The sequence below is a fragment of the Manis pentadactyla genome, chromosome 2 (genome assembly GCF_030020395.1).
Source record: "Manis pentadactyla isolate mManPen7 chromosome 2, mManPen7.hap1, whole genome shotgun sequence".
NCBI lineage: Eukaryota > Metazoa > Chordata > Mammalia > Pholidota > Manidae > Manis > Manis pentadactyla.
Genome location: NC_080020.1, coordinates 46295636 through 46439814, shown reverse-complemented (window position 1 = coordinate 46439814; position 144179 = coordinate 46295636). Strand labels below are relative to the sequence as shown.

At 42.4% G+C, this 144179-nt stretch overlaps 3 protein-coding genes across 7 annotated transcripts; 1 reads left to right on the top strand and 2 right to left on the bottom strand.

The window, feature by feature from the left end:
* Nucleotides 1–23599: 23599 nt before the first annotated feature.
* Nucleotides 23600–26699, top strand: NKX2-5 (NK2 homeobox 5). Its single transcript, XM_036884821.2, has 2 exons — nt 23600–24103; nt 25585–26699. The coding sequence occupies exons 1-2, from the start codon at nt 23773–23775 to the stop codon at nt 26223–26225; spliced, it is 972 nt and encodes a 323-aa protein (XP_036740716.1). The 5' UTR covers nt 23600–23772; the 3' UTR covers nt 26226–26699.
* Nucleotides 26700–68643: 41944 nt separating this feature from the next.
* BNIP1 (BCL2 interacting protein 1) lies at nt 68644–84268 on the bottom strand. Its single transcript, XM_036884838.2, has 6 exons — nt 84060–84268; nt 82031–82123; nt 75659–75750; nt 73333–73434; nt 72400–72518; nt 68644–69274 (listed from the first exon to the last, which is right to left on the bottom strand). The coding sequence occupies exons 1-6, from the start codon at nt 84141–84143 to the stop codon at nt 69078–69080; spliced, it is 687 nt and encodes a 228-aa protein (XP_036740733.1). The 5' UTR covers nt 84144–84268; the 3' UTR covers nt 68644–69077.
* On the bottom strand, nt 84201–143970 carry CREBRF (CREB3 regulatory factor). 5 transcript variants are annotated; one of them, XM_036884832.2, is made up of 10 exons: nt 143825–143964; nt 124835–125012; nt 122760–122885; nt 120272–121358; nt 113438–113632; nt 111783–111972; nt 110492–110565; nt 103706–103828; nt 94045–94180; nt 84201–84336 (listed from the first exon to the last, which is right to left on the bottom strand). In XM_036884832.2, the coding sequence occupies exons 2-9, from the start codon at nt 124841–124843 to the stop codon at nt 94065–94067; spliced, it is 1920 nt and encodes a 639-aa protein (XP_036740727.1). In that variant the 5' UTR covers nt 124844–125012; nt 143825–143964; the 3' UTR covers nt 84201–84336; nt 94045–94064. The 5 variants fall into 5 exon arrangements, with proteins under 5 accessions (XP_036740727.1, XP_036740728.1, XP_036740725.1 ...); XM_036884833.2 differs by lacking the exon at nt 84201–84336 and adding an exon at nt 88542–89007; XM_036884830.2 differs by lacking the exon at nt 84201–84336 and having other exon boundaries at nt 90066–94180.
* Nucleotides 143971–144179: the final 209 nt, after the last annotated feature.

The window sequence follows — 144179 nt, the reverse complement described above, 5'->3', positions numbered from 1 at the left end:
ATCTCTGCCAGACAGGCTACTCCGGCTGTAATCTAATCACACCCCTTGAAGCTCCGGCCAGCAATCTCTTTCCCTCACCCTGTCACAAATGCCATCACATTGCATCACAGATTCCCCTCACACGCACTGCCCCGGGAGGACACTGGGACCTGTCTCGGCCACACATCCACAGATCGGCAGGGTCAGCCCTGGTTCTACACAGTTCACAAAAGCCAGAATAAGAGGGGCCTAGAGGGGCCCCTGTGGGTAGGAGGCCTGGCTGACCGAAGGAGGGCAAAGTCCCCTTCTGTTAGCTTGAGTCCCAGTTCCCTGCTACTGTGCATTGTGGGTCTGCTCTCAGAAAGTTATTAGGGACAAAAACGAAAGAAGAAATAATCCAGGGATACTTTCTGAAATGCAATTATTCAGAAAAAAGAGTGAGAAAAATCCTAACTAAAAACTCACCTGAGACCCAGATTTCAGACTTGACTGCTGTAATGAACAGTTTAATGAGACAGCCCGATGCTTAGAAAGTCGCAGAATGGGCTGCCTGCTGCGAACTGCCTTGGGCACCACCACCCACGCTGGGAGTCAGCATGGGCCTCCTTCCCAAAGAGCTCAGATGCCTCTGGAAATCCTGGGATGAGGATCAAGGGGAAAGGGGCTTTAGCACTTAGCATTTATATTGGACTCCATGTTTCCGTGCAGCTTACCTCATTTGCTCCCTCAGTAATCTATGAGGCAGTAAACCCAATGTTATTGTCCTTCTTTGACTAATGAGCAAACAAAAGCAAAAAGACCCACAGTCCTACAAGCAATCTGTAACAGAGCTGAGACTAGAGTTGAAATCTGGAAGAATCTAACTCCCACGACCAGAAACGGCAAACTAGGTAGTTTCAAACCTACTTCCACTCTGCTGAGGACAAACAGGAAAAGTACTGAACAAGCAAACCCTTAACTGAACAAACGGAAAAAATTCACACATTTTCTTGGAATACATAAAGTAGAGGGATATTGCTAAGCTCTATCTCTCTCTTACTTTCCCAATTTTAAAACGTTTAAAATTTAAACATGGAGAGATTTAAAATTGAGAGACTACTAATACACTCAAGGGCAATAACAAAATTACCCTGCCCCTCTTCTCAGTAAATGTAATAATAATTATTTATTATTACTATCATCATTAATCCTAAAGAATGATCACTTTGTCTCAGATGTGAGTATTTATCACAAAACATGCAAAGGTAAAATAAGCTGAAAGAAAAACCTATGCACACTCTTTTTAGAAGTGGTTTCTTTATGAGAACTTTGACTGCCAGACTTTCTTTTGAGAAAGAAAAGGGATAAATCCAGTAAAATACATTGTTAGCTTCCTTTGTTGTTATATATGAACATCTATTATATGATTTTAATAAAACTAATGATTATTCAAGGTAAGAAACAAACAAGAACCTGCTTAAAGATACCAGAGAGATAGCAAAATAATAAAAAACACCAGCCAGGATCCCCAGGAAGAAGGAGACCCACAGCATGCATTTGTTCTCGAGCTGCTCTGGGACATGGGGGCATTCGCTAACCGCGCAAGGGGTGGCTGAGAGGCTAAGTGGCACTTTGACAGCCTCGCAGGGATTAAGGGGCAGAGCTCGAATCTGAGGCCTACCAAGAGAGTTTGAGACTTGCAGGAATTGGAAATCCAAAAGGATGCTCTCTACAAGTACATGTGAACCAGAAGTACACAGGCCCTGGCAGAGACTACAACCAAGCTCCAAGTGTGCTAAAGCCCTAAAATTAGATTTAAGTAGTCCTGGATCGTAAGTGCTCCAGGAGCCTGGCAGAAGCAAATACAAATTGTTTTAAGAGGGAAAACACATCATCTGAGGCCTCAAATTAATTCTACATACGACTTTCAAATATAATATCCAAACTCAACAAAAAATAATATGGCACAAAGGGTACAAAGCAGTATTTTAAGAAAGAAAAAGAAAAACCAACAAACAATAGAAACAGACCCACAGAAGCTCTAGCTGTTGAAGTTATCAAAGGGTTTAAAGCAATTATGCTTACCAAATTCTAGGAAATAAAAGAAATAAAAGATGACTGAGAAATCCATCCCCCACCCTCAGGAAATGATGCTGAACAGCAGTCAGCTAATGCAGGGCAACTCTCCATTATGACAGCTGGCATACTCGTTATCTACTGCTGCATACAAATTTGTCCAACACCTTGGCATCTCAAAAAAACAATGACATCTAACTCATACAGTTTCTATGGGTCAGGAATACAGGAACAGCTTAGATGGGTTGTTCTAGCTTGCAGTCTGTCATGAAACCGAAATCATTTACAGTCATCTGAAGGCTTCACTGAAGCTAGAAGATAAACTTTCAAGATTGTTCACATGGAAAATTCAAGCTGGCTGTTGGCAAGAGGTCTTAGTTACCTGCCACATAAACCACAGGGCTGACTATCCTCATAATATGGCAGCTAGTTTTCCCCAAAGCAAGTGATCCAAAAGAGAGCAAGCAGAAAGTCACAATGTCTTTTAAGACATAGGATGAGAAGTCCTACACAGTCATTTCTACAATACCCTATTAGTTACCAAGTTTAAGAACCACCAGCCTAAAGTAAGCAACAAGATCAGACACCTATACATGCCCAGGACACTGGCTTGAATGTTGGCGAAGGCTAAAACATCTCTCCCCAATTCTGCGCTCTTCCTGGGACTCTGGGCATTCACCTGAGGACCAAATTCTATCTTTAGTAATGGAGTTCAGTGGGTAGAGACCTCACACTTGCAACAGAAATGTGTCAGCCGTCAAATGTGAGCAGGAACCTGAGTGGCAGCTATTGCCCAACAGAGTGTGCAGGGCAGGGCAGGGAAAGAAGCACAGGACAGCCGAAACCAGCCAAGAAGACAGCCAGCCCTCTTCAGGAGCTGGAGGGGAGGAACCAGGGGACTCTTTGGGTTTTGTTTCTGCTATTAAAAATACTAGCAGAAAAAAGATGTTAATGTTAACATTAATAAATGTTTTTGTTTTTTTTAAATAAATGTTTTCTTTAAAAGCTAAAAAAAAAACCCCACACACAAAATACTAACGGAGCCAACTCAGAATTTTTTATCCTAGCCCAGAAATTAAATTTCCATCATTGATTCAGAAGTAAAATCGTACTAAACCACCACTGATGACTGCCAGTTGAACATGTAGAAGGCAATAAAAATATGTCTTCCAACACCACCATGCTCTGCAGCCTTTAGGCAAAACCAGATATTTGGCACACTCCAGTTCTCGAGCTACCCCTGAGGTCCTTCTGATGACCATGCCTCTAGTTTGTTTTTGTTTCATTTTTGTTTTTGCGTTTATTCATTCTAATCACTGAGATAGCTCTTAACCTGGTACCACGAGCTGAGAGACTGTGCAGGACAATGATGAAGCCCAAGGCTGTCCCAGTGCACCAGGGAAGCCTCAGGCTGGAAGTTGGAAGAGTCACTGCAAGAGCAGGGAGTGAGACTCAGAGGATCTCCCTCCTCCCCTCTAGGAACCCTCCCACCGAGAGCCAGCTGGGACCTGGTGGGAGATGTGTGACTTCCACTGGCCTCTTACAGCATCCATTCAGTCTGAGTTACTAGATCCCTGACAAACTGTGTAGTCCAACAAAAGGACTCAGTTCTTGTTTAGGATAAAAAGCTTCAGCAGGCTGAGATATTCAGCATCTCCAGGGGGGATATTAACTGGCTTCTGGAGCTTTCTGGGGGACCACAGATTTGGAAGAGGTAGAGGTAAGATTACTTTACTTGCATTAAAGTAAGTCTTTCTGACCATTGGCCTGATCTTAGCATAGTTAGAGGCAGCTTCCCAAGGTGGTAAGCGGCTCTCACTGGAGTTATGCCAGCAGAAGATTGGACATTAGTAAGCAAATATTCAGGCTGCTACAATGGGGATTTGGGGACTCAGTAGAGAATTTAAACACAATGGTTTCCAAACAAGAATTTCCACAATGACAGAACTCCCCAACATTCAGTCCTTCTGTTTTGTAAATTGGGATGCTGCACCAACAGATCATTTGCAATAAGGGCTCCATTGCTGTAAAACAAAACTTTGAGAACTGAACCTGGATGACTGCTAATGTTCCTTCCAACTTTTAGATTCCAAGTTTCCTATATATTAAGTATTTGGGTGCCCAGCGTATTCAATAATACCTAAACCATAATCATCCTTGTTGTAATCATCTCTAATATATGAATATAAACCATCACTATAGCATAAACAATCCACCAAAACACTAATTTTCCCTTCCACTGGAAAAAGTTCATCTTCCTCGGTTTGAAAAGTGGTGGTAGAGCTGTTTCACTATTGACCTTTAACTCTTCATCGCTATGAGAAAACAGTGATGACATCTTTTTGGCCAGATGGAACTGATAGGAGATTTATGGAGCAGCTGAGAACTGTCAAAGCCAGGCCAGGCAGATCCACAAGACAATGCCCACGGCCTTTTCATCAAGGAGCACGTTGCTTTCTGGAATCCACTGACACAAGAGGTTCATATCTACCCAGTCATCAGCAAGATTATCCCAACACCCCACCAGCTGCTGCTACCCAATCTAGAGGCCTCTGCTTCTGCTCTTGAGGGATGGCATGTGATGCGCACAGGAGTCTTACCCTCACCCACCCCCCAGCCCCCGCCCCAGTCCGGCACCCACAGCCCTCCCAGAGTGGGAAATCTCATCCAATACTTCTCGGTTACAGAGATTTCAGAAATTAGTCACAGGAAGGAGGGCGGGAAGAGAGGGGAGGTTTCCTGAAGGAACCAGTAACAAGATCTGGGGTGTTTCACCTCGAGGTCACAGCAGCTCAGACTGTCCCTGAGTTAGCAAGCAGTGGTCAAGAATGAAATCAACCTCCGCAAAACCTCTGCTGACTTGTCTACCATCTACTGTACTGAGAATTTATGTGAGTCAGGGCCTCTGCCTTCACTGAGTTTTCTCTTTCAAGATTTTGGTTCATTCCCCACCTGTAGCCTCAGAAGATAGCCCCAATGTCCACAGACTTCAGACAGAAGGAAGGGTGGAACTGGAGACTACAGTCCAGCATTGATTTGATAGAAGGGTTTAGACCGGCTTCTGAGCCTCATCTTGTAAAGTAATCCATTATTAAGACGTACCCTGGGACTCCCTCTATGGCTCTGGTGACCAATGTCCTGCTCTTCCCAGGACAGTCCCCGTTGGTACCTCCTGCTGTCCCAGAATCACTGCCTTCCACTCTCAAAAGTCCCCATTTGGACAGTAGACTATACAGTACCTTTGGCCCAGTCACCATCTATGCTTTTTAGTAGCAACCTGGAAAACCCCAGGTAACCCTGCAAGCCAAGAGATGTGGGGATTTTACAAAGCCAAAGATATAAAATACATTTCAATTTTTTTTAAAAGCCAAAGGGCAGTGATGTTCAAGGTTTATAGCAACGAAAACATGAAAACAAGCCAAATGCCCATCAATAGGAAATGGTCTAATGAATCAAGGCTTATCAACATGGACTACTAAGCACCAATCCAAAAGAAAAAAGTGAATCTATATGTATTGACATGAAACAAATCTCCAAGGCACATTGGTAAGGGAAGAAAGCAAACAGTTGATCAATGCAACTGAATGACCCCAGTTATCTTTTCTTTGTAATTGTACATGTAGATGTAGAGATATATGTATAAAAATGCATTCAGAAAGGTCTAGAACAATACTGTCTAATAGTATAACACAAACCACAAGCATAATGTAGATTTTTCTAGTATCCATATTTTTACAAAGTGAAATTTATTTTATGTAACCCAATGTATTTGAAATGTTATTTAAATCAATATAAAAGACTATTAATGAGATATTTTGGTGCTTACTCCCCCAAATTATACTTACAACAATCTCAGTTCTTCCTAGCCACATTTCAAGGGCTCAGTTGCCACTGTGACTTATGGCTATGGATATTATTGAACAGCTCAGGGCTTGCAGGACACATACCAGATAACACGAATTATCTCAGGGGAAAGAAGTGGAATTTGGTAAATGTAGTGATTGGTATAGAATCTGAAATTTTTGCAATGAAGAATATACTCACAACTTATGTAATGTTGCAAGACAATAAGAACCTGAAATTTTTAAAAATAAACAGCCAGAACATGAGCTGTGAAAATAAGTCTGTAAATGGGCTGTAAGGAAACACAGCATTCAAATCAGTTCATCAGCCAAAGAGTGTTTGCCTTTTTCTTTTTAGTTTGATCCCCACCAGGGTCTGGTCAGCTGGCCGGGTGGCTGCCCTCGCCTGCCCAGCAACTCAAAACAAGCGTGCTGAGGGCTGCCTCGCTTCCCCATCTAGAATCAGGAGGCCATGGTGCCTCCATGAAGAGTCTGTCACCTCAGGGGCACAGAACAGCGCTCTCAAATACTCAGATTGAAGCTTTGTCAAAGTGCAAACAGGAAAAACAGTGTCATCAAAATAGCCTGAGGGATGCAGACTCCTGGGCCCTACAAAAATAGGAATTTCTGAGGTGGAGCCTGAGAATCTGCAATAAACAAGAACTCCAGGAGATTCCTACCCCACTGAGATGCAAAGGGATATCATTCTGGTCTAACTTTACGCTGCCTGATTCCTGGCTAGAATCTGATTCCCTCTAGAATTGTGCTGACAAAAACTGACAAGAGTACAGGAAATCCAAACACTCAAACTCCCCCATCCCACCTCAGAGGAAGACTGTCTTTCTTTAACAGTATTTACTGAATGATGCTTACAGACCTCACAACTAAAAACAGGCCATCCCTTGTAAAGACTTCGTCCAGGGTTAGTTAACCCTGCTTCTAACCCTCCAAATCAGAAAGCCCAGGCTGGTGGGCCAGCCCGCCCTCCGTGCCTACTCCTATCACAGGACTGCAAACGGTGTTTCTGTAGCCACCATCCCTAAGGTGACACTGGGACCTCTGGGTAGAAGCTTTTCCCTCAAAGTGAGATCTTGTATCTATTTGGTTTTGGTTTTGTTATTTATGTTTTTTCTTCCTTATTTTAAATAAACCAAAGGTGCAATAAACTGTTTAAAGGTGCGGAGGGTGCGATTCCTTCAAAGGCATTTTCTCAGTAGTGAAAAACTATTGTTTACATGTGTACAACACGTTTCGTATGCACTGAGTCCTAACATCTCAGCAGCCAGTGAGGTTGGCAAGAGTGATTATCCCCAGTTTACAAAAAAGGACAGGAGGCTGGGAGGGTTAAGAGAGGGGGCTGGAGGGAGAAATGACATTTGCCGGCCTTCACTCCTGTGTTTGGTCTTGAGCTCGGCAGTGTATGCAAGGATCACGGTCCATTTTCACCATTTTCACGAACTGCCGAAATGCCCAGACGCTCGCGTTTGTTACTCTTCCTGCTGTCACAATTGCAGGAGGTCTGGTGGGCTCACAGAGCTAGTAAGAGACAGACTAACCACCGGACCCCTTCTCTGGTGCTCTTCCTCCGCTTCCCACAGTATTCTCTCCGACACAAAATGATTTACTGCGCGCTTCACCCCGACTCCGCCACATTTAGCTGATTAAAAGAAAGCCCCTCTCACAAAGTTAAACAAGCAGATGAACGTTTTCATCTAAGCTACATGTCCTTTAATAATCTGATGCCCATTCTCCTTCCCTGACACCTGGCCGCTGTCAGTCTCCTTGCGGATGAGAGAGAGAGAGAAGGAGGGAGCAGGAGGGCGCGAGTAGCGTTGCTTCTCCACAGCCACGCCGCCCGGGGGGCGGGCACTTTCCCCCTCTTTCCCCGATGGCTCCCTCTCCACCCCCATCTCCATCTCTCTCTCTCTCTCTCTCTCTCTCTCTCTCTCTCTCTCTCTCTCTCTCTCTCTCTCTCTGTACCACTCTCTTTCCTTTCCCAGTCTTCCAGGCTTCCTTCCTCCCTCCTTCCCTCCCCCCCGTCCCCTCTCTCCCTCTCCCTATCCCCCCACCACTCTATTTCTCGCTCTTCTCTCTCAGTCTCTTGTCTTTTCCAGTCTCCCTCCCTCAATCCTTCGGATCTCTAGGAAAAGCAGCCAGCGGGGTGGCAGCAAAGCGGAGGGCAGAGCAGGCGGGCGCGGACCCCAGCGGCGAGCAGCCTCCCCCGGGTCAACAGGCCCAGCGTGGGGGCCCGGAATCCCGGAGCGCGACGTGGCCCGGGGTGCTCTGTCCAGAGGTGCTCGCAGCTGTGGAAGCGCCGCCCTTCGTGCCGCTCTGCAGAGGAAGCAGAAGCCTCTTAGATCTGAGAACTGGACGGCGCTCGCTGTGGAAACCGAGAGGACTGGAACACGGTCCCAGGCCCAGGGCTCCACGAACCCCGAGGGCGCTGCCCTGCGGGACCGCATCTCCAGAGAAAAGTGAAAGGACAGTTCCGCTGCTCCTTCAGATTCTGCAATGTTCGCTACATTCAAGGCTTTCCCATCTGCAGGTCGGCGCTCCCAGATGTAACGTCCCTTAGTTGGCCCTCCTCCTCCCCGTGAGTGCCTGGGGAGGGAGAGACAAGCAGGTGGACTTGAACAAGGCCCGCTGAAAGTCCGAATCCCAGCCACAAAAAAAAAACCCTTTCTGTGCAGGGGGCATTGCCCTCAGAGGCCGGACTTGCTGTAAAGCCACTGCGCCATGTGTCTCATATTTATCAATCTGCAAGCACTTGCTGCACACCCACAACCTGCCTAGAAGTGTGCTAAGAATATATTCTCTGCCCTCAAATGCCTGAGGACAAGGCAATGTGTAGGAAGACAAGCACTTACCAAACTGAAAAGCAGTGCACAGAGGCCAGGGGCTGCTATTATTATTATAGTTACTCTGTTATTATGGTTTTATAGTTCAGGCAACAAAATGCCTTCTCACATCTCTACTCCTACTCCCACATTCCTCCAGCCTGGCCTACAACCCTTGTCAATACCACTCTAGAAATTTTTCTTTTAAGGAGATAAGGGTGCACACAGAGGAAAATGTAAGGCCCTCAGACCACCAACTTTTGTGGCTATTGGCAGTTTTGAACTCCAGAGGTGGGGGGAAGGGGAGCCAGCACCCAGACAGTCGGGGCGAAGGCTGGAGATAGCCTGGACCAACTTGACTATAGGAGGCTTCTCTGGGGTTTTTTTCTCCCTTAACAGCCATTGGCTCTCCACAGTGGGACAACTCTGTTACCAATACTACTACTAAAAGCCACTGTTTATCAAGCACCTGCCTGCAAGCAAACAGTATGCTAAGCCATTTTGCTTGAACAATGTTCTGGTTATCTACTGCTGCGTTACAAACCATCCCAAAGTTTCATAACATGAAAACAACCATTTAATTATGTTCATTGATTCTGTGGGTCAGGAATTCAGACAGGGCACAGCAGGGATGGGTTGTCTCCACTCAGTGAAGTCTGAGGTCTCAACTGTGAAAAACTGTGGACAAGCTAGGTGCTGGAATCATCACAGACTTCGTCACTTAGCCCTGGCACCTAAGCTGACTAGAAGGCTGGTTCAGCTGGAACTGTCAACTGTCATGCCTGCAGGTAGCCTCTTCATGTGACTTGAGCTTCCTCACAGCATGGTGGCCTCAGGGTAGTCAGACTATTTCTGTGATACTTCATGGCTCCAAGAGCAAGTGTCCCAGCAGGTAGAAAAGAAGCTACATGGCTTTTTCTGACCTACAGAAGTTACATGGTGCCACTGTATGTAACTTTATAGGCTGTATTGGTCCAAGCAGTGGCAAACTGCCCAAATTCAGAGGCAAGGACATAGAAACACACCCCCACCTCTCAGTGGGAGGAGTGTCAAAGAATCTATGGTTATGTTTTACAACACTATCTTGTTTAATTCCCACACAATAATCTTGTGAGGAAGTATGAGTATTATCCCCCATTTTACAGATGAGGTCACTGAGGTTCAGGGAGGTTGAACGATTCAAGCAGCCCTACTCCAGAGCCTGAGTCCAAATCTCCACCCACAAGATGCACTGCCTCTGGTTGAGGATGCCTTCTTTTGTTCTGGATGCTTGACAAATTCCCCCAGCCCAAATTCTACAAACTTTCTTTCCTCACCACTTTCTGTTGGTTGACCTACTCCAAATTTCCTTCTCCCCTGGGAGTAGCCATAGATATTCCTACCTCCATCCCATCTTCAGCAGTCCTGGGGCCTAGGATGGAAATTTCAAGGAAGGCAGCCCTCCAGGCTCTGCCAATCTCTAATGTCGGCTATTTAGGGGCTCTTTATGCTCCAGTAGGCCAGAGTAAGCATGGCCGTTGTCCTTTGGAATTCCCACTGCCTCGGGCAGCTGCCACGGTGGGCTGGGGCCCTGATGTGCCCAGTCTTCACTCTGCCATTGGCGCATGGCCAGTCCTAATTGGGATACAAAATTCCACCCGTGTTTGAGTATCTCCTTCATACATTACTATCAGGTGCCCTAAAATAAAAATGAAGGTTTCAGAAAGACAAATGGAAAAATATTTGAGGCATGAAATAAAATAGCAAAAGGTTACTAAGATAAAGAGCACATAGAAATCAATAAGAAAAAACTAGATCTCAATAGACAAATAGAAGATGCAAACATGATACATTTGAAAAAATACAAATGAATCACAAACATTTGAAAATAATCAAAATAACTAAAAATTAGTATTATATAGTGTTTTCACCTTACATATTTGCAAAGATTCTTAAAGTGAGAATTCCCAAATTGTTTTTCAGAAGATATGTACAAAAGTATACTCATGTTTCACTCATGTTTCGAGAGAAGCCTGGCTCTTCCAGAGCTGCAGAAATCCCAGCTCCTGGGAAAGACAGGGTTATGATTGGACTCTAAAAGGGGGGTAGGAGTGAGGTACTAATTGAACCGCGTACTAGTTGCACTGTTGTGTTGAGTCTGTGAAAATTCATAGGGCTGTTTGGCCACTTTTATTTTGTGCACTTCCACGCTATGCTGTAATAAAAAGTTCCGCCAAACTAGGAAGGCTGCAAAGTCACAGACTCTTGTTCAGTGAGTGCTCTGCTGGACTGGGTCAAAGGCTTAGGTGACCCCAGGATTTGTTACAGGAACAAGCAAAGCTCACTTTGTTACCCCAAGTGTCTCTCAGAGCCACAGCCAAGCTCAGGATCTGTAAGTGGCTGAGACCTGCTCCCAATACTGCCTGGTGCCACGTCTAATGGACAGGTAGTACGGCTTCCCCCGTAAGAAAAGGGCTTAGAGCCTCTAGGCGATGACTGCCACCCCTAGGGAGAGGGCACTGTATTGGGGGTCCGCACTTGATCCCACGCCTGGCTCTTCTTACCACTCTCAATTCTAAATGTCCCAACTTCCCCATCACACCCTACCTATTATGTTAGAAGAAAAGAAGCAGTGCCCTCTGTGCTCTTGCTACTGAAGTTTTCATTCAGAGGAAGGCTCTGCCCTGAAGGCTGGAGGAGAGCAGCCCTCTCCAACCTAGAGAGCCATTTCCATGTTTACCCAAGGCTGAATAACCAGATCATCAGGGCAACTCAAATGGCCAGGAGATGGAAGGCATTCAGCCATTGGTACAGAGATGGTATAGGGATGGTATGGTGGAGTCCAGTCCTCATTCTGCTAGTTCAACACAGCACATGGTACACACAGTCCACCTTACAAGAAACTATGGCTAAGGTGTCCCCTCCACGACCACCAGACTTTGGTTATTGATAACATCTAACCCAAGAGTTGTGGGTTTTTATTTTAATTAAGCTGAGATAATACAGGAAGGCCCACAGAGAGTAGGAAGGCCTAGACCAGGGCATTAAAGGATGAGATGAAAAATCAGAAAAGTTTCCTCCTTCCCATGAGGAAGAAAGGTGATGTTTTCCCCTACTTAATTTCTCCACAGTAATTTCTGTTTGGATAAATAAACCCTGATAAATGAGAACCCAAATTTTCCCAGGGCCTGCCTTTCCCCTGGCTGTGTTTCAGTGTGTGGTCCTCTCTCAGCAGTTGGAGTAATCCAGATGATCCTGGGCAAGTCAGTAGGGAGCAAGTCTGTACTGAAGCCAAGAAGTAATTTTTCCCTCCAGCTTCCCAAAAGAAGGGAGCCTTGTGGATCATCGTGAGGCTGGAAATAAAGAGAGGCTGAATCCTACATTATCTAGGCGATCTGTGGTTGTGTGTGTACTTATGAGGCACAAAGAAGACTAGGATTGGAAGGTTTTGTTATTTATTGTTATTTGGATTATTTGTCTCAAGAAAAAAAAAGCTGGATACAGCCAACTTTGAATATACAGTTGACCCTTGAACAACACTGGTTTGAGATGCAGTTTCACTTATACGTGGATTTTTTTCAATATATTGGAAGACTTTTGGAAATTTGTGACAACTTGAACAGTTTCATTCTTCTAGCTTCATTAGAAGAATAAGGTATATAAATACATAGAACTTACAAAATATGTGTTAATCGACTGTATGTTCTCAGTAAGGCTTCCAGTCAGCAGTAGGCTATTAGTAGTTGAAGTGTTTGGGGAGGTGAAAACTATGTGGGGACTTTCAACTGCACCAGGGCTCTGCACCCCTAACTCTGTGGTTGTTCAAGAGTCAAGTATAGAAAGAGAAAAAGGAAATGTGGGTAACAGTGCTTAGGCATTGCAGGAGACCCAGGGCCTCCTGGTCACCTCACCTAGAAACACACTTAAGCTCAACAGGCTTGCAGATCTCCAAGGAGGGTCCGCCAGGGGAAGGGAAACCCAAGGTGGGCCACAGGGTCTTTGCTAAGGCTGGCAGACCAGCCTCTGGTGGCTGCACCCTGCCCTCCAAACCAGCTGGAATCAGCTCCTACTCCAACTGCTGCCCGCTGGGCAGATTAAGCCGCCAGAGACTAGGAGGGTGGCGAGATCCAAAGCCCCTGTTGGGCACCCTGTTGGCCGATACGACTCCCTCCTCTCCCCAGCACAAGTCACCTGGAAATTGGTGAAACCTAACTTTACCGCAATGCCGAAGCTAACCTCGCCCCTGGCAGGCGCTCCTTGTGGCCCAGGCAACTCACGCTAAGTGATAACCCTGGTTTTCCTCCGGACTTTGGCAAGCACGGTTTTACCAACATAGCCGCCAAAGCGCTGCTCTCAACTAGCCTCCAGACCAGATCTATTATTTTCATGGTAGGAGGAAAGAAAAAGAAAAGCATCTCCCTGAGTTCACCCAAAAACCTCCCAGGACGGTGGATTTAGGCTTGTTTGTTAGTTTCCTCTCCAGCCCGGTGCGGAGTTCTAGGCCCCCGCCTCTTCTTCCCACCCTCCCGGACCCCCGAAGGGGCCGGCTGAGCCTAGCCGAGGGCGCGGCGCGTGACCCCGAGCGGAAGGGCCCCAGTCTGGGTCCTAATGCGGGTGGCGTCTCCCTTGACAGGCGGCGTTTGGGGACAACAGCGGGAACGGGAGATAAGGTGACATACCAGAGCAGATTTGGTGCGCACGCTGATACTCCTCTCTCGACAGGAAACGCGGAGCTATTTAAAAGACCCTATCGATTACTTTATCTTTCCCGGAGGAAAGCTTCTTGCCGAGAGACAAAAGATGTTCCCTACCTAGAGATACAAGGCCGCAGCCCTCCACACAAATCGGAGGGTCTGCACAGGCGACGCCCAATTAGGGTGCAGGGAGAGCAGAGACACAATTACCACGCAGAGTGCACAAATGTGTGTGCGCCAAATGTGTGAGGTCAGCAGGAGCGGAGAGGGGAGTAAGGGACACTTCATAGGATGATCTGTATCCTTTTAAATTGGTTTGACCACGTGCACTTACACACACGAAAGTGACTGTGCACTTAAGGTATACATATGCGTACCCATGTCGTTTCAGCATATTTAAAGTGCACCAGTAAACACATTCAAAGCGAGTTATGGTCGCTGTGAGTGTATTCCACAGATTACACGGAAAATAAACTGGAATGCATTCACGGATGTATTGAATGTGATGATGTACATGTGAATGCTCCATTGTGCTCCTTTTCAGGGGCTGAATGCCTACAACTGTCATGTGTACACTAAAGTATGGAGATGTGTCAACACAACCCTTTATAGTGCGCTCATTTCAAGTGTGAGTTCCCGCATTTGCCCAATTTGTAGGGAGCGCAGAATGCCCTCCGCGATATCCGGCTGCTGACACTGAATTTGCTCCGTGATCCTGAAGCTTGTCGGCCTTCGCGGGCCCTACGCCTTGCCGCGGGGAAGGTTTCTAAATAAATACTAATTGAACCGAATGCAGATTCGAATGGCTCTCCTGCGCAACAATTTGCCGTCTACACACTGGCGATGCGCTCCGCCTTGGCCGGGTAAGCTGCAGCATTTCCGCAGAGCAGGTTGGAAGATAAGGAGAGAAAGGAAGATGCCACGAAAGGAGGAGTGGCGGCCCTAGTGAGGGTCAGTCACCCGCTGAATAACCCGCTTAAATTCAACAGCGACCAGGCCGCAGCAACGCAGGTGGAAGCTCCGGGGGCCGCAGCCGGAAGGTCAGCCCCAGCCAAGGAGGCCGCACAGATCTTGGCGAGACTCTTCGTCTCTCCAGGAAGCCAGGGCCACAGCGCTGCTCTAGGCCCCGCCAGTACCCCCCACGCCTCGGGCAAAACAGGCGGCCAGTTCGCGCAGCTCGGCTTCTCCCAAACCTTACGCCACGCCGCGGGCTCTTCCAAAGCGTCCACTGCCGGAGTTGCACCCTTGCAGAGCAGCCGTGGGCCGGCCTTAGAAAATAGTATTCGCATTCTGAATCATTGATTATGTAAGTCGAATTCACCTGATTTTTCCAGCTGTGCCTTTCAGCAACGGGATCCTGACGGACTGTGGCACGTCCCGGTCCCCACCGCCTCTCGGCGCAAGCACCAAATTAACATGAAACGACAACGGAAGTTTGAAAGCGACTCCCTCGCATCTGGCAAACCCTAACGAGTTTTAAAGAGGTCATATCTACTGACTCAGGATAAATTCGATTTAGAAACATACCCCCCAAAGCAAGTGACTTACAAAAGATATCAACAAAAACTGGCTACGGCAAAATGCAAAGGAGGCCACCAAACGTAGCTGCTCTTAGGAATAATAATAATAATCACGTATAATACTACTTAGATTTGCAGAAAATGTTTCTAGAAAAACATGTTTGTAAAAAGCCGTGACAGCCTTGATGAATGTGGGAATCAGCTGGGAAGGGGCGGAAGAAAACCATTTGAGGTGACGCAAATGTTTCCTGTCCTGATTGTGGTGGTCCTTACAGGGGCTTGTCGACGTCAAGACACAGAACTGTACACTGACACTCTGTTCGTTCTGTTCTAGGTATATTATGCCTCACTAGAGTTCATTTAAAAAGTAAACAGACCCAGTACTTTGCCTTTAGGGAAGGGAGTTAGGTGGCTGGGGGAGAGAGGTGGACGCTTTACAGTGTATGTTCTGTTATGCGTTTGGTTTTTGTCGTTTTGCTTTTTGGTGTATTATTTATTCAAAATATATAATTAGACTATTCCATGATGTGACTCTAAAACAATTATTAAGGAAACTAACAAAAGGAGGAACAAAAGATGCTTGCACACACCTTGTAGGGATAAGAAAAGGTGCACGTTGTCCAAGCCCAGAAAATATTTTGGAAGGGGAAATATCTTTAATGTTCAGATCTGTTTTATTTGTTTTTTGCTCATATGTTTAACATAACAACTGAAAATGGGGATCCAAATCTATTCTAGTGCTTACATGTGGGGTGGGTGGCTGTCATCTTGAGGACCCCTAGAGGCAAGCCGGCCACAGGAGCAAGCGACACAAAGCCACAGAAGCGGAGGGGGGAACTGCGCCCTCGCTCCCGCTAGCAGCGACCTATCCCGCTTGGAGCAAAGACGTGACTGCCCGCAACGACATGCTCCCCTGAGAAGGCCAGACCCGGTGCGCTGGAGAGGCAGGGAGGTGGAAGCGGCCGCCCAAAGGCAAAGCAAGCGGGAGGGGCACTAGTGGTAAGCGACGCTCAAGGCTGCGCCACCTCTGTGGACCCAGAGCTTCAGGGCGCTGCCTGGTCCACCATCCCAAGGGGTGGGCAGTCTGGAACCAGTGGCTGCAAGGGTCCTACCTCAGTTGGGGGAGAACCAGATATGAAAAATCTCCATTTATCCCCTGTTAGATAGGGTATACTTTCGCCTGGTTAGGACAGATTCCAGATCTGGTTCAGATTCCAAGCTATTTCAGAGAGGTTTTTGGAGATTGGCCCTCAAGAGACAGATGGACAGTGGGCTGAGGCTAAGGGCCAGGAAAACTAGGAACTGCCAGACTCCTCTGCTGGCCTGGGGACAGGGCCTGGGTGGGGTTGCAAAGCTGGATGGCCATCCTGAATCTGCTGCCCCACTCAGAGCTACAGCACCTTCCAGAAGCAAGCCAGAGCACAGATTAATGTGAGCTGAATTCCCAGTGACCCCAAGACTTGGGTCTGACCCTGAGACTAAAGCACAAGTCGGGAAAATCATGAGGGCAAATTTGCTGGGTGGCAACCAGGACCACTGAGGTCCTGTTCCTGGATAGTGCTGGATAAAAGCCACCCCACTCCCTCCTCTTTGAGGCTCCGCTGACCATTCTACTCAGACTTCTTACTGATGGCTTAGCTCCAGTCTCCTTTAGGAGATTTCACTGGATTGCCCCTTGGCTGCCCTCTCAAACTGTGCACACCTTTTATTCATAAACTGCAAGATGAGAGTGGGGCCCAGAAATGTGCATTTTAAATAGGTACCACAGAGGATTCTGGCCTAGGTATTTCCACCAAGAGTTCTCTTTCCCCTCTATAAAGGCATAACTTTATTCACTACATTTGGGGTTTATCTTGATTGTGGTTCTTAAAAATCTCTTTAAGGCAGTACATGCATATGGTAAATAAAGAAAAAAAGAAGGAAATTGTTCTAAACAAATGTACTATGGAAAGCAACATATTTTATTCCTGATCCCCATCCCCCAGTTCTCTGCCCCAGAAGCTTTCATTACCATTTTATCCTTCAAAAAAAAAAAAGAAATCCAAAGAACCATATATACGTACATATACCCATATTTAAAACACCAATTCTGCAACTTGGTTTGATATTTAATGTATTTCAAAATGTATCCATAAATATACAAATAAATGTAACCAATTCTTTCATGTGGCTGCTAGTAGTCTGTTCTATTGGGGAACGTAATTTTTTTTAACCAGTCCCCTAAGATAGATATATTGGTTTTTCCCAATGTTTGATTCCTTAAAAATTAAAAACCACAATGAAAATACTTTTCTTGAATGCATATACCTATAGAATAGAGTCCTAGAATCAGAAATACTTGTTCAAATGGCTTATGCATTTTTAATTTTGATAGCATCAAATTACTCTCCTTTCAAAAAGAGATTGATTCTACTAATTTACAATTCTAATTAACAATGTAAAAAAGTGACTAGGCAGAGTAATTATCAAATTTTTTTATCTTTGCCAACTAGTAAATGAGAACATTTGGATCTTTGTGCTTTAATTTATCTTTTTCTTTGTTTTCTTTCCTTCTTTTTTTATTCTTTCCTTTTACTAACAAGGTTCTGTTACTCTTCATCAATTTTTCGATTGTTTTCTTGGGTTGTTTCCTTATTGATTTATAGGAACTCTTTCCATATTGTTGAAATCCGGTTTTGTTGTCATTATTTCTAGCATTTAACCTATATGTTGTTTTCTCTTTTCTCAGACTTATGGTAATTTTTTGTTGTGCAGAAGTTTATTTTTATGCCATCAGATTTATGTTAGTCATCTTATATTTTTTCTAGGTCTTTAATTCTCCTAATCTACCTTCCCAAATATGCAAATACTCCAAAATTATCTTAATTATCTATGGCACTTTTATTTTCATTTCTTAGTTTTAATTTTTAATCTGTCTGGAATTGAATGTGTTTGGCATAAGAATAATCCATTTCTACTTCCCTAACATCACTTTAACTTTATTTTGAATGTGTACTGCTGTATAGACCACATCCCCCCAAACGGCATAATCTCACAACTGGCAAGGACCTTATTTCCCATCTTAACCACTTTCACTTTGTAGATTAAAACAGTCTCCCCACACTTCCCTACTGCCCAGGTGAGTCCAAGTAACATCTTAGGATGTTTCCCAGAAAAGCACAGCTGAGAAGGAACCTTAGGTACATCTAATGCCACCAAGGGGACAAATATGAAACTGGTGATCAGCCAGGGAAAAGGATGTGCTCAGGGTCAGCCAATCAGTGAGAGAGGTAGAACCAGAACCCTGTATAGGCTCATAGGCCATTACTCTTTCTGGTACAACTCTGTTTCCTTCAGGGTCTGTGTATTATGGGCTGTGCAACTCAGTGGACACCCAGTCAATGTGGGTGAAGGGATGCAGGAAATTAGGCCAACTCTCAAATAATGACTAGGCTATGGAACCACTTGGAGGCTGGGTAGAAGTTCTGGCCTACTAGTATAGCCTTTCCCGTGCACACACACTCTTACATATACACACAATATCCACCAGCCAGGTGGATCTGCACTCAGCTGCTCCCTTCTGTGGGCCCCACGCCTTTCCTATGGCAGAGCAACTTTGGATAGACAGCCCTAAAGGCAGGTCAGGGACTTTTTGTCTGTCTCAGGTGTCTAGAGGGGCTAGACCCTGGGGCAAAGAAAGCCAATAAGCCAGACAAATTACAGGGGCCATGGGAACAAGAAGATGCTGTTTCCAGGGTTCTACTCAAACTGCCCAGAAAACAGGACCAGCTACATAACTGTGGGGCTCAGTGTAAAATCAAAACTGTGGAGCCTCTTGTTCCAAATATTATCAGTAATTTCAAGACAGCAACAGTAGGGCATGGAGCCTGCTACACTCAGGATCTGTGTGACAGCACGTGCCCGTGAAGCTAGCCTGCAGAGGATGGTGGGTTAACTATGGGGGGAAGGGAGAAAAGAGTCCTCCTCAGGCCCCTAAAGGTTCAGAGTTTAGGGTAAAATGGGCTGGGAGTATTCATAATAGCCAAAAATGGAAACAGCCCAATGTCCATCAACTGATAAATATAGAATGAAATGTGGTATATCCATATAACAGAAAATCATTCCAACCAGAAACAAAGTACTGATTTGTGATACAACGTGGATGAACCCTGAAAACATTACCCTAGTGGAAGAAGCCAGGCACAGAAGGCCACATGTTACATGATTTCATTTGTATGAAATGTCCAGAACAGGCAAGTCTGTAAAGACAGGTATATTGATGAGTGATTGTCTAGAGCTGGGGAAGTGGGAGATAGGGGAGAGGGCTAGGAATGAAGGCTAAAGCCTACGGGTCTCTTTTGGGGGTGATGAAAATATCCTGAAATTAATTGTGTGATGGTTGCACAACTCTGTGAATATACTGAAAATCACTGAATTGTATATTTTAAATAGATGAATTGTATGGTATGTGAATCACATCAATTATATTTCAACAGACCTGTTACCAAAAGGAGAGGGGAAGGAGGAGATGGAGGAAGAAGAGGGAGAAGAGGTGGAGGTGGAGATGAAGGAAGACAAAAGAGTGATCTTAAATTTCTCCTTTCTCTCAAACTAACTTTATGCAGGATGCCCCCTTTATCCATGAAGGTTTTGGGGAACCCAACATGCCTGGTACTCTTCTCTAGCTGCAAGAGGTGTGTATGGGGGGTGGGGTAGTGTCTTGCTTCCTTTCCATTTGGTATGACTCTAGGAGGCAGCAACTTGCAATAACATTTTTTTTTAATTTCACTACTCTGTAGCCAGTCCTATGTTCCAATCCTGACATTGCCACTTCCCATCTGTGTGACCTTGAACAAGTCACTTCACCCTCTCTGAGCGGAGCAATGGAGATAAGCAGATCAGCGATGACATATGCGAGAGCATGTGGCTCACCCAAGGGCGCTCAAGAATCGGAGGCAAGAGGCGGCTTCGGTGCCGCTTAGCTACCTGAATAAGGCGAGTCCCCGAACGGGGAAAACCCGGTGCCGCGGAGGCCGCCCGGACTCTTCAGGAGCCAAGGGCCGGGGAGCAGCCCTCAGAGTCTCTCCCCACCCCCAGCCCTGAGCTCGGAAGGAAGCCAGGGCTGCGGAGGGGCCCCGCGGCCCGGCCGGGTAGCCGGGGCGAGGGCCGGGAGCCGGGCCCGCAGCCGCCGCTGCTCATCCATCAGCCGGACGAAATGCAGAGGCGAGCTCTCGGCCCTCTGTTTGCTTTCTCGCCAATTATTGCCGCGCCGCAGCCCCTTTGTTGATACAGTAGTCCGAAAAAGTGCTAATGTTCATTTATCAGGGGGCCCGCCGGGGACTCCCACGAGTTGCGATTCTTCCCAAAATATAAACATGGGGCGAGCGTCCCAGACAGAAACCCCCATCTGTTTCCCCGGCGCAGGCCGAGAGCGAGGCGTTGTTGAAGATAAAGCCGCGGATAACACCGCCTGTCTCCAATGGACGTCTCCCTGGCGCATTAATGACATTCCCGGTGATAGTTCCAGCTTATCTTTCAATTAATCATATATACCTTTTGCGGCCGGCCCTGCTGATTGCAGGAAAGGGGGGCCGGCTCAGACCGCGCCGATCGCTTTTCAATTAATAATATTTTATGTGCCCATAATGCGCTGGAGTCATCCTGGAATTTGCCTCATCTTAAAGCACCAACCCTTTAAAAGGCAAAGAAATAGAAGGATAGATTTTTCTCTCTCTCCTCTGGGCCTCCTTTTGTCTCTCTCTCTGCCTTTCTCTAGGCTGAAGTCTGTTTGTTTGTGCTGCTAGTTTGGCAAAAGTACGGCTTAGAGAGGCAGCCAGGTTGGGTCAGCCGCCCTTGGGAAGGAAGATGCGTCCCTAGTGAGGCTGGAGAATCAAGTTTCGTCCCGCCCCACCCCCAACCATTGCAACTTGCATTTAAAGAAAACAAAAAGGTTGTTACTCACTCAGAAACAGTGAGGACTGCAAAGAAAAGTTAGAAATTACTCTTGGACATTTCTCTGTGGGAACAGCATAGGTCGCCCCAATTTCGATTTTGCACGTATTTATCCGTTTTTGGCCGGGTTTCCGCTCTCCCGCAACGCCAAGGCCTGTTTTAGAGCCAAGAGAAATTATTACCGGATTATCATAGGGGGTGGAGAAGTCAGTGATTGTGTCCAAATAGGGAGGGTTTTCTTTCCTCCCCTTTTCTTGACACCTGACCCACAGGTCTGTCAGCCCTGGGAACCCTCATGCCCGAAAATAGGTGATAAAACACGCCTAGATTTGCAGAGAAAATGCCGGGGGATTTTTTCTTCCTCCAGAACTGTCTCTTAAAACAACACCCCCACCCCACCCCAACACACACACATACACAACTACAAACAGAGATCCCGGATGCAGCCTCGATGTCCCCCATTAAACGGTAATATTTCAGGCGTCGGCTCACACTAATCTTTCAAACTGTCATCGCGAGCCGCCCGGCCAGCCCATTCACTTAACAGAGCTCCCAGGACCCCCGCGCTCCGAGGTCTTTTCAGCTAGACGTTTAATTGAATCGGATGTGGCTCGTTTGCCAGACGTCACCGCCTTAGCGATAGGCATCCTCTCCCACTCCCCCCACAAAAAAAATCTTCAGAGGCGAGGTGGGCCCCCAAGCTAGGTTATTTGAGGGCAATAATTGTAACATTGGCCAAAATCCGTGGTAAGGAGGGACCGAAGAGAGTCCACTGATCCTGATCTGAAGATCCGTCGGGGCAGAAGCCCGGTTTGGGTCGTTGGGAGGCAGCTGGTGCGAAAGGTTCCTGGGTCTTGAGAGGCCCCCACATTTGTACAGAGGCATCTCTTCGTAAACCAAGCGAACAATCTCACAAACTTGCGTGGCCCCTGGTTCGAAAACTCAAAGCGAGATTGCGCCGCGGAGGCCGGGGTCTGATACTGGCGGCCGGCGCTTGGAAGCCTGTGTCTAGTGCTCCGAGACTCCGGGACCGCCGTGCGGACTCCGCACTACTTCGTCCTACCCTGGAGCCCACAGACTCTGGGAGTGTGGGCTCGATGATGGGCTGTAAGGTTCCAGTGTTAGGCCTGTGTTTGACTCCACTCGCGCTCCTCCCGGCTGCGCAGCCCGACGGCTCACCGTCCCGCTTGAGCAACCTAAGGTTCACGTTCTGGACAGACACCACCTTGTCCCCCTGGTTTGTGAGTGTCCTCGGAGCCTTGCGCTCGCATTCTGGAGTCTTGGGCCAGAGCCGTGTCCAAGCTAAGGACAAGCCTTTGGCCCTGAGCGCCTTTCTCCTACTTCTAGCGCTTCTTCCCAAGTCCCCAACTGGCCCTCCGGAAGCAGCCGAGCCCTTCAAGACTCCGTTCTCAGTAAATCCTCGCGCCCCAACTGCGCCTCTCCCTGAGCACGCTTTGGTTGTGGGCAATCAATGTTTTTCCGATGACAAGACTCGCCATCCCCACAGATAGGGTAAGGCTGCGACCATAACCTGGGGCCATTCTACCTGCCCCAAGATCCTCCCTGAAACTGTATACAAATTAGAGGGCCTTTCTGCAGTGCTCTAGAGGTGAGGGGAAAGCCCGAAATTTTCATCAGATCTGCTAAGGAACCCAGAGGGATGAGGCGGGCGCGCGCTGGATCTAGCTGGGTAGCTTTCACTCCTACTTCACTGACCCTGGGCTAAAAATTAACACCCTGCCTGCCCTGCCCTTCCCCCATGCCCCTAGCCAAGCCGCTGCTGCAGCCACTTGGGCGCCCCACTAGGAAATGGCCCAGAGACCTCAGGGAAATCCTGACCTGCGGGGCTGACAGGAGCCCCGCCTGCCCGAGAGCTAACTGGAGCTGGAGCCTGAGGCCCTGGGGCTGCAGAAGCCTGGGGGTCTTGCTACTAGGCAAGGAGAGCAGAAAAGAAGGAAGGACGAATGGTGGGCTCCAGAACAGGAGAAACTAGGCCGCTGGGAGCTCTGGTGCGCTAGAAGACAGCTCTCTTCTGGGAACCTGAGCTTACTAGCTGGGATTCTGGATTTGTTTCATTATTAAAGGGGGGGTCATTCTCTTTGAAGGTAGACTGGCAGCGACTGGCGCCCCCTGGAGTTGTGTATATACAACTTGCACTAGTATAGGTGGTCACCTCCCAATTCACATTCACACATCTTTGCCCCCATGATCTGGTCTTCTGGGGAAGGGGGGACTACTGAAGCATAACTGGCCTTGTAAGTCAAGCCAAACATAACTCAAAAATTGTCCATAATCTCCCCTTCCTGCCATCACCCCAGAGCAAACCCTCTCCCCCATGCTTCTCTCCTGATATGGTCTCTTCCCAGTCAGACAGGGTTTCAATAACAAAGCCTGTAAGATTCCTTGAAATGACTCCCCTCTCCTGCCTTCCACCCTCACTCTATCATTCTGCTTTAGGTGCTGAGGCATTACTTCAAATCCCAGATGAACCCAGCCCTGCCCAGAAGCCTGATTTGGAGAAGCATCTGGTCCTTTCCTGTGAATAAGTCTTGGTGGGGTTTTCAGGCTAATACCACAGCGAAATCTCAGGCTGCAGGAGCAGAAGGAAAGCCTTCCAAATGTCTCGCGGCCCCTTTAAAAAGCTAAGCAGGATTTTTTTTTTTTTGAGCCGTATGACTATATTAGGTGACACGAAACTGCTCATCGCTCCTGTCATCGCGGCCCCAGGCCCAATGGCAGGCTGAGTCCCCCTCCTCCTGTCTGGTCCCGCCTCTCCTGTCCCTTGTGCTCCGCATTACCTGACTCCCGGCCACATCCTGAGCAGGAAGGCGGGTGCGCGGGCCGGCGGCGGGCACCATGCAGGGAAGCTGCCAAGGGCCGTGGGCAGCGCCGCTCTCTGCAGCCCACCTGGCGCTGTGAGACGCGCGCTGCCACCATGTTCCCTAGCCCTGCGCTCACGCCCACGCCATTCTCCGTCAAAGACATCCTGAACCTGGAGCAGCAGCAGCGCAGCCTGGCAGCCGGGGAGCTCTCCGCGCGCCTGGAGGCCACCCTGGCGCCCGCCTCCTGCATGCTGGCCGCCTTCAAGCCCGAGGCCTACGCGGGGCAGGAGGCCGCGGCGCCCGCCCTCCCAGAGCTGCGCGCAGAGCTGGGCCCCGCGCCCTCGCCCGCCAAGTGCCCGCCTGCCTTCCCAGGCGCCCCCGCCTTCTATCCCCGTGTCTATGGCGACCCCGACCCTGCCAAGGACCCTCGAGCAGATAAGAAAGGTGAGGAGGAAACATAAACCCCATCTCCCCTCTGAGGTAGCTTTCGTCCCCAGCCGCCGCCAAGAAACTCCGGCCGAAGTGGAGGAGACGCGAGTGCCTGGGTGGGTGCTCAGAAGCGAGGCTATCGCCAGGTCCCCCGCGCCTCGCGTCCAATCGGAGTTTTAAAGGAATGCTGCATTGCGATGATCGCAAGCAAGAGACAAAAGGAAAAAAATATTTTTTGCGGCCTAACAAAGCCCCAGGCGGCAGCAGCCCTGCTCCTGGATCTGTTACCAAGCTGAGCGATCGGTTTGTGGTAGACGGAACATGAAGGAGATACAGTCTCTATATCAGGGTTTAAAAGATATATCTTTTGGATTTAAAAGTCTTTCTGAGGAACTGCCTAAAGCCGCTAAACAATTAAAATCCTGCACCCAGACATGATTGTGCGCATAACTGGAGCTGAGTTCAGAAACCGGGTTTCTGGGGCCCTCCCCTCCTTTGTGCTAGGAGAGTGGAATCTTCGGGTAGAAGGGTCTTGATTTTAAAAAGGGGATACTGCCGATTCTCGGGAATCTGCGTTAGCAGCTTTATTTTTCAAGCACAATTTCCAGACGCAGACAGGGCCGAGAGGTTGGAAAAAGAAAATGCCGCGCGACTAAAGGCGCGGTGCAGTGGAGATGACCGGGGAAAGTGGCCGATCGCCGAGCATGCCATCCCAGAGTCCGGGGAGGGGGGCAAGGGAGGCTGACTGGTCCGCGGAAAAGGGGTGCGCTGTGGAGACCGTAGCCCAACGCCGGGTACAGGCAAAGCCAGGGAGGCCACGGGCGAAGGGCGAAGGGCTACTGAGCCCAGAAAAGATCTTTCTAGCCTAGTAAAGTTTGTCTAGCAGCAGAGGGAAGGCCGCGGGAGCAGCTGCCGGCAGGCAAGGCGGGCTGAATTGATCTCTACCAGTTCGAAACCAATTCCAGCTCGCCGCTTCTTGGGCGCTGCAAAAACCCTCAGCGGCCGCGCGTGAGCCTTCGATAACCAAATCAGCACTTCCTGACCTTAAGTTTCTTCGGTTTCATAATTTTCAGACAATATGACTGACCCTATGGTGAGGCCTCGGTCTCCCCTCAGTTAACTGTTCAAATCAAAGCAGCCCTAATCTAATTCCCTCCAGCGCATCATCTGGTTTTACTTTCTTTACAACCTGAAATCTTAAGTCACTATCTCCCTCACCAGAATGCGAACCACTCGAGGGCAGAGACCTCTCCTGTTTGGTCTCCAGTACCTACAGTTGTGTCTGGCCCAGAGTAGACATTAAACCAATGTTGACTGTCAGGCGGAAACAGAGCCATTCGTGGTGCCCGGTGCCCTCGGCAGAGCGCGCGGTAGCCAACCTGGGCACTCCAGACAGGACGGGTGGCACTCAGTAGGGCCAATTAACTGGTGGGGGCTCCGCGGGTTGGGCCGCTCTGACCTGCCCGAGCGTCTGTCTGCCTCTTTGTCCCCCTCAGAGCTGTGCGCCCTGCAGAAGGCGGTCGATCTGGAGAAGCCGGAGGCGGACAGCGCGGAGCGACCCCGGGCGCGACGGCGGAGGAAGCCGCGCGTGCTCTTCTCGCAGGCGCAAGTCTACGAGCTGGAGCGGCGCTTCAAGCAGCAGCGGTACCTGTCGGCCCCCGAGCGCGACCAGCTGGCCAGCGTGCTGAAGCTTACGTCCACTCAGGTCAAGATCTGGTTCCAGAACCGGCGCTACAAGTGCAAGCGGCAGCGGCAGGACCAGACTCTGGAGCTGGTGGGGCTGCCCCCGCCGCCGCCGCCGCCGGCCCGAAGGATCGCAGTACCCGTGCTGGTGCGCGACGGCAAGCCGTGCCTAGGGGACTCGGCGCCCTACGCGCCAGCCTACGGCGTGGGCCTGAACGCCTACGGCTATAACGCCTACCCAGCCTACCCGGGTTACGGCGGCGCGGCCTGCAGCCCCGGCTACAGCTGCGCAGCTGCTTACCCGGCCGGGCCGCCCCCCGCCCAGTCGGCCACCGCCGCCACCAACAACAACTTCGTGAACTTCGGCGTCGGGGACTTGAACGCGGTGCAGAGCCCCGGGATTCCGCAGGGCAGCTCGGGAGTATCCACGCTGCATGGCATCCGAGCCTGGTAGGGAAGGGACCTGCCTCGGGCGCCCCTGGTCGCTCCCACCTCCAGAGAGGGGCATTGACTTTCGGGGAGAGGGAGGGCTCCCGACACGTCTCTGCGTCCTCGGATTTCACATTCGGTCCCGCAGAGGCCTTGGAGCTTTTTCCGCCCCATGAGTCTTTTTCCCCGTGAGCCTTTTTCCCCAAGAGCGGGAGAGTTTCTGGACGAGTTCGTGCAGTTTGCGGTGAGTGATCCCGCAGCCTGGTGCCTTAGCGGTCGCTCCCGGAGTGTCCTCCGGGCGCCCACGGGCATCCCCAACCGGCCAGTTAGGCCTGGGAGCCCGGGCGCTCTGGGCCCAAGATCTGGCCGCCTTTCCCTGAGCCTGGGCCCGGCGCCCGGGCAGTTGCTGCCTTGCCGACGCCCACCCACCCGTATTTATGTTTTTACCTGTTGCTGTAAGAAACGAGAATCCCCTTCCCATTAAATAGAGTGCGCTGAACCCGCCTGCGTGCTTCTTTTAGCTTGCGGCGCTCCAGAAACTGAATTTCAGAGAGAGGCAGGCAGTTGCCGACTGGTCTTGAGATGCAGGCATAGGCATTCCCTGAGCAAACATAATAATAAACCCGTGCTGGATCCCCTGTTAGGCATTTTCTGGGATTGTCTCATGTAATCTTCAATAACCCAAAAAAGGAGGCCATATTTTAAAGTTTAGAAGACTGAAGCCTGGAGGGGTTGATGACGTGCCTGTGAACAAATAACCAGTCCCAGTAGAACCGAGGTAGGAATCTGGGTCTCACTTAAAAGACAGAAGTCACTTGCCCAGAGGTCCCAACCTCACCTCCTTGAACCTATATGCTAGACACTGTTCCAGGTGCTGGGCATTTAATGGAGAGCAAAGGGACCTGGGCCCTATGCAGCTGGAGCAGAGCACACCATAATTCATCCCAGGAAGAACACCTTAGCCCATTTTACAGAATGACCAAGCCCAGAACCAAAGCTCTTGCCAGTTTTCCCTGAACTCTCCCGCCAGCCAGGCTGGAAGAAGACTTGGTGTCCCAAGGTCCCAGGCCTCACCAGCTGCTGGGTTTGGCTGATCTTAGAGAGGTGTCCAGACTGCAGTGCTCACCTTCAACTGTGACTAGGCCACAAAAATTTACGTGGTCTGGGAGCCCACCCACCACCTCCCAAACCTGACCATTGTCTTCTCCTCTTGGCATTTAACATATTTTGACATAGTTCTGACCAATGAAAGCTATTGTACAGGTTTTACAGATGAGAAAACTGAGGCCCAGTGAAACTGAGCTAAAAGCCTGCTGGCTGGGGACTTAACTTGCTGCATACCCTGGTTTTTTCATCTGTAAAATGAGGGTAATGAGAATACCTTGCTCTGAGCCCAGACTCCCCCACCAGTCCACAGGGGCCCAGACCTGACCTCTGGCTGGTTCTTCTACTCCCAGCCTCCAGGGATGGAAGGAACTAACCTGGGTCATCTTAAAAGAGTAAAAAAACTGGAGTCAGTTGGGGCTTTGCATTCTTGTAGAATATGGGTTTTTCGCCATGGGCTGGCTGTATGGGGAATGGGACATCTGACCAAGAGCTTCCAGTTGCAGCCAAAACATTGCTGGTGGCATTCAAGGACCAAGTGCAGCTCATGTGCTCCTGACACCCAGGAAGAGGTGCCAAGCCAGGCCTGGTGCAACCAGGAGCAGATCTGTTGCTGTGTGAGGACCATGCATTGTTGCCAGGGCCTGTTCTGCTGTTTCTTCGGGTGAGTGCTGCCCTCCAGACTTGCTCCACCCACCTACAGAAGTGGGAGATGCCAGGAGATTCCAAGATCTACAGCTTGTGGATAGCAGTGCAAGGTGCTGAACTGGACACCTCTTAGCATGTAGCTGTATCAGGAGCACGCAGTCAGCCATAGCAGGGTTATGGGCTGGGCTCTGTGAAGGAAGGGAAGGGGCTAAGCTCAGACCTTGGCTCTGGGCCCCGGACTTAACTCCCTCTGCTGTAAGGTCTAAGCCTGGCTGGCAAGGCCATGGGGAGAAGGATATGTTCAGCTCAGCTCTGGCTTCCACCTCCTGGGCCTATGACCCTGATTCAAGCCCTTACCTGGCAATGCTCAGGGTTCTCTGCCCCCTCTCCCTGAAGTTCACTGTGGTCCCATCTCACAGACGGGCATGCTGAGGCTCCACCAGGCTACCAGACTAGCTCTTAAGCACACAGCACTCTCCTACCAGGCATCTCCCCTACCTAGCAGGTGGGTGAATTCACACACGGTGGAAATCCTTCTATCTGGAACTCACCCACTTGACTGCTTTTGATCAGATCAGTGTATTTGCCAATGACCCCATGGAGTCTGGTATCTTTTTCTTCTTATATTTGTCTACAGTAACATTAGAGATAATATTTCTTTCACTTAACGTTATACCGCTAGAATTTTTCTGCGATGCCTCCCTCTTTGTCATCTCCCTTCAGGGACCAGCTGAGTGACTGCAAGGTCTCTCACAAACGGATAGCAACGGCTGACTGCCATTGGGCTCCTCACATGTCAGGACTCCGGGCTAAATGCTTTACGGGAGTTATACATTCCCTAAGCGCGGAGCTGGAAAATTCACGGGCAAGTACTACTGAAGAGCGGAGCTGGGCGTGCTTCGGAAACGAAAGGCCGCCACGTTGCGTGTCACTCGAAAAGATGCAGCCGGGCCCCTGCTCCTGGCCACCGCGTCAAGCCGACCTCACCCTCTCAACAGTGGGCTTGGATCTCAGGCTCCACATTCAGGCTCATCATAGGGCGAACTGTCGGGTGCGAGCTCCGGGAAGCGGCACCGACCGCCCTTGTCCGGCCTCGAGGGTGTTGGGTCGGGGAGCCAGCGGGCCGGGGGCCGCAGGGTCAGAAGTACCCTAAACTGACACTGCCCACGTTTACATAGCGATCCCTTCCCAAATTCAATCAGAAGTATTTGTTTTGCTTTTCCAATTATTATATAAACCAGTGAGAAAAATTCAATCAGGACAGAAAAGGAAATAAACGAGAAGGGCGGGGCGCCTCCGAGGTGGCAAAGCGCGCGGAGACCGGGTTGGCACAGGCGGATTCCCAGGCCGGGCGCACACAGGGGACTAGAGTCAATTATTTTTTCTTAACATTAGACGAGCACATCGCACGGTCACAAAATGAGAGCTAAACCGTGACATTAAAAAGAAGCAAGCTGGTTCCCCGGGCTGAGGCGGAGTGGTCCCCTAGGCGAGCCGGCGGAGGGCAGAGCTGGCCCGGGGTCTGCCGAGCGAGAGCCCCGCCGCACCCTGGCCCGGAGGTCCTCTCGCCTCCTTGCGCTATTCCCAGCAGCAGGCACAGCTGCCGAATCAGAAGCGCTCCCGCCCCGTGAATCGACGTCATTTTGTGTATCTCAATACCTGTGTTTAAAAGAACGCGCAGAACCCCCAGGGCTCGGGGCAGACCCGCGAAGCTGACAGCAGCCAGGAGGCTGGTCCACCCGCTGTGGACCTGGTGCGCCTTGCCTGGGCCGAGCCTCCGGGAAGTAGTCCGGGCTCAGGCCCGCGCGCCTGCGCGGGAGGCGACAGATCGCGCAGCCCCCACGTCTTGCCCGCTTCCCTTTAGACTGAGCTCGGAGAGAAAGGGTCCGGTGGCTTGGATTTCATTTATTTATCACTCCCGGAGTTTACTTCGTACCAGGCACTGTCCTGTGCTTTTTACTAAGTGAACTCATCTAATCCTCTTTCACACCTCTAAAGTTCTGCTGAGGAAATAGATGAAGAAACAGTGTTAGGCCCAGAGAGGAGGAGTAACTTGCCCAAGGTCACAGAGCTGATCAGAGCCAGAGCTTGTTTAAAAACCAAGGCAGGCAGTCTGCCTCTGGAGCACAAGAGCAGGATGCCATCCCATCCCCAGTTCAAACAATAGGCATCAAGAAATGTTTATCAGTCGGTGAGAGAGTATAGTAATAATGTTAGCTAACAATTCTTCAAAGATTTTTATGTGCCAGGCATAATAAGCCTATGAGATGGGCACAATTATTCTTTGGGCAGAAGAGGACACTGAGGCACAGAGAGAAGAGACCCACCCAAGGCTTCACAGTGGGGGAGGCATGGCAGCCAGGATTCCAGAGGGCAATCTGGTCCCCTTGCCCCACTCTGCTGCTTTTCAGGAGAGCTTCCTGCAGAGCAGGGTGGAAAGCGAGCAGCCCTGACAGGCTGGTCATCATGGACTCCCCTCCCAGCTCCAAGCCACAGCTGCGTGGGATAACAGTACAGATTATTCCTCACATCTGTTTGTGCTCACTTTGTGCCAGGCCCAGGACTAAGTGCTGAGCTTGCAAATCTCATTCTGTCATTTCCCAAGGAGGAAATTGAAACCCAAAGAAGTTAAGGACATTGCCTACCTAAGGCCACACTGGTGGTGTGGACTGAGGGAAGCCATGCTTGAAATCAGATGATTCCACTCGAGCCCTGGTTCTTTGAACTGCTCTCGGTGGATCTCAGATTTGACTGAAGACACAAACTGCTGTAGGCTATGACAAACCCAAGCCCGTGCCTGCCCCAGCTTTCTTGCGCAGGGACAGGGCCTGCAAAGCCTGCCTTTTTAACCAGGTGATTGTCATCATCTGACAAGTTGGAGAACTGCATCTCACAGAGGCTCCAGACCCTTCAGGCTCTTGCTCTTGAGGGCCTGGAAGAAACTCAAGTCAGATTTCCCCTCTCTAGGCCCTGCTCTTCCATCTCAGGGACCCTGTGTGTTTGCTGTGATCAAGTGGCTACAACACAAGTCAGGCAGCCCTGGGGACCCTGGCAGGTGGGGAGGGAGGCAGGAGGGAAAGCAGAAGGGGAGAGGTTGGGAGAGGTGCTCTAGAACACACCTGTCTTGGCACAGACCACCAAGCCATCTCTGTGGTTTATGCAGCCCAGTGCCAGCCAACAGACAATCCATCTGTTCTGCCCAGATCCTCAGCTGTACTCAGGGGTCCACAGGAAGGGGGGTAGGGGGAACCAGCCGCCATACAGATTTACAGTGTGCCAGGCTTTCTGCTGGCCCTCTGTTCATGTGAGGTCATCAAAGCTCCACTTAACTGGTCATCGTGGACTCCATTTTACAGATGAAGAAAACAAGGCTGAAAAAGGTTTTGCCATGTGCCTTTCCCACAATTAGGAAGTAGCCAATTTTAGTTCTAACACCAAACCCTCTTCTTTGGAGTACATCCTTAACTATCCCCACCCCACCCAAACTCCAGCTTGCAGAAATCTCAGCCGCAGCATTGGCTCACGTGCACTCCACCCCACCCCAAACTGGACTCCTCAGTCCTCAGCCTTTGAGGGCAGGTCCTTAAGAGAAGCTACTACATAAAAAGGCGTTCTGGCTTCCAGCGAGCGCCGCAGCCCTCACGGTTAGTGTTCTCCGGTGGCCCTGCTTAAATCTCTGTGCAGCCTCCACAGCAGGAAACCTGGCTGACTGATGACCTTAGTTTAGCTTTCCCCTTACAAATTAAAAAGAATAGCTTCCCTTTTTCTCCAACTCCAGGCAAACGTGATGCTCATTGATCACCATGGTTGTCCTCACTGGTGGCATTTGACGTCTTCGGTGATCTGGATTTCCTAGCCACCTCAGTAAGCACCTCAAGAGCCATTTAGAAACATTTGAGGTTTAGAACATGTAAATAAAGAATTAATGGTTTAAAATGTCCCTAAGTGTTATTTAGGCTCAGTGGAATCCCTATCAAAATGTTAATAGTGCATATGCATACTGTGTAACTTGGCAAGCTGACTAGAAAACTCACATAGAAGTGTAAAGGCTTAAGAAGAGCCCAGACATTCTTAAGTAAGGAAAACAAGGTGTGTGTGTATGGTGGTGGTAGGGGGTGTTCTTTTCCTATCATATAACAAGGCTTGTGAAGCCGTGGTAGTTAACACAATGCGGTATTGCCACGAGGGCAAACAGACCAGTGGACCAGAACAAGGTGCCTAGAATCTGCACCCGTATGACCCAGGACACAATTATTTTTGAAGATCAGTGAAAAAAGGGTGAACTTTTCTACAAATGGTGCTCCCTAAGACAAAAAAAAACAAATGACACTAGACCCCTCCCTCATACCATTCACAAAATTAAATCAAGGTTAATGTGAAAAGCAAAACACTCACAAGACAATGTAAGAAAATAGTTTTATGACCTCATGGAGGAAAATGTTACTTAAATATGACACCAAAAAGCACAAACCTTACAGGAAAAAATTGACTGCATTTGTTGCATATGGCCAACAAAGCATTAATATCCAGAATATATAATGAAATCCTAAAATTCTTCCTCAACACTGTGCCCTAGCCACTCTGGTTTCTTGCTGTTTGTCACACAAGCCTGACACACTTCTGCCTCAGGGTCTTTGCATTAGCTGTTTTCTTTGCTTTCAATGATTTTCTCCCAGATATCTGCCTGGCTAATGCCTCAGCTGTTTTCAATCATTCCTCAGATGCTACCTTATCATGAGGCTCACCCTGACTACTCCATCTAAAATTGCGAACCGCCCCCCCATACTCCTGGCAGCCCCTAATTTTTTTCTTTTGCCCTTGTCATTTTAATATACTGTTTTGTTCAATGATGTATCCCAAGCATCTAGAAGAGGGCCTGGAACTTACTGATGCTTAGTAAAATATGTCATATGCATGAATGAATGGATGACTACACATTACCCAAGAGGGAAAACTAGGCAAGAGAAATGAACAGGAATTTCATGGAGAAGAGAGCACAAATGGCCTCAAAATACAGAAGTGTAGTTGATCTACACATTAGTTAGAAAAACAGAAGTTATGATGAGATATTATAATTCACCTTCCAGACTGGCAAAAATTAGAGTTGTCAGTCCCAGAAACTGGGAGAGGGCACCAATGGGAACTCTTCCCCTGGAAGAAGTGTGACTGAGTACAAAGACATTAGAAGACAGTTTGGTACAGCTTAGTAAAGTTGAATATGAGCCTACCCTATATCTAGCAATTCCACTTCTAGGATATAGCACAGGGATGTTCTTATATATGTGTGCCTGGAGACATGTAATTATGTGATTAAGTTAGAAACAGCCTTGTGTGTAATAGTAAGGACTAGAAACAACCTATCAACAGTTGGATGGATAAATAAGTTATGAGATTCACACCATGGAATATTACATAACAGTGAAGATAAAGGTGCCACAGCCACACTCATCAACATGAATCAATCTCAAAGATGAATCAACGCTTAAATGTGAGCAAAAGAAACAAGTCACTAAAGAATATAGACAATGAGATCCATTTACACAGTGGCAAAACAAGATGATGCATTAGGTAGGACGTGCACCTAGATGCCAAAACTATAAAGAAAAGCAAGTGAATGACTGATTCAAAATTCAGAAGGGTGACCTCTGGGGGAGAGAGAGAGGAATGTGATCGGCGTGCAGCCCTCAGTAGGGGCTTGTGGCATACAGTCACGGTATATTTCCTGCTCTGGGTTGCGGATACTGGTGAGTTCATCTTTCCTTAAACTATACATATGTTTGCTCTTTATTCTTATTTTATTATTTAACTTTTCAATTGAGGTATAACTTACAGTAAAGTGCATAAATCTTAATGGTCAGTTTAACTAAGATTTGCAAATTATAATATTCTTTTATGTATGTATGTACAATGCTGTATTTCACAATTTTGAAGTGCACACCCAAAATCACTCATGGTGTCCCGAGTATCAGGACTTAGCCTTAGAATAAGGAAGCTCCACCCAAGACATATTTTCAAGTAAGAGAAAGCAAAATGACCATTATGTTTCCAGGAGGATCTCAAGTATGTAAAAAAAAAATGTATAAATTCTAAATGCATGATGTATGATTATAGTATCTAATAACCATTGTTTTTCTAGCTGTCCAATATTATTGAGCCCTTTAAAGTGCCCATTTGGGGCCTCCCAACAATTCTGTGAAATGGACCCATGACCTATTAAACTGAGGAAATAGGGATAAAGTGAATCACTCAAGTCACTTGGCTAATAGCCACCACACAAAGAGAAAACCAAGACTTAGATTTCTCTCACTCCCGTGTCTCTTACTCCATCACAATAAACCAGGGTTGGAATCAGGGGAGGTAGAAAGGAAATACACCAAAACTTGCCTGGTCAGTGGTAATCTTGAAATTTATACCACAAGGCTTCCTTAGGGCCTCAGGTTACTCCAGCCAGCCTGATGTGCCATAGGATTAATTGGAAACTACTATTTGCACAACATTTATTAAGTTTTACACTTAAAGGGAAATGTCCATTTTTGGTATTGTACAACTTTCAAAGCTCATGATTCAAATTTATGTACAATATAAAATATAAACACTGATTTCTGTATATTCCAAGTCTACTACAATGAGCATGAGAAATAAAATCGAAGCTTAAAAATATAAATATATATAGAGAAAGCAGTGTGTGGAGGCCCTTTCACCAGGAGACCTTGAAATTATGAGCTAAATGTCAAGGCTCATAATTGACCTTTATGAGGTATGACCATACAGGGGAGGGGAAGGAGGGAAATTGCTACATTATCCTTTCCAGAAAGGATGGTGCTTCTGCCCATTGTCTCCATTGTTATCACAGAAGCTCCATGAGGGTAGGGAGCTGGAATTCCCACCATCTGGAACAGTCCTGGCATAATGTGGAGTAAATATTGACCACTAAGTGCTTTCCATTCATGCTCAGTTCCTAGACTTGACCATCAGGCCACAATACTTATCAGAAACTTAATTCTCAGGCTTCTTGGCTGGGAGTTCTGATCCGCTCAACTTCCAGGGTGAGTCCCAGGAAATCAGGCTGATACAAGTGTTTGGGCAAGACTGCTTGTTTTCTGTGCGGAAACCTGAATGCATAATTGGGAGAATGACCCCTACTTCTGGACACTTCAGCTTTAATTCTCCTGGAGTCTGGAGATGCCTGGCCTTGGGAGTGTCTAAAAGAAAGTCCTTAAGAACAGTGACTGTAAAGGGGTTTACAAGGGGACCTGGTATAGGGGAGAGCCTAGTAAACATAATATTCTTCATGTAAGTGTAGATTAATGATAACAAAAAAAAAAAAAGAAAGAAAGAAAAGGGGGATTACTCCCTGATAGGATAAAACTAACTGTAAATCAATGATTAATGCATGCTTTAAATATCCTTAATTCTGATCACTTAAAGGGTGTCAGATGATCGGCTATGGAGGTACATTTTTCTGATAATATTCCTTTATCTTAAAAAAAAAAAAAAGCAGTTCCTGTGTGGTGACCTCCAATGAGTTCTACACAAGGGTATAAAGGGTGTATCAAAGTGTGGGCAAAGGGTCTGTTTGTGTTTATACAGAGGATCAAAGCCTAATTTGACTACCCAGAAAATAAACTAAGATACAATATGAAGAAGAACTTCCAACATCAGCACTCTCTGCAAGAGTCATACCAGAAGATGATCATCAAAAATCCTCAGCAAAGATCCAGGCGATGCTGCAGTTGTAGCTGCATTCATCCCACCGGTTCCTGAACTTGCCATTGGAATGAAGAAGGAGATATCTAAGCTGGCCTGTGCATACAGTAAAACAACAAATTTGACTGGATCTATACTGTTGGAACTCAACCAAGAATTAGGAGAAGTGCAAGTTGTAGCGCTCCAAAATCTTACCACTACAGACTATCTATTGTTAAAAGAACATATGGGCTGTGAACAGTCCCCAGGAATGGGTTGTTTTAATTTGTCTGATTTCTCTCAGACTGTTCAAGTTCAGTTGGACAATATCCACCATATCATAGATAAGTTTTCACAAATGCCTAAGGTGCCTAACTGGTTTTCTTGGTTTCACTGGAGATGGCTGGTAATTATAGGTCTGCTTTGGTTATGTAACTGTATTCCTATTATGTTAATGTGTGTACGCAATTTAATTAATAGTTTAAAACCTATACATGCTTAAGTTACTCTACAAGAAGATATGTCAAAGAAATAATCTTCCCATGTTTTCTTCCGTCTGCTACCCCTATAGCTTTTCTTCTTCCTTCCTAATTACAACCCTTAAATAGAATTCATGCCTCATATCGAACTTACAGAGTATCATAATTCTTCCAAGTGGTAAAGATACCTCAAGACAAATGCTGGGCACAGAAGCCACAGGGCATAAATCTGAAAAGAAGTAAAAAGCTAACCTTTTCAAACAATATTGCCTCTCTGTCACTTACCAACTTTACATTTCCCTGTATGGCCCTGGAAGATGACTGGTTAGCCAGAGACGGGTAAGATTCCTCAAGGGAGGAACAACCTAAAACAGGCACAGTGGCAGGGGGGCCATCAGGTAAGAAATTGGGGATCAACAGAGGTGAGGCTTAGAGCCTCATCCCCCCTGTTTTAAGAGAAATCTTCTGCATCTGTGGATGTTTTGTTGCCCTTGTCTAGCTTGGATTAACACATAGTCTACAGGCACACACCTGATCATCTACATTTGCTCTCTTACAGCACTAAACTATGTTTTCTACCTTTATCTTGCATCTACCTACCACTTCAGCATTTTATTAAAAAAAATAATAATAATAATAATAAGGGAGAAATGTGGTATTCACATATAAATCAAGTATAAAAATCAAACGAATATTCATATTTGACCTGACTGTTTATAGTTCATAATGTGTGATCAAAACCGAAAGTTTCTGTGATGACTGCCCTTGCACTGTTCACCATGTAAGAACTTATTCACTATGTAAGAAATTGTTCACCATGTAAGAACTTGTTCGTTATGTTTCAGAAGATTGGAGACTGACGAGAATTAGGCTTGGGGTGGATTAATGATTGTGCATTGAGCATTGACTCCCCTATACAGAATTTTATTGTTGTTAACCATTTGATCAATAAATATGAGAGATGCCCTCTCAAATAAAAAAACAAAAAAAAGCAAAGTCCTTAAGAGAAAGGGAGAGGTATCTGAGTTGCAAAAGAGTAGTTAAAAACAAAAGAAAAGAAAAAAAAAACCCAGCACTGTACCACAGGCCTCTTCATCTAAGTATTCATTATCCAAATCACTTGCTAAGTATGGCAATTCCTCAAAAACAGAAACACAATAACTACTGAAATAATCATTGAACCAGCAGTTCTAATTTGGGTATATACCCCTAAAGAAGTGAAAGCAGGGATACAAACATATTTGTATACCAATATTCACAGCAGTACTTTTCGCAGCAGCTAATAGTTGGAAGAAACCTCACTGTTCATCGACAAATGAGCAAATAAACAAAACAGTGGTATATACATACAATGAAATATTATTAAGCCTTAAAAAAGAAGGGAATTTTCACACATGCTACAACATGAATGAACTTTGGAGACATTATGCTGAGTAAAATAAGCCAGACACAAAAGGGCAAGTGGTGTATGAGTCCACTCATATGAATAGTCAAATTCACAGAGATGGCATGTAGACTGGTGGTTCCCAGGGGCTGGGGGAAGAGCGGAATGGGGAATTAGTGTGTAACGGGTATAGAGCTTTCATTTGGGGAGATGATAAGAGTACTGGAGATGGATGGTGGTGATGACTGACAATATTGTGAATGTACTGAATGCCACCGAGCTGTACATTTAAAAATGGTTCAAGTGGTAAATTTTTTGGTAGGTATATCTTACTGCAGTTAAAAAAAATTAAGTCCCAAAACTAAAAAAAAAAAAAGTATCGGGCTTTTTTAAAGCTGAAGAAAGTGTTTTTCCTTTTACACTGAAGGTGACAGGCAGATGAGGACCTGGCAGCGTGAGCCCAGTTAATTGAAAAGAGAGAAAAATCAAGGAGTGAAGACAGGAGAAAGGGTTCCAAGGAGAATGATAGACTATCAGGGGCTTAAGAGTGACACTGGGAGGCCGCGGAAGCTTGGCAGACCACTGCTCTCCCCAACAGGTCTGCGAAGGGGCACGTGAAGGGTGTCTTGTGTTGTGGTGCAATGTTATCAGAAAAATCGTGTCCCCAGATTCGCGATCCACTCAAAATTTATTTTTGGTCCTTTTAAGACTTAGTATATAATTGCAGCTATAATCAAATCCATGCGGTAAAATGAGGCCATTTTCAAATTTACTCAAATTCTAGTCCTGTTTTCAATTCATTCATATTGCATGGCCTTCCTCACCTGCCCCATCCTTGACCATTGTCCTAAGATAACAAGGAATTTCAGTTGGCAAAATAGCAAAAATCTACTAGACCAGCAGTTCTCAAACATTGTGGTCTCAGGAACGCTTTAATTTCTTAAAATTACTGCTACTCCAAAGAACTTTAGTTATATGTATTGATATTTATTCATATTAGAAATTAAAAGTGATATGAATTTAAATAGTATGAATTCATTTAAAAGTTGCATAAGCTCCTTACATGAAGGACAAATGAAAAGCAAAGGAAGATGTAAATATGTGAGCAAATATAAGCAATGTGGACTGTAAGATGTGGTATGAAATTACAGGAGGGGCCAGTATGACAATAGCAGACAATAATAACTTTGTAATGAGAGTAATGCAAGAATAGATTTTTTTTTCGAGATAAAGAAATGCACTTCTGGGGACAGTATTTTAAACTATGCCTGTTTGCAACTAACTCCCTCTTTTCAAGCTCTCCACCTTTGCTCTCCCCTGGCAACCCTGAAATTCATTCAGTGCATATTTAGCAAACATTGTATGAGGCACTGGGGAGCCCAATAGTGAGCAAGATCCCTGACATCATGAGTCTTCATAATAATAACAAATAAACAGATAATGAACAAAAACATGCATATATAAGATCACTTAAGGCAGTAATGAGTTCTAAGAAGAAGATTCAGTTGGGGGAATGCCTAGAGGGTGCTTGGGGGGTTGGGGGGGTGGGGGAAGGGAGGGGAAGAGGTTTCTTAGACTTTGTAGTCTGGCAAAGCCACACATTGGAGGTAACATTTGAGTTAAGTCCCAAATGTTTAGATGAAGTGGGCATGGGGAGATCTAGGGAAGAGAGTTCAAAGCAGAGGAAGCAGTTTGTACAAAGGCCCTGAGGTGGGAATGACCTTGGCATGTTCAAGAAATGAGAAGTTTGGTCAGAAGAGAGTGAGCACGTGGATGGGCAAGTAGGTGTGTGGAGGAATAGGACCTGGGGTTGGCTCAGCCTTGTAGACGTGGGGCAGACTCATTTACTGGTCATAGGTCTCCACTCCTCTGTATCGCACTTTTATCCATACATTAACTTCCCTGATCCTTAACTTTGGATTCATCCATGGGCCTTGTTTTGAAGAATAGGATGTTAGCAGGTATGGCACAGGCAGAAGTTTGACATGTGCTTTCATGGTGGGGCGGCTGCCCTCTTGTACTTCTGCCAGCCCACTGGTCCAAGGAGGTTGAGAGACGCCTCAAGCAGGCCTGGACCCAACCTATAGTCTAAACTAAGCCCACCCAATGTCAGGCACACTCCAGCCCACCCAGTGGTGTGTGAAAGAAAAGAAAAAAAAAAAACAGATGGTTTTAAGCCACAGGATTGGTGGGGAGGGGTTGTTTCACAGCATTATTTTGGATATAATTAACTAATATGAAGCCGTTGTAGGAAGCTGGGATTTTATCTCAAGGCGAATGAGAAGCCAGCTGGACGAATGTGTCTTATAAGGCCCTTAGCTCCAGTGTCTCTACAACAGACGTGGTAGTCATGAGGGCAGTTCGCACACCCTCGATTTATCTTCCTGCAGGCACACAACATGATTGCATTTCCTCCCCCACCCTATAGCTAGTGTGGCCACGTGACTTGTGATTGGAAACGATATTAACACGTCCCTTCCAGATGAAAGCTTTCAGAGCCAGAACCCTACTCGCTGCCTCATTTTTCCTCTGCCAGGGCAACCAGTAAATCTCTCTTAATTCCACCCACTTCTCCCCACCTCCACTGCTTCCAACCTGGACCGGGCTACTGTTGTTATCTCCTTCCTGGATGATCACAGTAGCCTCCCACCTGGTCTCCTCTTTTCCACTCTTGCTCCCTTATTAGACCGAATGACAGTCCCCCGATGATGTCCACATCCTAATTCCCAGAACCTGTGAACATGCTACTTTATATAGGGGTGGGAGGAACACCGTTGCAGATATGATTAGGTTAAGGGTCATACAATGGGAAGACAATCCTGGATTATCTGCGCAGGCCCATGAGATCACCAGGGTCCTGAGGAGAGGCAGGAGAGGGTGTCTGAGAAGAGATGTGAGGACAGAAGCAGAGGGTGCAGTGATGCAGCCAGGAGCTGATGAGTGCAGGCGGCCTCTGGAAACTGGCAAAGGCAAAGAACAGATTCTCTCTAGAAGGAATGGAAGGAATGCAGTGCCCCTGGCACCTTGATTTTAGAGCTTCTGACTTCCAGAACTGTAATAATACATTTGTATTGTAAGCCACTAAATTTGTGGTAATAAAAAATGAATATAGTTCCCTACAGTCTATTCTCCACATGGCCGTGAGAGTGACCTATTAAAAACCAGATATTGGACACTGTCACTTCCCTGCACAAGGCCCCCAGGACTCTCTGCTGCTGTAGGGGATTCTGAACTCCTTGCCGGGCCGACACGGCCCTGCCCACTTCTGCAGTCCTGTCTCTCACTGCTGAAGGCCAGCTCCAGCCACATGGGCTTTTTCTCAGCTCCTTCCTGCAGATCTCTTCCTTCTGCCTGTGATGTTCCTTTATCGCACACAGCCTATATCCCCTCTCTTCCCTCAGGACTCAGCTTGGATGCAGCTCTTTCAGAAAGGACCTCTCTGGGCCCAAGGCTAAACTGGATGCTTCCATGTTCTCCATTTTAGAGGAGTCCCCCCTTATTACAATCTGTTGCTACACGTTTCATTTATGATCTTCCCTTCTAAACTGTAAACACCATGAGGGCAGGAACTATGCAATCATTGCCAATATTTATTGAGCAATTACAAAGTGCCAGGCTGCACTTGAGGCTTCACATTTAATCCTTACAATGACCCTGTGGATGGACACCATCATTACCTTCATTTTACAGATAAAGCTCAAAGTCTTAGCACACAGGGCATGGAGAGTAAGGGGCAGAGCTCAGAGCCCAGGCACGCTAGTTCAAAGCCCGTTCTTGTATCCACTGGACTCTACTGCTCCAATTTGGTTCATCACTGTCTGACACACAGTAGCTGCTCAATAAATGTATGGCAAAGGAGTGGATGCTATCTAGAGGTACACAGGGCTGAGAATGTGTTGTGTCCTTACCAAAAGAGAGGTAAGGCTGCAAAGAGCACAATTGCATCAGTTAAAATAAAATACACAAATGCAAATGAAAAGATAAAAGCACCAAAGATGTACATCCATTCCCTGTGCCACCGTGTCCCCGTTAACGGTAACACTCAAGGAGTTTCATCTTAGAACTGTAACCAAGCCCCTCCTTAATAATGTTTATAGACAAAGGAGAGCCACCCAGCCGCCTCACTGGAGAATGATGGCTTTTAAACCTGACATTTCCCTTCAAGGAAATGAGCTCTTTGGCCCTGCAGGAATCATCTTCAAAGCCGGAGAACCTGGTTTAACCACGGCACTTAGAAGAAGCTGATCATGCTGCTGACTCCCCACCAACCAGACGGCTGGGCCTTCTTCCCCTTGTGGAATAAGGGGTCTTGTTCATGCAGCTGTCCAAGCTGTGGGCTGAAATCAAGATGCTGGAATTCATCCACTCTGCTCTTTCATCCGCAGTCTCTGGGGCCTGTGGTCCGGAGTCAAGCATGGGGTGAGCTGCAGAGGCTGTGGCAGGTGAGGCCTCGCAAGCAATTAGCTCTCTTGCCCAGACACTTACTCCTTTTTATGTTCCTAATCTTTTCACCAGAAACACTCCAGATTTTGTTCTGAGCTGTACTAGGAGCATCACCTTCTTCAGAGGGCAGTGGGAAGTCAGGTGTTCAATGCCAGCAGTCAGGTCAAGCTTTGCAGACTTTGCAGTATGGACAGATGGGGTCATAGCAGTCAGAGGGGAGGAGGGACAACAGGGTGTGGGGGTGGGGAATGCCAGAAGCCGAGGAGTAGAAACAAGAACATTCTATTAGATGAAGAAAAATCCCTGGACCTGTCAGATTTCTTTGATGTTTGGGAGGCAATCTAATGAGGAACCAGAAAAGTGGGGCATAAGGGGAGACATTGCTGTCTTGGAGAAAAGAGGCTTTCTCCTAGATTTCAAGATTATGAACCTGACCAAATTATCTGGCTGTCATTCATAGTGGTCATCTCTAATGGGATTATGTGTGTGTGTTTTCTTCCTTTCTGAATTTTTTGGAATGATTATGTAGTTCTTTGAAAAACTGAAAAAATAAATTTTATTTTGGAAAACAAACAAAAAATCTGCTGTCCCTACAAGAACAACCCTGGCAAGCACTCAACACAGGGCCAAGGTCAGCCCCTGAGCTAGGGGGCCTCTCCCCCAGCCCCACCTCTTGGAGCTGTTTGCAGACAGAACAGGTCTCATGACACCCTCTCCCTAATAGCCAAACATTGACCTTGGAGTGGGTGTCCTGGCCAGTCCCTTGACCTTTAGGCTTTTTTATCCTCAAATGAGGGAGAAAAGGCTTAGCAGGCAGACTTGTGAGCAATAAGTGACCTGATTCATGTACAAACACCAAGCCAGTGTCCAGCATTTGCAAAGCACCCAAAGGCAATCAAGAAGAGTTGTTGAACTGGAAACCAGAACTCGAGCCAGCTGTATCCTGCAAGCTTCACCTTCACAATTTCTACCATGTCCACTTGCCACTCATGTGGTTATTTACAGTTTCCATTAAGTTCACTTTAATTGACTCACTGCTTTTACTCACCTAATCCTGAAAGCAATAACTGTGAAATCACAGTTTTGATGTCAGTTCTATTTCCCAAGGATACATGAAAATCAGTGCAAACTATTAGAAATACATTTTCTGTACACATCTAAAATTCTGTCTCCTGCCCCCAGGGACTCCTGAATCACACTCTGGGAAGTGTTGCCTTACCCCAAGTGGAGCTCCTGTTTTTAGCTTCCAAACTAGGTTGCTGATGCTCCAGGTGTATTACCTCACATCAGAGATGAGGTGCCCAAGAGAGGCAACTGTCTGTGGGGCCAGCATCCTGTCAACTTACCTAAGCCTACCCCACAGAGTGAGACTGGGCACCTCCCAAAAGTATAGCAAGATGCAAGTCAGTGGAAGAGGCCAGACTACTCTACCTGGCAGCAGCCCTGAGCTCTGGCCTGTCCTCTCTGTCCCCAGGGTCACCACCTTAAGCAGGTTCCACTGCCTCTTACTAGCCTTGGAACACTGGCTCTGACTCTTATTCTCCAATCCATTCAAATCTTGCTCCACGATGTCCTTATCCAAAGCTCTATCACTCTTTCTAGTCACCAGAGCTGAGGTCACAAACTGGTAGTGTTTAGTCCACGCAGGGTTAACTTTTTTAATAAACACAGTGTAGTGGTTTTCATGAATATTTATGGAACAGCTGTAAAGATAATACCAGGGGCTCAGCAAATGCCCTGTATCTCCTCCTCACCACAACAGTAAGGCTTAAGGAGGCAGGTTTTGTGTGGTCCAGACTGGCTTCTATTTTATGGCACATCATTTTGGTTCCAGGTGGCCTCATGTGCACTGGACTCTTGCTATTTGCAGGAGCTGCAGGGCTGCAGGTGTCCACCGAACCCAGGCTCTTCCTGTCTGAAGCCTCCAAGTTGGCTGCTTTCTCAGGAGGCTCTGAGCTCATCTAGATGAGCTGTGTTAAATTTGCTTTAATACCAAAAATTCAGATTATGAAACTTGAAAAACTGGGATATCTGGCCATAGGGAGGCTTCTGTTCTCATGTAGCAGCAAGGACAGGATGGGTGGCAGCTGTCCCTTGACCTTAGGCATCTGCTCTCCAACCTGCCACAGTCCTCACCACTCCCTGTTATTCCCCAACAGTGAGAAACAACCAGTTGTTTTTCTTATAGACAGTTGAGAACAGAGACAGGTTTCTTATAACTGTGTCTCACAAAATTGGGAAAATTAAAGATAGATGAAAAGGATCCTGTATTTCAAGAGCAAAAGAGAAGGTATTTCTTGGTGAAAAGAAGCACCCAGTCTGCCTTACTCACTTGCAGTTTGGCCACTATAGGCCTTAGTGTGCATCCCCTGATCTGGAAATAAAACTCAACTCCTCTGTGTGGTATAAAGAAGTTGTATGAGACAACAGTTAGGATAAAAGGCAGCTATAACAAAGAGATCTCAAACTAGAATGGCTTATACAAGTAAGAATTTTATTTCTCTTTCATATAAAGTTTGTTCCAATTTATGATTTGATGGTATTGGGAATCCAGGCTCTTTCTCTCTTGTTCTGCAATTCATTCTCAGTACTCAGCAGCCACCTGGTGGTCTGAAATGACTCCCATCCATGTTCCAGTCAGTGCAGTAGGGAAAAGGCAGAGAGAGACTCTGTTCTTCCTTTAAGGGAACAGTCTAGAAATGTTACTCAGAACTTTCACTCTTATCCCACTATCCCCAAATAGTCACTTTCCCATACCTACCTAGCTAGCTGCAAGGGAGCCTGACAAATGTAGGTAAACTAGTATCCATGTCCATGCCCATCTAAAATTGCTACAATATTAGGAGGTAAGCAATCTCTGCCATGTAATTACCCTCCTCATCCCTGCAGCTTCATCTCCCACCTGTCTGCCTCCAGGAATTTGCTTTTCCACAACAGTATCCTAATAATCACGATCTGTCACTCCCCTGTGAGTTTGCATATGCCCTCCCCTCTGTTTGGAACGCCCTCCCTAGACTGACTCCCTGGTAAGTCCTTATCCTTCAAGTCTCAGGTCAAAGGGTGCCTCCTATCATATCTCTGCTAACTGCCCTTCATCCCTTGGACTCATTTTATATTTTGCAGGAGCTCTGATGCCAGACTGCTTAGGCTGTGTTCTGACTCCCAATTTCACAGCCATGTGACCTGGGTCCAGTTACTTAATTTTTCTGAACCTCAGTGCTCTCATCTATAAAATGGGACCATTAGGACCTACATCATGGGGTTGTTAGGACAATTAAATGAGAAAATAGAAGTAAAGTTCTTAGCACAGTGCCTGGCACATACTAGGTGCTCTTATCTTACATTTAAAGGCTCTTAAATATTAACCCATTTTATTATCTGATGAGAACCTATTCTGTGTTCAACCCTATGCCAGGGACTAGAAAACCCAGCAATCAATGAGTGTTCCACTGGAGCTCATGGTGTGAAGGGAATGGGTGGTGGATCTTCTAATTATTCCTACATATTCACTCTCATTCCCCTACTTCCTTGAGCAAAGAGTACACTGGTGGCCACTGACTCTGGTCTCAGCCATGTGACTTGTGTTGGCCATCAGAGTGTTAGCAACTGAAATGGCAGCAGAGGCTGGAAGAGCGCTTGCATGAGTGGGCTTGCGCCGTAAGAGCAAGCCCAGGCTGGGCTGCTGGCCGTGGGAGGAGGGGAGAGACGCGGGGAGTAGGGCCCGCCAGCCTAGATCAGCCACCCCAGCCAACTCCCGGCTGGCCCCCAAGAGCCATAAGAGTTAATTTAATGTTTGTTGTTGACTGTCACAGAGGTTCACTGCTTTTGTTGTGGTGGTTATGCAGCATTATTATGATGATAACTAACTGATAAGGGAGGAAGATTTAGAAATAATATGAGTGAGTATAAAATGACATGGCAAATGCTATAATGACAGGATAGCAATTAAAGGAGCCAGAATATGAACACAGGCAACCTGACTTAAGATTTCACCCTCAGTACCTTCCCTCTCATCCTCATTCTCTTCCCCTGGTTCCCTCCCCTTTGCCCAGTGCTTGGTAAACTTTTGGTGAACGAAGTGACCACTGGAGCTCAGGGCCCATCTCTGATGGTGCCTCATCCCAGGGCCTTGTCAACCTTTATTGCTCACCTGTAGCGTATCCTCACGCTGAATCTTTAGGAAAGCGTCCAGAGGGCAAGGCCCTGGCCAGCAATGAAGGCTGTTCCCAGCCCTAAATCCTAGCCCAGCCCAGCCCATCTTCTTATCCCCACAAAACCCAGCCCTGGGTGGCACGACAGGCCATAACTTATAGCCACTGGCAAAGAGGGCCTGTGACTGACCAGTCCTGGAGCAGGAAGACCTGTGGGACAGACAAGGGCCTGTTATCTGGGGGAGTAGAGAGGCCAGAGCAGGGAGGCCTTCTTCTGGAAGAGGCCATGCGATGGTTGAAAAAAACAACACTGCTTTTAGCATCCACTGGCCTCCTTTATTATCCCAGCTCTGCCATCTGAGACCTTGCTCCACCTCCCCGACTGTCAAGAGGGGCGAATAAAGCCCCCCACACCATGTTGTTGGGAGTATAAAATGAGATAATACAGGTTCTCAATGAATATCAGTTCCCTTCGCCACTGTCCATGGTTCCCTGCCTCAAGCAGGAGACTGGGCCTGAGGCACTTTCAGTCTGAGTACCCAAAGCTGAGATTCTTCACAGACAATCAAAGGCAGGGGGAGTCGGTGGTCAGGTGGTTGTGTGGCTCGGGCAAAGGCTTTGGACACAGACAGCCTTGAGAACCGCTTGCCAGCAGTGTAACCTTGGCCTAGAACTTCACCCCAGGGCACCCTGGGCTCTTCCTATGCGTCACTGGAGTCCTGACGTCTACCTCATAGAGATGTTGTCGGTGCACCCTGGGACATGAATGGCAGTTGTTAAAGGATGTGGAAATCACTGAATGGGGATTGGGTAATATGGTTTGAACAGAAAGATACTACAATGTCTGCTATGTTCGTTCACTGGGCTGCCACTGGCCACTATGACTGCTGTCTGTGATGTTTGCCACGTGCACACATCCTCTCTGCTGCCACTGGCTCTGCTCACCTTGGCTGCCTTGGAGACTGGAAAGCAGAGCTGCAGTGGGCAAGACAGGCCTGGAAGGAGCTGGCTAACACGCCTGGTTCACTCCTATTCGCCCACCACACAGTTAGAAGGGAGGGGGCCAGGGGCAGGATGCTGCCTGCCTTTGTGTTGTTCTGTATTTACCACCCCCTGGTCTGTCCATGCCACCCGGTATGCGCTGATCCCTGCCTAGCGCCTCCCTGGCTCCCAGGGGCACCGTTCTCACTGGACGTGGCCACCTTATCTCCTGAAAGGCTCAGGTGGCAATTTTGTTTTCAGGTTTAAACCTCCACAGATCAATTTTCAAGTGCTTTCTTCATGACAGCCTGCAGCTGTGCCCACCTCCTTGGTGCCCTTGAACCTTTGCCCCTCCACAGTGACTCAAAGAGAGCTTTCCAAAACCTTTTCTCCCTGCCACAAGTCCCTATTCATGCATGCATACATACACTCCATCAGTGTTTATTGAGACATCGTGCTGGGGTCTGGGAACATAACAGTTAGTAAGATACATAAGGACCTGCCCTTCCAGGAACTTATAATGAATAAAATAAGGACATGTGTCAGAGTGCTGCCATGTGAAGGGACACGCAGAAAGACAACAAAAGGGGGACCACCTTTAGATGGGGCAGTGAGCTCATTGTGTAGCTGATGAATTGGGTTTCCCGAAGGCCTCTGGATGGAGGGGAGTGGGTGCTCCACTGGTCAGAAGTCTTTTGATCAGCATCCTAGGAGCATATCCTTATCTCAGGGATGCACTTATGTTATCCAAGTTATTATGTGTTGAATTGTATCCCCCATAAAGGTATGTGAAGTCCTAACTCCCAGTACCTCAGAACATGACCTTATTTAAAAATAGTATTGTTGCTGATGTAATTAGTTAAGATGAGGTCATGAGGTTGGGCCCTAACCCAACATGATTGGTCTTATGAAAAGGGTAAATTGGACACAGAGACAGACACAAAGGGAGGACTATGTGAGGACACACGGGTGGGATGCCATGTGATGAGGCAGGCATAGATTGGAATGATGCATCTATAGGCCAGGGTGTTAAAGATCACCAGCAGCTACAGATGGGAGAAAAGCAAGGATTCTCCCCTAGAGCTGTCAGAGGGAGCATGGCCCTGCTGACACCTTGATTTCAGACTTCTAGCTTCCAGAACTGTGCAACAATACTTTTCTGCTGTTTTAAGCCACCTACTCATACCCAAGTACTTATTGAGCAACTACTTTGTGCAGACACTATGCTAAGTCCTGAAGGCACATCTGGAGACCTGGAAGCCAGGGGCTGAGGGTGGCAGGCTGATGAAGGGCCTGGGCCAGAGGTGGCAGGACCAGGGTAACACCATCATTGAGAGGCATTTGTGGGTGAAGTTGGAACCTGAGGCAGGGGAGGTGAGGACCTATTCCTCCCTGGTGGACAGAGCTGGGGGTACTGTGAGCTGAGACCTGTGGGGCAGTCCCTTCCCATCCTCTATGCTAAGTGATCACCAGATTGTTTCTCTAGATGGGCACAACACAATAGAGGTTGTTTCTGCTTCAAAAACTAGAGTCCCATTCAATAGTCGGGTCTCCCTGAGGTCAACTCAGATCACTCTGGTTGGAGTTTGAAGCGTCCCCAAAACTCTCCACTCACAATTACTGAGGTGTCACTGGTATAATCCAGATGTGGCAAAGGGCTCACTCAGGGCCATCGGGGGTGCTCTCTTTGTTTCTGCCAGCCTCACCACTCATACAGAACCACCTCCTCTGTACTCTATTGGTCAAAAGAGTCCCAAGCCTTCTGATTTTCAAGAGGAAGGACACGGAGCCTATGGACATGGGCACAGACTCGTCTTCCAGAAGAGAAGTGTCAGAGGATCTGGCTGGATGTCAAAGTCACCACCATCAGTTACATCCACAAGGTAGGAAGTCAGCCTTCTATCCGATCTAGGTTGTGGGTACATCTCACCTGACTGACAACACCCGGCCCTCCCCTCAAGGACAGGATGAGGTCCAAACCCCTTGGTGTTCAAATCAAAGTCCTTCATAGCCTGTCCCAGTCTGCGTGCCAGCCCTCTCCTCTGGCCAGCGAAGCGTTCCCTGAATGGCTGAATACCCTCACACAAGGGTGCCACCCCCTGGCCAGCTGTGGGCCTGAGGACCCGTGACCCTCAGAAGGGCACTCTTTTCTAACTCCCCAGGAGTGTCACCAAGGCTGGCCGTGTTTCGGGATGATCCTCCCAGAGGCTCAGAGCACCCCAAGGGGACACCGAAACCCATCCACCACTCCGGTTCTTGGCCTGAGGGTGCTGTCCTTCACTAGTGACTCAGCCATCTGCCTTCCTTCGCTGAGCTGCACAGACACCCCAGCAGGGGCTTCAAAGCCGGGTAGATTGAGTGGCCCTAAGCATGGGAATCAGACCTGCTCATCAGAGTTCCTGCCCAGATTCATAGCTATGGGGCACAGGCATCTGAGCCCTGTCTGCTCCCTTGAAAGGGCCACCTTTGAAGCCAGTGGTGGGCCTCCCAAGTGGGCATTGCACCCAGGGATGGGGAAATAGGGGCCACAGGGGCCACACCTGAGAGGGCTCCTCTGTTAAAAGGGCCCATGCCACTGCCAGGAGGGCAAGGAGAGACAGGAAGGAAGCACTTCTGCCATCAGTGACCTCCGGGCCCCAGCTGAGTGGGTGATGGGGGGGTAGGTGGGGACTGAGAGTCCAGGAAGAAAGCCACATCTCATTTTGGCTGACCGGGTTGCAGCCAAATCTTTTCTTGGTGGACAGTGATCACCAGAAGGATACTTGCGTGTTGCAAGCAGAGTTCTTTCCTCCCCCACCCCCTTCATTCTCTCCTTCAGGCATTCAGTTCTTCTTTCCATCATTCAACACACAGTCACTGAGAGCCCACCTTAGACAAGGCCTTGCTGGGCTGAGCGCTGGAGGTCCCCAAGTGACCAGGACAATGTCCCCCCACTGCTCCCAGGCCCCCAGATGTCAGACCAGCCTGAGCTCACACCCTAGCACCAGCATTGCTAGCCGAGTTTGCCTGCATTGGTGGGCTGAATGGTGGCCCCCCAAAGGTATGTCCACTTCAGATTCCTAGAGCCTGTGAATGTGACCTTATTTGGGAAAAGGGCACGTAGCTGGAGCCCCAGCAATGTTGGCCATGTTTTTCATTATGGCTCTTCTCCCCCGCCACACACACTATGAAGGGACTCTCGGTCTCCAGTGAATTTCTAAGTGGGCCCTGAAATGTAAAGACACAAGACTGGATTCTGATGCCGTTTACAGGTTTTGTAAGGGGTGCTCGTGCTGCCGCCTTGAATCACCTCCATTCTGTGGTGTATTGTTTGGAGGTATTTGGGATCCTGGACTGGAATGAATTCTAGGGGGAACAGACAAGTCATATTCACAAGCACTAAGATAAATGCCACTCTGCACTTGGACTTGTGCCCCTGAACATCCCACAGTGAGTCAACTTTGAGTAAACCAAACCCCAGCACCCAGTGGGAAGCTGTATTTTTTTAAAATTCATTTTATTATCATTAATCTGCAATTACATGAACAACATTATGGTTACTACACTCCCCCCTTCACCAAGTCCCCCCCACAAACCCCATTACAGTCACTGTCCATCAGCGTAGTAAGATGCTGTAGACTCACTACTTGTCTTTGTGTTGCACAGCCCTCCCTATGCCCCCCCCATTATACATGCTAATTGTAAGGCCCCCTTTCTTTTTCCCTGCCCTTATCCCTCCCTTTCCACCCCTCCTGCCCAGTCCCTTTCCCTTTGGTAACCGTGGGAAGCTGTATTTTTAAATTTAGATTCACCTGCAATTACTCTTAGTGTTTAGGAGTTTAAAAACTTTTTATTTGGAAATGATTATATCTTAGAGGAAGTTGCAAAAATAGTACATAGGAGTCCATGGACCCTTCACCCAGACTGCCCCACTGGTAACATCTCATATAGCAGTAGTCCAGAAGGAGGCTGCAGGTATAATCCATGAATTAGACCGCCAACCTTACTGCCATCTGCAGTAGTTTTTCATGGGTTCATGTGCATGTATGTCTGTGTCATTTTATCCCATGGACAGGCTGGTGTAACCACCACTGTAGTCAAGACATCACCACATGGGAATCTCCTCCTGCTACTCCCTCATAGCCACAGTTCCTCCACATCCAGGTCCCCTAGCAACCTCTAATCTCTTCTCCATCTCGGTACTTGCAGCATTTCAAGAATGAAATGAGACTCATAGGGCATGCAGCCTTTTGAGGCTGGTTCACCAAGCATCATTCCCATGAGCTCCGTCCAGGTTGCTGCACATATCCATGTATGATCCTTTTTATTGCTGCTCAGTATTCCTAAGATGTAAAGATGTGCCAGAATTTGTGTAGCCAATTCCCTGCTGAAGGACATTTGAATTGTTTTCAGTTTGGGTCTATTAAGGTGGCTATTAACATTCATCTACAGGTTTCTGTGTGCAAGTAAGTTTTCAATGCCAAGCGAATGTTTAGCTTTAAGCTTCTCTGTTATCTGGCACATGGCTGCTAAGGATCACAATCTACAAAGACTAGATTTTGTGCTTTAGGGAACCATGTAGTAGTCACTTTCACAAAGGGAAATCTTGTTCTCACACAAGTTGTGTAAAAAGAGATTCTTCTATATAGAATTCACATGAGAGGATATGTCTCACTTTTATCCTAGAAATAATTGTGCTATTCTCATAACCAATTTGAAAAGCAGAGAAGAAGTAGGCATTGTACCACGATTCCATACACAGTGACATTGAAACTGGTGGCTGATGTGATTTTGGGTTTCATTCTGCCCAGCCTGAACTGTAATTATTCTGTGGGTTTTCAGTAGAACCCTGAGAAGCACACAGAGGACAGACCGCAGAGAGTGCTGTGGGTCTGGATTAGAAAGATAATGACACTAAGGACAACTCAGGTTTCTGGATTCCTAGTCACCACACTTTTTAAAATAATTATTTCAGACATACTAAGAAGTATAAAGCAGTTTCACCAAAATGGTGATGTTTCTATGGCAAACTGCAGTAACCAAGAAGGGCTTTAGGCAGGTGTCTAGAGGGCGTACTGATAAATCTCCACCACACTTTCATATTATATAACTCCCCGCCCCAAATATGGTCCTAAAGATAGGCTCCTTGGCACGTGGACTTCTCCACAGGGCAGCTCCCAACACGGCAGCACGAGAGCCGGCCAGGGAACAGGAACGGCAATATGGAAGCCGCAATGGTTTGAAGGCCACCGCACCTGCTGTATCCTGTTCATTAGAACCAAGTCACTGGCTCCGGCCCACGGGCAAAGCAAAGGATTACACAGGGCCCTGACTACCACCAGGCAGGAACCCAGGGGGCTGTGCCTAAGCACATTGTAGAGGACCTCATTTTGTTAAAAGAGAAAACTGAAGTCTTGTCAAATCTAAGGTGCCCCAGATTGTAAGACCTCCGTTATTTTATACACCACAAAAAAAGAGAATATGCTGCCATGTATTTTGTTATGGACCACTGTCTTACACCAGACACAAAATAAATTTGAAATGGATTAAATACCTATATGTAAGACCTGAAACCACAAAACTCCTAAAAGAGAGCATAGGCAGTAAACTCTTAAACATTGGCACTAGCAATTTTTTTCTGGATATGTGCCCCCAGGCAAGGAATATAAAAGCAAAAATAAGCAAGTGGCACTACATCAAACTGAAAAGCTTCTGACCAGCAAAGGATGGCATCAACAAAATGAAGAGGCAACCTCCTGTGTGGGAGAAGATATTTGCAAATGATATATCTGATAAGCGGCTAATATCCAAAATATATATAGAACTCATGCAACTTAACACCAAAAAGACAAAAAATCTGATTGCAAAAATGGGCAGATGACCTGAATAGACACTCAGATGGTCAACAAAAGAACATATAGATGGCCAACAGACATGGAAAAGTATGCTGTCACTTAAACTACAACACACAACAGATTGCAAGACGCATTCTGAGTTCAGAGATGTTAAAATGTAAAAAGAACCATGTGCATTTGGAATCAACGGAATTCAGAATACAAACTATCAAGATGTACTTTCTAGAATGGTAACAGCTGCTCCCTCTGCACGGAGAGTCCTGTCCTGTACTCACCGAGGTTCTTCTACAAGCTTCTACTTGCTCTCAGAGCTCAGCTCAGATGTTTTCTCCTCAGGTAGGATGTCCCAAGATATTTGGACTCTATCTGGAACCTGGAGGTTGCAATCTGACCCTGTGGGTCAATTTGGTTCAGAGATTTTTTTTTTAACCATACAGGTATTATTATTATTACTTTGCTTGTTTGTTTTTTGTTAATCAGTGGCTAACATGAAAAAAACCCAAGACAGTTATAAAAAATTCTAGTAACTGGATTTTCTAGGAAAAATCTGAAAATGTGGCATCACCTGGCGAGTGTCCCTGCTTGGCCTGATGATGACTGTGTTATGACCCCTGCCACAGGCAACAGGACCTTCGGAGGGTTTAAGGAGGGCATGGCATAAGCTTCTGAAAGAGAGGGGCTGACATGTGAGTGCTGGCTTAATGAGAGACTGGTTGGGACAGTCAGAAACTGCTGGAATGATCCAAGCAGGAGACAGGCAGACCTGAGCTGGGCAGAGGCTGAGTACAGAAGTGGGGCCTAGGTAGCTGCCTAGTCAGAAGAGGTAAAGACAAAGGAGATGGAAAGGTGGTTGAATTTCTGGCTTGGGCACTTTGGGGCAGTGGCAAGGCTGGGGGAAACTGCCAGGTATTTGTAATTAGGTTGCAACCCAAACAGGGAACACTGGGGGTGGTAAAGCTCATGATACTCAGCTTCTTTATTGTTGTCAGTGGTTAGATTTATGGGAGCAACCCTCACTCACCTTCTGTGGGCAGGTGGGGCCTGGTGTTGGGCCAGAACTCCATGGTAAAACCAAGGGTTGGGCTTAAAGCAAGAATGGCTAAATTCTAGACCTCAGGGCAATGTTAATCCCAGCTCTGGGTAAGACCAGTTCACAGTCACCTAACAACTGGTGGTAGAAATAAACCACAAGGGCCAGTGGCCTGCACGAGGGCCTGGGGCCTCTGCAGGGAGAGGTCTGGACAGAAAATGTGCTTTTGTTTATTCTGATGTGGAGGGGTCTTCTCTGGAGGCCTTGTTGGGGAGGGAGGTTGGCCTGTCAGTTCCCTCTCTCTTAATCTTTCCTTCCTCCAATATACAAGGACACTTTGAGTCCAAGTAACAGAAACCCAAAATTAAAGATGTTAAATTTTGGCTGACCTAAATAGAAAGATCCAAGATATATCTGGTTTCAGGAATGGCCAGAAACAAAGACTCAAACTATGTCAGTAGGATGGTGTTTCTCTGTCTCCCTGTCCCTATTGTCCTCTTGGACAGACTACCTCAAAGATGGTCACCCAGTAGCTTCAGGATCCCTTCTTAAGAGTTTAGTAATCCCAGAGAAAGAGATCACTTCTTTCTGGAGAATTCCAGCAGACATCTCAGAACTGATGTTTTGTGGCCTGGCTTTAGTTCTGAGTCCATCACTGAGCCAGCATTCTGACCCTGACTTTCCAGGTCACATCTCCAACCCTAGCACTGGGGGTTGTGTGAGCTCCACCCTAACCATGTGAGCCGAGAGTGGGGAAGGGTTATTCCCCAAAGGAAAACTGGGGGGCATGGGTGTTCCCGATGAAGGGAATGGATGTCAGATAGGCAGATACAGCAAATGCCCACCACAGGGCATTTGCCTCTAAATGCAGCAGCCCAGGGGCAGGAACATTCCTGCCCAAGGGGAGGGAGTGTGGGTTCTTCTCCCAGACCATCTTCCTCTACCACACCCAAACAAGCCCATCTGTGCTTAGCCAGACCCTCTTCCTCTATCCCTAAAGAAAGGAGGCAAGCACTTCTGTCAGGGAGGCCCCCCGAAACTTTGCTCACACCTGTTTCTACCTTTTACATCACTTCTAAAAACAAGGGAAGACATGGTGTGGGGGGGTCATGGGGAAGACAGTGTAGCACAGAAAAGACAAGGGGCATCTTACTACACTGATGGACAGTGACTGCAATGGGGTGCGGGGGGACTCGATAATATGGGTGAATGTAGTAACCATATTGTTTTTCATGTGAAACCTTCATAAGAGTGTATATCAATAATAACTTAATAAAAATAAATAAATAAAAACTAGAGAAGAAAGCAATTTGAAGTATGTTAAAAAAATAAGGAAAAACATTAATCTTATGAGTGCAGTCTTTCAAGTCAGAAGGAATTTGATTATTTTGGTCAGAGGATTGGTAAAATTCTGGCTCACTCATGTTATCTGCAAAATACCACTGCTTTTTGCTTTCCAGGCTTTTGGTTTTGAGAACAGTTAATAACTTGGTTTCAGTTGCTGCTACATTCCTTGTAGGCCTTGGGATCACACCACCACATTTGCTCCAGAGAATAGCTGATGGCAATGCCTGTACTTGCTGGATCGAAGTGTTTGAAGTCTGTATGATGCTGAGTAACACAAGCAGGCCGACTGAAAGATGGATGTAAATATGATCCCTGAGAGCTCATCTTCCTATGTAAATCCATTTTCCAGAAAGACGTTTGAGATCTTTTCTGACCTGCGGGGTGAGTCAGCTCCGCAGATGGGAGGAAGCTGAAGGCTCCAGGCAATGTTTTTCTACCTGGAAAAGACAAACGTTGAAGTTGCAATCCTTAGGATGGCTTGCCCAGCTATGGCCTGGGCTTCTACTCTGCTTGGCACAGTGAACTCCAGAAGTTAAGAACCTACCACTACAAAACCCTGCGAACAACCTAAATGCCTAAACATGGAGAGAGGAAATCAGGTTCATTCACTTGGTCAGCAAATATTTATTGAGAGTCTATTATGTACCCGGGATGATTGCAGGGTAGTTGACTTTCAGGTGATTTTTTTCTTCTTTAGAATTTGTCAGTGTTTTCCAAATTTTCTCAAATGAGCCTGTATCACTTTTATCATCAGAAAAATATTAATGTTCATTCAATAAGGATAAAATCAACAAAAGGAACTGATGTTCTGAGAGCGGTCTGGCAGCATGCTCCAGTTATCCACTGCTGCATAACAAACCACCCCAAACATAGTGGCATAAAACAATACTCATTCATTGTTACTTTCTCCCATGAGTCTGGGGGTTGACTTGGCTCAGGCATGCATTTCTTCCTTGGGGTCTCTCATGCAGCTGCAATCAGGTGGTGGCTAGTGCTGGAGTCACTTTGAATGACTGATTCAGTATCTGAATGACTCATTCACATGTCTGACACTTGATGCTGGCTGTTGTCTAGGACCTCAGCTGGACTAGAAATCTAGTAAGTGGCCTCCCCATGCAGTCTGGGCTTCCTCACGCATGTTGGCAGGATTCTGAGGGTGAGTGTCCCAAGAGAGAGAGCCAGATGGATGCTATACTGCCTCATGACTTATCAGATGTCACAAAGTGTCACTTCTACTGCAGTCTATTATTAGAATCAGGTCATGAAAGTCAGCCCATATTCAAACTGAGCAGACTTTAGACTCCCATCTTTTGATAGGAAGAATGTCGAGAAATTTTTGCAGACGTTCTTTAAAGTGGTCACACAGTGGTTCCATGAATCAAAGTTCCCAAGAACCTCTGCAAGGCTCCACCACCACCAACCCCATAAGTCCCTGGCTTGTCCATCCTCTCAACACCTCGAAACCCCACCATGGACTCTGCTCTCAGCAGAAGACCTTATCTCCTCATCAAAGGAAAACCAGAGATAGCCAATGTCCCCACACATGGACGCTCTCTCCAAATGTTCTTGGAGAGCTAAACCTGAACTCCCTTCCCCAGGTGACCCCACCCCTCACCTCTTCTGGGACTCGCCCATCCTATTTTTCCACCGTTCCTCTCCCTTTAGCTTCACATTGTTGAAGTATGCTAGATTTTTCCACCCCTGGGGTAAGGAGACCATTCAGAAAGTTACTGCAATAAGCCAGCCAAGATCAGTTCAGGGCAGGGGGAAAAGGAAGGAAAAGGGCTGGCCCAAGTTCACTTAGGAAGTAGAATAGCCCTCCACATGGAGGTGATGATGGGGGCAGGGAGAGGGGGGTGACGGAGTTTTTGAACATGACTTTGAGGTTTTCAGCTTCTATGTCCTATGAATCCTTCCCTAGAATCTTTCTTACCAAATATGGGAGAGTTCTCTCTGTCCTCTTAAATCCCAGAGCAGCGAATGTTCATGTATCCTGCCCAGAAGCAGCTGAGATGAGCCTTCCAGAGCACAGCAGAGAAGGGAGGGTCCCTGGAGTCAGGCCTGGTCAGGACCCAGCCCAGAGCTGCCCAGGCTTGCACAACTGTCCTTTACACCAGGAGCCACTCCAATGGGGTCCCAGTAAACCTACCTTCTCTTTAAAAGTTTTATTTTTTGTGTGTGGTAAAATAGACATAACACAAAATTATCACTTTAACCCCTTTTGACTGTACAGTTCAGTGGCATTAAGTACACTCGTACTATTGTGCAACCATCATCACCATACAGCTCCAGAACTTTTCTATAATCCTGTCTCCATTAAACATTAAAGTGACTCCCTATTGACCCTCCCTGTTCTCCCCTCCCCTCCCCCCTCTTCTACTTTCTGTCTCCACAAATTAGACTACACAAGGTTCCTCATGTAGGTGGGATTATATAATATTCATCCACCTGTTTCTAGCTCATTTCACTTAGCACAATGTCTTCGTGAGGTCATCCATGTCATAGGACGTGGCAAAATTTCCTTCCTTTTTAAGGCTGAATAATATTCCATTGTATGTGTATGCCACATTTTGTTTATCCATTCATCCATCAGTGGACACTGGGGTTGTTTCCACTTTTAGGTGGTTGTAAATGCTGCTATGAACACAGTTGTACAAGTATCAGTGGAACTGCTGTATCATATGTAATTCTGTTTAATTTTTTGAGGACCCACCACACTCTGTTGTCCAACTAAATCCCCTTTCACTGCTTTAAAAAATGTGAGTCTCCTTTCTCAACGGCCCACTCTCAGTCTCTCTCCTGCCGGTGTCATCCAGCCTTCTGACAGAACAGTCCCCAGTCACTGCCTTTGCTGACTCAGATCCCATGGTCGCCTTCGCAAGCTGCCTTCTGTCCTCCCCCACCCTGAAGCGGCTCCGGCGGCTCAGCATGGCACCCCATGTCTCCCCTAAGGCCTCGGCCTCCTAGGCCTCTCCTGGACCCTGACATTGTGGACCCACCCTACTCTCCAGGGCCTTACCACACAGACCTGGTGGAGCACCAGCGCTGACGGAGGGCTTCCTGGTGCCAGAAACAGTGCCGGGAACATGACACAGGTCTTTGAATCTGCACGACAACCTGAGGGATAAATACTTTCACCCCATGTGTTTTGGCTTGTTTTTAAACGTTTGCTGATTAACTAATTAATAAGAACAAAATAGTACATCAATATATTGTAAAGTGTTAACAAAGAGTCATTAAAGAAAAGTCCCCTCTTCTCACCCGCACCAGCCACTGCCTCCTCAGAAAGAGCTCCACTAAGTGGGTTTTAGAGCTCCCCAGTCTGTTTTCACACATTTATACACACACGTGCAGACACACACATCCACATAAAAGCACAGAGCTTTGTTTTAAATGTGCATGGTTTTACAGTAACGGCTTCATTCCGACTATGGTTCTGCAGTGTCCGTTATCTCTTAACAGTGTCTCCTGGAGGGCCCTTCGCGGCTACATGGCAGACTCCCTCCCACGCCCTTGCGCTGCCTTGTGCCCCTAGTATGGGTGTCTCCACAGGTATTGAAGGACTCCCTAGTGTCCCCATGAATGGACAACGAGGCTGTTGCCGATCTTCTGCTAGGACAGCCCTGCACAGGCTTCTCGCACACATGTGGATACTTCTTAGGACTAACACCTAGAAGTATAGTTCCTTGGTGGGAAGAAAGCGCATTTTAGGTCTCAACAATTATAGCCAAATTGCCCTTCTCAGAAGCTTGATCAGTTTATCCACACTATCTAGAGATTCGCTGTGGTGGCTTGCAAAAATGTTTACCTCGGTTCACTAGCTGAGTTGAAAACTGGCTCTGTTGAGCCTGGATGCACGCCCTGCAAGGACATAACAAGCTGTGCAGGGGCCTGGGGGACAGAATGGAGAGTGTGCAGCAGTTGAGTCCTAACTCTTCAGGCTCATAGTCCACGCTCCTGGTGTATAAGCAAGCTGGGCATTAGCATATCAAACACCCTATCAAACGAGGGCAAATGTCTTCTTGAAAAGTTGAACAACTTCTGAAGAAAGTGTATTGCTTAAGAGACCTAGAAGAGAAGTTGTAAATGACAAAGGATAATAAATTAATAACAAAACAAACAAATACATAAGGGAAGTGTCATTTGAATTGGATACCATATGGTATGATTTTGTGTTGAACACAAACATACCCACTTTAGGGGTGGAACAATTGTTTAAATATTTGATAAAATGCAGAGATTTTTGATGAGTTGTTTATGTAAGTGTCTAAGACTGCATATTTAACAGTGATATTTAGGGACTCTGCTTGGGATTTCTGCATAGGCTGGAAATGCTGTAGGGTCTTTCTCATTTAAATAAAGGATCACATAGCCTGTTGCCCTCTGATATTCATTACCCAGTAAATTTCAGGACTGGGATAATTGTGGGGTGCTTATTCCCATTTACCCACACCTTTGCCAACTCTGAATAATTGTAGGTTTTTTCATTGTTGCTACTCAGGTGAGCAGGATACTGGCTTTCATTCTAGTTTCATACTGTGTGTTTTGAGTTGAGAGGGGACATCTTTTCATTCCTCATTGGCCATTTGTTGTTTCCTGACTCCCATCCAATGCTTGGGTACCTTTGGGGCTTCTCACTCCACAGACCATTCTGCCTTGTACAGAAAGAGACCCATCTCTGGTCTGTGCCCCAAACTTCCAGCAATGCCCTCCCAGGGCCCTGACATATACTCTGAAAAACGGCTTCCTGAACTGGCCAACAGGAATGTCCCTTCTGAGAGCACGGCTGTCTGAGCTTCCCTGGGAGGAAGTCTGGCCCAGGAACCTAGAGCCCCCTCTCTGAGCTTCCATTGCTGCCACCCGCCCAACAGACAAGCTTTGGGCCCCTAGCAGGCTTGCTCAGGGAAGCGCCCGATAAGACACCAGTTGGCATGGCCACGGGTTCCCCGGCCTTCAGAGTGAGCTTCATCGCTGAACTGCAGAATTGCTGACGTTTGTAAACTCAGGGGCCCTCGTGGGTTGGCCCTCTGAGCAGAGGGCTGGGAATGGGGCCCCTGTTCCAGACGGTGCTTTCTGGCTGGGTATTTGCCTTTATCAGGAACAGGTCAGAAGAGATAATGACACCTCGGTGTCTCCTGCTCTTAGTGTTTTGGCATGAGGTTAAGTCCTCTAAATCGTGGAGCCAAAGACACATATACTTATGATTGAGAAAAAAAAATTTTTTAAACATCTTACCTTAGATTCACTAAACAACTTCTAATTTGCAAATTATCCCTTTTGAAAAAAATTTAATCCTACCCCAGACCCTACAGGTTGTTAGTTTATTTTTATGGCTGAGAGGAGCTGAGGCTCAGAGAAGTTTAGGAACTTGCTCAGCATCACACAGCTCAGAAATGTTAGAGCCTAGGACTGTACAATGGCGCAGCCCCTGTGGAAAACAGTCGACAGGCCCTCGGAGAGTTAAATCTATAGAGTTAACACATCTGAGCAATTCCACTCCTAGGTGTATACCCAAGAAAAATGAAAACATACGTCTATACAAACATTCTAATATGAATGTTCATAACATATTCACAACAGTCAGAAATGGGAAATAACCCAAATGTCTGTCAACAGACATATAGATAAACAGAAAGTGGTAGATCCATATACTAAAATATTGCTCAGTTTTACTGGCATATAATTGATACAGAATAAAAAACACATAATTCAACAGTACAATTTGATGAGTTTTGACATATGCATATCACAACAATCAAGATAATAAGCACATCTATTACCCCCAAAAGTACTCCGGGGACCCTTTGTAGCCTACAAAGGAATGTAGTTCTGGTACATGCTACATATATGGATGAACTTTAAAAATATTACGCTGAGTGAAAGTCTACAACAGGGAAATCTACAGAGACAGAAAATAGATCAGTGGTTGTTTAGGGCTGGGGATGGGGTAGGGGATGGAGGAATGACAGCTAGAGGGTACTGGGTTTCTTGTTTATGAAATGTTCTAAAATTGATGGTGCCAATGGTCACAAATATTTGTGAACATACTAAAAACCACTATAGTGAGGACAAGTAGGCTACAAAGGGTCCCCAGAGCACTTTTGCGGGTAACGGATGTGCTTATTATCTTGATTGTTGTGGTATGCATATGTCAAAACTCATCAAATTGTATGATTGAATTAAGTGTTTTTTATTCTGCATCAATTATATGCCAGTAAAACTACTTATTTATTTATTTATTATTTCAGTATCATTAATATACAATCACATGAGCAACACTGTGGTTACTAGATTCCCCCCATTATCAAGCCCCCACCACATACCCCATTACAGTCACTGTCCATCAGCACAGTAAGATGCTATAGAGTCACTACTTGTCTTCTCTGTGCTATACTGCCTTTCCCCATGCCCCACACACACACCCAAAGAATACAAGCTGGTTGAAGTGAGGATGGGCATGTGACCAGGGCCTGACCTATCAGTGCATCTGGTCCCCTGACACTGGGACAAGTGCAGGGTCCTACCAAGGGATTTTGGGGAACTCTTCAGGAAAGGCTCTCCCTCTCTCTTCCAGGGTTCCAAGCTAAGTGTATGTAAGTCTGGAAGCTGCCGGTGGAGGAAGGGAGTGACCTGCCACCCGGTCTGAGTCCACCGAGAATAAAGCCAACATGGAAGGAAACAGGAGAGGTGAAGGGAGGCCAGATCCTAACGTCCTTATTAGATCACCTAGAACCAGCTGTGCCTAAAGCCAGTTTTTGGTACATGAGCGAGCAAATTCCCTCTTTTGCTTCTGTGACTGCCCCATTCCTAAACCCCTAGTGCTGACCACAGGCTCAACAGGTGCCCTCACACCAAGATCTGCTATCTCTGCACCCCTCAGTCCCTCTATCTGCACCCTCCCCTCCAGATCATTATAGTTTTTGAGTAGGGACTGCATCAAGGGGCCCCACCCCTCTGTCCCTAGAGCTTCCTTGGCCCCCCTACTCCTACTGTTGAGAGAATTCCATGGATTCCTGTTGAACCCTACATCCACCAGTTACTAGCTGTGTAACTCTAGATATGTTTCTGGACTTTTCTGGGTCTCAACTGCCTCTACTGTAATAACATTACCTATTGGTAGAATTTCTAGATTAAGCAAAGCTGTGCACAGTGCCTGGCACATAGTAAGCACTCAGCAAGTTGATTAACATCATTACCTACTGAATTTAAACATCTCGTCAAATACTGCTTTGGGATCTCATTAAAATTGCTTATCATTAATATTGTTTTTACCACCATTTGCTGTTCCTAAGCAGTCTAAAGGAGTTGTCACTTTGGGCTTCCCAGGGCTCCTGGGGCCCCATCTAGGACACTTACCACTTTCTGGTGTAGTGATCTAGCTACAGGTCTGTCTCTGCCAGCTGCAGGCTCCACAAGGCACATGGACACTTACTATTCTGTCCTCAGTACCTAGAACAAGTATAGCTGGAGCAAATTTAATAGGATTCTGGAAGAGGCTGGGTAGGGAGGCAGTTTAAGGTCATTCAAGAAGGCAGCCAGGAGCTTGCAGAGTCTAACAACACCACTCCCTTGGTCCTCTAATCCACTGGCTTGTAAACCCACTCAGGTGGCGGAGGCGAGCCACCTTGTTAGGAGCACTCTTATTTTTCACAGGAGTCAAGCTGTCAGAGTAAAACTGATGGGTCATTTCCTCATTTTTCAGTCCACATTCATTTGCAACTTTGTGGATTCATTTCATCCAGGAGCATTCTTTGCCAGCAAACAAGATTGTCAGGGGAGGAGAGCAAAGAGTAAAAAAAGAGAACATTTTACACTGACTGAATTCTATCCATTGACTTTTTATTTTTTGATGGAGTGGGAAAATGGCCAATTTGCCCTGCCTGCTCTGTCCCACTCTTAGTGCCATGCCATCTGAGAAACTACTCCATCCTTAGGTCCTCATTCCTTTCCAACCCCAGCATCCTCTTCTTTGCTTAAGTACAATTTCCCCAAAATAAAGCCCCAAAGAGAAAGGGGAATGAGATTACTATGCTCGTTTGGGAATAAATGCAGTGGCCATCAGGCTGGCTGTGTGAGACACTGTGTGAGCTCTTGGCGAGCCTTGGCCTTTAACCCTCTCAGCATCCCTTGGAGATCAAAGCTGTTGGCGGTCCCTGTGTTCCAGATGAGAAAACAGGGGTGACCCCACCCAGGGGCATATAGCCGGGAGGAGGGCGGTTACAGCCCAGGCCTCTCTTCCACTGAAGGCCATATTTTTGACCACCAAGCAGTACAACCCATTGAAAATGCAAGCTGACCACCCCATAGATCCCACGGTTTTGCTGCTGGGGACTGAGGCAGGCTGAGCGCACCCACCCCTCCCCTCAGCCCAGCCTGCAGCCCTTCATTCCTCCCAACACTGCTGAGGCTCCGCCTGGTATCTCTTAGATTAGCCCCCAGCTATTTTTATTCTGATCTTGCTTAGGGGAAACAGTCTGGGCGAACCCTCCACCAGGGCCCCAGGGAGACCACCACTGGCCCGGGAAGAAAACAGCTCATTTTACTTTTTACTATCTTTGATCCTTAAAATCATCCCCAAGTTGAGACACCCTGCCAAAATTGCCTCCGCCAGGGCCTTTTTGGTTGTCTAACTTCAACACAATGTACGGCGCCTTCTTTTCAGAGCAATGTTGACGTTTATCTGTTGAATGAAGGCTCATCTGGGCTGGTGGGAAGACGTCTCAAGGAGATGGCCTGGGTGAGGGCAAAACCCAGAAAGGGGAAATGGAGGCATGCTGGGGAAGACAGGGAAGCCTGGAGAAGGGCCAGGCTGTGTGTGGGAAGGAGCAGTTAGGGACACGCTGAAGTGCAGGAGTCTCAGAGACGTTTGAATGGAGGTGAGAGGTACCAGGGGTCTCCTGAGAAGTCTGCGATGGGGGTATAAATTTGGATTCACTGACAATGATCCACTACATGATTGTTAAAGCTGTGGGAACATGGATGACCTTGCCCTTGAGAGACTATATAGAGGGGGACGAGGGAGGAAGGTCTAAGCCAGCATTTAAGGCTGAATGGAAAAGGAATAAAGAGAAGTGGGCAGGAGTTGCCAGAGAAGCAAGAGGAAAACCAAGAGAGCGTGCTTTCAGAGAAGTGAGAGGCGTCTGGGAAGAAGCAGTGGCCAACGTAGAAGACAAGGGCCGAGCGATGAGGCAAGGCGGGGGCGAACGCCCTCCAGGTGAGCAGCCGAGAGGTAACTGATGCCCTTAGCAAGGCTTATTTTGGGGAGAGTGATGGTAGAAGCCAACTTAGGGTGGCCTGGGGAGTGGGAGGTAAGGAAAATAAGACTGTGTCACAGAAGGTGGGTGGTAAAGAGGAGAAAGACATAGCAGTAGTCAAGGGAAAGCAAACCCTTCCTGTCCCAGAAGAACACTCGCTCCCTCCACTCAGGCCCTAGGCCCAGTGCCCAGGCCCCACTGCCACGACAGAGTCTCCCTGGGGGCAGGGGCCTCATATGTACGCACCATCCTCAGGGGTCTAAGACGCAGTGGGAACCAACAAATATTAGATGCTTTTGGTGATGATGGCAGTGCTGGTGACAACACTGGAGATGATGAAGAAATATACAGATTCTTGAAGATGAGAACATTTCCTGTTTGGGGATTTAAAAAACAGACTAATGCATAAGTCTGATTTTCCTCAATCTCCAGTCACTCCTTCTCAGTCTTGCTTGCTGGTCCCTCTTCGTCCTTATTTTTTCTCGGCCTATACTCAAATCTCTGGGTAATCTCATCCAACCTCACAGCTTGAAATTCCATCTATATGCCAGAGACTTCCAAGTTTACACCTCACTCCCAAACTCCAGACTTACAGAGCCACCTGCCTCCTGTCACCCTGATTTGGGTGTCTAGTAGACATCTCAAGCTCAATGTGTCTAAAACCCAACTGATCTTCCTCTTTCAATTACTTAGGCCAAAAATCTCAGTTTTTTGCTCTCATCCCTTCAAGAAATCCATTCCTTCAGAAAACCCTACCCTATTTGTTCTATCGTCAAAATATATCCATACTATGGCTACTTCTCACACCCTGTCTTTCTACCAGCCAGGTTCAGCCTCCATCAGCTGCCACCTGGACAGCCGCAAGTGTCCTCCTAACTGGTCTCCCCGCTCTGACCTTGCCCCCTGCACTTTGTTATCAGCACAGAAATCACACCAAGCCAGTCCCCTACTTCAAGCCCTCTGATGGCTCCCCATGTCCCTCTGAGTACAAGGCTAATCCTTTCAATGACCTTCAAAACCTTTCATGGCTTGTCCCCCCAAGTCTCCCTGACTTTCTGTTACTTTTCTCCCACTCCAAACACTCTGTTCTGGCCACACTAGCTTCCTTGCTGTCCCTCAAATATGCCAGTCACGCTGTGATTCTGCCTCCAGTTCCAATGTGTGGGTTTCCCCACACACACACCAAGCAGTTCTCCAATACCAGAGAGCACGATTCAACTAGATTCTGACACAACCTGGGGACAGCATCAGATCCCACAGGATAGGGGCTCAGTCCTCCATGACTGCCTCATTCCCAACCCCCACTTCAGACACTAATACCAAGTCCAGGTTGCCACCTATGCTTCTGATCAACAAGCTGTACATGAGAGGTTCCCACAAACCCCTCTTCCTTGGGTTCAATTAACTCATTAGAGCAGTTCACAGAACTCAGAGAAAGAGTTTACTTCCTAGATTACCAGTTGATTATTAAGGGATACAACTGAAACAGCCATAAGGAAGAGATGCAGAAGGCAAGGTACGGGGAAGGGCCCAGAGCCGCCATGTCCTTGCCAGGTGTGCTGCTCTTCCTGAATCTCCACGTGTTCACCAACCCAGCTCTTTGAACCCTGTCCTTCTGGGTTTTTATGGAGGCTTCACTACATAGGCATGATTGATGAATCATTGGCCAGTGATGACTTAACTCAATCTCTAGTCCCTTTCCCTTCCCAGAGGTCAGGGGTGAGACAGCAAGTTCCAAGGCTCTACTCACTCCCTGCTCTACTGGCAACCAGCCTTCCGCCTTAGAGCTTTCCAAAAGTCACCTCATTCACATAATAAAAGACATCTTTATCAGTCTCAGGGAAGGAAATTCTGAGGGTTTTAGGAGCTCTGTGCCAGGAAAGGACAGTGACCTAATATGTATTTATTATTATAACTTACAGTAACACAGATGCTCCCACCGCAGGCCTGTTTTAGCTGGTCCCTGTATGGGATCCTCTTCCCTCACTGTCCACATGGTTAAGTCCCTCTTCCTCACGGCTTTGCTCAGATCTTACCTCCTGGCCACTCTAATCATACTGCAAACCTGCCCCCACACCTAAATTCCAGATCTCCATTAACTGGCTCCACTTTTCTCTAAAACTCTTATTTGCTAATGACTAACTCAGTGTGTTGTTTATCATTACCCACCCTCTGCCACATACTGTAAACTCTATGACAAGAGGGAATCCTTGTTTTGTTCACTGAGTACCCCTAACACAGTGCCTGGCACAAAGTAGGTGCTCAGTAAATGTATGAATGAATGATCTCTTGATGGCTGCTCTGTACTTCTAATTCCTTGGATATAAGCCAAGCAAAATGCCATCTTGCCTTACTGTTTAACATTTAAAGTTAAGATCACTTATGAAATATCTTTTAAAAATTACATGGTTAAACTTTGTACATTTGCATGTACAAAATCTGGTATTTGAAAAAAAAAAAAAGTTCCATAAAAGCATTTCATATGTACTGATGGGAGATAGTCATACACACAGCAAGACACAGAGTGAATGTGAACACTGCCCCCTCCTGGTTGAACATGGAGGTGGCTGGCTGCTTTCCACATAGCTAGCCAGCTTGGGGAGGACTTTTGACCCTGGTGGCTGATTGGATTTGCAAGATATGATGTTATTGATGACATTTCAAAATGTATCAAATTCAACCCTATTTTCAGGAGGAAGCAAGTAAAAGAGGAATAAAGTGTCAAAGGGAAAATTCTTAGGGAGTACAGAGCCCACAGATTTCCATATTGTGGGGAGGATGTTGACAATTAGTGGGAAGTAGTAACGAAAAATGTTAAGACAAGAAAATCCTACCTTGATAACATCCATCTGCTGCACTTACAGCTGGAATCTGAGCGGGAATTTCCCATCTGTGCTTTATTCTCAGCTTTGACTATAAATAAGACACATGCAGGAATTATTTGTGCTGTCTTCTGGGGCCAGAAATTGTTTAAGGATGATATATATATATAAAGAGAGTATATGTGTGTGTGTGTATTATATGCACACACACACATATATATATACAGTTTACCTCAGAACCTGCTCATTAAACTAGTTAGTCTGAGGTGTATAGTCAATCTCTTATAACTTGGTCCCATGACAGTTGGGCATTTCCTAACTAACGCCTTATGTTGATACCCTTGGCTCAAACAGATCTAAACAGAAATTCTGATGCTCAGGCCAGCTTCCCCTGAAGCCCTTGTTTGCTGCAGGAAAGCTTGGGGCCCAGTTCCTAGAGGTGGCCTCCCTGGGGAAGCCCATCGATCAGTCAGACAGAAGCTGCACTTGATACTTTACATTCTTGTTTGATTCTGAAACTGACTCTACAAGCATGTATATGGACTATCACCCCCACTTAGAGGTGGGGAAATTGAGGCTTAGTAATATGAGGTAACTTGCCTGTTGTCATATGTTCCATTAGTAGTAGAGTCAAGACTCAAAACCAACCTTTTGAAATAAGTTCAAAGCCCATGCTCCCTCAACCTCCACATTACCCCTCGAGGCCCTCTGGGGCTATAAATAGTCGGGGAGACTGGGGTTTCATGTGCTGGGTCAGCCAGGCCTGTAGCACAAGGAGACACTAACATCTCCCAGCCTGGCCTAACCCAGGCCCTACTATCCCCCAGGCCTCAATAGAACTCACGCCCAGACAGGCCTCAGCTTATCACCAGCTTCACACTTTTGGTTATATTTAGCTCTAGGCCTCAAGAGAAAGACATGGGCTTGCCGCTGAGACACTGCACACCCCCAGGCCAGGCCAAGCCAGGCTGCTATGCATGGAAAGAGAAGAATATCTGCCTCAGCCTTTTCACATGTTGGGAACCACCTCCAGTGGACATTATTTGCACTCTCTTTCCTTAAGGGCCTGTGGGATCTTGTTCTTGATCCTTGAGAGACAAACCACAGCACTTTACCAATATATCTGTAATGGTCAGCAGTGTCTGCAATACACTGCATGTGATTATTGTTAAATAATTCTTTGTTGAATGAACAAATAATCTAAATTCATGTCCTAGAAATCTGAACATCAAAAACAGGCCAGCAGATTCCAATAGGGATACCTTACAAAACCAACTGCATTTCATGCTATTACATACAGTCAAGTTTATTCAAGGAATGGACATGAGTTTTCATCATCCTGCAACCCCTTCCCTCTCCCCTCCACCAGATCGGGCATCAGGCCACAGCCAGAGAGGGAGAGTGAGAAGGAACATCAAACCCAGAGGCTGGCCTCTGAGTGCCCCACGTGGCAGCCACCCACACTGTTTAAGGGCTCTTGGAGTCCTGTGTCCCTGAAGGCACCGTGAGGACAGGCTCCCTCCCCTTGAGCTGCTCACCCTTTACAAGCCAGCCACTTGCAGAAACCAGGGGAGCTGCATCTCCATCCAAACTGCTAAGCAACTAGAGCGGACTGTGGGGAATGGGTCCATTTGGCAGCCTGGGACAGAGCTCAGAGGCATGGATGGATCCTCACCCCGGAGCTTAAAGGGAAAAAGCTGACAGCTCGCAGATCTTACAAAAATGGAAAGAGCCGCTTTTTTACAATATAGAGGACTGTAGCAAGAAAAAGGGCCAGGGCAAGGAAAATGAGAAGCTTGTCCGTCAGCTCTCGGCGATTATATTTTGTAATGAGCTTCCGTCCCAACTGGATGGTCCCCGACATGGACTTAAATTCTTCATTTGCATCCAGGATAGTCCGTGAAGAATTTACTGAAATAAAAGAGGGAGGGAGCCTGACTCAGAGACTATAGAGCACAAAATTCAAAGACTTTGCTTTCTGGCTGGGTTACCAGGAAAAAACACTGCACCCTAAAGAAAGTTCCTCTGAGCCAGAAGCAAAGAATATGAGTAGAGAACACTCCGGAGGAGCAAAGAACAAGGATATACAGGGAAAAGCACTCCCCCAGGTCCCATCAAGCACAGAGAGCAATGAGGCTTGTTTATATACACTGACACAGGGCCATCACCAGAAGACCTCCACAGTGGACATCATAGGGAAAAGGGCAGAAGAGGGTTCCTTTCCTTACCGCCAACTTCAGCCTTCTGAGGGAGGCAGCACTGTGGAGAGAACCAGCCACAACCCTAAGGCAGGTGATCGTGGTCAGGCACTTGAGGTCTGGGTAGGCACAGAAGCTGGGTGGCGCTAGGTCTTGCCACCTCTGAGGAGCACCCTGCCAGGACACCTGATGGTCAGATCTGCTCTCAGTGGGATCATGAAAGGTTGGGCTGCACCCTACCACAAGCCCTCACACATACAAGTCCTTCAGTTCTGGGACAATGGTTGTAGGTTTAAAGATATGACACCTGTGCTCAGGCCACTGTGTGAAACCTAAGAAGAGGCACACATCCCTTAAGGCTCCCTGTGCCTAGGTGTCAAATTTACTTCTGAATATGGATATCTGGGCCTAACACTTGGGTAAGAAGGTTTACCTGGCAAGAATCTCCTACAAAGTTTAACAAGAACATCGACAGGATGAAATGTATCCTTAAGTGGAAAGGCAAGGTGTGAAAAAGCGTATGTGCAATGTTCCTATTTACGTAAGAAAGATGGGGGGGATAAATAATATTTAATTTGCTTGTGTTCTACATGCTTGGAGAATCTCAGAAGGACATAAGAGAACTGGTAACAGTGGTTGCCTCTGGGGAGTAGAGCTGGTGGCCAGGGGCCAGAGGGAGGTCAGCAGGGAGCACTGTCTTTTTGTGTTTCTCTTGTCCTGTCTAGGGCCGCGCAGTCCAGTGCGGCACAGACACAGGGGGCACCTGAGCACGTACGATGTGGCTGATTCAAGCGGAGATGTCTCTAAGTGCAAAATACACACATGCTTTCACAGACTTAATATGTAAAAAAAGAAAAGAATGTGAAATATCTCAATAATTTCTAATATTAACTGCATGCTGAAATGGTAAGTTTTTATGTAATGCATTAAATAAAATATGTTATTAAGATTTATTTCATATGTTTCTTTTTCACTTTTTTAATGTGACTATTAGAAAATTTAAAGTTACAAGTGTGACTTACTTTATGTTTCCATAGGACAGTGCTGGCCTAGACTTTCTTCCTTAACCATGTAATAATACATATTATCTTTTTACAAAATTAAAAGTTAAGTAAATAAAAGAAATTATCAGAGGAAACAGCAGCATTTATAAAAAGACAGATATGGGAGAAAAACAAACACTTGGATAACAAAAGTCCCTGTCAACCCTCTTTCTCCATGTCTGCTGCCATTTCAAAAACCTAAGTTTAAGACCCTGTTAAGTAAAACATAATAGGCCTTTCTTTTTAACTTTATATTATAGAGAATTTTAAACCATCACAAAGTAGACAAAATAGTATCATGAAGTACCATGTCCCATCACCTGTACCCAAGAACCTCCAACTCGCTGGCAATCCTGTCTCCTCACTACCCCCACCCAATTCCCCCATTTCTAGAATTTTACAGCAAATTCTAGACATCATATCCCCAACATGCTTTTTTAAAACACTGTGGTCCTGATAGGCTTTTAAATCAAGCTGAGTTTGTAAGCCATATGGAAAAGATTAGATTAAGAACTACATTCTTTCTTTAGTAGCTATCTCTGCTAAAACCTGCACCCCAAGAACAATCCTCAGCACCCCAGAAAAAAAAATTAGCATCTGTGAGCCCTTCTCATCACTTCAACATATCATCAGTTTCTGATATATGTGTTGGGGTGGGGTGTCCTGGCACCTGCATCAGAGCAGAAAAGCTCTTGACCCAAAGGCCAGGTGGTCTCTTTCTCACATTCTCTAAGGCTCCCCAGCACACACTTAGAGGAGGTAACCAGCTGAGCCTAAAGGCCCAGGTAAGTTTCAAACACAGGGAGTGTCCTTGGGAATGAGCTGTTTGCTTTCCTTTTGCTTCTGCCTGTTTGAACAGTACCCTGGAAAGAAAAGTGGCTCAAAATTACAAACAATTTTTAGGAATGGTATTGGTATTGTAGTTTTATTTGCCTTTTGTTTCAAGAGTCTCTTGTCTTTTAGAGATACATAATGAGACATGTATAGATGATGCCTAGGATTTGCTACAAAGTAAGCCAGATGGGGCACAGGTCCAGAGCTGACAATTGTTGAAGCTAAGTGACGGGTCTGTGGGATTTCCTTGCCATTCTCTCCACTTTTGTCTCTGTGTGAATCAAAAGTGTTTCACGGCATAAATTCTTTTCTGTTTTCCTATATGGAGGACCCTAGAAAGGGCCAATGCTCTTCTACATTATAAGGGAGACAAGATGGAAAACTACTGGCGAGAACCGGATGGTCTCAAGCAGCTTCTCCTGTGGCCGCTATTTCCTTTAAAAGGGCTCACAATAAAAATGACACTGGGGAGTATAATTGTAAGCTGAGGTCCCAGCAGACTAGTGGGCAGCCAGTGCACTAAACATCTCTCCAGGCAATGATTCCCAAACTGCCTGCCTGGTCATATGCGTCCCCAGAGCCTTTGATAACAAACAGACTCCCAGGCCCCCTCCCCTAGTCCTGCTGGCTCCCACTCTCAGGGGAGGGCCTGGGGATCTGCTTTTCACACGAACCCCTGGGAGTACTTCTGCTGGGGAAACATTCTGACAGGTGTATGTGGATCTTCTAGCACAACTCTTAAAAAAAAAAAAAAAAAAAACCCCACCACCAACACAAAGAAGTAAGAGCGGCATGTCTCAGGGTAAGACCAGCGTCAAAGTGAGAAGCCACTTGAGTGAGTAAGCATGGGGGCTGTCGCGGGGGTAAGGCAAGAGGTGGAGGAACCCAGGGCAGGTGCTAGGACTAGGGTTCTGCAGCCAGAGTTCCAGGGAGAAGCTTCCTCCCCCAGGCCCAGCTTTACCTAGCGTCTGCATGGCTTCCTCGCTCTGCTGGACTTGCTGCGACATCATCCTGCTGATCCCCATGAGGCTCTCTGTGATGGCACTGGATGTTTGCACCAGGCTCTCTTTGGTGGTTTTCCTTAAAGTCCAGAGTGGAAAGGAATGTCAACAAAAGCCTGGCTGCAAGAAAGCCCCATATTCAAATGAGATCCCATTTTTAATCTTCCAAATTAGTACATATTTTTTAAGTGCTCATAATCAAGGCTGGCAAGAGTGTACCGAGGCTATGCTCTTGAAGACTGCTAGGAGAATGTCACCTTCTATACACCAGCTTGGCAGAATGTATTAGGAACCTTGGAAATTCATACTCTGACCCCAAAATCTCATCTTTGGAAATCTCTCCAATGGAAATAACAAAACATGGACAAAGCCTCATGTTCTAACATATGCCCTGGTGTGTTACTTACAACACTGAAAAACTAGAAATGTAAACACATACAAACGAGATTAGTTAATACAAGGGAATACTGTGTCCTGTTAAAATTTCATTTAGAGAGTTTTTTCAAAAGACATGCAAGTCTTTAATACATTATAGCAAGTGCTATAATACTAAATGAAGAAGAGTAGGATACTAAATTTTATATGTGGTACAATTCTGACTTTGTTAAAAACATATGGAAGAAAAAATAATGGGAGGAGGCAACATTTTTTATACTCAGTTGTGAGTAATGAGATTATGGTTTATTTTCATTTTAAATTTGCATTTTTCTTATTTTGCAAATTTACTACAAGTAAGCATGCATTTCTTTCATACTTTAAAATATATTACATATGTAATAAAATTAAATGCCAATTTCATGCTGAAACAGAGGGGGTTCCCTACAGTGGATTTTACACTTTGCCAATTGCTATCTATCTATTGTCAGAGCCCAGAAAGACAAAAAGACAGATACCTTTGCCTTAAGAGGTCTCCTCCCTGGAGAAGTTCTGCTTTCTCTAGATTGTCGATAGCAATTTTGCAAGTGAGATTAGCTTTCCTCCATGAGGTCTGATTGCTGGAATCATAAGGTCATGGGTGAGTTTCCGGTAACCCCACCAGGCCATCGGTCAGTTCAGATCCTTCCAGCATGGGAGCGATGGGGAAGCCTCCCAGGTGTGGTCCACAGTCTATCCCCGCCTCCTCCAACCGCCTCCTCTCGGCTGCCCTAGCAGCTGCTCCAGCTCAGGCCGTTAACACCTCTCTTTGGCCCCTCATGCTCTCATACTGCCTGCAGCTGTCCCTTTCCCTGCAGGGCAGCCAGAGGGAGCAGTCTGACTAGGGCACATCTCGATTTACAGCTTGCAATGACTCCAGATTTCAGGTAACATCCACATCCACCATGGACCACGAGGCCCTGTTCTGTCAAGTTATCTGTAATACTTTTTACCTTGTGTACTGGTTAGTTCTGTTCCCTGAGAACCGTGCCTTACTCATCTTTGTATTACCAGCACCTAGAACAACAGTTTCTGGACTATTAGCTATTCAATCATATGTGTTGTAGAAGTAGATACATCAGAGAAAGACAGTTTTCCTCAAAATTTCTCTAAGATCTGCTGTTCTTTATGTACCTCAGGCCAATCATGGATAAAACAAACACACTGTATTGACAAAGCCTGGTTTGACATGATTTATTGGCATTCCTTACCTGATCTCCCTTACAAAAGACATCTCAAATTTGCTGAACAGCTCCCTGGAGTTAGAAGGGCAGCCTTTATTGATGGACTATAAAAAAGTTAATTGGGCCCCTCAGAGAATCAAACTCATGTGCTAGAGTTCCTACACAGCTGGACAAGTCAATTGTGCGAACCACTGAAATGTAAAAAGTCAAATGTAGAGTACATGAACTACTAGCATGGTTTTGTAATAGCATCTCTATGCTTAACATCTTCAAATGACCTCACTGATGCCTGACCAGCATCACCTTGCCATTTCACAACTGATATTTAAAAAGAATTAATTACATCTTCAAAGTGTTAGCAAGGTAGTTCTGGGCCCTGTGATGCAGAGATGAATGAGGAACAGCGGTTGCCCTCAAGGGGCTCACATTTACTGGGAAAAAAGACAAGCAAACAAGTTTGCTGTAGGGAGTGAGAAGCATGATAACCCAGTGAGCACAGTGACTGTTTCAACACACAGCAGCCCAAGTATTAACTCACGGCCTCTTCTCCTCTCCCCAAGAACTCCACATCATGAACGTCCATCCTCAACCTTAGACTCATGCTGAGCCGATTCTGTCTGGTGTAACTTACTGTACTTTGTAAAGGAGTCCTCTTTACTTGTTTATAATTTGAGTAGCGCTGGTGTCCTAGCGAAGCAAAAGCCATTGTGAAACCAAGCAGCACGACTGTGCCGAGCACTGTAACACTTGGTTGCCACTCTGCACGTCCCTTCCATACATTACACTAGCCTCCACCTTGCCCCCATCTCCTCATTATAAACACAGCTGCTGTCGGTGAGGAGGATGCTGGAGAAGTACTTACATCAGAAGCAAAGCCATAGACAAATATAGACCTGGCAGAGTTAGACCAATTGAAAAAGATAAAGAGAACACCTAGGTAGGTGATGACCTAGCAGGGGCTTCAAGACAATGATCCAGCTCCCAGGGGATTGGGAGAGTTGATGGAGCCCTCAAATATTTTTGCAACAACCCTCTTTATGATTATGGTGCACAAGTCAAATGTGAAGAGGCAGGCACTGTTTCACACCATCAGACAATTTTGTTGGAAAAGTCCCTCAGTTCAATACCGAGAAACAGCATGTACCTTCAGTTATACAATCAAGGATTAGCACACAGCTGCAGTAACCTCAATTTTACTTAACATATGTAAGCTTATTTATATTTTTTGTTTTGTTTTTTAAGATAAAGTTCCCTTCTAAACTTTATAAATTTTGGTCCATCCTAAGTGGTTTACTTTAAGTGGACTTTTCTGGTATCAATTATCCTTACATAAAATGACCTTGTATTACAAAAGGAAACATTTTTGGGTTTTGTTTTAAAAATATAAAATACAGTATAATGTTAAATATGCTTTCATAAACTATGCACAGTTCTACCTACCAAATAGCTCCTGCTTCTCTCCTACTCTGACAATCACTCTGATCTAGAAAGAACATTCAGTTTGTGCACAAATGACACAATTAAGTCATTACTCAGCTGTATTAGGCAAAACCATGCACAATTCTCCCAGGGAACAAGTGACCCAGCAGAGGACAGTGGCAGGAGGCCAAGCCCCACCTACCTGAGCATCTGCTTTTTGTGATTCTCCACTTCCTGAAGCAGAACTTGCTTCTCCGACTCTTTGTCTTGCTCTTTAGCAGACTGCTCAAGCTCCTATGGAGCAAAATAACTCTGTATTAAAATGATTTTAAAAACCAATGTAAAAACTGAAGAGCACTTCTATTTCCATCTAGAGAGGTCATACATAAATAGCACTTGCAAACCCTAAAACAGAGCACCTAGGGATGCCAAGTAACAGAGAAAACCTCCTTTTAAGTATATAGCTGTGTTTGCAAGAAAGTAAGGACATGAAAATCTATATGCTAACAAACTGGGTAGCCTAGAAGAAATGGACAACTTTCTAGAAAAATACAACCTTCCCAGACTGACCCAGGAAGAAACAGAAAACCTAAACAGACCAATTACGAGCAACGAAATTGATTCGGTAATCAAAAAACTACCCAAGAACAGAACCCCTGGATCAGATGGCTTCACCGCTGAATTTTATCAGACATTTAGAGAAGACAAAATACCCATTCTCCTTAAAGTTTTCCAAAAAATAGAAGAGGAGGGAATATTTCCAAACTAATTCTATGAAGCCAGCATTACTCAAATACCCAAACCAGGCAAAGACACCACACACACCCACAAAAAAAAAAACTACAGACCAATATCCCTGATGAACATAGATGCAAAAACACTCAACAAAACATTAGCAAACCAAATTCAAAAATACATCAAGAGGATTGTACACCATGACCAAGTGGGATTCATCCCAGGGATGCAAGGATGGTACAACATTCGAAAATTCATCAACATCATCTACCACATAAACAAAAAGAAGGACAAAAACCACATGATCATCTCCATAGATGCTGAAAAAGCATTCGACAAAATTCAACATCCATCCATGATAAAAACTCTCAACAAAATGGGTACAGAGGGCAAGTACCTCAACATAATAAAGGCCACATATGACAAACCCACAGCCAACATCATACTTAACAGTGAGAAGCTGAAAGCTTTCCCTCTGAGATCGGGAACAAGACAGGGATGCCCACTCTCCCCACTTTTATTCAACATAGTACTGGAGGTCCTAGCCACAGTAATCAGGCAACACAAAGAAATAAAAGGCATCCAGATTGGTAAGGAAGAAGTCAAACTGTCACTGTTTGCAGATGACATGATATTGTACATAAAAAACCCTAAAGAATCCACTCCAAAACTACTAGAACTAATATCTGAATTCAGCAAAATTGCAGGATACAAAATTAATACACAGAAATCTGTTGCATGCCTATACACTAATGATGAACTAGCAGAAAGAGAAATCAGGAAAACAATTCCATTCACAATTGCATCAAAAAGAATAAAATGCCTAGGAATAAACTTAACCAAGGAAGTGAAAGACCCATACCCTCAAAACTACAAGACACTCATAAGAGAAATTAAAGAGGATACTAATAAATGGAAATTCATCCCATGCTCTTGGCTAGGAAGAATTAATACTGTCAAAATGGCCATCCTGCCTAAAGCAATCTACAGATTCAATGCAATCCCTATCAAAATACTGACAGCATTCTTCAACGAACTGGAACAAATAGTTCTAAAATTCATATGGTACCGCAAAAGACCCCAAATAGCCAAAGCAATCCTCAGAAGGAAGAATAAAGCAGGGGGAATTATGCTCACTGACTTCAAGCTCTACTACAAAACCACAGTAATCAAGACAATTTGGTACTGACACAAGAACAGACCCATAGACCAGTAGAAAAAAATAGAGAGGCCAGATATTAACCCAAGCATATATGGTCAATTAATATATAATAAAGGAGCCATGGATATACAATGGGGAAATGACAGCCTCTTCAACAGCTGGTGTTGGCAAAATTGGACAGCTACATGTAAGAGAATGAAACTGGATCACTGTCTAACCCCATACACAAAAAGTAAACTCGAAATGGATCAAAGACCTGAATGTAAGTCATGAAATCATAAAACTCTTAGAAGAAAACATAGGCAAAAATCTCTTGAATATAAACATGAGCAACTTGTTCATGAACACATCTCCATGGCAAGGGAAATGAAAGCAAAAATGAACAAGTGGGATTATATCAAACTAAAAAGCTTCTGTACAGCAAAGGACACCATCAGTAGAACAAAAAGGCATCCTACAATATGGGAGAATATATTCATAAATGACAGATTCGATAAGGGGTTGACATCCAAAATATACAAAGAGCTCATGCACCTCAACAAACAAAAAGTAAATAACGCAATTAAAAAGTGGGTAGAGGATCTGAACAGACACTCCTCCAAAGAAGAAATTCAGATGGCAAACAGGCACATGAAAAGATGCTCCACATCACTAATCATCAGAGAAATGCAAATTAAAACCACAATGAGATACCACCTCACACCAGTTAGGATGGCCAACATCCAAAAGACAAACAACAGCAAATGTTGGCAAGGATGTGGAGAAAGGGGAACCCTCCTACACTGCTGGTGGGAATGTAAATTAGTTCAACCTTTGTGGAAAGCAGTATGGAGGTTCCTCAAAAAACTCAAAATAGAAATACCATTTGACCCAGGAATTCCACTCCTAGGAATTTACCCTAAGAATGCAGGAGCCCAGGTTTGAAAAAGACATATGCACCCCTATGTTTATTGCAGCACTATTTACAATAGCCAAGAAATGGAAGCAACTTAAGTGTTCTTCAGTAGATGAATGGATAAAGAAGATGTGGTACATATACACAATGGAATATTATTCAGCCATAAGAAGAAAACAAATACTGCCATTTGCAACAACATGGATGGAGCTAGAGGGTACTTTGCTCGGTGAAATAAGCCAGGTGGAGAAAGACAAGTATCAAATGATTTCACTCATCTGTGAAGTATAAGAACAAAGCAAAAACTGAAGGAACAAAACAGCAGCAGACTCACAGAACCCAAGAATGGACTAGGGGTTACCAAAGGGAAAGGGACTGGGGAAAATGTGTGGGAAGGGAGGGATAAGGGGAAAAAGGGGTATTACGATTAGCACACATAATGGTGGGAGCAGGGTATGGGGAACGCAGTATAGCACAGAGAAGACAAATAAGTAGTGACTCTATAGCATCTTAGTACGCTGATAGACAGTGACTGTAATGGGGTATGTGGTGGGGACTTGATAATAGAATCTAGTAACCACAATATTGTTCATGTAAGTGTATATTAATGATACCAAAAATATATAATAAAATAAAATAAAAATTTAAAAAAAGGAAGTAAGGACAATCGACCCCAGGGCCTCAGAGTGCCAAGGTGACCCCGAGCCGGAGCTGTCGGCCTGTGAGTAATGTGTGCTGCCCTGTCGTGGGAGCTGCACTCCTGCAACTAGGGCAGGCCCTAAATGAAAAGGCAAAACAATTATTAAATAGGAGCCCACTGATCCCATTCTTAGATACCACGGGACTCTCAAATTACTATACATTTCTAAATGCTCACTCTCAATTTCCACACCTATGTCATTATAGACTGGTAGCAAACAGTTCGAGGGTTCTAAAGCCCATGAAGGCACAGAAAAATGAAGTGTACCACGTGAGGCTGAGAATTGGAACCAAGAACACAGCACATCCAGGACCCACAAAGGGATACACCTTCAGTGAAAAGGTGAACTAGAAACGTATGTTAACCACCACAAACAGACCACAGGGAAGCTTGTCCTTTCTTGCTGTGGGCTCCGGCTACAGGGATACAAAGTGTCCCCCCTGAGAATTTATAGCCACGCTGCTACCCTCACACTGATCTGGGGTCCAAATTCATCCTCCCTGAGTGGTTTGAGAACATCCTGAGGAGAAATTAATGTAACAAGTGCTCCCATCCTTGTGATCATTGCCGGACACCTGGCAGAAGCAAATGCAAAAGCCTCAGAAGACTTGCTTTCATCCCAGGCTGCACCAAAGTCCCACAGATAAGGCCTGCTGAAGAGGACTGCTCACAGCCTAGAACAGGCAAACACCAGGAAACAAACGGCCCCCAGAGCAAGGGTCAGCAGACATAACCACCAGCAGTCTGAGACCCCAAGAACTTAAGATGGTGGAATTTTCAGACAGACTATAATTAAAGATGTCATTGTATCTCAAGTCATATTTTTATGTTGACAGATAAAACAAGTTCCAGTTTCAATCAAACTACTGATGCTAAAACATCAATGTATTCACTCATTTATATACTAATTTGTTTACCTACTAATTTGCACATGCTGGGCAGGAACAAGTGTCCATACCCACCATTTCAATAGCTCAGAGGTGACTTCCAGTTTATGGCCCCAGATATTGCTGAGGCAGAGAAAAAAGAATGAGAATTGGAAAAGTTTTGCAAATGCAATCAGTTAATTATTTGCATAATTATCTGTTTAAAATCTAGATTCTCTACCAGAACGTAAACTCTATGAAAGCAGGGCCACATCAAGTGTTCACTACATAGATCTACTGTGCCTGGCACATATTGGGCAGCAAATCACTGAATGGAAGAATGGATGTATGGGAAGGAGAGAAGGATGGTGGGATGAAAGAAGGGAGAAGGGTATAGTTTCCTCATGAAAGGTTGCCTGGAAGTTCTGTCACAGAGAACCAGAGATAGTTCAGGAAGAAAAGAAAGGGGTAAAGTAGTTCTAAATTTCCAGCTTGTGAACCACATACTCAGACACTCAAGCAGATATTTACATGCAATCAATGCCCAACAATTACTATGTATAGAATACCTTATTTTGAGGATATCAGGCCAATTCTAGTATCATACAAGCTTGTTGCAAATACACAAAAAAGTCATTCGTATAAGAGCTGAAAGCATCTAACAGAAATCTTGTATATATTTCCACACATGAATGTTTAGGAAATGCAGATTAAAACTGGGGTGGGGTTATTTACTCCCTCATGTGCTTACAAGGTTCTTAGTAGGTGCCAGGGATATACCAGTGCTTGAGGAGCTGATGATGGCAGAGAAGGACATAATCAATACGTAACTACACTGGTGAGGTCATTGTAATTAGTGAAGGAAATAAACACTGGGTGAGCATGCAGATATACAGAAGGAATTTGGAAATACTTATACTTAAGGTGATGGGTGTGGTTGGAGAGTTGAAGTCATCTGAGTTGAAGACAGGTCTTTTAGGGAATAAAGGTCTTTTAGCTGTAAAAAGCAAAAAAATATAGAAGCAGTCCGCATAAAGGCCCTTTGATACAGAACTGACTAAAAAACTTACGGCTGCAAAAAAGAATGAGGAAGCTCCCTAATAATATGGGAAGATTTCCAATACATACTGTTAAGTTTAAAAGAGCGGTGCTTTAACATGTTTCCATTTAAATGATAAATGGAAAGAAATAAGAAAATATATTTGTTTTTTTAAATATGTGGTTAGAGAAACTATGGGAAGACACATCAGTACCAAAGGTGGTTTCCTGCTGGAGAGGAGAACAGAGAACAAATAAGGGGCATAGAGAGACTTGTCACTGCATGCCAGTATTTATACACATACACACATACACAGAAAACATGAAAGCAACAGCCTTTCAAAAAAATCAAAATGATTAAATCAGTGCTAAAGAACGAAGCAGAAAGAGATCAACTGGGTTCAGTGACATTGCTGAAATTCTAAAGGGAACTCCTATGACAAAACCTGCACTTTCAAAATTGCCCTTGGAAATCCCTTAGGAAGGCAACACACCAGACAGACACCGTTTTTCAGGGTCTAAACGGCCCATTTTTCAACCAGCTTTGGAACAGACTCTTCTTCTGTTAAGCAACAACAGAGAGTATGGCCATGTCATAGGAAAAGCACAAGGCTTTACACCCCCAGTACCTCATGTAGTGAGACCAGGGCCCTGAGAGCCACCCAGGGATCCATGCCACACATCTTCCCCTCTGAGGGCACAGCAGCAGAAAAACCTATGCTATTCAAACTGGTACTTCTTGCTCTGCTGTTTTTTGAGACAGCAAATACCATAGTTGAATTCAGGAGTGTTATAATGTGCATATGATGTGACTGGAGACTACAGATACAGAAAGGAAGAGGCTGGGAAAAGCGAAAGCAGAGGAAAAAAACCCCTGAGGACACTGGTGATTGGTTGAGGTGAATGGGTTGGTAAGAATGGTAGCAGAGAGAAGGTAGATCAAGTGACCTCATTGTTTTGAAGTTGAAAAATCCAAAGACAACGGTGTCCATCCACTTAACACAGCTGGCCATGCTCTGAATTCAAAGTTTCCTCATTTTTACCTGGTGAGCAGGTTAGTACAGTTAGCTTCACTGTCTAAACATTTACTAAAGAACTTCTGAAGCACAGGTTAGGCCCAGAACCCAATCCCCTTCATTGTTACCCATTCTCAGCATCTCGGTTCTGCAGCTACTGACCTGTATTCTGTGCCGCAACTGTTGAAACTTCTCTTTCACTTTAGTGTTCAGTTCAGTAAGTGTGTTTAATGGTCCTGAACAATCTCGAATATCCTAGGAGATATTGAAGAGATGAGGGGGCCCTTTCTCAAGGCAATGAAATGAAATGACACCATCTGTACAGTGACTTGGCTCTGACCACACCTAAGGTTGGCCTACCACTATGATTCATCCTAATCTTTGCTGTTTACCTCTGCAACAAAAGCAAAAACATAACAATTTACATTTTTCACATCCTTCTTTACATTAATTTTGAGCAGGTAATATAAAAGCATAGAAAGAAACACAACTCTTTGTTGACTTATGAGTTCCTAAAGTTTAAATGCCACCTGGCCAGTATAAAGACTTAAAACAGCTTATATTCCAACAAGAAGAGACATCCAAAAGCAATACAATAACTTTAGATCTTTCCAACTTGAAAATCGGCATGCTAAATTCCTGCCATCTATAACAAAATTAACTTCAATCCAATTTTACAAACCATCTATTATAAATCACAGTTTTTACAGACATGTTCAAGAGTATATTTAGAATTTGTTTCTGGACATTCAGAATTTCTGGGGACAGGTTTTAAAGCAGGCCCTAGAGCAAGTCTATGTGGGTTCAAATATTCTGGCTGTAGCAATTTCTTAGCTGTGTAACCTTGAAAAAGTTACTTGAGTTCTCTGTGTCCTGTTTCCTCATCACACTACCTCACCTCATAGGCCATATATATATATATACATATACATATATATATATGTATATATATACATATAAAGCACTTAGCAGAGAAGCTGGAACATAGTAAGAGTACAATCAATCCAGTATAATCAATCTTTCTCTTTAGCAGTAATGAGAACCCAAACATCAGAGAGTACAAATAGGGGGCTCAAGCAATTTAGATGATGAGAAAAGGCAATTTCATCTGTATGAATCATAAATTTATTTTTCTAGAATTGGCCCAGAAGTTTTGCAGCTTATACATAAGAGAAGCAAAGTTCAAGAAATCTAAATATTGGCATCAAGTTTCCTCATTTGTTCTCTTGCTTACTCATTAAGTCACGCTTCCTTGCACAAAATGATAAACCACTAATTTGGTGTATTTTGCATTTGGTTTCCATTTTCCTTCACTTTTTGTCACAACTAGTTGCAATACATCTAATGTTTAATAACCTTTGTTGTAAATGGAAACGACTTGCCTAAAACCAAGGTTTAAAACTCTTTGGTTTCTTTTTGCTAAACTCAAGGAACAATTTCCATATTCCTAATTCTTGCCTATGCCAACTGGTTTCTTGCACTAGAGACTTCTCTACCCTTGAATTGGCTTAAGGCAAAGCACTTCAATCACCTCATCTTTTAAACGGAGTTCAGAGTTAAGTCCCTTTCCTAGGCTGACATTTTCTGTCTAGGTCCCAGATTTGCCGCTGCCTTCTAATCAGGCCTCGGCAACCTTACTCGATTTCCTCATTTACAAAGTCACAACTACTGCCCTGGTTACATTTGTTTCACTAACTGCCTCCGTTACTAGGTGGCCTTTGGCGCCACTGAAGCACCAGACCCAGCGGAGTTGGTCGACAGGGGGCGGGGCTAGTGGCCGGCAGGAGGCGACAAAATAATCGGAAGGGCGGTGTCAGAAGGCGGAGGCGGAGCCAAACAGGGTGAAAAGTGTGCTGCGAGGTGGTCTGGGCAGGGCAACGAGCAGGAGTGTGTGTGGGAAGAGCCAAGCGGGGCCGAAAAAAGGGAAGCCTAATCGGGCTGGGTATATGGGGGTGTCCCGGGACAGGGTGAGCCAACGGCAACTGGCTGGAGGATCAAGGCCAACGGTCAAGGGGACGGGACCAAAGGGGACGGGCAGCACGGGAGTAGCCGGTCATGGGTCGAGGCGAGCAACCTCGGAGACTTGACCAAGTCAGGAAGCTCGAGACTGAGACAGCTGAGCTTACAGGAGTCAGCAGAGCTTGGGTTTGGGGCCCTTGGGGTTTAGGGCAGGGGTTCCGGGATTTAGTACCTGGATAAGCGCCTTCACCTCCAGGTCGAATTTGACAATCTCTTGGTTACAGATTCGGACGTGGACGTCTTGAGGAGGTGCCATGTTGGGGACGTCGGCTACGGGCAGCGGCGGTGCCCAAGTTTAAGCGCGTTTTAGCATCGCCTTCCTTCTTTCCCCGTCCGGCTGGCGGCAGCGCCCCCTAGAGTCCGACCTGAGGCGAGCGAGGGTGGCGGCTGCGAGTTGAGCACTTTCCCTGAAAACGTGCGGGAAATAAGCCTCACCCGTTCTTGGGGTCCTAAAGAATTGGGAGGAAAAGAAGAGGGAGTTATCAAGAGCGTTTTAACACTGGTGTCTCCCCATCTGCTGCCTATCAGCCACTCTAATGGCAACATAATTTTCGCAGAGAGGGGAAAAAAAAGATTGGAAGGTAAATATCAAATTGGGATGTCTCTGGAAGGTGGAATTAACGATTTTTAAATATTCCTTTTAATTTTCTTGTATTTCTCATTTTTTTTACAGTGAATATATATGATGAAGTAGAAGAAAAAATAAATGTTATTACTTTTTTAATATATGGAATACATGGCTGGTAGCTTAGAGGACCTCCTGTCAGTGCACTACATGGTCACAGAGGGATTTTCTCAAGTGCACAGCTGACCAAGTCACTTCCCAGCTTACTCCCCGCTTTCCCTGGCCCTGAGCGGTTCGCTTTTGTGTTGAATTTATTAAATTACGTCGCTGGAGTAGTGTTGATGGAAATAATTAAGAACAGCCCCTCAAGAAATGGTGGCACTTCATTTTATTTTCAGTATTAAATAGTCCATGTCTCTTAGCTGGTCCTCAAGGCTATCAGACACCTCCTTGGATTCCTCAAGCTCTTTTTGGATCTGTAGTCTTGGAATGTGCTGTTCCCTCTTGGTAGATGCTTTTCTCCTCTGGCCCCCATCCCATCTGCTCTTGTTCAATACAGCAAGCATAAATGGTGAGGACCTGAGTACTTAGCTGTGTACTTCTAATCCTCACCAACCACCCTTAAGATAGGTAATCCCCCGTTTTACAGATGGAGAGGTGGACTAAAAGTAGATCGAGAGAAAACCAAACATCCCTGCCCCAAGGTTAGCCAACTTGAAAGCGGCAGAGCCTTAACTGCAAGACACATCTTCCCTCAAAAACCAAATGTGGCTCCTTTGTTAGTGTTGTACAAGCAGGGCTAGGTGATCACCCATCCGTGTTCCTCTAACACTGTATACACACCTCTTGAAGTAGTCATCGCCTCCCTGCCCCTAACAGAGAGGCAGTGTACTGCAGTCGTGGGAGTCTGCCCTGCTTGAGTCCTGCTCAACAGCCCCCTTCACGTCTATCTGCCCCAGTCCCCTCAGAGGCTACCACAGGATTGGCTGGAGGATTAAATGAGGTAATACACAAAAAGCACCAAGCACAGTGTAGTACTGTGGTACATGCTAAGAACTCGATGAGAATTAGCTGCTATTACATTGCTGACATTTTTAGAGCACCTCCTATGTGCCAAGCACACAGTACTAAGTGCTTAATGTGCATCATCTAACTTTACTCTCACAACAATCCTAAGAGAGAAGATTATCCACATTTTACATATGAATAAACAGACACAGAATAATGACTTGCCTAAATTCAAATGGAATTCCTAGGTCAAAGGATTTGTGCATTTAAATATTCTGATACATCCAACCCAATTGTAGAGGTTACATCAATTTACACTCTCACCAGCAATGTGGTACAAATGCTTGCTTTCCCATGGCCTCACCAACATGGTGTGTTAACAGGCACTGGGATTTTTGCCAATGTGATTAAGTGAAAATGTCATCTTTTAATATGCATTTCTCATCATGAATGAGGTTGAGAGCTATGTGTGTTTACTTTGCTCATTTCTCTATTGGGTTGTTGGTCTTTTTCATATCAATTTCCAGAAGTTCTTTATATATTAGAAAGATGAGTTTTTCATACAGAATTTTGACTATGATGTTTTTGGGCCTTAAAGTATTACTTTAAATTTTTGGTTCTACTTTTGTTTCACATAGACTTCATCTTCATTTATGACTCCTGGATTTGGGATCCAAGTCAGAAACTCCTCTGGCTTCCAGCCCCAGATACTTCAAGGAATTGTTTACATTTCCTCCTGGTGTTTTTGTTTTTACTGTTGGATCTTTATCCATTTTGAAATATATGTTGGCTTATGGTGTGTGATAGAGCCAACTTTACTTTCTCCAGAGAGTTACTCAGTTGTTTCAACACTTTTCTGAAGAATCCATCGTTTCTCACTGATTCTGGATGCCACATTTAGCACACTAAATTCTCTGGTAGGCTTTCCCATTCTGTTCTGTTGGCCTGTCTGTTCATGCATGGACCGAAGCAACACTGTTTTATTACCGTTTTATGTGCTGTACTGTTAGGCTTAAACATCTCTCTTCTTTCCATTCACCTGCCCCATCTTCCAGCTATTATTTTCCACCATGTGAACTTTAGTTTTTTGGTTTTTGTCTCTGTTAACTCCATTGACGTATTTTATTGGGATGGCATTAAATTTTTTATTGAGCTTAGAGGACAGCTTTATGTTGCTGACTGGTCATGTCCAAGAACTTGGCCTATCCATTTGTTCATTTTCTTCTGAGTCCTACACAGTATTTTAAAGTCTTCTTTATCTAGATCTTGTACATTTTCTGTTAATTACTGGTGATGTTTTAAAATTAAAACCTTTTAAAGAAACAGTTTGCAGTTTTTCAGGTCAAACATTTTGGATCCTCAAATAGAAGATCCCCTATTTAGGACAGTGAAGAAGCTCTATGTCTGAAAGCAGCAGATGTGCCAGCATCACCTTGGACCCATTTCACATCAGGGTTCTTGCTGTTAATTCCTATGCGATCAGCAGTTCACAATCGCTCTCTATGCAGCAATTAAAGAAGAAAATACAGCCTCCTTTTTCTTCACCCTCCAACATACTCCTTTCTAACGGAGACCTAGTTCTAAGCCCTTAAACTAGGGGCCATCTTTGAGGTATAGACTGGTGACCCACACCCCCAGTGACTACTGCCAGCATTGTTTTGCTCCTGTCACTGTTACCCACTGATCTTGTAACTGGCTTTTAGTTACTGCATCTGCTAGGTCTGGGCTTTAGTTTTTCAGATTTTAAGCCCATTATCTCCCTGCTACACAGACGTCATCCAGATATTGCCTGTGACTCGACCTAGTCCCTTAGAACTGAGTATGAATTGTCTCTAAGTGCAGCAAGACTGGACTTTGAACTGGGAGCTCTCTATCATGTAAGCTGGGTCTGGGATGAGCCCTATCATCTTCATCTTGTCTTTTTTGCTGACCCCACCCCCGTGCCATTGAGAGAACTAGCTGCATTTCCTGACAGGAAGGCACCCAGCAGGGCTTAATGAATGCCACCCTAGCCTTCTAGACTTTTTAGCACTTTCTTCCTATTGGAACCTTTCAACTGGGTATTTAAGTACTACCTAACTGCCTTTCTGACTAAAGAGCCCTCTAGGCTCTGAAATTACTGTTGGTGAGGAAGGACATTGGACGACCCATATACTGAGTGCTACCCACAGAAGGTTCTGTTTTCTAAGGACTATACACTGACCTGGCTCACCCAGCAACTTAAATCCCAGGATCATGACAGATGCTCCTATGAGTAGTGGTCTTGAGATGTCAAGTCCTGTAACAAAACCTGTTCATGGGAGGCCATGTCTGCCTTGCTCCGTGATGGCTCCATTGTCACTCAGCTGAAGCAAAAAGGACTTCTTCAAGGGTCATGGGAGGTCATGAACACAAACCTGCTGATAAGTCTCTAACATACCGCACTGGGTGTGGTACCTGTGTCCTTGCAAATACTTCAGCAATAATGCATCCAGAGCCTTTTGCATGTCATTCTGCTATCCTGTTCACATACCACTTCCTCAGCAAACTGTGAGTTTCTGGAGGTCTCTTTATTCTCACTATAGCCCAGTCCCTAGCACAAGTCTTGACAGAGTACATGCTAAGCAAATGTTTGCTGGCTGAAGGAACACACACTGCTATGGTGGTATTCACTCAGGTGCCCTGACTTAAGGCTGTTAGTGTATGCCTAGGCTAGCTCTGAGACTTAGAATTGTTAAACACAGAAACACATATAAATGTTTGTCAGGAGAGATTCAGAATATTTTCCCTCAGAGAAACTGCTTGCCCAAAGAATCAAAGCAGAGAAATAAGAATAAACTGAACTATGCTCTAAACTATGAAGAATGCCAATGTCTTTACCAACAGAAGGTCTACATAATAGCTACATTTCACTGAAGTACTCAAAAATCAGCCCAAAGTGTCAAACACTGTTAGCTCTTTGTACACCACACCAAAAAAAGGGCTCGTGCTGTCTTTGGTTTGGAATTCCTTTGCAGTGGATTATCCTGAAGAGGAATGGATGGTTCCTGGTAAGCAACAGAGAAAGGAAGGGCGAAAACATGAGGCAAACAATCCAAAACCTTTTCTTTTCATCTTTTTTTATTTTAAATTACAAAGGATGTTGCATACACTGATGAATCTGTATCTGACTAGAAGTGCTGAGGGTTGGAAGGTGACAGAAAACAAAGGCAACATTTGAATTGCCTTTTCTTCTGAAAAGAAAAACTGCACAACTATTAACCAACATTTAATAGAATAATTTTTAAACAGCTCATGCGTTAACAAGATAAAATTCTTTCTAGACAAAAGACAAGACTGAATCCAATAAAAAGTTTCATAGCTCCAGTTGGGGGGTGGGGAAACAAAACTACAGAATATTTATGATAGCATTACAAACAGGATCCTACGCAACTATGCAAAAGAGGTTGCCACATTGTATGAACAAATGCTTTGAATTCTTGCCCTTCCGCTCTTCTCTTGTGACTTCTTACGTGCAGTCAGCCCTAGTATCACTGTTAACCACAAATGCTAAGTTACAGGACAAATCCTAGGGGGAAAAGGTAAAAAAAGCAGGCAGTGGAATACAGTGTCATAAAAATGTGGTGGAAAGGCAGATACAGAACACACATACACATTTCTGCTATTTGGTTCTGAAAAAAACAAAGGATGATGGGCAAGACACAGTCATCAGTCCTGCTCCCATCCACCCAGAATTTAAGTAACTACACCACTGTGTTTACATTATTATGAAGAGGCAAACCTAGTTCACCCAAACTTGGCACACTGAAATCCAACTCTGATGTTTTCACTAGTCACCAAGTCTTCAATTCCAGAACACTATTTGGAAGTAGTTTTAAGGTTCTGTTCCCTCACTACTACACCCAAACCTCTCTTTTCTGAACAAAAATGGCAATTTGGCATAATTCAGTTCCTGGTGTAATTTCTACAATTTCAGTCAGTCAGTTTACTAAGCATGAGGATTATGCTTCAACACATAATCCCACTTGCCTACGGAAGTGTAAAACTTTCAGTAGTACATTTTCATCATCTTTCCCCAACATGCTTATTCCTTAAAACGAAACAACCATTCCTACAAGTTGACATTCACTGTAACATCCCAACGTGTTTGAAATATTAAAAAAACATGGAGTCATCTTCTCATAATGCCCTTGTTAAGATTACAAAGATTACAAAAGAACCCACAAGTATTACGGCACTGTGTGAGACTTATTTGTCATGATCCAAGGGAAGAACAAGACTGCAATTCTGTGCAAAGTTGTGGAAATGGCCTCAGTTCCATGGGAAATGGTATTCCACAATAGACTTCACTAGAAGGATAATTGAAACCTTTTACTTTAACACTGAAAGCATAATTCAATGCCTTCTCAAAATTCAAGTTTCAAGATTTGGAGAGATGCTAACATTCTCTTACATAATTAACTAGAAAATACTTGAACAGAATTTTAGGAAGACTATATAAAGAAAAAGAATATAAGTTTTAGTTAATTCCTGCTGAAGGCAACTTGAATTCGTTTCTTAGAAAGTTAACTAAATCTTAGCAGCTAAAATATTTTTAAATGTATGGAATAAAGAAAAGCACATCCATTCTTGACATTTTGGTGAATAAACTAACAGCTTTATTAATGAAGGCAAACATCAGATAATTGTATGAATACTATATATAAAAAAGAAATCCAAACTAACAGCATTGTATTTCAAAAGTACTGTACTTCTGTTTCTTTTAAAGAGACTTGTCATCTGTTTTATAAAACAAAATGGGTATCTTCTAAAAAATTCTGGAAAAATGAAACAATCAATTTCAAGCTGATGAACTGAACACACCTTTCTTTAAATGCAGACTATTGCTAAGGAGCAAATAAAGTCAAGCATCAGAAAGAAGATGTATGACAAATTCATGAAAGTCAGAAAAAAAGGATGTAGTGAAACTACTGCTAATCTTTCCCCCTCATATTCAAAGACCATTCAAAACTGGTCTTTCATACAAATATAAAATAACTATAAAGAGAGGGAATTAAAAACCATACCCATCTGAAATCCTTCATGCTGTTTTTATAATAGCTCTGATTCTCTTACCAAAAAGGTCAAGTGAAAGATTTAGGAAGTGGAAGGGAATGAAGACATTTTGTCAAATGTACAAGTAAGGCACAATATAAAGCCACATCATAATCTGTCATGAAGGATATAGGAAAGGACAAGACTCATACATGGTACAGTAGAACAAGCAATCATATTGACTGAAAAAGTGTGGCACCCAATTCAAAATTCAGACAAGATCTTAACAAGAACGACTGGACAGCATGCTTTCATATGGAGACAAACTCTACAAAGAATCCAGTGTATCTGAAACGAGGAAGAACGTTCTTTGCTGTTGTTGTTTTAAATCATAGTAGTACTAGAGTCAAAGTTTATAATTGCTTTTGGAACAATGGGTTTATTAGAGGTGAATTCACAATGCCTTCACTTAAGGTAAGATCTGGACTTCATTATGAACTATCTGTATACCATGTATGAACACAGAAAACCTTTAGAGAACTCTTTTCTAATGATCTTCACCCAAATATACATGCCACAATTTTTAAAAACAGAACATGTACAATTGTTGGAGTTTTCACGTTACCCTTTTAAGATTTGTTTGTGTGATACACTAAACGTATATATTTTAATGACAATAGAGGAAGCAGATTATTACTGGCATTAAAGTACAACCATTTCTAGACGGTTTTAAATGCCACAGAGTCCCCTGGTTAAAATGTAAAGCTGCACAGCTTGCCTATGTCATCTTTATGATAAAGTTAAAACAGCAAGAGGATTTAACTTTCACTCTACATTTTACTGCCAGGTTTTTATTTAGATCAAGTATCGCTGCAGCATTCTGACCAGCCCAGATTTAGCAGCAAATGGCAGGAATCATATAAAATGCAATTTTTTTTAACAAAGTGCTTTTCTAAGATTTACATACATATATAAATAGGTACAAAATAAAGTGTCAACATTAAAAAGCTCAACTATTTAAAAGCTTTTAACTATTTAACTTAAGTAGTACATATAAAACACTGAAATGCAAGGATATGGAATCTACTAAACAGATTCAAAGTCTTTTTTTGAAATGCAAGACCAAAAAATCAAATTCTGGTTTGTAGACAGGAAAAAAGTATCAAAAACCAGAATTCCTAACAGAGCAGCTAGAAAGGGGCAATTTTATAAACCTCATCAGCTGAATCTCTATCATGAAGTGATTTTCACCCAACTGCAAACTGCCATATTTTGGAACATGTTTAAATTTACCACACACACTCTGTCAAAACTTCATATGCTTCCAAGTTACAAACTTGTGCTTTGCCTTTTCCCACCTAGAAGGAAAAACTTTGAACAATGAACTTACAATCTATTAAACTTTCAGATCTGAGCTTATCACCTGTTTAGCGTGAATGCACTAACCAGGTACATTCCACCACGCACACAAGAAAATCTTGGACGTCACAGTTCAGTGGAGGTGTTAAGTTAATCCTCCTCAGAGTTTCTTTTTCATGATGTCAAAGAAGCATCATTGTTTAGTTGTTACTGTGTGTTTTAGAATCGAACCTTTATAAGCTATAGCTTCATGTGCTATCACTTACAAATGGGCAGGGTAGAAAGAGAAGAAAGTAAAAGAAAAGGAAACACTATATGGACAAAATATAATTAAAAAATAAATTCTCCAAGGGGTAACAGAGAAATAGTTGGAGAAATAGACACTTTCCCAGCAGCTAGGTCTGAAATTTTTGGTTTGTTTTTTTTTCTGGCTAGGTAGGACTTTTCTTTAAGTATAGTTTTTAAGCCACCAGTTTTCAAAGTTCCAAACACAAGATTAGAGAATAGAACAGTAGGAGAGACAAGATGGAAAGACCTGTGGGGAAGGTTTATAATGCTGCCTTGACACAAGAAATTTCTCATTAAGAGGTAAAGCTTTAAAAGTTAAAACACTGACTAATGAAGCTGTTTTATGTGAGCAAAAAAGAGCACCTAAAAACTAAATGCGTTAATATTTCTCAGTTCTAGAAACTATAGAAGAAGAATAAGTCACATGTAAGTTTGAAGAAGCTAGTTTGAAAATACCTGTACAAAAATATAAAAATCTATAAATTTTTTTTGTTTTAAGCTTGTGTTGATCTTTGAAAATATTACATGCACAATAATACATCAATTGGAAAAGTGGCAACTAAAGAATTAGATATTTTTAGCTTTTTTCTTTCTTTACATATATATATATACATAATACAATAAAAATAATCTGTATTTTGGTTGTTTGGTGGAAGTATACTACAATAAGCTAAATAAACTTTTTAATTTTCAAGGTCAAAATCTATTTTACCAATAGCTTACTAAAATGAAATATATTAAAATTTCCTACAATAAGTGCAGAAATAAAAAGATTTACAGACACCTAAATGGCCACCAAGTTATCTACTATGGAAGCAAACTAGAGGAACAGCAAAATAATATTTGTATGTGTGGATGCTCCTTCTGTAGATAATTGGACCCAAACAGAAATAAAATTCACAGTTCAGTAAGATCCCTAACCCTGACCTTTTCATTTTTCTTTTTTTTTTCTCCTTTTTTTCATACATTCATACAGTATCATGTAAGCTGTGCAAAACTTTACTTAGACTGGCAGTTTGCCATATCAGTTGCATTTGTCTTTGGTACAAAAAATAAAACAATCGCAATAATGTGCAAGTATTTGTCTTCTTCCGGTCAAGTACCGAAATATGAGTTTTCTAGAGCCATCTTTTTTTGTTTGTTTTTTTGTTTTGTTTTTTATACAATACACAGACTCTGTGGCATATATCTACATTTCAACATAGTCCTATATACATTCAAAAAATCTGAAAAAGAGTTGGAACAAAAAAACATTTAAACCCCATAATTTTTCCATCTATGTATCTTGTTTTTCCACATTAGGGTTTTCATCATACAAAATATTACCAGTTTTATAGTTTCCCCAAAATACAAGGCACAAAGAATATGCTTTTTTTTTCTTACTTGCACAGACATTTTATATATATATTTATATATATATTTATACATACCATATTGAGCTCAGAAAATGAACTTCTAATATGGCACAGGGGCATGAGTGCTGGGTTGTGCCATGTACAGGTGAGATTCATGGTTGTGGAAAATTAGAACAAAAGGAGTAATTCTAAAAACAATCTAAACTGACTGTTTAAAAAAATGCTTCCTCAATTTTTTTGTGTGGTTCAGAGCATAAACCTGCCACAAGATTTGGCATTTACTAATATCCTCACTCTTCCAAAATGTTTTGCTTTAACAGATTTTTGCAATCTGTATCTCAACATTTACTTAAATGTATGAGTTTCAGTTCTGATGTCAATACAAGTTTTAACCATGGTTTATGCTCTGAAAATGCAATAATCAAGTATTTTGGATCATGCTTTACTTATGCTACTTAGTTCTTAAAACAATGTAACCTAATTGTAAATGTTTACATAATGCTAAACTGACATGCAAACAGAATGAAAATTTACAATGAATAAGGACATGACAAACAGACATTTCTGACCAGTGGTCCAATGAAGCTGATTACACTTTTGATGTTGGTATCCTTAGTCCTACAAGGCCTCCGGTGGGATTGCCTTCTGCGGTCTTCTCTAACACCTGGTTAACAAATTCTGAGGTTTGCCCAGCAACTGGGAGACCTGAGGAAAAAAATAAAAGGCACACTAAGATACAGAAATAGAGAGGGCATGAATGGAAGGTGAGGGGCAGGAAAATCTGAGGGTCAGGGATGGACCTCAGCTTGATGCTGGTCCCAGAAGAACACTCTGCAGCTTGCTACTTCAGCCCAGACAGTGATTCTACCCACGAGACTAGAGCCTACAATTTTAAGATAAGAAGGGTCAAACCAAGAACAACCATGAGGAATGGTTAATCAGTATTTTAAAGTGGGGTAGACAACAAGGAATAACAGTCCAAATAATAGTGCAAACCCAAACCCTACACCTGCTGACAAGCACGGCTCCCTTAGCCTTCCAAGACACGTCTGTTCCCTATTTCCTGAGCCACTCCTTCCAACTGCTCCAACCTCACTATGTCCCATGGGTGAGCTTCCTGCACGTAACTGAGGAAAAAGGTGAATGAATAAGCAAAGTTGGAGAAGAGGGAGAAAAGGTGGACATAGCATAAGTATGGTTTTTTTCATCTTCCTCATCTCCTATAGCTGAAGTCAAAAAATACTTAAAATCAGGAGACTGACAAAAATTAGGCTTGGGGTGGATTAATGATTGTGCATTGAGCATTGACTCCCCTATACAGAATTTTATTGTCGTTAACAACCATTTGATCAATAAATATGAGAGATGCCCTCACAAAAAAAAAAAAAAAAAAAAAAAGGGACAGACTTCCAATGGTAAAATAAATTAGTAACCGGGATGTAATGTATAGCATAAGGAATATAGTCAAGATATTGTAACAGCCTGGTAGGGTGATAGCTGGAACCTAGAATTATGTATATAAATGTTCTACCACTGTGTTGTACACTTGAAACTCATGTAATGTAATACTGTGTGTCAACTACCCTTCAATAAAAAATAATTATTTAAAAAAAAAATACTTAAAATCAATAAATCAAATAACAGAGGTATAAGCATGTTTTAAAAGTAGTAAGAAAAATAAATGATTAAAAGATGGAAGTAGAAAAACATTTAGTTATTGCTCACAGGAGTCAAATGATACTGTAAAAAATACAGGACAGACACCATCTTAACCATGTGATTAAATTTAGCATGACCAATAATGGGACAAACTGATGTAGGTGCCTCTTGATCCAGGGAATATGAAGGATATATCATCTATGATGTATGCTTGCCAAGAAAATTTAACTGCCATCTAATCATGAGGAAATAGATAAATCCAGATGTTGGGACATTTTATAAGGCCATCTACTACCTGGATTTTTCATGAAAAAAGAAAAAAGGATGGAAAACTGATCAAGATTAAAGGAGACATATAAGACCTAACCAGATGCAATGCATGATCTGTAACTGGATTAAAAACAAGCACAAAAATATATAAAGGACATTACTGAGAAAACTAGGGAAATTTAAATATGGACTCCATATAGACATATCATCAATGGTGAAATACTTGGGTGTGGTACTGGTATTGTGTTTAATTAAGAAAATGTCCCGTTCTCAAGAAATGTATGCTTAAGTAGTTAGGAATGAAGAATCATGTTTACAACTTACCCTCAAATATTTAGGAAAAAAATATATAGACAGAGGCAAGATAAAGCAAAGGAAGTGAAACATTAACAATTGGGAAATCTAGTTGAATGATATGCAGATGTTCACTACACTTTTTCTACTTTTTTTAAAAGATTGAAATCTTAAATGAAAAGTTGAGGGAAAAAAAACTAAGTATATATGTTATGTTATAGTTAAAAAGTCAACCCACAAGATAAAAATGCAGTGCTTGCAAATTATCAGAGGTCACATACAAAAATGAAACTATAATAATAGATCATACAGTGAATGATATGAAAAGACAAAGAAGTCACGTGAACAAATTCTTAGCAGACCATTTGGTCACAGAACTAAAACCAAGCATCTATCAATAAATAAAAAAGAACTGAGTCCACCTATTAAGAAAAATTCCCAGACTGACTAACAAAGAAAATCTAACTAAATTGTTATGTATAAAAATCTAAGGGTGAATTTTATGGTATGCAAATAAAAACTAAATTTTAACTTAATTAAAAATGTCTTAAAGAGGCATCCAGTACACAGTGATTCAGAAAAATTGAAAATAAAAAGGTAGGCAAAGGGTACCAAGCAAATATAAGTAATAAGAAAGCTGCATTCATGATTGTAGTATCAGACAAGACTGATTTAGGGGAAAAGCTATAAACAATACAAATGAAGTGTGCTTCATGATGATAAAGACTATAATCTATAATGAAGATTTAGCAGTAATGAATCCTATTCAAACATCCGAGCATTTGTAAAAACACAGAAAATATGAGCAGAAACTGAAACACATTAGCAGGGGCCTTTCTCAGCTCTACATAGACTAAATGGGACACCCCTACAAAAAGGAAACAAAGGCCTAATTAAGACAATCTAATCCACATATAATGAAAACAGAAAATTTAATATAAAACAGAAAATATATCTCTTCAAATACCCATAAGACATTTGAAATTGTAGTCATATATATTAGGTAGCTAAAAAAGTCTCAATAAACCACAAAAAATAGAATAAAACTAGAAAATAATAATCCCTATCTTCTAGAAAATTTTAAATATCTCACACAATTCTTGAGTCAAAGAGTAACTAAATCAAACCTAACATCTCAAGTATTCAGGAAACAAAACATGCCATTGCAGAATTTATGGGATTAAAAAAAAAAAGAATACATGCACTCCTATGTTTGCTGCCAGATTATTTACAATAGCCAAGATATGGAAGAACCAAAGTGCTCAGCCATAGAAGAATAGGTAAAGAAGATGTGGCACATATGCACAATGGAATATTATTCAGTCACAAAAAATGAAGTCCTGCCTTTTGCAACATGGATAGACCTAGAGGGTATTATGCTAAGTGAAATAAGCTAGGCAGAGAAAGACAAATACCATATGATTTCACTTATATGTGGAATCTAAACAAAACAAAATAAATGAAAACAGAAATAGACTCATAGAAGACACTGAGAAGTGACTGGTGGTTTCCATGGGCAAAAGGATGGGGTGATGGGGGGAAATAGGTGAAGGAATAAAGAGGCACAAAATCTCAATCATATACAAATTAGTCATGGGGATGAATGTAGAACACAGTTCTGTAACATCATTTCATGTTGACAGAAAGTAACTACACTACTTGGGGTGAGCATTTAATAATGTAGATAGCTGTCAAACCACTATGATGTATACTTAAAACCAATATAATATTATGTATCAACTGCACTTCAATAAATAAATAAAAAATAAGTAAAAAGTAAGGAAAGGAAGGAAGGGAAGGAAGGAGGGAGGGAGGGAAGAAGGAAGGAAGGAGGGAGGGAGGGAGGGAGGGAGGGAGGGAGGAGGAAGGAAGGAAGGAAGGAAGGAAGGAAGGAAGGAAGGGAGGGAGGGAAGAAGGAGGGAAGAAGGAGGGAGGGAGGGAAGAAGGAGGGAGGGAGGGAAGAAGGAGGGAGGGAGGGAAGAAGGAAGGGAAAGAAAGAAGGAAGGAAGGAAGGAAGGAAGGGAGGGAGGGAGGGAGGGAGGGAGGGAGGGAGGGAAGGAAGGAAAGAAAGAAAGAAAGAAAGAAAGAAAGAAAGAAAGAAAGAAAGGAAGGAAGGAAGGAAGAAGGGAGGGAGGGAGGGAGGGAGGGAGGGAAGGAAGGAAGGGAAAGAAGGAAGGAAGGAAGGAAGGAAGGAAGGAAGGAAGGAGGGAGGGAGGGAGGGAGGGAGGGAGGGAAGAAGCCAGGAACACCCCTTCCCCAAAAAAGCAGTGCTTAGAAGAAATTTCAAAGGCTTTTAATTACATTAACAAGAAATAGTAAGAAATTAGAATGACTAATAAATTCAAGAGCTGGCTCTTTGGGGGTAAAAACAGAGTAACCTATAACTAACATTCAAGAAATAAAGGAGAACACAGTAGATACAAGAAACTAAATGGAGCACTAGCCACTGATAGAGGAAATTTAAAAACAAAGACAGTTTTGATACATTTGAGAGCCTGGAGGAAGTAGATAATTTTCTAGCAATAACTATCAAAACTGACTCCAGAAGAACTTGCAACCTGCAGATTATCATAGAGGACAACAGAGAAAGTTTCCAAAGTGTTAATCACAAAAAATCAACACTGGTCCAAGTAGTTTCAAAAAGTATTTAATCAAACCTTTAAGAAAAATAAACTCCAACATATTTAAACTGCTTCAGAGGGGAATTCTGGGAAAATGGTTGTATGGCAGCATAGATTTTTAATCTCAATTCCCCATTAAAAAAAGTAATTAAATAGCAAAACCATAAACCCATGGAAAACATTAACAAGTGACAAATTGTCTTGACAAAACCCAAAATTCAAGAGGATGGGAACAAGCCAACCAAAGCTGTAAGAACCGCATGGCATTAACATTATCAATATTTGTATGGGATGAGTTAAAGGGAAGTAATGGACCTGAGAACAAAAGAAGTCTAAAATAACTGACAAGTTACTCAATGAAAGGCACAGGAGGCCAAAAGGAGAACAGCTCAAGCTGTGTGAGATTTTTGTCCAACTGAAAATGAATACAAGGTGAGTGCAAGGAGCTAACAGTAAGATGTGACAGGGAGGAGCAGTCTAGCCTCTGTGAATTCGGAAAAATGACCATCCAGGATTCCCTTGAAGGACAGAAGGCAGGATTGATAAGACTCAAAATTGAGCAAGACAAGGACAATAGACATGAGAAAAGAGATGGTTCAGATAAAATAGGGGAGGGTGCAGAACAAGAAATCTCGGAAAGCTGCCATTTGCACAAGTGTGTAAGGCTGGCTCCTGCTGCATGTTCCCCTTCTTGCCCTTACCTGTCTGTGCCTAGTGACATTCAAATACACCAAAGAAATCTCACACCTTATGCTTTTGTACTTTATCTTGACCTCCAAAAAAATGCCCATAGGTTCATTTGTTTTTCTTCTCTCATCCACTCTCTCCTCTCCACCTGCTTGGTTGAGCCTGCTCCCTCTACCCTCCCTCTATCTGGCTGCCTGTGGCATGTGGCAACTGTCTCCTTAGGATCAACTTCTTTTCCCTGCTTATCTCCTATGTCCCCTCCCCTCTTGTGGTTGGACTGAATAACCATCTCATAAACAAATATAAAACACTTTTTCATATTAACTGAAAATGGGATCTCATGAAATTTTAAGTTAGAAAGCTATCCTGAATGAAACTTCCTTTTGAAGCTTCAGAAAAAGTTCATATACAAACAAAAATATCAAAATCCCATAAAATGTTATTGTAAGAAAAAAAAGAAGATTCCTACAAACAACAAAAGTGTGCCTTAAGACATGACCATGAAATGGTCATATTCTACTATTGTTATCCCAAATGGTCATAATCTACTACTATTTTTAAATGAACTCAATTATTTCAAAACGAACTAAAAAATATTACAGACAATGCTACAAGACATGAAAGAACAACGTAAATCAGAAATAGAAAACTCACAAATAAGGTGACAGAACTGAGAAAAGAGTAAGAAATAAGAGAAAAAATTAATTCCTGAAATTAAGACAAAGCTAAAAGGAATACAAAAGCACCAAATAAACTCAAGAGACAATGCTTTTAAAAGAAATAGAAATGAAAGAGAATTTAAATAAAGAAGAAATTAAGGGATAAAAGATTTGAGAAAAAGTAAATATACACTTCCAAAAGTACTGAAGATAGGCAAAGATTATCTAACTGCAAATAATGAATCCCTGAAGAAGAAAACCAATACAGGGAACACGTCAAATACTAAGATTTGAAACTACATATCAAAAAAGCACAGTGAATACCTAAGAGTATCAACCTGAAATGGCCAACTCCAAAACACGGTCTAGTAAAATTACTGAGATTTAAAAAACATGTTCACATCTAGACAAAAATAACAAATAAGAGAGAAAAAATTAATTTCTAGCTTTTCAATAACATCACTTTCTGCCAGAAGAAAAATGGAGAAACATATTTAAAATACTCAAGGAAAGAAAATGTGAGTCAAGGACTTCATATCTGTTAGAAGAGATTTTTTGATGTAAAGGGAATACACAAACTTACCAACAAACAAGGCTTTTAAATTAAAAAATAAAAAGATAAAAAGAATTTTTACTTGTACTATTAAATTCCTCTCTTTACTTAACAAAAGACTAAAAATGATTTTAAAGAACAGGAAAGAAAAGATAGAAATGCAATGAAACAATACATAAAATATTGAAATAGGATCAGTCTATTTGAAGAAAAAGTCAAATATACCCACGATTACTATTCCCTGTTTTGCTTAGTATTTGGGTACAGAATTAATTTATATAAAAGTAAGAAGCAATTTGTTGTTTAGGAAAGTCCTGACAGTTAGGATCTATTCTTCCTCATTGTTTTCAACATAAATAAAGTTTTGTTCAAGATAAACTTTTATTTAATGTTCCACAGTGTTGATTTAATTTTCTGCACAAATACATTTCTCTTAATTTTGCTTCATTTCCTATATGCTTTACTTTTATATGAATTTACAACTCCACTTTTGAATAAATTATGAAAATATATAATAAATACTTATTCAATTCATTTTACTATTTTATTGACTTATCCAGTCACTATTTACAAATCACTTTCCAAAGCAAGAAGAATTGTTTGGTAACTATTGATAAGCAATAATCATTGAATTGCCACACAGTTTAGGATACTCAATTTAAAGAATCATACACATTTTCTTAATGAGTCATATTACAAATAATTCTCAAATAATATCACGCTGTGAATGTGCAACTTAGGCATTTAATTTTAATTGGCTTTGTCATAAAAAAATCTTCAACTTGTTAAAATACAAATTATGTGTTTCAGGAACAATGTGAAAATAAAATTCTCTTTAAGAAATAAAAAAATCCAAATTTTAAAATGTAGTATGGTAACCAACAGCTAATACTTATTGAATATTCAGAACTTACGTGTTCAGCAGTGTGCTAATAAGTGCTTTAGATGCACTCTTCCCATTTAATTCAGACACTTGTCCATATTTTATAGATGAATAAAATCAGGTTAAGGAAAGTGAAGTCACTTCCTTAGAGTCCTCATGTACTAAGTGGCAGGGTTGAATCTAGAACTGATTTCAAATACTTTGATTTTAACCACTATTGTAAACACACTTTTGTTTTTTGAAAACACAATCTTGATTTCTGGACATGACCAGTGGGTACTGCTACAGCCAAAGAGAAACCACTAGTGTTTTTTTGGTAAAAAAACAAGGCATGCAGAACCCAAAGTACTTTAAAATTTAAAAACATGTTTCAAGAATGAAATAAATGCTCCAAAATATCAAATGTTACACAGAATGTCAAGAAAAATAAATTCTCAAGTAAGCCTACTGGATGAGTTGATTCCAATGGACCACTTGTGAACTACATATACAGTTCAGAAACTATATAAAGATGAGTGCCAGATAATGTGGGTATAGTGTAAGGCTAAGGGACAATGTGAGTTCAGTGTAAGCACTGGAAGAACTGACTTCTATATCTAGTTCTGCTGCATAGTAGTTGAATGACTGACGGCAAATCACTTAACATCCTGCTGTGCTTCTAATCCCTCATTTGTAAGACCAGGATGGTAATCCCTCCTTGCTCATGGAAGTAAATGTACAACCTTAACAGACAGGTCCTGGATCACAAGAAGAAGACTCAGTAAATGTTAGCTGTTCATCCCCTCCTAACACCTAAGGAATCCTCCTTTCTTGGCTCTTAAGCTCTTTAATGTCTTCTCCTTTGGCCTCCAAACATTAAAATTGTCTAATTTTATGAAATTGCTGGGTCAAAATCTATACACATTGCTAATTTTACTAATGATTCCAAATTGCCCTTCAAAAATATTAGTATATTTTACATTTTGTATGGACACAAGGCTGATGAGAAAAACAAGTAATTTCAAAGACCATGGGGAATTTGCTCAATACATGAAAGCATTCAGTGTGTACTTATTTTTAATTAAAGAATACAATCATTTTAGTAACTATGAGAAGTTTTTTCTGTATAAAGAATAAACTACTCTTGCTTGCTCCACTCCATCTAAGCATCTTGATTTCTTTATCAAGCATTTACTGCAATTTATTATTTTCTGTTTATTCTTTGTCTTCCATTTTTAGACTATAAGCTTCATAAGAGTAGCAAACAAGTCTCTGTTATTCATCACTGTATCCCCCAACACCTGCACACAGTAGGCATTAAAAAAATTTTGTGGAATGAATGAATTTATAGTAACTGGAAGTCAGAAAAACTGTCTTAACAGAAATGTAAAAAAAACTCCACTACAATTAAAAAAAATCTTATGACTCTAAAATTCAGGTAAGTAATTAATGATTGAAAAGTAACCCCTAATTCTTTTAAGTGGCCTGATTCAATACACAATCAACATCTTGGGAAAAACAAACTGGAAGAAAATTCTCAGATAACTGAAGGTTACCACCCTACACAATGACTCTGTAAGAACCAGTTTTTAAAAGACAGTCCTAGAACAAAATAGCAGCAGACTCAGAGACTCCAAGAAGGAACTAGTGGTTACCAAAGGGGAGGGGTGTGGGAGGGCAGGTGGAGAGGGAGGGAGAAGGGGATTGAGGGGTATTATGTTTAGTAAACATGGTGTGGGGGATCACAGGGAGAACACTGTAGCACAGAGAAGGCACATAGTGGATATGTGGCATCTTGCTGCACTGATGGACAGTGACTGCATAGGGGTATGGGTGGGGACTTAATAATATGGGTAAATGTAGTAACCACATTGTTTTTTCATGTGAAACCTTCATAAGAGTGTATATCAATAATACCTTAATAAAATAAATAAATAAAGACAGTCCTAGAATAAATACTGCTAAACAAAAAATATATAATATAGCTGAACCAATTTTATGATGCTTTTCATGGGTTTCATACAGTTTTCATGGATTATGTTATGCTGTAATGCCCTTGGGATGCTACTGATCCATAAGATGATTCACTCCTATGGAAGCTAAGTTCCTGGACCTCTAAAGTTCTCATGTCTACGTCTGTATTAGCAATCTCTGCCCTCCCTGTCAGGTATTGCTCTGTCTGATTTCTGGATGCCTGCCTACTTGTTCCCTCCCATGTAGTATATAATCTACTCTGGGATGAAACCAGATAATTAAGCTTGTTAGAATCCTGTAAAATGTATTATTGAGTAAAGGAAATAGGTGAGGGCCTGCATTGAACTATATAAACTGTGGGCTTGACAGCTCAGAGATCTTTATTTTCCCTGTAGAAGGTTAAAATTGCTAGAAGTTTACTTTTCTGAAGTGTTAAATCAGTTCAGTGATAAAGCCTCAATAACAAATTGTGCTAACCAGTAGTAAATGTTTATGAATGCTGAATTTCAAAAGACAAAACTACGTGTAAAGGAAAGTAACTACAATGAGAGCACTTGAGTTTTTCCTTAAGAGAATTTTTAATATCCTCTTGAATCATGTATCTTACACTACATGTTAGTTTGTTATTCATTTATCCAATATTGTTCTTACCAAGAGTATCTTTAATGAGGATTTCAAGCTTCTGCCCCATGTTGGGTCCTCTCTCCTCTTTTGGATTCTGTACTCGGTTTACAATCTCTTGCTTGATAGAGTTGATTACAAACAGTAAATTATCTGTAAGATAGAACAAGACACTTGGAACATATCACTAACATGGGAGGATTTGCTTTTAATTATATAATAACAGGTATTCAATTAAAAATGGAGAATGTGTAACAGTAAGCAGTGATGGTTATAGGCTTTCTTATGCAAAGAGACAATTTCAAATGCTATGCCATTTTTGATAACACATTGTAAACATGTACCAATGCCAACTATCCTGTACGCAACTTGTCTTACTTGTCCTCACAGCTTTAAAGACCTATGAAGTATATCGGATCATGGGATCTTAGTAAATGTTTACTAAATAAATCAAAATCCTTCAACTCATTCAAAGACAAAGCTTTAAAAACAAATTTCCCCATGTTAAGAGGCTTTAAAAAAAGAGCCAACTTAACCAAAAGTAAATACCATGATGGAAATAATAAGAGCAGAAATCAATGAAAGAAGAACACAACACACAATAAAGTTAAAGCCAAAAGCCAGTTCTCTGAAATGGTCAACAAAACTGATACCTACTTCCCAACCCCATCCCCATTTAGACTAACCAATCTTCTGTATTTGGAATGAAAAAGGGTTTTTTCTAGAAACATTAAAAGGATAATATAGAAACATTACAAGGATAATTAAAAAGTGCTATGCCAACAAATTGAACAACTTGAATGAAATGGACAAATTTCCTGAAAATGAACTTAACAAAACTGACACAAAAAGAAATGGAAAAGTTCTAGTAAATGAATGAAAAAAATTTCCCCAAAAACCCAGAGGGTTTTAATGGAAAAATCTATCAACCCTAGAATGAAAAAGAAAATCAATCTTATTGAACTTTTTCAAAAAAGAGGTAGAAAAATCATGGCCCAATCCATTCTATAAGGCCAGTATAGCACAAGTATCAAAACCTGACAAAGGCATTTAAAAAAAAAAGAAAATCACAGACCAATATCCCTCCTTCAGTATAGACACAAAACTCCTTAAGAAAATATTAGTAACTTAACCCAATTAAAAATACTGGAATTAAGTCTTACAAATATTTGCAACAAAATCTAATATAAAAAGGAAAATACATAACTAAGCAGTTTATTCCAAGAATGCAAGATTGGTTTGGTATTCAAAAATCAGCTAATGTACTTCACCATATTAACAGATGAGTGTGTGCAATATTACTAGAATAAAGGAGAATATGATTGTTTCAATAAATAACCCCCAAAAGTATGACAATATTCAACATCCATTCATGATAAGTGAAACTAGGAAGAGAACTTACTCAAAATGAGAGAGGGCATCTCATCTACAAAAAAAAAAGTCCACAGCCAACACTAGACTAAAAGGTGAAAGGTTTCCCTGGAGATGGCCAACAAGGCAATCACCACTTCTATTCAATATCCTAGACATTGCAATAAGGCAAGAAAAAGAAAAAAAGCCATAAGGATCAGAAAGGAATAAACAAAGTCATCCCTATTTGCAGATGATAACTGCTTGAATAGAAAATCCCAGGGCATCTACCCCTCTACCACAGGAACTTACAAAGAAATTTAGCAAAATAACAAGATACAAGAGTAGTACATGAAAATCCATTCTGCATATTAAATAGCAGCAAAGAGTTTTAAAATTTCAAAAATGGTTCTACTTACAGCAGCACCAAAAAATATAAAATACCCAGTAACAAATCTAACACAAGAGGTTTAAGCACTCTATATTGAAAACTGTAAAGGCAGAGAGAAATTAAAGAAGGCTTAACTAAATGGAAAGAGATGACAAGTTCATGGATTAGAAGACTCTATTTGTTAAAATGGTAATTCTCACCAAACTGATCAAAGCAATCCTAATCAAAATTTCAGTAAGCTTTTCTGTAAAAAATGATAAAGTGATTCCAGAATTTACATAGTCATGCAAAGGACCTAGAATAGCCAAAACAAATTTGAAAGAAGAGAACAAAATCGGAGGACTAACAGTACCTGACTTTAAGATTTACTACTATAAAACTACAGTAATCAAGATAGTCTGTATTCATATAAAGGTAAACAGATCAATGGATCACAACACAGAGTCTGGAAATAGACCCATATATATAGGGTCGATTGATTTGACAAAAGTACAAAAACAATTCAGTGAGAAAGGAAAGTCCTTTCAATGAATGGTACTTGATCAACTGGATAGTCATAGGAAAAAAATGAACATCAATTGATACTCCACACCATACATAAAAATTAACCTAAAATGAATCATAAAATATAAAACCTAAAGCTGTATGACTTCCCAGAGAAAGCATTCAAGAAAATATTTGCCATTTTAGAGTTGGTGAAGTTTCTTAGAACACAAAAAATAAGAAATATAAAAGGAAAAATTGACAAAGGACTTCATTAAAATTAAACATTTTTGCTCTTTGAAAGATGTCAATGAGAAAACAAAAAGACAAGCCAAAGACTAGGATGAGGTATTTTTAATATATTTATCAGACAAAAAACTTGTATCTAGAATAAAAAACTTCTAGAAGACAAATTTTTTAAATGATAAAATATTTGAAAAGACACTTCACACACACACACACACACACACACACACACACACACACACACACACCACACACACACACAATATATGAATAGCCAATAAGCTGAGTCAAGATGTTCAAGATCATTAATTAAAGAAATGCAAATTAAGAACACAATGAGAGACTGCCACAAACCCATGAGGTTTGTTAAAATTAAGAAGATTGACCCTACCAAGTAGTGACAAAGATGTGGACCAACCAGAACCCCCTACACTGTTTCTGAAAATGTAAAATGGCATAGCCACTTGGAGAATAGTTTGGCAGGTTCTTATGAAGGTAAACATACACATTTTCCATGATCCAACCAATTTTCTCCTAGGTATTTAATGAAGAGAAATTAAAATATATGTCCACCCGAACACTGCACAGGAATATTCATAGCAGCTTTGTTAAAGCAAACATCAAAAATACCACAAGTACCAATCAATAGGTGAATGAGTAAACAAAATGTAGTATAGCTAATACAATGGAATACTACTCAGTAATGAAAAAGATCTATTGATACAAGTAACAACATGGAGGAACTTTAATTATGCTGAGTGAAAGCAGCCAGGTAAAAAGAGAACATATTATAGGATTCCATTAATATAAAATTTTAGAAAATGCAAACTAATCTTTAGGGACAAAAAGTAGATCACGGCTACCTGGGGACAGAAGTGGAGGGAGAGATGGCTTACGAAGGGACAGTAGGAAACTTCTGGAGGTAATCAGAATGTTTATTGTCTTGACTATTTTCACATGCATATACATATATCCAAAGTAATCAAACAATACTCTTTCAATACGTACAGTTAATGCATTTCAATTATTCCTCAATAATGTTGCAGAAGACAGGGAGGTGGAAATACGTTTCCAATTTCCACACACAGGACTCCTGTGGTCCGAAATAAATCTGAACCTTCTCAGAGACTGCTCTGAAATCAATGATTTGTTACTCCTCATCTAGTAATACTGAGAAGAGACCAATCTATATTGATGTGGGAGAGGAGAGAAATACTGGGTGGGGGGAGGGCAGTGAACATTTAACACAACTTGCAGGGATAATATATGTAAAATGTGACATTAAACAAGGAAAGCACAGCTGACTCCCTAAATCATATAAAACAGGAAATTTATGATGCTTTCAATGAATAACTGAGAAGGAACACCATTTGCTCAAATATAAATAAGGACATTACATGCTGGACCTAACAGAAACAATGAGGTTCCACCATCTTCAAAGGTAAAAGTAAGTAAATTCACTTTTTTTTTTAAATTAAAGTATCATTGATATACAATCTTATGTTGGTTTCAATTACACAATATAGTGGTTTAACATTTACCCATATTATCAAGTCCTCACCCCCTCCAGTGAGGTCACTATCATCAACATAGTAAGATGTTACAGAATCATTAACTGTATTCTATGTGCTGTACTACCATCCCCGTGACCAGCCTATATTGTGATTGTGAATTATTGGGTCACTTTTAAAAAGGAAAAAAAACACTATAAAATCAAAATTAAAAAAGCAAAACAGCTCTTCTCAAACCTGGGCAGTATCCAGCCCAGCACACTGGAGGTGGGGAGGGTAGAGGTGAAGGGTTCCCACACTATCAAAAACCTCTGGATTAGGAAATGGAGGCATGTGGCTCTCATGAAGTCAAGCATCAAATCTATAAGTAGACCTCTCCTGCTCTGATTCCATGTTCATCCAAGAATCTGTCAATTTCAATATTCCCATATTACTTACTCATGGACAAAATGTGTCAGAGTGAAGGTCCAGTCCTCTTAATAGTTCTGTTTCTCATCCTGATTCAGCAAATTTACATTTGATTCACAGAGCAGCTTCTTGTGTACTTTGGTAGAAGAGATCAATAGAAAGAGGAGGTTTGGTGGGAGACTATTGTACTGGGTCCCTGAAGCTACTAGTCCTTGTAATAGTGCTAGTTTACGACAAAATTAAAAAGATAAGGAAAATAGAGTACATTTTTCATAAAGCTGATTATATTCTGAGATTATGCTTGTCTCAATTTTGTAGCACTAAAATAGCCTTTTGTGAAATTATAGCGATTGTAGATGATGTTCTTTTTAATTTTCTCACATGGCAAAATATAAAGCTGGCAATCCTAAAGTTCCCAAGTCCCCAAATCTTTTTGAAATGTCACTGATTTGTGAATTACAAATTCTAGGAACCACTGCGTTAACAGATAGGTATGGATAATAACTGTTCCAACAAGTGGTAAGAAAGTGACTCTCAGACACTGAGAGGGATGAAAGGAATCATTCTCTTCAGAAATGTACCAGAAACTCTAGGAGAAATTTTCAAAATATGTGGCAAACTACACAAGAGCACTTCACTGGTTCTGAGATGCTTTCTAAACAAATAGTTGAGGCTGCTCTACCCAGACCCTGGAGAAGAGAAACCAGTAAGACAGAAGTAAAGGAGAAATAAATGAATGAGAAGATCCTCTTCCTCCATGCTAACTGAGAAGAAAATGCTACCTTTCCAAAGATAGATAGGCCTTTTCACACATGAAAACATCAGATGCTTTAAATTAACTTTGGACACAAGAAAAATATAAGGCAGCCACTAAAACTCAATTTGATACAGAGCAACACATTCAGAAACACACATACCCCTGGTCCTCACCAACTCCTGAATTGTTTCCCACCCCAGAATAGGTTTATAGCACAGACACAAAGCATCTGGGCATGCATGTACACATACACAAATATACAAGTATGTACCTACACAGATGTACATAATTATGGATTAACACATTAACTGAACATACTGATAGATGTCCACATGTGTCCAAAGAAACACAGACCCAGAGGCTCCCTGAGGCCCACATCTCCCTGCAGTGAGAGTCAGCTGGGTAATCATTATATATATATATACACATATATATATATATATATATGTGTATATATATATATATATACTTATATAGAGTTCAAGGTCAAAATGCTTCAACAGTAAGAAAGAATAATAAAAAATGGGTAGATTTCCAATCCAACAAACCAACTATTGTTTACCTAATTCATTTACCTTGATTAAGAGTTCCTGAGTGGCCATTAATAAATAAAACCATCAGTTCATTTCACAAGTTGTAAACTTCACAGTTGGAAATCCTCTTTCTGCCCTCACAAATGGAAACAAGATAATCAAGATAAAGGATTGAGAAAAACTGCACAAAGTTTATTGAGCAGCTATGTTCCAGAAATCATACTGGACCTAAGAAAATCTCTAGAAACAATTAATAACTGATCATTTTGTCACTGTTCCACTTTCAGACACCACATAGCCCAAGAGCTACACAGTGAAGAAGACAATGTTAGAGGCAAAAGAACATACAAACTCTTGTGATACCAGGCTTAAGGAATAGTAATAGAGTAAGGGGGAAAGTGGGGATGGTTCTTATTACAAAACATAAAAACCAGAGCTTTCCAACCCTCTAGTGTGCTGTAAAAGGGACCCAGGTATGTGATATAATTATCTTTTCAGCCCACAGGGGCCTCCTCCCATAAGCAGCCTATTCTGTATATTCCATGATGCCTCAGAGATGATAACTTTCTTTATATGCTATGATGTGAAAGATTGGGAAGAACTGATCTAAACCAACAGTTCTCAAATATGTGCTAGGATGGCTGCACAAGAGTAATCTGAAGTACCACTATAAATACAGGATTCCTGGATTCTAGATGCACAATTCCAATTCAGAGGATTTGAGAAGAAGCCTAGGAATCCATATTGTAACATACACAGATGATTTTAATGAGCAATCACACTTGTAAAACACATATCTAAACTATCCACTCAAAGGTAAAATGAAAATTAGTCAATAAAAGTGGCTAACCCAGCAACACAATGGGAAAATGGAAGTGGGAGATGAGTGTGGTCACAGTGGATGAGCTCCTTATAGCAGAGATGAGATATGGCTTAAGGAGTCGCAGGTACAGACACACTAACAGGAGAACATTAGTGAGTAAGAGTGAACACGCAGCTTACTGAATGAATGAACAAAATGGAGGTTGGCCTAAAACTGGGCAGAATACAGGGACAGCAAATAATAAAACCAAAGAAAAAGAGAGTGGTCAGCAAGGTAAAAGGAGGTTAATCAAATTCTTAAAAGTTTAGGTTTACCATATTCTGTGTTCAGGCCCCATAATTTCACTTTATTAGCTTCATACTGGGCTTTTTTCTTTAACCGACAAGCCCTGTGAAAGGAAGGAGCAAATTAGTTCACTTTTTTTTTAAGTGAACATCCAGAATATACTTCTTTTTGCTGCTGTCAAACATTTTCTAATACCAACCAAAAGCCACTGCCTACTGATGTTTACACCTTAAGAAACTCAGTTACCAAAAAACACAATATAGTCATTTATCCAAATTGATTTTTAAAAATCTAGCACACATTTGGAAATAAAGCTATGATTGGTACACTGAAATTAAAAACAAAAACTGACAATACCAAGTGTTGTAGAGGATGTGAAGTGGAACTCTCATTATGTTGGTGGTGAGGATGTAAAACAGTACATACAGCTATTTTGGGAAACAGTAAATATTTTTTAAATTTACTTTATTACTTTGGGAATAGCTACTTTGGCAGTTTCTTATAAACATATACTCCTGAGAATTTACCTAAAAGAAATAAAAATTTATGTTCACATGAACAGCTGTAAGTCAATATGTTTGTTGTGGCTCTATTCATAATTGTCCTAAACTGGAAACAACCCAAATGTTCTTTAACTGGTAAACAGACCAACTGTAGTAGATCCCTACTGAGGAATACCACTCAGCAATAAAAAGGAACAAACCATTACTCCATGCAACAACATGGATGAAGCTCAGATGCCTCATGTTTAAATCAAAGAACCCAGACCAGACTCAAAAGGCTATAAATATGACATTCTAGAAAAGGCAAAACTGTAGGGAAAAAACAGATCAGTGGTTATGAAGGGTCAGAAGTGGGAGAAGGTGTTTATTTTTGTTGAGAGGCATGAAGAAACTCTTTATGGTGATGAAAATATTCAGTACCTTTATTGTGATGGTGATTATATGATTGGATATGTTTGTCAAAACTCAAAGAAGTGCATATTAAAGGGGATGAATTTTACCAAATGTAAATTATCCCTCTAAAAAAAAAAACCTGACTTACTATAAAAAAAAACAAAAAAATAAAGTTATAAAATTTTTCATTGTCATATTATAATGCACTTGAATCCATTCCCCTCTCACCTTCTGAACTTTTTCCATGAAGCACACTCTTTTACTTTCCAAGGAAAAATTATAATATTCTCATTATTGTATTTATAAAAGTGTATTTCCAAATAAATGGTTGAGTGTCAGATGAGCTTCTATAAAGCTCCTGAAAGCCTAACCTCATCTCCTAGACTTTATTCACATGAGTGAACATGATCAGCCATTTATTTACCTGGAAGCCAGCTTATTTTTTTCCTTCCTTGACCTTGGCCGGGCTGTTAAGGGAAGCTCACTGACTGGAGTCAGGTCACTAATCACCTTGTTCAGTTTCCGAAGTTCATTGCCTATCTGCAGTAGTTTTTTAGGATTTGGAGTCAGGTCTTCTACATCAGTTCTCCGTGATTTCTTTACTGCATATTTTCCTACAGATGGTTTAAAAGAAGTGTAAGTTAGATCATTCTATTTAATAAGAGAGACATTTTCTACAGCCATATTTTACTTCTCCCACCACCTTTTCTTTTTCAGAAGTCTTGGCATGTTTCAGAAGTCTTAACATGTTAACAACCTGTGGTAGAATGGCTGGTCTCCTCTCTTTCCACCTTGTGACTGCAAGAAATGGGGGTAATATGGCAAAGCTCCAACCTTTTCCAAGTCCTTCTCTACCTTAAGGTTTCTAGCCCCAGAATGACAGATTCTTATATTATTTGTATGGCAGCATTATACATCTCAAGTCTCAGGAATGGAGTGCAAATTCATCTGCACACAAAAATCAAGGCTAGGGTATAATATACAGTCAGAAAAGCGTTTAGAGATTTTACCCAACCAAGATGTTTTGAGGCTGTATGACTGAAAACTTGTCAGACATATATTCTTGTGTTGGACTCAAAAGTCCAACAAGTAAGGACTGCCTTTTGTGAAAGCTCTTCTTTGACCATTTTGATAAATAATGTTACAGAAGACTCAAGGGGCCTTGCCTCATCACTGCAGTCCAGAGGGATGGCTTGTCCTCTGAATTACAATACACCAAACACTTCCCTAGCACTCACCACATGTTTCCTGGAACCATTTATTGGACCTATCTTTTCATTTCTGGTAGAAAATCGATGTGAAGGGAAAAACTAGGTCTTCCATTCACTGATAGTAGAGTGCAGACCTGGGTGCCAGTGGAAAGGGAAAATGAGGCACAGATATACTCCTGATACAATTTCTGTGTTACAAGGGCTCAGCACCTAAAACTGTAGCATGAGTAATTACTGAACTGTTTATTGGGCATGAAACTTACATGCAACCTTCTCTTTTTTGGTACAGAGTTGGATCGTACAGAAAAAAATTCTACTGAATTACATCTTCCTATGTTCACAATTTGAAATTTGGCCTACCTAAGATTTATAAGCTTCTTTTGACTCCTACTATTCAACTCTTCTCTCTCCATTCCTTTTTTCCATGATTACTCTTCCCTTCTTTTCCTTCCCTTCCTCTCTTCTCCCCACTACCATTTTGATTACAAACTCTCCATTTACATTTCGGCCTGGATATTGGATAAGAATGGAAGAGGGAGATGCTACAGTCATTCTCTTTATCCCCAACCCTTCAGGTCTATAGCAACTGTGACAGGTCAGGAATAAGTAATATCCTGGTCATTTCTGGGTAGGATAAGTAGAGTAAAAAGTGACTAGAAATCATTTTTACACAGGTCTTCCTTCATGTAGGTGATGGCTCTCAATAGTGATAAAATGTGTGTGTGTTCACCATAGTAAATACAGCAGCTCTGTTTCCCTCACCAGTTTTCTAGGGAGGGCTAAATATACAAGTACACTGAGTACACACTGTGACTTAGTATCTCTGCTTAAAGTGACATGAAAATATCTGATTGAAATCCCCTCTTACCATGATGTAAGCCATTTTTCTGATACATATTACTTGGCAATGTGTCTCGGTTCCACTCAGATGGCCTTAGCATCCTCTCTTGCTGTGATGGTGTGAGTTGTTCACTATACTCCCAGAAGTACCTTCTTTTACCTCTCTTCCGAGAGGATATTGAAGTCATCTCCTTCAAGTCTTCCACAGAATCATTTTCATAGCCTGAAAAGAAAAAAAAGAAAGAAAGCCCCCATCCCAAATTTTTGTAAGTTCCATCGATTTCAATAAACCAATTAGAACAAAAAAATCCTTGTCACTTGATACATTTCCTTTCATCTGCAAACATCACTAGCATGTCAAAAATAATAAACCAGTATATAAATACATGAAACAGAAACAAAAAGTTCAAAAACAGTACCTGGCCTTAGTATATGCAATCTGAGTTCATTTTTCTAATCTATTCTGCTTTACTTAATTTTTTTTAAAAGCTGGTCAGAATCCACTAAGCTTATTTCAAGAGTTACTAGTGGGCAATTTCCCACAATTTGAGAAATAAAAAAGGTTGAGTTAACAAAGGCTTGGCAGATAATTAAATAAGATAGACAAACAAATGCACAAATAAAAAATGTTTCCAATGTCAAAAAATAATAATAATAAACCAGGTCTATAAAATAAATTTTAATATGTAAATCTCTAACTCATAAAATATTCAGAGATTAATAAACAGATAACTACACTGTTTATCTTTCTTGCTTTCTCTTTGGTTTTGATAAGGTAGTCTATGATACTTCTTTGTATCTTCACACAAGATTGAGAAAATAATGAAGTATAGCTATTAGATAATGGTACTTAGACACTACACTGATTTTAAATGTCTTCCTTCGAATATTTATATATCTGAGATATCCCAGAGAGCTGTGAGCATTTCCATGATGGTATCCTACTAGGGAGAATTTTGTGAGGCAGCAGTGGTTTTCTTCCTACCTCCTAACCTACCCCTTTTGTAAAAGTACAAAAAAGACAGTTCTCACACAGGTTCTCAAATAAAAACTTACATGCCTAGTCCAATATTTCACTGGAAGCAATTTGCAATTACCTCACCTTAAGAAGCTATTTTTCTTACTAATGAGAGGTTTCAGAAAATAATTTAATTCTGAGCTGTCACTGTTGGCCTGAATGCAGGATGACCTATAAATCTAAAATACCCTCAGAGAATGTCTGCCTTTAGACGTACCCCACTTCATTAGTGCTGGGGATGTGGAGGAGTGATGTGCCCTGCAAGGTTACACACAACCATAAACATAAGGTGGCCAGGAAAAACTGGGCAGCACTGGCCAAGCAAAATGGACCACTTTTCCATAGGAGAGAAACATTAACTCCTATGGAACTGAATCTATCAAAGTGATGACATCTTCATGTTTTAGAAAAAATTTTAGAATTTTCCCAGGTTTTCTTTAGATTAAGAATTAACTAGGAATACAATTCCATTTATATAACAATCTGGAAAAGACAAACTATAGGAACAAAGTGCTGCCAGAAGTTGGGAGTGGAGGAAGGGGCTGACTATAAAGGAACACAAGGGAAATTTGGGAGGTGATCAAACTATTGTGTATCTTGATTGTGGTGGTGGTGGTTACATGACTACATGCACTCGTCAAAACTCACAGAAGTGTATGCTTAAAGGAGGGTGAATTTTACTGTATGAAAATGATACTGCAATAAAACCCTGAGCTTTAAAAAAGGAAACTGGAAGAGCAGAATGATTTCAGGGCAACAATCAAGATGAGCTTTTGCAGCCTTGCTAGCAGTATGGTGCACATGCGGTACTTTTAAAACCATATGGCAAGCCATCTGACAGTGAACCTTAGGTTCTTCTTAAGAAATGATGCACTAGTTGAGTGACACTATTATTTCTAGAAGTCTGATTTTGTGTTAGATCCATAAAGCAATAGCTTTGGTCTGTTTTTCTTCTGCTAATTTATCACTTCAAATGGAAGGATTTTATCTTGTTATTAACCTAGCTTTGGAGAAAGTGCAAGGGTCACGTTGTGCTGCCATAAATGGCCTTTTCAGAAAGGCCCTTGCTCCACTTGGCCAAGCAAAGATTATTGGCTCAGAGATTATCTGGTATGACTGGGAACACCTCAACACAAGCAGATAAACCAACCAAAACACTCCATCTATATACCAATGTCAAGAACTGGTGTTCCACAAAAACAAAACAAGCAAAACAAAACAGAAACAGACTCATATATACAAGAAACAAACTGTTGGTTACCAGAGTGGGGAGGGTTTTGGGGGCAGATGAAATAGGAGAAGGGGATTAAGAGGTACAAACTCCCAGTAATAAAATAAACAAACCATGGGGATATAATGTACAGCATAGGGAAATATAGTCAATACTATTGTGATAACTTTGTATGATGGCAGATGGTAAGTAGACTTATTGTGGGGATGATTTCATAATGTATAAGAGTATCAAATCACTATGACATGGACCGGAAATTAATAGGATACTAAATGTTAACTGTACTACAATTAAAAAAAAAACCCTCATGTTCCACATTTGTGCTATCCCAGCCCAAATCTTAAGGGAAACTTTTTATACATAGCTTCCTCAGGCAACTCATTCACCCGACACTTTATTTGATATGCTCCCTTAGAACCTGGGAAAAAGAGGCTATTAAGCAACCAAAGTGTCCATCAGAAGATGGGTGGATAAAAAAGATCTGGTACATATACACAAAGGAATATTACTCAGCCATAAAAGAAAAAGAGATCCTGCCATTTACAACCACATGGATGAAACTAGAGGGTATTATGCTAAGTGAAATAAGCCAGGTGGAGAAAGCAAAATACCTTATGATTTCACCTATTTGTGGAATATAAAAACAAATCAAAACAAAACGAAGAAACTAGCAGTAGACTCACAGACACCGAGAAGTTACTGGTGGTTACCATGGGGGCAGGGTTTGGGGTGGAGAGGGTGAGGGGGATAAAAGGGCACAAAATTCTCAATCATAATATAAGCTAGTCAAGGGGATGGAAGTGCAGCATGGAAAATATAGCCAGTGATTCTGTAACATCTTTCTATGTTGACAGTAACTGCACAAGGGAGATGAGGATTTAAAAAATATGGGTAACTGTTGAACCACTGTGTTGTATACTTGAAAACAATATAAGATTGCATATCAATGATACCTTAATTTTAAAAAAGTAAAAAAAATAGGATCATAAAAAAATATAATTGTGAACAAGTTTTTTAAAAAGGCTATTGACCCCATTTGCACAAACAAACATGCTCATGGAGGCTTTAAGTTATTTGGCACAGCTGAGAATGACTCAGGCTCTGTGACTCAAGGAGTCTAGTTTCAACCCTATTTTCCTTGTATTTTTCCAATTAAATGGTCTAAATGAATTTTTTTCTCATATAATCCATGTTAAATTCACAGAATCACAAAGATTTTTATTTCTTCTGTCCTGCCCAAAGTAGTTACCAGTTTTATTAACTTATATATGTTCAACCTTCTTCCAAAAAATTATTTAAGGGCCATCAGTTTTCTTTGACCCAATATATATTAATATTTTCTAATAGCATACACCATAATACACACCAACAGACAATGGATTTGTTAGTTAAAGCCATCCCACCTTTCAAAACAAAGACTATCATGATCAAGTAGAATGCAAAAAAATTATATTCCTAGCTCATTAGTCTGGTAATTAAGTATTTCTCAAAGCATGTTCTGTGGAATACTATTTCATCCCCAAATAAGTTCTGTAGTCAAATAAGTTTCAGGAAACTCTCATCCTGCCTCTCTTGCCAAGTCACAGTACACATAAGTATATTAAAAGACTGAGAAATCATAACTTTAAATTAATCCCCTCAACTCAAAATTCCATGCAGACAAGGATCACGTCTATTTTGTTCATCTCTGTATAGCCAATACCTAATACACACAGTGCTGACTCAAAAGGAGGCACTAAAAAACTTTATTTTAGCAAATCAGTAATTAATTTAAAACAACATTTCCTGTGGAGACTTTTCCCTTTTCTCTTCATTTAATGTATCACCATGCTGATCTAAATCATTCCTTCCTGACATGATTATTAAAAGGAAGCCAAAAAGGCCACATTTATGCCTAAAATTTCAATCACACGTTTGGTTAGTGCAGACTATTGCCATTAAGCTGTTAAAGTCAATCATGAAAAAACTGTTGAGTAGGGATTACAAAAAAACTCTCATTCTGAGGGCCCATTTCTTAGTGCTACAACGATGTAATTCCATGACCCTAAACAATCATTGCCTGTCCACAGAATAGGCTCTATTAAACCTTGGGAGCAAGTCCAGAATAGGGACTGAAATTCCATTTTACACCTTTCTTGGAGCTTGCGGGCTCAGGCACTGTTGTAGCCAACTGCCAAGAAAGAGACTCAAGGGCGCTAGTCATTACAAAAGGGCCTTTGTAAACTGTCTGCTGCAAATTAAACCAATCAACCCACTCTAAAACTAGCACTCTCAAGAAACTACAGTATCCCCACTTTTTGGCTTCAAATAATTTCTTCCTGCTTCTCACCAATAATTCATTTTGCATTCCCGAAGTCACTTGTTCAGTTCTTTCCTCCAAGAAAAAGGGAAATTTTCATTAGAACTGTGAATAAAGCCCAAGCAATACCACAAAATTATTTGATTTTGGGGTTAAATCATGTCACTCATTCACATTTGTGAGAATAGTCCACATAATCTGAACCAAAGAGGTTTCACTTCAAGTCAACTGGAAGGGACTGAATTAAATGCCATCCAAACATTTAGTATTGTTAAAGCAGCACCAAGAAAGCAGAGCTTTACCTTGCCTAGGGCCAGCTAATGTATCTCTGTTTTAAAGCACGTTGGTTAATACCAACAAGCTCAGAGATTAGGGTTCTTCTACAAGAGACAAGGCAAGAGAATGTGGCATGATAGAAGACTGCCATCTGTAATGCTGGTTCCATTTCCCTATAAAAGTCAAAAGGCTGAGAAAATGGAAATGAGGTTCAACTTACCAAGTGGTCTCTCTCATTGGACCTACTCATCTCTCAATCTCTCAACACATTTCTCCTTAAGTAGTCTCAATGGATTTTTAGTCAAAAGATCAAGGATGAATTTAAAGTCAAGTTAAAAGTCAAAGAAAAGCAAAATTATAATAAAAATGGGATAGACAGTACAGCCTTGCTTGTCCTGGTTGGTAATGGTGGGATTTACTGACTCTCTGATTTACATATTCCTTTAAGCACCAGCTGCTAAAGGCACCTCCTTCCCCATGCTTTTCATTTCCCTTGTTATTACCCATCTCCTCTTTGTCTTACCTTTCCCTTATCCTCCTAACCTAACCCTAAATATGGGACTCAAAGCAATAGGGCCAATCTGTGAGACTTTAAGGACCACTCACAGACAGCCCTCTGTTCTTCTTAAAGAAGGAAACTATACAACTTACCACTAGCTACAAAGACAACTTTCCTTGAGACATCTCAAAGCAGATTTTATTCATTTGTTGAGAGAAAAATTTCCCTACTCATTATAAAAGACAACTGTTCTAGCTATACGGAGTTCTAAAGTAAACAAAAAAAAAAGCATAAGCCCTTTCCTCCACATTAGACCTAAGTACCTTTCCCTTACTTGAAACTCCATGCAAGTCAAACAACTTGGTTGTATCAAATGCATCAATCTAAGCATTTGCATAATAGAAAGATTTCACTGAAAGAATAGTCTTTCAACCCCTTCTGTGTGGTGCCACCAAATTTGAACCAATTTTTGACTCAACTGTTATAATGTTTAATATGCTCCGGATAATCTTTTAACAGAGGTAAACAAATATTTTAAAGAAAAAAATATATTTGTTTTTAGTAAAAAAAAAAAAAAAAGAACAGTCTTTCAAGCAACAATAGTGCTTCACTGGCTACAATATAGCTACTATGGCTTAAAAACCTTCCCAAAAATTAAGTTTCAGTGTTATTCTGCCAGAAACTCCTGCAATCATCATAACAAAAGGGCTCTCTTTGACAATTTATGACGTTTTTTTAAAATAACTTAGTTTTTTATGTAGAAGTTATAGTATCAACTTTAATTCTGAAGAAAGTAACCTTTGCTTAAATTTGAAGGCCTTCACTTCTTTGTGCATTTTTAACCATGTGCCATTTGGCAATACCATTTTCATAAATAAACTGCACTAGCCAACAATGGCAATAGCCCAAGCATGTAAATGCTGAAGTGAACCAGTTCTCCTCGGGTTTCATTTTCTTTCCCCCTTTTATTTTTATATGCTGCATATAAATAAAGCTGAATCACCTTCATGCTCATTAATTAGAGCATTTATTTTCTTAAATGAAAAAAGATTGTGCAAATGAAAGATGCAGCAGACACAAAGAAAAAGGTCTCTTTTACACTATTCATTAAGAAGGTTTTGTTGGTTAGAGTAATATAACCATCATCACTTGAGTGATATAAACCACAGTCACTTGGTTCACCATTCTAGGTACTCCTAATTTACCTCAACTACTAGACAGGGACAGATGCCTAGGTAGGGATATTTTTTAAACCAATCAATTCTTGACGTCTTTGCACACCTGCTTGAGAATGACAAATCAGGTCACTCAATGTAAGATAAATAAAGAAGCCCTTGAGGAATCAGCTCATGAACGACTAAATGAACAAAAGTATTATTTTAGAACTGCTTGAATAGAGAAAGCAACTACATATTCGAGCCAAATTATTAAGTCATTTAATCCCCACAACTAAGACAAAGCAAGCATCCACAGCAAAACTTTCTATTTCAAGACAGTAGGAGAAAGGTCAGTTTGGTAAGGCTCCAAGCATTACAATACCTGGCTCAGAGAACGTGTCACTGATATCATCATCCTTGTCATCTTCATAATCTTCTTCCTCTTCTTCCTCCTCCTCATTTTCAGAAAGTTCATGCTCGCTGCCAAATCCTTCATCGTGGTCCTCATCATCAACATCGTCCTCATCCTCCTCGTCTTCTACAGGACTGCATTTGGTTGGCTGCTCACCCAAGTTGTCAGACACAAAAAGGGAGTAATTGTGCTCTTCTTTTTTCTGGGATGAATCTGAAACCAATGTGCTGGTAGAAAGGCTGCTACTCTCTCCTGCTGCAACTGACCCAGGACCCTCCTGGGACAGGGGACTGAGTAATAGTTCCTGGGTTTCTTTAAAAGGCAAAGCTGGAGTGGCATGACCCTGCAGAGGCTGCATCCCTTTTTTCTCTGGTCTCTTTGCTACTGCACCGCAGTAGCAGGTATTTTCCTTGGCTGCATCTGCATGAACCTGGCTCAGCAAGGGTCGGCTCTGCTGCCCTGGGTTGATTTTTACCTTTGCCTTTTTTACATAGTCTTTACATTCAACGTGAAAGTTCACCTTTTCATGATGATACATGTTGGTCTTCACCATGATCTGTGTGCTTGAAGTGGGTCTGCTTGCCTTTTGGACACATTCTGACAATGGGACCTCAGCCTGAAGAGTCTTAGAAGAACACACAGGGGCAGCTGCTCTGCTTGTGATCTTTTTACCAGGGAATGAGGAGGGCAAGGGATTTTGTTTGACACTGAAAAGTGAATCAGGGTAATAAAGGGAGTCAGAGACTGACTGAGAGTCCTCACTATTAAGCTGGGCCAATGTTGGAGTTTTACTTATGACCTCTTCATCTTGGTAAGGGCTAGAAAAGTCATCAAGTCCCAAGTAATCCACTTCTTTTGTTCCCCAGATGTCACAGCTGGTTAGTTTGGTGTACTTTGTTAAGTCTTCACAGTATGTATCCCACTGTTCCCAGTTTGAGGTTAAAGCACCCTCATTATCCAGGACATCTGTGAAGGACTCCAGATTTTCAATGTCTTTGCAATCCTCCAAGGAAAGGAAGTTGTCTCTAGGATTCTGTTGGTAGTTCATCTCTCTGTCCTGAAAAAGGTTAAAAAAAAATCACACACCATACTTTAGGAAAGAAACATTTACCCCATCCTTACTTCAAAGTGTCACATGATAAATCAGTACTTAACCTCTGTTCTAAGGTAAAGGCTATTTACATGTCACTTTACCATTTCATATAATATCACTTCCTAAGGTAAAGAAAAAAGAAGAAATTATGTTCCTTGAGAGGTTTAGGTATGGCCTAAATATCAAGGGCTCTTGAACTCTTACTATGAAGAGTTTTCAAGAAAGCTTGTATTTCCTGATCCTTGACTCAGAAGGATTTTAGGATCTCCTTCGAAATAAATGTCAATATGAAGCAAATAATGAAGACGTTATCTTCATCACAAAAGAATCTGTCATAAATGAGAACTTAAACATAGAGGAAAAGAGCTATCCAAAGAGAGTTGAGACTCGGCCACAGAAATACATTTGGTAAGACCTTGTAACAACCCTTGAGAGCGGGGAATAAGATACTCCTCATGAGTATGATACTTCCCATGAGTGAAGATGTGATTTTTATAATGTCAATAAAATTATGCAGCCATTAAAAAGTCCAGTTAAGCTCTAATGCACTAATGTAAGATGAAAGGCTGCTTACCATATTTTTTTATGTTAAAAAGAGTAAGTTGCAGAATACTGTTATCTATGAATATGTCATCCAATTTAAAAGATTCATATATTTATCTATGCACAAAAAATTCTGTTAGTAGGAGTTACCTTTGGAGAGAAGGTTTGGAGGTTAGAGGCCCAGGAAGGAAATGAGGAAATTTTCAGTTTTCCACTTTATTTTTGTTCTGTTCTGATTTTTCCACTTATGTGTTTGTTTTGTTTTTGCTGTGTTTGTTTTAACAGCTTTAAAGAAGTATAGTTTATGAAATTTACCTGTATTAACTGTACAATTCAATTAATTTTTAATAAATTAACAGATTTGGGTAGTTTTGCAGTTTTTATATACTTTTCTGTATTGCTTAGACTGTATGGAATTAAATTTTTTTAAGATGTTTTTCTTAGGAACATTAAGGCTCTCTTTTCCTCAAAAATAAATGGTAGGTATATTCAGATAGTGCTTGGAATTTCTATTTTTGTCTCATGTTCTTTGTGTCATATACCTTGATCCTAAATATCCCAGTCGAAAAGTCCTTTCAGTAGTTAGGCAATTAAAAAACACAGCTTGGCATTATCTTTATCAAAAACTGGACTTAAAGATAGACAGATTTTCCTTTTGCTTTATTCAGTGGGCTCTACATCCTTCTAAAATACTAGATTGATAGTGACTAAAATCAATTTGGCCTAATCACATCCTTTCACATTTCCAGGCATTTATAAATAAAAAATTATACACTTTTACTCCAAATCAGCTAAAGCAGAATCCAAGAAAATGTAACTTACCAGTTCATACATGAAATCTGGATCTGAACTGTTTGCTAAGAGATCTGTGCTCATCAGAGTCTGTTCCGAAAAGGTGTGGCTTCGAAAGGCATCCCCAAAAGGCGGATCCATTCCGCTTACGCTAGGCTACAACAGAGTGATCTTAACTTTACAAAGTAAAAGACCGCTTCAAGACCACTTTATCATACATAAGCTCCATCCCAAATTACTATTTTTTTCTGTTTTTTAGTACATTTAACAGATTTAACTAGCATTAAACTGTGGACTTATTAGGAAAATAACTAAGATGCATTAGAAACAGAAAAAGAAATAGAGCAGCAATTGTGATAAATACCTAACTTCTAAAAACTAATAAAGTTTGTTTAAAGCTGCCAGAGTCAGCATACAGTACCTCATGGATACTTTTATTTAGCTATGCAACATTTCTTCAATCCATTTCTACTCTCGGTTCTAACTCCCTTAATTTTAGAATTCCCTGCCATTTCCTGGGGTCTACAGAGGTAGCAAGTCAGTATCTGTACTCCTGAGTCCAGTGTCTTATTTTCCAAAACAAACTGGAAGACAATATGGGCATGTCTAGTTCAACAAATGCCTCCAGGCATGTGATAACTGATAGGCTCAGCCAAATATCCCAGAATCTCTTAGATGAGACCAGGAACAGGGGCATGAAATCAGTAGCCTTGATTGTGATCCCTGAAAAGAGCACAATCCATTAAATAATAAATAAGAAAGGGGAAAAAAAAGACTGGGCACCTTGAGTTAATGCTCCTTCTTTTCCCCCTTTTCTATTTCAACATCTATATACAAATCACTCCAGAGTGAAGTCTCGCCTCACACTCTTAAAGTAGCTGAAACAAGTGAAAGGTCTCATTTTCGAAATCTAACTTGGATGAAGGAACAGGATGGGAAAGAATAAAAACACCCTCTTTGTTTTTTTTGTTCTTCTTCCACAAGTTTCTGCTGAAACTTTAAAATGTCATATTAGTCAATTTGCTTATATTTCTCTATTCATATACCTTCTATGTATCACAGACTGGCCCTTTTAACCACTCTCTCATGTTTTTCTTCATTGGTATTTCCCATCCCCTTCTTTTCTTTGATTTCCCCCAAACTTGCCATGCTGTAAGCTCAAAACAAGTGTTTTACTGCCCTAAATTCAAGAATGTACAAAGAGCAAATTCAACCTTGAATAGAGAAAGACCTCTAAATGAATATATGTGGTCCACCTGGCACAGAGGTTGGGGTAGAGGTAGGCCACTGATCTTTTTAAAATCAGCTAGCAAATCTCCTTGCTTCTGCTGCCTGTCTCAGAGCCACCCTATAGTCGCAGCAAGTTCCTGATTTCCTGTGCTTAAGGCATAGCTCTGCCTAGCACCCACCTAACAGTCCCTGCCCTCTCATTATTTCTAGGTTTCTCCCCAGCACTGAACATAAAGGGGTTGGGGGTAAGAGCTAACCACTAGAGGGGGAAGGGAAGATGTTTAGATAGGCAGAATGGGGACTAACAAGACTAACTTCATTTATTGTTTCAGTGATTGCCTCAAACCAGAACTGACCAAAATAGCTACCATAATATAGATAGAACCAATCTTAGTTGAGTTTTGTGGGAGGTATACATATGTGTGTATGGGATAGCTGTGGTGTGTATGAAAGAGCAAGATGTTGAAGTCCCTCACCATTTCCTCTTAATTACCTTTAAATTCAAAAAGGCACAAATGGAAAGGAACTTTGGGAAATAGGGAAAAGATAAAGGAGATGGAAATGGGCTTCCCATGGCAGGTTAATTTTCAAGGGAGTTGGCCTAGTCCCCCATAGAGTCAGCAGGTCTGTCCTACCTTCTAACCAACTTTCCATTCACCATGTTCTCTGTGTCAGGGTTATTAGATTTTGAAGCTATAGCAAAGGAGGAAATGGAAGCCAGAAAGGAAAGACATATTCAAAATTAGCTGAGATGAGACGTAAAATGTCTTGAAAAGGTAGTATGTCGAGTTATGTTAAGATTCAGAGAACTTACAAAACGAATGATACTGATTTCCTGCAAATATAAAACTTTGCATCTACTCTGTATGATTTACCTGAGGCATTTCCAAGCCCAGATCCCGTGAGTCCGAACCCAAACTTCTTTTTTTTCTTGTTTGTAAATTCCTTTCCAGCTTTACTGTTAATTTCAAGATGAAAGACAATTTTCACAATAAATGGCCTCAATTCAAATGCTTGGATCACTTTTTTCCTTTTTAATAATTCTGTGTGAACCTGTCAAACAACACAAAGTAACTTCACTGAATGCCATTTAAAAGAAGTTAACCTTTCAAAAACAACATTAACAAAGAATACTTTAAAGAAGTCTTATGGTTGCAATATCAAGAATTTAGTCATTTTTTAGTACCAACTATTCTGAAATTAACCATTCCTCCCTTTGTTTCTAAAAGATTGGTCAGTAGCCAAAAGGCAATAAAAAAAAAAATCCTGACAAAATTAACAAAAACCCATCTTTCCTGTGCTCTGAAAGATGTACTATACTTAATATTACAGTAAAACTCCCATTCGCTTTACATTTCTGTATGAAAAAACATGTCTCAACATTTAATTCCATCTGTTGGAGACTCGTTACTTGCTAAATTAACCTACATTTTATATCTCTTATAAATCTGCACAAGCAATGAGTACATAACTGTCAACAATGGAATTTAACATATCCTCTACTTAAAAAAAATTACATTCATAATGGTGTATACAACATTGTTCTTCAAGTTATAAGTGAAAGCTGTCCTTGTAAGAATTATTCCAGTTAAGTCTTAACGAGTGTGTGTTGAGCGGGGAAACAGGAATAAGGTCTACTTTGCAGAGTGGTTTCAAGGTTTAAATGATTGTGAAATCATCTGGCACAGCGTCTTGACTGTGTTAGAGACTTAAATGTTAGTTCCCCTTTTCTTAGTTAGTTCCCTCATTCTGTGAAGGCCTTAATCAAGAGGAACTAAACAGCTCTACCCACTTCATCATCTTTTCCTACATCAGTGGTCCTCAAAGTGTGATTTCAGGACCAGCAGCATTAGGATCAACCTGGAAATTTGTTGGAAATGCAAAACCTTGGGCTACAGCCCAGACCTACTAAAGAAGAAACTCTGGCAGTGGGGCCCAGTAATGTATTTTAACAAGCCCTCCAGGAGATTCTGATCCTCCCTAAAATTTGAAAACGGATGCCCTATGCTGAACTCCTTGGTCTCATTTGATCTAGATGCTGTATCATTTCTCAGACTGATGTAAAGAGCCAATTTAAGCTGAGCTGCCCTTTGTATTAACATATTCTCTGAACTAGAGGGTTAGAGTGGTACCTTATATCAATTTCAAAGACCTCTTGCTGAACAAATAAAAGACAGCCAATAAGGGACTCAATAACTGTTCCTACTTAAATAGATTAATACACTAACTACCATTTGTATTTTCTAGATTTTTGCTGGGCTCTCCCCTTTGATGGGCTGTCATTCCCAGGTCAGTGTTCTACTAGCTACGGAACATCATCGAGTGCCCAGCTTAGGCTCAGAAACAGAATAAACTATGTATTTCACACCAGCGCTTAGTCTAAGTAGATTGGTCCCTGCTACTGCCAAAAGCCAGTTCTGGCCCAGCCTCTCCTTATGCGGCCTCATACCTTAGTCCTACTGCTGATATCTAGCGTCAGTCCTAACTTTTCTCCTGATTCCTGCAGGAAACAAGGTCAGTTGTCTTGTCTAAGACCTATTATAAACCCCCAAAAGGCATAGGATTCCAGTGATGCATTCAACAAAGTGTAGCAGTGGATTCATGATATATAACCTGGATCTCGGAGAAAAGTTTGATATGCTCTAAAACCTGAAATTTACCCTTACTAAGCAACAGGGTTGAAGACTCCAGAAGATACAGTTCCATTCAAAAAATACTAATTGGCATCTACTAAAGACACCATCTACCAGCAGCTTGGTTTATCAGGGAAACACTGGACAAAAAATGGCTAAGTTCTGGTCACAGCTCTCACTTGCAAACTATACAACACTGGGGTAAGGTCAGTCTTCCTAAGCTTCACTTCTTTCTCATCTCTAAAAAGAAAACACTACTACTCTCTCTAGACTACCACATTTTCTAAGCCATAACCTTCAATAGAAATACAAATACAGGTATCCCTGGTAACCCCCACTTTTTGAAAGTTTACATTATGCTATTTGCTTTTATGAAAGACCTATGTTAGTACCTGTTTTTGCTAACTGAAAGAAATCTGAAGAATATTTCCACTTTTAGGGAAAAAAGGGAAAAGTGAAAACAGCGGTCAGCATTTGTTTGGCAGTGAACATGCGCACCCCGAGCAATGAGAGGGGCACTGCCAAGCTCCTTCCCCGGGAATCACACTCAGCCTCTCAGCAGCAAACCACCATAGCTTCGAACTGTGTCTGTGAGCACCTGTGCTTCCTCTGTTTATTTTGTGTCTCCATTAGTAAGATGTGTCCTAAGGTAGGGAAACTTAAGAGAGGTTATTTTATTAAGAGTCTGGGGATACTAAAAATTTTTCCATATAACTAATGGTAATAGCGTCTTTGCTTTATGTCGTTTCAGCTTATGAAAGGTTTTTAGGAGGGCTTTACTTTTAGATACCTGTATTTATTTGAAATTATGGTTAGACAGCTGGCATCAAAACAAACACGTCAATGCAGTCAGCAAAAAGAGCACTTGTTTGGGTGACAGGAGACCTGTATTCCAGTTTTGATCCCATAATTAAGACTAAACAGTCTTATGAATTAGAGCAAGTTACTTAAGTTTATGCCTTAGCACCCAGACTGAGGAATTACAACTATTCTCCCTTAACTATGTAATAGGGATATTATGAGAATTAATGAGATACTAAATTACGATGTAGTAATGTATCAGAAAGGTGATTATTATCAACAGATAAATTTTGCTGATGCTTTCTTTTGTTCCACAGCTAGTCCAACTCAGAAACTCAACATCAGTCACAGCTATTGGCAGCAAGGTTGAATGTTTTAAAGACACCAACTCCCAAAGAAAGGTTATCCACCATGTGAAAGGTTGACCTCATTCTCCTTTGATAGTTTATGGTCCTTAGTTGCTTCTCCTGGGTGTTTCAGGTAGCAGCAAACAGGATGGGGAGAAGGCCAATTCTACCCCAAGCAGTAGGACCTCTTTCAAGTAATAAACCCTCCCAAATAAGTCATGGGGATAAAAGTACAGCAAAGGGAATATAGTCAATAATATTATAATATCCTTGTATGGTGACAGATGGTAACTATATTTATCATGGTGAGCATTTGGTGATATATATAATTGTTGATTCATGATGTAAACAATGGTATCATTATGGTACACCTGGAACCAATGTAATATTGTATAACAACTATATTTCAATAAAAAACAAAAAAACTCCCGTCTCTAAAACTAATGACCCAAGGTTACAACCAACTATCCTCATCCCAACATTGTGCACCTGTTTTCCAGAAATGCCTGGTACTACTCCAAACATTTTATTATGAAACAACCATGAAAACCAAAATTCCCCACCCAAGAGTAGAAGGAAAAAGAGAATAAAGGTTTCTATAGCAATCATCATTACACAGAACCTTGCATAGTGATACATTGCTCCAAAACTGTCCCCGGTACCAGAGAGCCATCTACAAAGGGTACATTAATACTCAGATGGCTGAGTAATCCTGAGGAAGGTGTAACAACTTGCTTTTCAGGATGTCTTCACACTTTTTTGGGCTCAAGAACATCCACATTTTACTCAAGAGCTTCCACATTAAAGTACATAAAAAACAATGGTTAATTTCCCAACATGTGACCAGAGGGATATCTGTTACAAGGAATTTCAAATGGTTACACAATAAAAAGGTTGTGAGGTTTCTAAAACACCACATTAAACAAAACTGTTACACTGCATTAACACTGGACTTCTTAGAAACTTTAAAGTGCTAGGTGCTAAGGTGCATTATAAATCACCAATAGATAAGTAGAGCAGATATCATTTCCCAAACTTAGTTGATCATAAAATCTTCCACTCTGCCCTCAAGCTTACCTCAAGGCTAGTGCTTCTTAAGAAAAAAAAAAAAAGCCAACTAGGGGAAAGGCTAAATTAATTCCTCTAGTAATCACTTCCTTTTATTCACAGCTCTGGCTCACCAGTTCCCAGTACAGTTTTGTGAGCCTTTCAAGGGCGGGAAGACTGTGGTCCATCAGAAATAACATTTACCAACAGATTTCCTGTGCTGGGACTCATATGAAACTATTCAGAAACAGCTCCTAGGCACATGAAAATACTTCTGGTAACAGAACTAGCTCTCTGAAGCAATATGATAAGGTTCAGGGCAGCCCACCTTAAAATATGCTACTTTGGCAAACTGATTGTTTTGAATTAAAGTTACTTAAGAAACAGCTGGTTCAAGAAGGACACTGGCCTTCCTTTGTCCCCCTGGATGCAGGAAATAAATTTTCCATGTGAAGGGCACCCTCCCAGCACCTGGAGGGTAGAAGGCATCCTTATGACAGAGATAAGGAATTCAGGGCTGAGAAGGCTGCATAAACACCCCATGTTACTTCTTCATTAATTTGTTTCCCCAAGCCCAAATCTGTCAGTCCTTCACAAATGTAGGTAAGCTGCCTGCTTTGGTTACTTGAGTCTCTTATTTCTGTGAGTTCCCATACATATAAAATGAAAATGTAGTTTTGCTCCTCCTCTTTATCTGTCTTGTGTCAATTTAATTATTAGACCAATCAAAGAACCTAGAGGGGAAGAAAGGAAAAGATTTCCTCCCTTACAAATAAGATGGGACAAATGATTGATTTATGAGCAGAAATGGTACCACTTGCAGACAGCCACAGCTTCAATCTCTTCAACAGCTCTTTCCACCAGGTCCTATCCCACGTTTATTTATTTATTTAGTTTATTTTTGGTTCTCTGAAAATATGCTAAGGCTTACTATGTCCATTTGGCAAGGCAAAAGGTAAAGTAGAATGATAGATAAAGCCAAAAATAAAGCTTTCTCCAAAAGCTCATCCCTGGAACTGCTCAAACCACCTACCCAAACTTCAAAAGCAAAACCCAAGAGCAGCTATATGATGTGCCCCAGGCAGCTCACACATATCCAAGAGCTCCTCAATTGTGACCTTTCTTAATCTGTTTCAGCTGATCCATAAGAGTCCACATACAAGGAAAAAAAAAAGTTAACATAAAGAACAAGATTTCTTTTTAAAAGAAAATGTCTTATAATGAGATCCTGCATATGATGGCCAGAATCCCTGCAGCTCCCCTTTTATATAGCACTGACTTAGGCCACTGCTCCCTTTTAGACATGAGGGAACTGGTTCCTCACAATGGTAAGTAGTACTTCTGAGTCATCCAACATTTATCAGAGTAGATGTTAAAATTTTTTTGACACACCCATTAGGGTGGCTATTATCCAAAAAAATGGAAAATAACAAGTATTGCTGAGGATATGGAAAAATCAGAGCCCTGTGCACTACTAGTTGGAATATAAAATGATGCAGCTGGTAACAGTTTAGCAATTCCTCAAAAAGTTAAACACAAAATTACTATATGATACAGCAATTCCAAATACCCCAAAGAATTGAAAGCAGGGACTCGACAGATACATGTATACCCATGTTCACAGCAGCATTATTCACAAGAGCCAAAAGGTGGAAACAACTAAACAACTTTAGTGGCCATTAACAGATGCATGGATAAATAAATATGGCAAATAATATAATGGAACATTATTCAGCCATAAAAAGGAATACAATTCTAATACATGCTATACCATGGATGAACCTTGAAACCAATATGCTAAGTGAAATAAACCAGACACAAAGGGACAAATACTACATGATTTCACTTATATGAGAGATGCTGGGAGAGTTACTGCTTAATGGGTACAGAGTTTTTGTTTGGGATGATGAAAATATTCTAGAACTAGATAGCAGTGGTAAGTTACACAAGATTGTTGATGTACTTAATGCTACTGAATTAGACTTAAGAATGGTTTAAATGGAGAATTTGCTTATTTTACCACAATCCACAATGAAAAATACTTTTTAAGAATGTTGAAGTAAGAAATGCCAACACATTCATACTGTTACATAATTCATATACTGCGGTTTATTTTGATCTTTCCTAATTTTTGCTGGTTCATGTTCATCATTTCTTTCATGTGGGCAGAGTTCTTGGGTTCCCCTTCTGTTGTCTTTAAACTGTACCAGATCCACAATTCTAAGATGTGGTAACTGTACTGGTTCCTAATTTGAATAAATAATTTCTCTTCAGTCTTAATCCCCCATGTAAAGATGAAAGAAAAGGGAAAAAAGGGAAGGGAGAGGAAGGAGAATAATGGGGTAGGAAGGAAGGGCAGACCACTGACTTGGTAACGTAAAAGTTTATACATGTGTACAGCCCAGGGGACTGCCCTTGCTTAGCAGGAAAGACAGTCTGCCCAAGCTCCTTAGAAGACCAGGACCCATCTGCCACACATTCCATCCATCCTGCTTTACTTCATATGTCCCACTCAACTTTTCCTTTCCTTGTGAAAACTACTCGGCAAGATTTTAACAAAACAGTTCTTTGGATGTTTACTAAATCAAGTCACTATTTGTTTCACGGTACAGCAGAAATCAGAGATCCCCAAATCTTGAAACCACTGAGGAAGCAGACATTGCCTATGCAAGGAACACAGTGGGGGAAGGGGGAGCACGTCCTCCCTCTATTATGCAATATAAATCCTGTGAACACAACTGAAGGAGAATTGTTGTTCTCTACACCACAAGTTCTCTGTACTCCAAAATTTAGGAAACAGGCAAGTAAACTGCAAACTAGATGGTTATAGTTTATGTCAAGAATTATTAGCAAAAGACACCCATTATTTATTTTCCAAATCCTGCGTCTGCTGGTACTTAAGGAGGGAAGATAGAGGAAAGAGGTGAGCAAGGAGGGAGAAGACATCTTTTCTCTCAGACTGGGTAAGAAAAGTTTATTTTCCTAGCCAAGCAGTATTCATCATGACCTGATAAGTAGATGTGATTCTTCTGCCATGACACTTTGTGAACTCCTTACCCACTAGTCTCCTTTTTTCCCACACTCAAGAGTTTAAAAAATATGGGGGGTTGGGGTTGAATCAGGACTGCCACAAAAATTTAATTAAAGAAAGTAATTAAAACCACATTTTACTGAGAATCCTGAGGAACTAAAAAAGACACTAAATCTCAAAAGTGATCTCTCCTTGGAATGCAGTCCTAGAGGAAGACACACAACCTCTCAGAATTTTATTCGATTCTTTTCCAAAGCCTTCTGCCTAACTTTAATCTTTGTCTTTGGATTACAAAGCCAACATATGGGAGGTTAGTTAAAACCCTTTGGGGTGGTGGTGGGGGGAAGACCATTAAAGCAGGTTTCTGGATTAATGTGAGTTGAATAGAAAGAGCTACTTTTTATTTCTGAAAACTATCAACTACAAGATATTAGGATCTTTCTGCAGCCTTGATATCTGTCAACTGAGTTGTTCAGAGCACAAGGGCATGGGACAGTTTTAGACAGAATCAAAGAATGCATTTCTAACCCCAGCCACACTTGGTTAACACTGGCAACAAAACAGTTTATATTTGTGTGGCTATTTACAGATTACATAGCACAATGTTATATATACTCTGTCACTTGATAAAACAATTTGGTGAAGCAGGGTGAGTATTAATATCATTATCATCCCCCACCTTCTGTGGAACCATTTTTACATTAATAATAAAAGTTCAGCAAGGATGAGAGATTAATCTGAAGTAATTCAGCAAATTATTGCCTCTGTGCAAACTTCTCATCACAGAAACCACCCTACAATCAGTGTCTCAACTCTAGAGGGCTCCCAAATCTACATTTTCAGCCTAAACGCATTAAGTGCACAAGTCCTACCATCTAAGAACCAGATAGTTCCATGTTCACTCACAACCCATAACCTCAGACACAACATGGGACCTCCCCATCCAAACACTCCTATTCTGTCAATAGCACCATCACTTTCAGACTGATCTCAGCCCTGTCTCTTTTCTTCCTCCTCCCCACCTCCTTTGTTAAACCATGCCAGTTCTCCTGAACAAAGATATACTGACAACCTACCTTGTATCGAACACACATGTACCTGTTTGACTTTGCCCTTCCCACATTCTCAACCCTTACTTGGGCCTCATTTTATATTTGCTATTCTAATATTTGTCCTACAGATCTTCCTGTCTCTAGCCTCTCCCTCTCTCCAGTTCATCTGCCCCATTAGAACCACCACATATTAGCACTGTGCTCGTAATCAGCAACTCCCGAACATCTGTCTGATAATGTTCAAAATAGTCAGACACAATGAAACTATTTCCCAACCACATCTTGCACTACTTTTTAATACATATAACACTGATATTAGCTTGACCTTATAATGTCCCCCAAATTCTTGACATACTTACAATCCCACTTCACTCCACTGAGGATCTCCAACAGTAGGCCTTGCATGCCTCTGATCACAATGTTTTTCTTCTTCCTCCTCCCCAACCCCTGTGCCTCCACTACTAGTTCTAAAATCTTTGAATGAACATTATATCTCATGTCTATTTCACTACAGTACCAAAACCAATGCCTTGCCCAGGACAGGCATCCACACAAGAGGTGACTGACAAGAATGGGAAATCCCTTAAGACCACAGATCCTTCTAGGAAAAGGAGTCAGAGGTGTCACTTTCTTCATACACAAAGAGGATATTACAAAGAAGTCAGTCATTCAGTATGTGTTTACTGAGCATCTCTTACATGCTCCAACGTATCCTGTCATAGCTTGTTGAGTCGTGAACCACTGTAGTTTGATACAGTGAAAATATTTAAAATTATAGTCCTGAATTTTCTTTTAAATTGCCAGGAAGAGTACTGTTTAAATTTCAACTTTAAAAATTTAAGATAATCATTGTCTAGTGAAGAAAGGGTAGAGGAAAGAGTAGGATTAAAACTGATTTAAACCAGTAAGAATCCAGGCACTGGACAGATACATCTAATCCTGTTCTCTCCCCGCCGGCCACCCTAACATTTCTAATTAAAACAAAATATTTCATGCAGGTTAAACACTGGAGTTTTAAAGAATTGTTTAGTTTTCTGAGCTGTTCTGCAGAATTCTACAAAATGGAAAAGGAACACACAAAGTCAGCAGCAGATAAACAGACAGTGGCACAGGCAAGAATGCACTTGAGCCACACAGCAAGATTCCAGGGAAAACCTATCACACCTGGTCACTCTTCCTCAAAATGTTTGTCCCCACCCTCTTTTCTTAGATTTGACACTTTTTAAAAGTAGCATGAATATGAACTAGAGACAATTTTGAAATTCCCTTCAAATTCCTTCCTACTGTGTGAAATCGGCTATACCACTAGCACAGGACTGTATAACAGCTGGTGCAGAGGTTATGGGCAACAGGCTCCAAAGACGTGAATACAGTTTTTAAGTCTTTTATTTTAACACTGAGAAAGGCTGGCTGCCTCTCTGGCTCTAATACTCCTAAAAGGCTTGCTCTATGAGATAGAAACTCTAGATTCAAGATAAAAGGTTACACTTTATAACTGAATATTTGGGATTTCATTCCAGATTCTCACTTGCCTTCTTTGTTGTAAATATAAGAACTTCCCCTTACTTTGCAGGGATATTGTAATTCATGATGATATGTAAAGTATCTAGCCCTGGCACAAAACAAACACTCAATAAATGTTGGCTATTTTTATTCTCAGATTACTTTCTTGGTATAAGATGTTCCTAGGATGTTGCTGCTACTGAAGGTATAAACCTAAACTCAACTCAGAATTGCTGGTTGTCTAAATTCCACACCTAATTATCACAAAAACCCAACTGCCTGGAAGTAGGCTGAGTTGGGTATATTCAGGCAACACAGATCATTTAACACCCTTGCTCTGGCTTTATGAGGGTGAATGTCAATTATGCTGGTTTAATCAGGAAAGGAATCTTTGGATTCAAAAAGTAATTCATATTGTTCGTTGTGCATCGGAGGATTGGAGACTGACGAGAATTGGGCTTGGGGTGGATTGGTGATTGTGCATTGAGTACTGACCCCCCTATACAGAAATTTATTGTGGTTAACAACTATTTGATCAATAAATATGAGAGATGCCCTCATAAAATATATATATACATATATATATATATAAACACACTTCCAATTGTAAAATAAATAAGTAACCAGGATGTAATGTATAGCATAAGGAATATAGTCAAAATATTGTAACAACCTGGTATGGTGATACCTGGTACCTAGAATTATCATGTATATAAATGTTGAATCACTGTGTTGTACACCTGAAACTAATGTAATGCAATACTGTTGTCAACTACCCTTCAATAAAAAAATAAAAAATAAAAAAAATAAAAAAATAAAAAAATAAAAAAACAAAAAGTAATTCATAAAGCTACAAATCAGTCATTTCTAAACACAATAAAGAATTGGCAGATAAATTACAAGGGAAAAGGCTTCTTCAGGGAAATTATTGTTCTTATAATTTAAACAATTACATACAGTTTATCTCTTTTTTAATAATTACCTATACTGGCTTCACAAGAGATTCTGGGCAACTTGACAGAATGGACTTACACAAAATTCATCTTTACTTCCATAATACCTTACACAGTTTCCAATGAACAACACACACAGTTTCATCTATACTATATTTGTCTCAACAAGGTTTAGAATAAATCAAACAAAGGAGGTGGGCTATCTTAATGGCTGGGAAAACACTCCGAATTCTTATATCCTTCCAATGAGAAGAAAGAATAAAATTCACTTAGAGCAATTCATTAGTTTTTAATTGGGAGTTTGGACAACCAGTAAGTTACTATGCTAAACTATAAAAAAAAAAAGGTAACAAGGTCCTAACAAGTTCACTGTACCAAGAGTATGTACATTTTAAAACAAAAGACAAAGTCAACTGAAGATTTACAGCAAAGGTCTGAAACCAGACTGCAGCCACAGATCAATTAATGCCCATGTATGGGTTTTATTCAACCCACGCATTTGTGTTTTTAAAAAATGAAATTTTAACTGCCAGCACTTAAATTGTCATCAAAGGTCACTATTTGGGGGAAAAAAAGAAATCAGACCTGACAACATTGGGTACATATTCCCAGTAAGATCACTTTTTAAATGAACTGAAGAGTTAGCCCTTTAAATTCACCTGTGCATTCCAGCTTAGCCCCAATCTCCACCCAGGCCCATTTTATAGATGGGGAATCTAAGCATAGAGATTCTCAAAACCACAGAGCTAACAAATATCCTGTCTGTGAAATACAGTTAACTCTAGGACTTTCACTCGTAACTATTCTGCAACTCAACCTCCAAATAAAAGGTAGTCAATATTAAAAGAAGTATTTAAAAGACCTGTACATGAATGTTTTCATCAGCTTTATTCAGTCGACTAAAATCTAGAAGTAACCCAAATATCCATCAACTGGTAAATGGGTAGATAAATTCTGATACATCCATAAAATAACAAATACTCAACTGATACCTAAAATGACATGGATAAATCTCAAAAGCATTATGTAAAGTAAAAGCAGTCAGACTGAAAGACAACACTTTCTATGACTGCATTTATATGACATTCCAGAAAAAACAGAACTATAGTAATAGAAAGTAAATGAGTGACAAGGACCAGGGATGAAAGTAGAGGTCACATGGAACTTTTCATTGTGATGGAAATGTTCCATATCATGACAGCAGAGGTGATTACATGACTACATGCATTTGTCAAAACTAAAAATCAGGTGAATTTTATTTTATGTAAATTATACCTCAATAAAGGGGATTTTTAAGAGTTGTTTAGAAAATGTTATAAAACTACTGAGAAAAGTACTATCATCTCTAGCTAGAAAAGTAAGGGAAAGCTTCAGGAAAAGATGAGATTTGAATTGGATCTCATCACAGAACAATTTTAAGGTATGTAAGTACAAAACACAGCATTTAAGTAGTCATATTCTGCACTGTAGCCTAGGAGAAATGGCATCTCTGATTACAAAGGAAATGCTTCATAAAAGGAAATTCAGAGAGATGGATAATTAGTACTTTTATAGATATCAGAGACAAGTTGATCTTAACAAGATTTCCCAAAGAGGGAATCAACTCAAGACATAGATTGCTGTTCATGTGCAAAATGAGCAGAGTGTTTTGTTTTTAAATAAAGCAAAATAAAAAGCACAAGAGTCAAAAAAAGGAAAAGACACCCAAAGGGAATAAAGGAAGCAATGGAGACAATACGGTGAAATAAAGGCAAGTAACACATTGGGTCAGAATCAAAGATACCTTGGTACTGGCAGACTAGGAGAGGGAAGGAGGGAGGTGTGTCAGAACTGGATGAGGGACTAAAAGAAAACTAAAAACTAGGGAAAAAGAATCAACCAAAGTCAGAGTTACAGAGAAGAGAGACCAGAGACCTGACAGTGTAGGGCAGGCCCAGAAGAATTACATGACAAGGGGAAAGCAAAAAAGTTCTTCCTGCCTAACATGAAAAGATGCTCCACATTGCTAATTATCAGGGAAATGCAAATTAAAACCACAATGAGATATTACCTCATACCAGTTAGGATGGCCAACATCAAAAAGACTAGGAACAACAAATGCTGGCGAGGACGCGGAGAGAGGGGAACCCTCCTACACCCTTGATGGGAATGTAAACTAGTTCAACCATTGTGGAAAGCAGTATGGAGGTTCCTCAAAAAACTAAAGATAGAAATACCATTTGACCCAGGAATTCCACTCCTAGGAATTTACCCAAAGAATACAAGTTCTCAGATTCAAAAAGTCATATGCACCCCTATGTTTATTGCAGCACTATTTACAACAGCCAAGAAATGAAAGCAACCTAAATGTCTATCAGTAGATGAATGGATAAAGAAGAGGTGGTACATATACACAACGGAATATTATTCAGCCATAAGAAGAAAACAAATCCTACCATTTGCAACAACATGGATGGAGCTGGAGGGTATTATGCTCAATGAAATAAGTCAGGCAGAGAAAGACAAATACCAAATGACTTCCCGCATTTGTGGAGTATAACGAAGCAAAACTGAAGGCAAAATAGCAGCAGACTCACAGACTCCAAGGGACTAGCGGTTACCAAAGGGGAGGAGTGTGCGTGGGGAGGGAGAGAGAAGGGGATTGAAGGGTATCATGATGAGTGCACATGGTGTGTGGGGGTCACGGGGAAGACAGCGTAGCACAGAGAAGACAAGTAGAAACTCTGTGGCATCTTAATACACTGATGGACAGTGTCTGCAATGGGATATGGGGGGGATCTCGATAATAAGGGTGAATGTAGCAACAACATTGTTTTTCTTGTGAAACCTTCATAAGAGTGTATATTAATGATACCTTAATAAAAGTAAATAAATAAAAATAAAGCAAAAAAAAAAGTTATTCCCACCTAAAGTCTCCTCTTCCGTGTAATCCCCTCCCCATAACCTTGCCAATGACTGAAGCCTTTTCATACACAACCCCACCCCACAAATCCTGTGCATCTTTTAGACCTCCTTGACTGGACTAGAATGCTTCCTTTCTCAGTCTTCAGAACCCAGTTCATATATCACCTTTTCTGTGAAGCGTCTCCAACTTTCCCAGACAGAATTGGCAGTTCTTCTCTCATATTTTCAGAACAGTTGTTCTAAATATTCACAATGTTGAAATGCAATGTCTGTCTCCTCTACTAGTCTATGGGCAACTCCAGTAGAGGATTCAGTAGTAGGGACAAAAACCTTACTAAAAAGCAGTTCAAAAAACTGTAAAGTCTACTGCGTCTTATACAACACAAGCAGGAGTTAGAAGCCTTGCTGTTTAAAGGGCTGTTTAAATCTCTTGAACAAGAGTACATCCACCCTATCCTTAGTTCCTCCCATACCATCAAGGATCTTTTCAAAAGTTTCATTTTTGTAATACTTTAAATTTCTCAGTGAATGGCAAAAATATAACAGAGAAGACCAACTGTATGAGGAATGGTGTGTAGTGGTCAAAGAAGGAATTTCAATAAAGTAAAAGAAGTACCTTAAACTCTTAAAGACAGAACATTATAACTGAAGAAAGTAAGTGTGCAACAAGAATCTGAAGTCAACTGGAAAAAGACAAGAAATTAGCAAGCTTATGATGCTTTCATAGGAAGTTGTCAAAGACAACAATATCCAGTAAGTAAGTGAAAACATGACTTTTTAACCAAGAAATATGAAAAAGTGGTTTTGGTGGTAAAAGGATAGAATGATGGGATGATCGGAGTTTCTGGGGAATCAGTAGAGAGATGAGTAGTTTGGAAAGCTGTTGCAATACAGATTTTGGAAGCAAGGTCATGAACTGGTGAAAAAGCATACAAGGCTTGGCTGGCAGAGGAATGGGATGGTCTGAGGCCACAAAATACCACTGCAGGCCCCTTCCTCAAACTCTCTCCAGGTCCAGCTCTCCCAACAAGGTGAAGCGGACTTATTAGCAAGAATGATTTTACAGTTCTTCCCGCAAAAACGGACCCTGCTATATAGATGAACAATTATCCCAACCTCTAAGAAATAAGAGGTTCCACTCACATTTGCCAAACACCCGAAGACCAAGTGTACCAAGACCTAATGACAAAACCAAAGGACAAAGCACAGGCTTTCTTTTTTGTGTCTGGAGGGAGTATTCAACACTCTGATGGAATGTATCAAAAAAATTAACAAAAGAATTTAAGGGATTTTTAGACATCAACAAAATAGCTTCTCTATAAAATTTCATAAAAGGTCAGTCTTAAAAGGCTTTTTAAAATCAAATGGTGATTAATTCTTCCTTTCTAACTCAGAAAAGCCCAACATTTCTAGTAAAAGTAGATTGACTTTATTACCTTCCAAAAAGTTTTTAGAAATTCACTCATTTATTTAAACAGTTCAGAAGCAATGAAAGGTGTCAGATACAGTGTGAGGTACTGGGGATACAGAAATAGAGAAACTGACTCTGACCTCAAGCTGCTCACTGTTAAATGGGTAGAGAAATACTGTAGAGTGGAGCAAGTGCCATTAAAATACTAAAGATAAACTGAAGGCAATTAAGCTAACAGAAAGAAAACTGAATCCAAATTTGAGAGGTGGTCCCAAGCAGCCTGAGGTATTAGCATATTCCAAGTACAAGAGCTTGAGAAACACAGTAACTAACAATTTCCCAACATACCTCTGTGAGATAGAAAGCATCATTCATCCCTATCATTACAGATTAATAAACTGAATTACACAGTCACAGCCAAAAACAGGTTGTCAACTACAACTAGAAATAAGATTACAGGCCATATGCTTTTCAGTTTTACCAGGTCAATATATTCTTTTCTAAACCATCACGCACTTGAAATCCAGTTCAGGTCAAAACTAGTGAAATACTACATAAAAACAAAGCAAAAAACTATCCATGAAAAAATTAAGAATTTGACTGTGTAATATTTTTAGATTATGGCATCTCTGCTACAGTGGGCACTTAGCACCACTTGACATTTTCCAAGGAAAGGGAGGGGTGGCAACCTGTATCTTTTTGGGTCTTATTTGATAAAGTATCCTACCCTATTCTGGTAATTCTATAATCATCTAAGGCAATGGCACAATCAATGTGGATTCCATATAACTTTATGATATAATGCAAGTATAAGAGTTAAGTGTATTAACTAGTCACTTGTCCTCAAAACAGCCATAAATGGTTGTGTTAAGAATGATATGCTAAGTGCACTTTTAAACCTCTAAAGAACCATCCCTTGAGTATAGATGGTAAGGTTCTTAGGTATCACATCTTAAAGCCAAAGGTTTTTCAGTCAGAATTTATCTCTAAAATAATTAGGACTTATTATTACAACATTTGCTTTAAAAGGTTTTTCAGGAAAACATCTATTGGCAAACGAAATAAAAATAAAGAATACAATGGTGTCATGTACTCTTATTCTAAAAATTCTGCAAGACAGGAAAGAAACAAGTACATTCTGCAAGTGCTCAAAACTTATGTTTATAGTATTAAAGTGCATGTTTATATATTCTGCAACACCTTAATATCTAAGTATTTAAAACCTAAAACTTAAAAACCAGTAACTGACACCTTGGGACAGGGGTTAATGAACCAATTACAGCCTCTGACCACAGCTTGTTCTTATAAAGTTTTATTGGAATAGAGCCCCAAACATACTGTCAATGTCTGTTTTCATGCCACAATCTGCAGAACTGAGTAGTTGTGACAGAATATATGGCCTCCAAAGCCTAAATATTTACAACTTGACCCTGTACAGAAAAAGACTGTCAATATCTAAAAATCATCAGAACCTGACAAATTTACGTCTTGCCTAGGAGTTTATCTATCGTGGAAAATGAAGGACTGGATACAGTGAAAGAGAATTCTTACCAAAAACATCCCCGTACAAACCTACATGGAAACAAACCCCTGCTGATTGATTCAACGCCATATAATTGTAAATCTTGAGTGAAAACCAAACTTTAAAAGTAAATGGTGAACTTAATTCTCTTAATCTTTTAAAAACTGCTACATTAACTGAATTAACATACAAACTCATCGTACTTTCACTGTCACTTGCATTAATTAGTTAACCAACATCAGGAACCTTTCTGGGTTATTCCTTTACTTCTTAGATAGGCATCCAAGAACCCAAACACAATGAACTAGCAAACTAAGCAGGTATGCAGTTTTTATAAAAACTTGCTTTCACCTGTGATGAGAGAGGATGAGATGGTAAGTGGAACACTGAAAACCTCTTCTTCTGGATGTATTTAGCCTTTTCTATGCTACTAGTCTAAAGATTTCTGAAGTTGCTCTATCAGTTGTATAAAAGAATTACACCCAAATAAATCCTGTTGGATCAATTTGCCATTCTTAGAATAAACAAAAAAAGAAGCTAATATTTTTAATTGTTGTAAAATTTATATTTAAGAACTGAAGTATATCAAATAATTATGGATTGTATTTTTACATATCATTCTTAACAGAACCGAATCCATTGTATCAAATTAATATAGAAATCGATAAATCATTTATTTACCAATTATTTTCTCCAGTTAAAAATTGAAGATAATGCAAATGCCTAAATAGTCCACTCTTGAACAGCCCCTGCACAGCTTCTCTAAGGTGTGTTCCTGCCTGTTAGTACTTAAACCTAAGATGCATCAATAGCGTGGTGCCCTTGACAATACCAACGCAGTAACAGGTTGTAAGATCATGTTAACACAGAGCTAAATTAAGCATTTAATAAGGCAGACATGCTAAAATACTCATGAAACAAACTAAAATTAGTGATTTTCTAATTACTTATAGCATTTTCCCCTTCATCTTGTTTCTCCTAGCTATTCTGGATTAAAAGAAAACGAAAAATATTTACAAGTACAATCAACTGACAACCAGTTAACCACAGATCACAAGATTTACATAGAAATCTTATGCTGTTTAAAAAGAAGTCAGTCATATCTTGGTCCTATTCCTCACCTGCAGGGTATTCGTAAGACAAAGTCCTAAAGAACCTTCAAACATAAATAATTTTCTCAAAGCTCACTTTTCTCACGAGGTTGATTTACGTGAGCTACCAATGTACGTTAACAGTAGGGGCAAATTACTACTAAGACAAGGGCAAGCACGGCAGAGCTGATCTTTAGAAGGTATCCTGATGGAAAAATTAAAACCGCGCCCAACCCTTAACTTTCTCGGCTTTCCTAGTCCTGATTTTCTCTGCACAAAATCCAGAAAAGCAGAACTTCCCCTCACTGCCTGCCTTTGAGGCCTGGCGCAGAAATTCAGACCGCTAGTTATCCAAGGACCTTCTTACGGTAGTCTTAAGGTTGAAACCCGCTCAGGTTCAGCAAAAACGTTTGCTCTCTTGGGTTAAAGGAGGGCAATTACAGGGTTTGGCGGCCGGGTTTGTCAGGAACGGTAGAGCCGAGAAAGACGGAGAATCCAGAGACAGAGCTCCATCTAGTCCCAGGAACCACCCCCAGGAGCGGCTAGTCTGCCCTCGGTACTTCTCTGCCTCCTCTGCTTGTGTGGGAAGAGCCGTGGGTCAGGGTCAGGCTCCCCTGAGCTACTTCCAGGTCCAATCGGACTCGCCTTCGGACACCCGAAACGCCCCCGGCCCGGCTCCCTTGCCCTTTGCCCTGTCTCCTCCCCTCTCACTGACCCACCACCACCACCGGTCCCCTCCCAACAAACATGGCCGCCCCGCCCGACCCACCCCCAGCACAACTAAACCTGGAGGGGATGGGAGGGGTCCACGGCACCGCCTACCCCACGCCCATTGGCGCGGCAGCCTCGTTCGCCTGCCCCATTGGGCGGCACAGCCTGCCACTCCGCGTCGAGGGCTCCTCCTCCGAGCCTCTTCAAGCTGCTTTGAGAAGACATATAAACAAATCCCGGGAGGGAGGCCCCTCTGGCCCGTAGCTGGGGCGGGGACCGGAAGGGGGGGCAGCTAGCTCCAAGACACCCCTGCCTGGATCCCCCCCATAACCAGCCCGAGCGTCCTCGTCTCCAGCCAGCCCGGTTCCAACCTTCGTGGCCCCGGCCCTTTCTCACACGCCCCTCTCTCCCCTCCTCCCCCGCCAGCCTTGCCACCCCTCCCTTCCCGGCCCCTCCCACCCGCTCTCTTCTCTGACAGGCCGGTTGCCGGCAGCCACGGCCCAGAGCTCGCAGGCAGCGGTAAAGGGCCCGGCGGCCTGGTAGGGAGGACGCCCGGCACTGCCCACCCCTGGCCTAGCCTGCTGCCCGCCCATGGGTCCCCTCTACCGCCGCCCCGCGCTTTTATATAACCGTCCCGGGCTGGGGAGAAGGAGGGGGCCGGAGACCCCGTGATCCGCAGGCAGTAGCTTGAGGTCCGCGCGCCCCCGAACCCGGCCTTGGTATCGGCCCCCGCCACGCGCCGGCCCTGCCCAGAACCCCGGCGCTGCTGCCTCCTAGGCCGGCAGCCCTCCGCCCCCCGCCCGGCTTGTCCCCCAGTTCAGGCCCCTGCGGGCTCTGAGCGGTGGGCAGTGGGGCTCACCTGTGGGTGCCGGGGCGGCTCATGGACTGGGTCCGGTTCCGCTGCAGGGGCCGCGGCCCCTCTCCATGCTGCCTCGGTTTGTTTTGTTTATGTCCTTCCTGACGGGTTCCCGGAAATCGCGTGACTCGCCCCCCTCACGTGGGCCGCGGCGAGGCGGAGGAGGGAGGCGGGGGCCCGCCGGCTTCGGGCCAATGGCGAAGCGTTCTGAAGTTCGACTAATCAGGAGCGCGGCCGACTTGGCACCCCTGTCACATGATGCCCGAGGGGCGGGTTGCCGGGAAAAACCGGGAAGAGGGGGCGGAGCGGGGCTCTGCGCCTGCTATTGCAACGTGGGCGTGGGCTATCTTTAATATTC

Bases quoted from the DNA above. Each gene is read 5' to 3' on its own strand.
- BNIP1 (XM_036884838.2), bottom strand. From the start codon at position 84,143: ATGGCACCTCCTCAAGACGTCCACGTCCGAATCTGTAACCAAGAGATT. The intron at 75,751-82,030 runs GTCAGTAGCTGC...TTTGCTCCATAG, and splicing joins AGTTGCGGCACAGAATACAG to GAGCTTGAGCAGTCTGCTAA. The intron at 72,519-73,332 runs GTATCTGTCTTT...CTGGACTTTAAG, and splicing joins GGAGACCTCTTAAGGCAAAG to GAAAACCACCAAAGAGAGCC.
- CREBRF (XM_036884832.2), bottom strand. The intron at 111,973-113,437 runs GTAAGAGGGGAT...AACCATCTGTAG, and splicing joins GAAAAATGGCTTACATCATG to GAAAATATGCAGTAAAGAAA. The intron at 103,829-110,491 runs GTAAACCTAAAC...TCTATCTTACAG, and splicing joins GGGCCTGAACACAGAATATG to ATAATTTACTGTTTGTAATC.
- NKX2-5 (XM_036884821.2), top strand. From the start codon at position 23,773: ATGTTCCCTAGCCCTGCGCTCACGCCCACGCCATTCTCCGTCAAAGAC. The intron at 24,104-25,584 runs GTGAGGAGGAAA...TGTCCCCCTCAG, and splicing joins CCCTCGAGCAGATAAGAAAG to AGCTGTGCGCCCTGCAGAAG.